Genomic DNA, 144,179 nt, shown 5'->3' on the forward strand with positions numbered 1-144,179 from the left:
TCAACTAAGCAAAGATTTGGTTCCCTGAAAATCAATATGATTGACAAAACTTTAGCCAAATTAACTTAAAGGTGAAGAAAGAGGATGCAAATTAACAAAATTAGTGTTGAAAGGGGGGAACATAACAACAGACACTGAGGAAACCCAGAGATTCATAAGGACATACTTTGAAGACCTGTTCTCCACCAAATAGGAAATTCTGCAAGAAATGGATTTCTCAATGCACACCACATACTAAAGTTAAATCAAAATCATATAAGCAGTGTAAACAGACATAGAAGTGTCCCAACCAAAAAAGGTTCAGGGCCATAAAGTTTTGTCACAGAATTCTACCAGATTTTCAAATAAGAGTTAATACCAATACTCCTCAAATTATTTCATAAAGTAGAAACAAAATTACTCAATTCATTTTATGAGGCCAAAGTTATCCTGATAACCCAAACACATAAGGACCCAACAAAGAAAAAGAATTACAAAACAATTTCCACTATAAACACAGATGCAAAAATACTCAAAAAACATATGCAAACTGAATCCTAGAACACATCAGAAAGATCATCCACCATGATTAGTAGGCTTTATCCTACAGATACAGGGATAGTTCAACATAGGTAAATTAATAAACAAAACCCAAAATATAAACAACCTGAAAGACAACCCCCCCACATGATCATCTCATAAAATCTAACACCCCTTCACGATAAAAATCCTGGCAAGATTAGAGGGGTGTACCTCAACATAATAAAGGTGATTGACCACAAGCTCACAGGGAACTCCAACTTAAATAGAGATAAACTCAAAGTGATTCCACTAAAATCAGGAACAAGACAAGGCTGTTGACTCTCTGTGTACGTATTCAATATAGTAGTGAAGTCTTAGCTAGAGCAATAAGACAGATGAAGGACATCAGGGACACAAAATGGAAAAAGGAAGTCATTTGCAGATGACCCTAAAATTCTTCTGGGAAACTCTTATAGCTGAAAAACAGCAAAATAACTGGATACAAAATTGACACAGAAAAATCAGTAGCCCCTCTATGTGTAAATGGCAGTCTGAGAAAGAAACCAGGGAAACAACACTATCATAATAGACTCAAAAATATAATATATCTCAGGACAACTCTAAGTAAGCAAGTGAAAGACTCATATAAAAAACATTAAGAGCCAGGCAGTGGTGGCGCACCTTTAATCCCAGCACTTGGGAGGCAGAGGCAGGCGAATCTTTGTGAGTCCAAGGCCAACCTGATCTACAAGAGGTAGTTCCAGGACAGGCTTGATAGCTACAGCAAAACCTTGTCTCGAAAAAAAACTTAAGAAATTGAAGAAGATATTCAAAATGGAAAAATCTCCCAAGCTCATGGATCGGTAGAATTAATACATAAAATAGGCAGACTACCAAAAGCAATATACAGAGTCAATGCAATTGTCATCAAAATCAGAACACAATTCTTCACGGATCTTGAAAGGACATCTTTCATCTTCATATTGAAACACACACAAAAAAAAATCAAGATTGCTGAAATGATCCTGAATAATATTAAGATTGCTGAAATAATCTTGAAATATTAAAAGAACTGATAAAGGTCTCACCATCAAATCTCAAGTTGTACTTCAGAGCTAAGGAAATAAAAATGGCATGGTACAGACATTGAACACGCAGACATAAATCCAGACACCTATGTACACCTGATAAAAAAAAAAAGTCAGACCAGGTAGGTAGATGCTGCCCTCCTGGGCTGTCATCCAGGCCCAGATCCAAAGTATTGAGTAGGTTCACCTCAGCATCTAACCATCTACGAGCTGCTGGAGTATATGGAGGAGTTGGTTCTGCAGAATTGACCAGAAGCTTGTCATTGCTATCAAAGATGAAAACCTGAAGCATAACTATGTCAAAGATGGCAACAACAGCTAGGGAGCAGCTTTGAGGAGACTGGCACACCCATGAAGGATCCCAGGGGAGATGAGGAGGCAGTGATGGAGGAGTCTGCAGAGCCTACAGTGTGTCCAGAACAGCCAGAGAAGGGCGGATTCTATGGGAAGATGCTTTTTCGAGAGTGGGCTCAGGTAGTTGGAAGAGAGATGGTGGAACAGTGATGAATGAGTGCACAGGGAAGAATGGTAAAACGACAGATGTGGCCATAAAGAGCATAAAAGTAGGGCTGCAGGAGACAGAGACCATGGCATGCATGTGTGTGTGTGTGTGTGTGTGTGTGTGTGTGTGTGTATATATATATATATATATAGAGAGAGAGAGAGAGAGAGAGAGAGAAAGAGATGCTGCAGTTCGCAATGTCACATCAACAAATAAACATGCAAAGGAGAAGTGGGAAAGACGAAAGAACAAAGTGTTGTGTGAGCCGTAGAAAGAGGCAGAACTAGAACTAGAGACCCCACAGAGGTGATGGGTGGGGGAGAATGTCCATGCTAAGGAGGCCAGCAGGGTAGTGTGCAGCAGTCTGAAGCTAGCACACACTCTGTCTCAGAACATCCTGCCAAGCCACAGGATCACCCAGACTTGGAACAGAGCCAGAAGTTCCAAGTTGGAGAATGGTCTACCTCAAGATCCAGCTATTCATTCCTGAGCATACTCAAAGGATGCTTCATCCTACCCAGGAAACACTGACGAACCATGATCATTGCTGCTCTATTAATAATAGCCAGATGTTGAAAACACCTAGATGTCTGTCTGTTTGTTTGCTTGCTTTGCTATGATGTGATTGCTTTTATTTTATCTTATTATATTTTATTTTGTTTTATTACTATCTCTTAGAAGCCTGGTTGTTTTCTAATGAGAGACAGAAGGACATATATCAGGATAGGAGAGGAGCTGGGAAGAATAAAGGAGGGGAAACATAATCATAATTATGAGAAAAAACTATTTTCAATTTAAAAAAAAAAAGAAATCAATTTCAGAAGGCCAGGTCTCTTGCTACCCCCAGGTCCATCATTCTTTACATTCAAAATCTGCATTTAAAGAAAAGATCAGATTCAATGCCTGGCCTCACCCATCCAGTCTTCCACTTGTCTTCATTTCCTACGGACATCCCCCTCTCCCCAGGATGTTTCTTCTACCCCACTACTGGGATAACTGTCCCCTCTTCCAGGTTCTGATAGCTCACTGACAGATACCCTGGATTAGTGTTATCTATCCACACACCTGATCCCTCTTTGTTCTCAAAGTACCCCAAGGCTAGTCCTGATTCATCTATACTCACCCATGGTCCAGAAAGGAGATCGCAGAGTGTACACACCTCATCCTTGTGCCTCAGTGGGAAAGAGCCCTTTACAATGATATCTTCCAAACTACGCCTCTGCAGAGATATATGGCCATATCTCAACTTGTGAGCCCCTTCCTTTGTTTTTTTTTGTTTTGTTTTTGTTTCTTTATTTGTTTTGTATTTCGAGACAGGGCTTCACTGAGCCTGTCCTGGAACTGGGATGCCCTTCTGTATATGTGTTGCTTTTATTGGTTAATGAATAAACAAATGGATAAGCTGCTTTGGCCAATGGCTGAGCAGAGCAAAGCCAGGTGGGAAACCTGAACAGAGATATAGAGAGAAAGTAGGCAGAATCAAGGAGACTTTTGCAGTGTAGCTGCCAAAGGAGAAAGATGCTGCCACCGGAACCCTACCGATAGGCCACAGCCTCGTGGTGATACACGGATTAATAGAAATAGGTTAATTTAAGATGTAAAGGCTAACTAGGAATACACCTAAGCTATTGGCCAAACAGTGTTGTAATTAATATAGTTTCTGTATGATTACTTGGGTCTGGATAGCTGGGAACGAATGAGCACTCTCGGTTTACAGCTGACCTTGAACTCACAGGGATCTGCCTGCCTCTGCCTGGGATTAAAGGTGTGCACCACCACTGCCCAGCGATTCCCTTCTTTTGATATATAGATAAACACACACACACACACACACACACACACACACATATATACATAAATGGGGAGAATATTTGCACATGTGTGTGCAGGTGCCCAAAGAGTCCAGAAGAAGGTGTCAGCTGCCCTGTAATGTGAGTACTGGAACCCAAACTTGCGCCCTCTGCTAGAGCAGGATGCAGTCTTTGCAGTGAATGCAGCAAGATTTTCACTGAATTTTCTTGCTCTTTCTCTGTCTTCTTCCACCCCAATAATCTTCATCGGTAAAAGCTAGTATCAGCTCCTCTTCCTCTTGACTCAGCATTGGGGGAAGGGTAGAGGAAATGTTTCTGTCCCTCCCAGCAGTACAGTGAGTTTCTATGGATGGAAGATAGACCCAGGGCCTGGCCCAACTTCAAAATCTGAGACTTGACTAGAAAAAACATGAGAGCTAAGGGACTATTCCATAAGAAAATGACAGAGTAGATGAAATTAGATGTAGGAGTCAAGTTCATTGCAGAGTTATTTATTCACAATAACCAAAGTGTGGGAACAAACTGTATTTCCATCAATGGACAAATTAGTCAAAAAAGGTAAAGGTTAATTATCAACATGAGAGGGCAGAGAATCATCTCCATCAACTTCCGGGGAGATCTTTAAGGTATTTTTTTAGATTAAGTTAATTGAGATGCAAAGATCCAGCTTAAATGAGAGCAATACCAATCCATACATCTCCAGACTGCATACAAAGGGGAAAGTGGCCTGAACACCAGCATTCATTGGGAGCTACCTGTATCCTAACTGGATTAGTTTGGTTTCTATTGTTGTGAGAAAATACTGACCAAAGTCAGCTTGGATGAAGAACGGCTTATTTGGCTTACATTTCTACATTACAGTCCAATATGAAAGTTAGCCAAGTCAGGAGCTCCAGGAAGGAATCTGGTGGCAGGAACTGGAGCAGAAACCATGGGAAAATAGTGCTTACTAGCTTGCTCCCCTTGGCTTGCTCAGCCTACTTTTTCATTCAACCCATAATAACCTGCTTAGGGGTGGAACCACCTACAATGGACTGAGTTCTCCCACACCAAGCATTGATCAAGAAGATATCCTACAGACATACCCATTGGCCAATCTGTTGAAGACAATTCCCCAGTTGGGATTCTGTCTTCCTAGGTGACTCCAGTTTGTGTTGGTAAGAAAACTAACCAGCATACTGCCTAAGGTCACAAAATGTGACCAGATGCCTCGTACCACTGTCACCATGCCTTCCCTGTGATGATGGATTGGACCCTCAAACTGTGAACTAAAATAAACGATTCCCTCCTTAGCTACTTTCATCATGGTTTAACGAAGTTATGAGAAAATTAATATGCATGAAAAGCAATATTGTTTAACCTCAAAAAGAACATATTGACATATTTTTGGATGTATATGTATCTGTACGACATTTTGTTGAATGAAATACAATAGTTACAGAAGGCTGAATATTGCATTATTATACCCATATGAGCTGTCTGATTATCAAATTCATGACAACCCAAAGCAGGATGGTAGATGCCATGCAGGGAGGTGCAGAACCCTGAGGGAGCTGCTGCTTAACTAGTACGGACAAGAAGCAAACAGGGCACGGAGATGCTGAACAGCACTGTGTCTATAGATAACACATCTACATCATGCACTTAAAACTCTATTAAAAGGGTGACTCTCATATCCTAACCAGGTATCAGGGAGGAGCATGGCGGGCCCCACACAGCAGAGGGCAGCCCAGCACACACAGTGGCTGCTGCTGGGTGAAGCCCACAGGAGACTTGAGTGGGAGAGAAGGCACCTGGTTTTATGCAGACCTACTTTGTCTTCATTTTATAACCCTGCTTTTGTTAAAGTCAATTTTTTTCCATCAAAAAATTATCACCAGCAATAGAGCTCTTCTTTTAAATCTTGCTGAGAATGGAGGCAGATTAGAGCTCATCAGACGCAGTGTGGGTGCCAGGAGTATACCCACATACCAACCTGCTCTCTTACATGTCAAGGCCTTCAGTGCTCACAATTTAGGAGTACAACAGAAAAGACAGCATTCAATTTTACCTGCCCCCTATCCAATGAGACGACAGTCTGCAGGTGCTATTCATCAGGGTGGGACATACACTATTCCCCCAACAAATACAGCAGAAATGATGTGCACCTATGGGGTGTCCAAGGAATAAAAACATTCTGCAGGAATTAATGCATCTAATCTCCCCTAAATCTGCTACTCGGGGAACTTTGATGAGACACCCTAAAAAAAGAACTTCAGAAATACTGAATTAGCATAAATTCTTTCTAAATGAATGAAAAGCTTCCAGAAAAGGAAAAAGAACGTTTTCTTAGCATTTAGAAAAACTATAAGAACAGGCTCCTCAGGCATATCTGCGGGCTAATATACAGATACCCAAGGAAATCACCTAAACTGATGAATGGATATTCAGTGTCTTAAACAGGAGCTGAGGATGTTTACAAATGCTTGCAAAAACTGCAATAGTTCCGAATGGATCTGACTTTCTGGGACTGATATGTGGGGTATAAAGGGCTCCCTAGAGAGAAGGTGTGGTCAGCTGGAGGACAGAGTGGGGTATGAAGCCCCTGAGTGACTGAGTGAGAAGGAACTAAGACTCAAGAGGAATGAAACAGCAGCTGCCACTTCACACCCCTCCAACCATTTGATCATGGAAAGTGTGCACACAGTAGCAAGAGCAAACATTGGCTAGGACCTGTTCACAGCTGTGGTCATGTGAGCATCTCTGTCCAAAGGGAGGACTGACCTTGGTTTCAATGTCTTTAGTACTTTTTCTGGATGTATCAGTGTTGAGCATGACATCCTCATGAAATTCAAACAGTTAAAACATTTAGATTAGCATTCTTCACTGACCGTAAATGATAGAGCAATGGGTCTTATCTCAGTAAGCTTACTAAGTTTGGGAAACCTAAAATGATAATGGATTTTCTTCTCTTTACTATTTTATTCTTTTTCAAGAAAAGCGTAATCTGTGGTAAACTACATAGAATTTCAATCGGGAGTGACACATTGAAGAATTAGTAGATTTGGGGATTCTGAAAATCCCTTCTTCCATCAAAATAATCAAAAAAAAAAACTAAACTGGCAAACATTATCCCCCATCATTTCCAGAACTCTGGAATTTAACCAAAAATCCCTCATCCATCCCGGGAGCTTTATTTTGTTGCTCTTGTCATTGGCTTCGTTTTTATTAATTTCAAGAAAAAAGGCTGAATATCAAAAACAAAAACCTGAGCTTCGTGGTTTTTCTAACTTGCCTTTCTCCCATCTATTACTCTCCAGCTCTATCTAAGTTTAGAAACCAGTAGCCCATAATCGTGCTGAAAACCAAGAGCTTTGCAGTTACCACAGAGAAAGAAGGAGGGCAGAGTGTCTTCTGCTGGGTGAAATCAGTGAAAATGGCAGAAGACAGACCTCTGACAATTCTCTCTTCCACAAAAACATCAAAGAAACCCAACTAAAAAATATCAAGAATACATTGTTCAGAACTCTGAAAATTAGCTAAATTCTTAAAGCTAATTCAAGAATTTGAATTTTTTTGAATGAGCGTACCAATGCAAAAGGAACAGCTGAGCCTCAGTAAGAACAGCATATTAGTGAGTGTTCCCATCTCTCTGCTGGAAAGCTGATAGGATCATCTTAAGGGAGGAGATGTTTAGTTTGGCTTTGGTTTAGAGAGTGCAGTCCACCCTGAAGGGTATCTGGAGAAGCTCAGCCTACAGCAGGAGAAACTGGGTCTAATGGAGAGGAAAAAGAGAACACAGCATCAGAAAGCAAGACTGGGCTACAGTCCACAAAGGTCTACCCGTTATCTATCTCCTCCACCACTGTCCTCCACAAGCTCTGCCCGTGATCCACCTCCTCCACCACCATCCTCTACAAGGTCTGCCCATGATCCACCCCTCAAAACAGCTTCTACCTATGGACTAAAAGTTCAAACATCTTGGGCTGTAGGGGGCACTTAATAATCAACTTATAACAAATAGCAAAATTCAGGACGTTTATCTCATCCTTGTCCCCTGCTTCCCTCTGATCTATAGTAGCTTATAAAAATAACCCATAGTCATGATAGAAATTAGCATTAGCTAATCATCATGGAGACTGGAGATTTTTTTTTTTTCAAACCATGGCTTACAAAGAATGGTTATAAAGCAAACTGTCTGGCAGATCAAAATATCAGATGAAAGAGTCAGTACATTTGGAGATAAGGTCAATTGAGATTATCTAGTTTGAAGAACAAAAAGAGAAAAAATAAAGAGAAACAGAGTTTCAGAGACAACATCAAGTAAATCAATATATGCCACAGGGGAAAGAGAAAGACAGTAGATAATATTTGGATAAATAACTAAATACATTGGGTAGTGGTGACACATGCTTTTAATTTCAGCACTCAGAAGGCAGAGGCAGATGGATCTCTGTGAGTTGAAGGCCTCTCTGGTCTACAGAGTAAGTTTCAGGACAGGCACCAAGCTACACAGAAAAAAATATGTCTCAAAAAATAAAAATAATGACTAAATACTTGCTAAAATTGTTAAGACATTAATTGATACATACAGGAAGCTCAGTAAACATTTAATAAGGCAAACACAGAAATTCTCATCTGGACAAGTATAATCACTACTAACAGATAAAGAAAATCTTGAAAGAAACAAAGCAGAAATGACCCATCATATCCAAGGGATCCTCGATGAGATTAACAGTTAATACTTCTTCAGAAGCTGTGATGTCTGAAAGTCAATGTAACAATTAATTCTTAGCTTTTAAAGAGCAATGCTGTCAAAGAAGAACTCAATCTTCACAAAACATTCTTTCAAATCTAAATAAGAAATTGAAAAAAATCCCTGGTAAGAAAACCTAAGAGATTGACTTTCAGAAAACTTTGCAGAGGGAATCATTTCAAATGTAATGAATAAGAAATCAACTCAAGCCTACATTAATAGAAAAGAAACCTAGCTGAGTTTGGTGGCAGACCTATAATCTCAATGCTACAGAGGTAGAGCAAGTAGCTAAGCAAAAGGTGCCTACGAAGAGACAGATGTGGAGGACACCTTGAAACATAAAAGAAAATTGGGGACCGATGTCCATCCCTCAGGTCTTAACTTCCTGACAGTAAGTGACCATCAGACGAGTGAGTCCAAGGCCTCTGGCAGGACTTACTTCTTTCCCTCCCGCCTCTGCGTCTGTCGTCAGTATGCGGGAAAGACTATGATAAAGTTGGAGTGACAGACAGATTGTCCTTTGGGAAGAGTCGCAATCCACTAGCAATTCACCCCCCAGAAGCTGTTCAGCGCTAGACACAACCTCAGAGTCACAGTAAAAGGACAATTGCCTATAATCCCATTTTCACATCTTATCAAAAAGCCTGTGCATGGGTTTGAGCCAAGACAAAGTCTTTTTATTAATGCCACAACTGAACATGTGAGATGATAATATGTGTTTACTTTGCAAGAGAGCACAGATTTCACACTTCGACTTTGTTGTGAGAATCTGCGTTTATCCATGGCTAACAAGAGCTGGATAAACCCAGGGTCTTCCTAAAATAACAATGATTATTCTTTGCGAAGGAGTCACAAACAAAACCTGCATTTAGGAGTAGACGGCGCGATTATTTTCCACCGTGTCCCTGTGCAGTGCTTCAGTTTCAGACCTGTTACATGAACATCATCGAACCTGTTGATTTCTTAGAACAAGCTTTTCAACTTCTTTGAAAGCCTTAGAAGAAAAAAAATGAAATCATTCAAAAATTCAGTCCAGTCCACTGTGGCCTAGTGTATCAAACGGCTGCGAGAAAATAAGCTGCAGAAAAGTAAAAATTTTTAAATAAAAATGTGATTTCGATCTCTGCTTGGTGACTGTCCTCCCTCAGGCCATTAAGGCTCGGTGCCATCAGATGCATTACTGCTGTACACTGGTCACTGGTGGGGGAGGAGAGGATGAGCAAATCCGGAAGGGAACAGCTTACAAGCCCGGAATGCATTCAACGATGCATCAGGCACAAGTTGCTGAAAACACAGTCATAAACTTCCTTTGGTATTGGCCTGAATGGAGGGGATAAACATGGCAAAATGCTGAGTTACTCAAACAATGCAGAAGTGCATGACGTCAGGCACCGCGGCCCTGGGCTGGGTCTGGGTTTCCCTGAGAATGTCCTCACACGTTCAAGTTTCTGATTGAACGGTCTTAGAGAAGCAGACCTCGGTGACCCTGAATGCCACCCTTCATTGTAAGAAGAGCAGATTCCTTCTGTTGTGGAGCATGATGGTGATGGATGACCCTCAAGGAGTGATGAAGCACAACGAGAGCTGTGTCACACTGCAGCCGGAAAGCACAGCAAGTGTGGACAGAAGAAAGCCTCGGTACCAGGTAATGGCTCCCGACCCAACTGCTGACAGAAGAATCTAGGGCTCTGGATGGAGATCCACATAAGAATCCACACCCAAAATGTAGGACCCCTTGCCCCATACTAGGAAATCTTCTCAGAGCAGTGGATTACAGAGCCCTTGGTTAGGACCTGGGACACTGATGTTGTCAGCCCTGTTATTAGATACCATTCAACAGTCATAGAACCTTACAGAACAAATTAAGATTAAGTCGGTCCCACAAACTTTAAAAACAAGATAACTGTTTGTTTTTTTTTTTTTAACAATATAGAGGATTATTTCTCTCTCATGTAAACAATCCAGAGAAAAGAGCTGCTTTCTGCCATTTGCCCTTGCTTTCCATCTGGTCTAGCTTAGACTCATCATCAGCTCCGGCCCTCACACACGGTCCACACAGAGGAAGCAAGCAAAGGGAGAAAGAAGAGCGCAATGACCTCCACCATCACAGGCGCTTCCCCAAGATGCCGAAGACTTCTTTCCTTGGCTCTGAGCCCAATCTATGGCCAGGGGCAGCTGCAGAAGAGTCACAGTGAGGCCTTTTCCTCAGATGCTACTGGGAAAGACCACGTGAGGAAAGGATGGCATTACGGGCTCACCGGGTGATCTTCCGCGCAGCCTATCCGGCTAGGCTACTGTGGCCGAGGATGGAGCTGAAGCACTGGCCTGCCTGGCTTGTGTGAAGATTAAGCAAGGCCAACTGGAAGATGTGCTCCATGAGGACCTGGGATGCCGCTCCCCACCCCTACCCACAGCATCAGCACTGTGTCTACACCATCGGGAACGGGCTCACCCGATAAGCAGAGCATCCACATCGAACACTTGCTGTGGCCATTGGAAGATTCAGAGTACTGCCAAGGAGCCAGGGCTGGTGAGACAGCTAAAGCACTTGTCATGAGCGTAAATCGTACGAGGACCCCAAAACACAGAACTCTAGAAAAGTAGAGCAAAGTTAATGAAAAATACAGGTTGGACAAAATTTTATAGAATGACGGTTTCTGATCCTGTTTTCCAATACTCGCCTCATCCTCCTCCCCTCACCTATTCCAGGCACCTGCAGGTCCTTCCGGCCCAGACAGTCTTTTTGCAGGCTTGAGAGATTTAATGCAGCATTGCGAAGGACTCTCCTTAGAACCTGGGAGCAGCATTTTCAGTAATATATCAAAGCTGAAGACAGTATGAGCTCTCTAAGGCATATGAACATCTTCCTGCTGTACTTCAACTTTAATGGAAACAATACTCTTTTAAAAATGCAAAATCTACACCTTCTAAATCACAAGGATGAAAATTTTCTGTAACTGTATCATAAAACCAAGCCTTCTTTGGTATTTCAGCACCTATTTTTCTCAAATTTTATGTAAACAATATGTATTTTTTTTAAATGAATCTGCCAGAATAAAGTGCAAATTGAGTTTTCATTTAATGGCATTTCTGTTCGCTAAATGTTCTCCTGCGGCTTCCTAAGTGTCACTGCTTGTCTGTGCCTCTCTAAGCAGCTGTGATAAATATCCTTGTATAAATTGTGTTGGTAATCAGCTATTTGTTTCCTTGGCACAAACTGCTGTAGAAGACTCACTAGGTAACGCCCCTAGATTGGCTGTAAACAACCTTCTGGAAAGTTCTCCCGATTTATACTCCTCCCAGGAACAGACAAATTCCTTCCCACTCGCTGGGCAACAGAGAGCATAATCAAGCTTTTTAAAAACTCTTTACTGATTTAAATTGTGAACATTTAAGACCTTTTCATCCATATTTGATTGCTACTGAAGATCAATATTTTATCTCAGTTCCTTTTCCGGTTGCTGAGATAAAAATACGCGGAATAGCAGTTGAAGGAAGAAATGCTTTTAGCTCCCAGTTCCCGGTGCAGTCCACGACAGAAGGGAAAGAAAGGCAATGGGGGCCTGAAGCAACTGGTCACAAGGGAAACAGGAAGGGAGTAATTGCAAGCTGCCCTCAGCCCGCTTCCTCCAGTCCAAGATAGCAGCCCAGGACGGTGCCACGACAGTGGGTGGGTTTTCAGTGAATGCAAAGACCATAACCCCCATAGGCATAGCCAGAGGCCTCCCTCCAAGGTGATTGCAGAACCTATTAGCTGGCAGTTAACTCCAGCCATCACAGTATCTTCTTCACTTTTATTAGTATTTGCAGTTGTGTGTCGTGTGTCCGTCTGTGGATGGGTACACACGCAGCTCAGTGCTACCAGAGAGGACGGAGGTCAACCCTGAATGTCTTTCCTTTGCACTCTGTTTTGTCCCCTTATTTCCGTCTTATTTTTTGGTAAAGCTTCTTTCACCAGCTGCCTAGACCGTCCAGCCAAAGAGTCCCGGGACCATCTTGTCTCCACCTCCTCAGTGGTGGTCACGAGCACACGAGGCCAGGCCAGGTCCTTATCTTTGCATAACAGGTACTTATACCCATGGAGCTACCTTCCCAGTCCGCACTGTCAGTTTTTACAACAAATTGTCCGAGGTACTCGGCTCCATGGTGGGAGTGATTCAGCTTTGTATACTCATTTGAGTCTCCAAGACACAGTCAGACAAAGCACTCAATGGATCCTGAATAAAAGAAATTGTCTAGCAACACAGGGAAGGGCTTCTTTTATCACAGGGATTAATATTTTTTAAGGATTTTACTTTTCCCCCCTTAGTTTATCATGTATCTTTCTGTTTTATTTACTGTCCTTTCTCACACAAGATTAAAACACCAAACTAGCTGGTCAGTGGTGGCACAGGCCTTTAATCCCAATACTTTGGAGGCAGAGGCAGAGGCAGGTGGATCTCTGAGTTTGAGACTAGCCTGGTATACAGGATAGCCAGGGCCACACAGAGAAACTCTGTCTTGAAAAACCAAAAAGAAAAAAAGAAAGAAAACAAAAGCAAAAGCAAAACACCGAACTAATGCTTTCCTGTGTGTTAAAACAAAGTTATATACACTTTGTGTGTTTGTATATATGTGTTTGTGTGCATGTTTGTGTGTCTATGAGTGTCTGTGTATGTGTTTCTATGTGTGTCTGTATAGTGTGTGTGTGTGTGTGTGCCTGTTTCAGTGGATTTCTGTGTACGTGTCTTTGTATGTGAGTGTATCTGTGTTTGTATGTCTCTGGGTACATGTGTACCCCTGTGTCTGCGTGTGCTTCTGTGCTCACACAGTGTACTCATTTTCTGTGTCTACTTCTTTCTTAAATATTTTGAATTTTGGGGAAAAAAAACCACAACTTTTAAAATCACATGAACTCCTAATGAGAACTAGAAAATATTTTATTTTTTTTTTTTCTATAGAGCTGGTAACAGTTGCTTCAAAGACTTCATGGAATCATCCACCCTTTCTCAATCAAAATTTTCTTTTACTAGAAATGTTTCATTTTACCTCAGCTTGGATCCATTTCTGAACGTCCTGGTGTCTTCCCTGGGTACGTCTGCCTCTCTGCATCACTACTGTGCTACCTTAAGGGATGCTTTGATAGAGGAATTAGGAACTCCTTTCTACTACACAGTTTTTAAAAATTCTCAGTTTGGGAAGGCATGATGGCTCAGCGATAAAGGCATTTGCTGCCAATCCTGAAGACCTGAGTGTGACCCCTGGGACCCATGTGGTAGAAAGAAAGAACAGATTTCCATAGGCGTTCTCTGACCAAATATATACCACGACACCCATCTCCCCAATAAAAACACTTACTTCTCAGTTATTCTCCAATTTTCCTGTTTCAAGAATGACTGAGAGTCAAATGATTTAAGAATCCCATTATGGTGGCATTTGATACTGTGCAACTTTGGTAGCTCATTTTGGTGACAATTTTATTTTTAATAAAAACACTTCTACGGGGATATCATGTCTCTAGAGCTGAAGAATTTATGGATTTTCTCAAGATACCTTGACTGCTTCCCACTGAACTTATTTTTAGGTACTTTATATTTTAAGTCATGGCTGAGGTGATTGATCTTCCTCTCTGTTTTCGTACTTATTACTGTTTTCATACAGAAAACCTAGTCTGGGGGTTTTGTTTCCTGGATATTTCTGGATAGAATCTCTTATGCTAAAACTTTACTTTCTAATTAATTTTTGTACCTCTCATTGTGTCTCCTTATCTTACTATCATTATTTAAGCTTCTAAGATGATGTTCAGTATTAATGGGTATTGTGAATGTCTTCATCTAACTTAGAGGAAGATCCTTCTATTTTGTGCTATTCATTTTAAGACATTAATTTCAGTATCTTTAACATGATTAATTTTCTTTATATTTTTTTTTCAGATAATTAAAAATAGAGACTAAATGTTGGATTTTTAAAAACATTTGATAAAATATTTTGCTCATTCTAATGATATGACTGAGTGCATTGATAGTCACCTGAGTAAGTCCATTCTGTAATATCTTTATTTGTCAAGGGTCATAGCACATAATAAATAAAACCTGGAGCTACAATTTGCTTACGTAGTACATAAGATGACCTCATTTGCATAGCTGTGCATTTATTTATAGTTGCCTCCCTCATTGATTCTAATGTGTAATTAGGATCACGCTCATTTTCTAAACTGACTTAAGATTTGTGTTCCTTTCCTTTTCTATAGCACAGTTTCAACAGCACAGGAACCGTGTGTTTCTTCATGATAGAGTAACTTCTCTATATCCAGGACCTTTAGTAACAAACCTACATTTTCTGTCCCTGTTCTCTCTATTCAACTTCCTTTATGGAATTTGACCACATAAATTTTGTTGATTGCTTTACAGTCTTGACTTAGTTGAGGTATTAAAATGCATCTAGAGATGCTCATTGTATTTTCTTAATGTTTTTATGATTTTTGTTTCATTGCTTAAATCCACTTCTTATTATTGATATTTTCTCTGGAGTGATTTTGGATTTGAATTTATGGTGACTACATTTGTGGAGTTTGCCAGTGTAATTTGGCCCTTTTCAAAGAAGTATTTGGATTTACTGTGATGTCTCTACTTTTCTAATTAATTATTTCTGCTTGGATAGAAATTTCCTCATTAACCCTTAGTGGACAGGGATATGAGGGGGTTTGAAGATGCTTGGATATGGGGGGCGCTGAAGACGCATGGATATGGGGTCTGTAGACATATGGATAAAACATGGATATAGGGCAAATTCTATTACAGGAGGAGAAGCAAATCACAGAAAGAATGGTGAAATCACATGACTTTGGTAATACTTTTTTTTTGATAATACTTTTTTTTGAAAGGCAATGTTCATATTGCCATTTTAGAAATTATCTGCAGCTATTTTTATTTTAGATATTATAGTTTAATTACATTTATTCCTTCCATTTCCTCCCTCCAAAACCTTCCCTCTCTCCTTCAAATTCATAGCCTCTTTTTTCACTAATTTTTACTACATATAACTATGCATTTGTATGTACAATGGATGTAACAAATTATATTTGGGAATACACATGCAACTATGATTTTTAACATTTTTGTTTAGCCATTTTGGTAATTTTATTTTGAGTTTTAACTTTTGAAACTTTGATTTGAAACATTGGTCAAGTAATTTCTACTCATTAATGCAAGTGTCTTGAGGTTCTGTGTGTGTGTGTGTGTGTGTGTGTGTGTGTGTGTATGTGTGTGTGTGATGTATGGTGTGTTGTGTTAATAGTTTTTTAAAATATTTTTGACATAAAAATACTTTTTCTAATCTTGAAAATTTCCAATATATTTATTAAGGAAAAGTTATTAATCATTTTATACAGATTCTCTGTGTCCTTATTTCGTTTTATCTTTTTTTGATTGTGGGGTATCCACCAGAGAAGACCACTCAGACATGGGTTTAAGCCAATAGAAAGTCTTTATTTACTAGCCAGCGACTACACTGAGTGTTCAGGAACCCAGTGTAACACTAAGTCTTCTTAGGGTGAGCTTTTTGAGCAGAGAAACATGTCCTGGGTTGACATACTTCAGTTGACAAGAACAGTTAGCCAGAAGCAGAACTACAGAAGCCAAAAAGCAAGGTTGCTGCGTTTAGAGACTTTCCCTGAACTATGGGCTTTCATGGGCTAGACCTTTGTTTCAGTTTTGGCTGGTGAAACTGTCTACATGCTGAGTTTTATAGCCTGAATGGTTCTTCCACCATGGAGTCAGTAGTCAGTTGTGCTATGGTCTGGGGCCCTGTTACACTTTTATTGACAACTGAGATGAATGTAGTGTGAACATTTTACTCTTCCCAATTATCTCTTAGCATCTTTTGGGAAGAGGTTTTGATAATGCTCAGAATTTAAAGTCATGATAGAACATCCCCATTGTCTCAGTGTATGGGTGTACCCCTCGGAATGGGTTTTTGATCCTACTGCAAATACTGGCTTTGGGGGAGCCTAGGCAGTTTGGACGCTCACCTTACTAGACCTGGATGGAGGTGGGCGGTCCCTGATTGCTCTTTGAGCTGATGAGGGAGGGGGACTTGATCAGGGGAGGGGGAAGGAAATGGGAGGCGGTGGTGGGGAGGAGTCAGAAATCCTTAATAAATAAATAAATTTAAAAAAAAAAGAATTTAAAGTCATGAAAGTGATTCCAGGTGTGTTGCTACCACACATTTGGCAGTCACACTGTGATGGCAACACTTGTCCAGCAGACAGGTCTACATCTCAGAATTCGCAACAACAATATGGCAACATTTTTAATGCTATATGAATTAAGTTCTTTGTCTTTTTGTTTTACTTTTTAAAATTTTTTGAGCTATACATTTTTCTCTACTCCCCACCCTTCCTTCCCCCTCCCCCTCTATCCTCTTCCATGACCCCCACGCTCCCAATTTACTCAGGAGATCTCATCTTTTTATACTTCTCATGTAGATCCATGTATGTCTCTCCCAGGGTCCTCATTATTGTCTAGGTTCTCTGAGATTGTGAATTGTAGGCTGTTTTTTCTTTGTTTTATGTCTAAAAGCTACTTATGAGTAAATGCATATTTTATTTGGCTTTCTGGGTTTGGGTTGCCTCATTCAATATGTTTTTTTCTATATCTATCCATTTGCCTGCAAATTTCAAGATGTCATTATTTTTACAGCTGAGTAGTACTCCATTGTGTAAATGTACCACATTTCCCTTATCCATTCTTCAGTTGAGGGGCATCTGGGTTGTTTCCAGTTCTTGCTGCAGGAGCACCTTCCACTCCTTCAGCCAAACTGAGATCTACCAGCCCACTGGGTGTGGTTTATTTCTCTTTAAAAAAGAGCAGCAGCCCTCTACTTGCTCTCTTGCTTCCGGCTCTTGCTCCAGCGACTAGACTCCTTTCCTGGCTGTGGGTATTCTGTAAGTTTTTCCCCTAAATAAATACCCCTTTGAATCCAAACTGGTGTGGGATTGATTTGCGCATTAGGCTCTGGCTATGACAAACAACGCTGCTATGAACATAGTTGAGCACATGTCCTTGTGGTATGACTGAATATCTTTTGAGTATATACCCAACAATGATAATGAATTATATTCTTTAATTACCTAATTTCCTCTTGAAGTTTCTTTATCTCGTATTAATATTGTCAATGTTATTCCTTTTGCATATATCTATTATTCTAAACATTCTGTCATTTAAAATATACCATAGAGTACAGACACTTCTAACTAAATATAACTATCTTCATGCTTTCTTGTAAGAATTTAAAATCATCAACACCTCTGAATTTAATACTGTTCATCTCAGTGTGTTGGGGTTGCTCAACATACAGAGCAGACAAAATTTTCTGTATCTTTGAGGTCATCTTACAAATATTAAAACCTTGATGTTTTGCAGGTAGGCACGGCTGTCCACAATTGTATAAATTACATGTCCTTGCTCAGATTCAGAGACATCTCTAGAAAAACTAATTAACCCGAAATACTGTAAAGCCATTGTCAGTGTTAAACCAACTTTATATGAAAACCAGAAAACTATAATTAGAGATACATGAGGCATTCTCTCGGAGAATGGCATTGCAGGAAAGAGACAGGCACTGAGAAGACAGAGCTGGCGTGGCTGCAGACATCTGAATTGGATTCACAAGTTCTGGCTATGTGACCTGGTTCCTTGGCTGCTTAGCCACATTTCCTCTAATACTTTCTACAAGCTGCGATCACTTTCTGGTTCTTGAGCCCATTGTGTGCCAGGAGACTTGAATTTCAAGCCTGAAGAACAAAACAGACCACTTAGGCTGTAACACTGGTAGATGGGCTCCCGAGAGCCCAACACATGACTTCCACCTGTTCCTTAAATTTGCCCTGTGTTCCATTGGGATGCGTTGCCTGCCACTCAACCATAGGCAGAACGGGCAGCAGAGTCTGTTCTACCCACTGCTTCCTTGGGCCTCTCCTCATGCTGCCTCTGTTTAGACCCTCATCGTATTCAATGAATGTGTGTGCCTTAGGCATTACAAGTAAAGCCTGGACAGAGAGGGTGATGTATGATGCCACGGAATGAAGAAGGCCTGCCAGGTCTAACTGTGAGAAGTGGCCTCCTGCTAGAGAAAAGAGCTGGCAAGGACAATTAGGAAGGAACAGGGAAGTTCCGGGCCTGGGGAAAACAGTCCTTCAACTGTCTGAGAAAATGTCACACCAAAATTCATTATTTAAAACATTTAATAACCACAGCATGAAAAACTTGTAAGTATCCAAAAGGGAAATAAAATGTGATGGGCTGGAGCAGCCTGCCCTATATCCACTGAATGAAACCCACTTGTTTTGCCATAGTCAAAAATTATTTGTATTATTAAGATTTTCTACAACTTAGCTTCCACCCTTAGGGTTGTGAAATAGCTTAATAAATAAAAAGCCAATCAAAAGATACACTTTTAAATAATACCCAGCATGCCACTGTCAGTACATCCAATAATCAGATCTGCCCAATTTCAAGTGTTAAGCCAACTTCCCTAATATATTTTCAAATTGTCAATACATAGTTTTAATATAAGTTTCCAACCAAACAATTAATTATATTGAGTTAGTCAAATACCTGTGAGTATATTATTCCAAGATTTTCAAATATGTATCTCTACTTCCTTTTCTAGGTTTAGGTCTGGCATGTATTCTTTCAATACTCTCTCCTGTGTGTCCCAGGAAGGTTATTCGGGTTTACTCTGGCTGTCAAGGGGAACACATTCAGCAAATTCTTAAGCTCTTGTCATCTCCCAGGCAGCCTTTTGTGGGGCAGGGCAGGAAGAGACAGGTTGCCCTGGGCAGTGTTGGACAGCACAGCTCTTTGTCTCTTGTTGTCAGCCGCTGCTGTCACTACATTGTTCTTCGGAGGGTGCCTTTGATGGACTATCTACTCCCCTGTCTCAACACTCCCAGCAGCATTTCGAGAAATAGCAGCCGCCGCCACCACTGTTCATCTGGTAGAGAATAACCCACTACCCCACACATTCAATGAGAACACCACGCAGGAAACCCCAGAGCTGTGTCGCAGACTCCTTCCCTGAAAACGCTCCCCAATGGCTGCGAGACCAGCTGTGTGCACGAAGCAAATGTTTGCTTCACTGTTGTTGCGATGACACTGTGATCAAAAGCGACTCGGAGGGGAAAGGGTTTATTTCGTCTTACAGGTTACAGCCCATTATCCGGGGACACTGAAGCTTGACCTCAAGGCAGAAGTCACCGAGGGACACTGCTTACTGACTTCCTCACAGGCTCCTGCTCGGCCGTCTCTTTCTCCTAAAAGATTATTTGTTGATGCATGAGTGAAATGCTGGTAGAATTCTTTGTTGTTGTTTGTTTGTCTTCCATTTATAGTTACTGAATATCTGCTGTATCCTAGGCAAAAGGAACAATTACTTTTTGCTCTTCCACCAGTGCCCAAGTCCTTTTTACAAAAAAGTCCATTCTACTAAATTGGCTTCCCCGATTCTTTGGTTAATCTTCAGGCACGGTTTTCCCAAGTGTTCTTGAGAGCACAGTGGTAGAAGCCATGAAACTTCCCGATCCTGTCTAAAGGGCAGAGGACCAGCCATTGCTTTCACCCCAGTTTGACCAAGGATTAACCAACGGAGTAAAACTCTTCCTTTTGGAGGCAGTGGAGCAGAACAACACCTGACTGCCAAATGTTTATTTTTATAAAAATCAAAGCACTGGAATATGAATCACCACATAAGAAGTCAATTGGTGAACTTCTCAGAACTCTGTTTTCCTTGTTTTGTTACCTGAGTGCAAGGCTCCAGTTACAAAGAGCATGTAACAATGGCCACAGAAACGCAAGAGCACTCAAGGATGCGCAAGTCTTCACAGCTTCCTACTGAACCTTGAAACTATTTCTGAAAATGAAGTTTGCCAGTATTCCAGAAAAACTTACAGTTGTTCCAAAGAATGAACTGCCAGGGATATTTAAAGTCTTTTCTTTTATAATGTATTCTAACTTTTTTTTTTATGATTTCAGTGATTCTTGGACTTCTGAATTTTGCATCTCCTAGAGACAGAATCTGTTGGCCATGTTGCCATCTTGATGTCCTGGGTGCTTCTCTGCCCTGCACCCACACACGGCAGCATCTCAATTAGCTCTAAGTCTCTTGCTCAGGTTGCAATCGTGACCAAAAGTTTGAACCTTGATTACTAATGTTTTATAACAGAAGAATTTTTGTTCCTTTTTGCCTTCATTTCCCCCTTCCATTTCCTCCCTCCAAGGCCTCCCATATATTCTTTCTCTCTCTCCTTGAAATTCATGGCCTTTTTCAAAATAATGCTGTTACATGTATATACATAGACATTCCTAAATGCAGTCTGCTTGGCCTATATAATGTTATTTGTATGTATGTTTCAGGAATGACCATTTGGTACTGGATAACCAACTGGTGTCCTCTTTCCCACCTGTCCAAGATCACTGCTCTTAAACGCTGGATTTGCCCTCACACATCAATCAGTAATCAAGGAAATTCCTCACGGGCATGCCCAAACGCCAGTCTGATGGAAGCAATTCTCCAGTTGAGGCTTCCTCTTCCCTGGTGCATCACATTGACAACCAAGATTAGTCATCACAGCCAGCAAGGCAGTACCAAAGTGTGAACTAAACCCTGTTCTACCCTGTCATTTCAGACAGCTGTTGTTGAGGATCATTATAAGTAGTTTATTCATTTATTTGTGCTGAGGAGGGTACCTAGAATCTCATACATGCTAGCCAGGCACTCTACCACTATAGCTACATCCCAAAACAATGAATTAATTACTTCTTAGTGTCATTATATAATTTCTATAACCCATTAACTGCATCATAATCATGCAGTCATTTCAGTAAAACTAGCTTTAGTCGACTTACAGAGCTGTGCAGACACCTCCTCAATGCAATCTCCCTGCATTTCTTTTTATTTATTTATTTATTAAAGATTTCTGTCTCTTCCCCGCCACCGCCTCCCATTTCCCTCCCCCTCTCCCTCATCAGCCCAAAGAGCAATCAGGGTTCCCTGCCCTATGGGAAGTCCAAGGACCACCCACCTCCATCCAGGTCTAGTAAGGTGAGCATCCAAACTGCCTAGGCTCCCACAAAGCCAGTACGTGCAGTAGGATCAAAAACCCATTGCCATTGTTCTTGAGTTCTCAGTAGTTCTCATTGTCCGTTATGTTCAGCGAGTCCAGTTTTTGCTTTTTCAGACCCAGGCCAGCTGGCCTTGGTGAGTTCCCGATAGAACATCCCCATTGTCTCAGTGTGTGGGTGCACCCCTCGCGGTCTTGAGTTCCTTGCTCATGCTCTCTCTCCTTCTGCTCCTGATTTGGACCGCCAAAAGACACTTAAGGGCATGCTCAACTTCCTTAGTGATCAGGGAAATGCAAATCAAGACAACTTTAAGATACCATCTTACACCTGTCAGAATTGCTAAAATAAAAAACACCAATGATAGCCTATGCTGGAGAGGTTGTGGAGAAAGGAGTACACTCATCCATTGCTGGTCGGAATGCAAACTTGTGCAACCACTTTGGAAAGCAATGTGGCGGTTTCTCAGGAAATTCGGGATTAACCTACCCCTGGACTCAGCAATACCACTCTTGGGAATATACCCAAGAGAGGCCCTATCATACAACAAAAGTATATGCTCTACGATGTTCATAGCAGCATTGCTTGTAATAGCCAGAACCTGGAATCTCCCTGCGCTTCTATCACCCTGAAAGCACCCTCAGTAACATGGGCAATGAATCTCCACCCTCAGCCTCACGTCCTGGAAACCACTGGGCTTTTAGCTTCTATAGCTTTCTCTTTTCTAGACATTTGACATGATTTTCCTTAGAGTCATAGTCTGGCCCCTCATCCATGTTGTAACATGTGTCAGCATGCACTCAATCCTTTGGAAGACAAAATCATTTGCTGTTTATTTACCAGTTTATGGATATTTGGAGTATTTGAGTTTTACCATTTTGTGAATATTTTGAGAAAAATAATATATAAATTTTGGTTGACATGCTTTCATTTATTTTGTGTAGATATTCAAGGAAGAATTTGATGAGCTTCGTGATATCTGTTGAGTATGTAGAAAATATCAACCAAAATTTTTTAAGAACATACCAAGTGCTTTTCCTACATAGCTTACCATCCACCATTCCCACCACCAAGGCTCAGTCTCCACATTCATGCCAACACTTATTTTGATCTATTTCGTGACATTCATCCACGAAGAGTAAGTGATATCTTGTGGTTTTTCAATTGCATTTTCTTAAGCTAATGATGCCGGGCATACTTTCATGTACTAATATCTCCTTGGGCAAAATATTAATTCAAATCAGTCCTATCTTAAATTAGGATATCATCTCCTTACTAATGACTTGTAAGAATTGTTGGAATGTTTTGGTTAAGTTCCATATTAGAAATACACTTTGCAAATACTTTCTCCTCCTTAGTTTGTCTTTTATTTTATTAAAGGGCAAGTTATTCAAAATACTTTATATGTTATATATATATATATATATATATATATATATATATAACTTTAATGTTATATATGCAGTGTGGGAAAGTTTTAATATTTATTCTTGACATTGTTGTATGAAGAAAATAGAATACATATATGAAAAGTACTTAGCAGAGGATTGAAAATTATGTTTATTGACGATCAAAAGGTAAGAAATTGCATGGAAAGTGTATCCTTTAGTCAGGAAAGAAAAAACCACCCATGGACTAAAGCCTCATACTAAACACTGAGATAAGAAGGAAGAGTGAATCATTTGATCCCATCACTGTTGGCTTGTGAGAGCATCATGATGGGGGTGGGCATAATGGAACAGAGCTGTTTGGGAAGCAAACAGTTGGAGAGATGTGGGGCAGAGGCAAGATTACACAAAGTTTGTCATGGTGGTGCATACCTATTTTAGCCCTTAACCCTGGGCCCGGAAAAGTGGCCTAGAGGCAAGAGTGAGCCCAGCTTGTGAGCACAGCAGAGGAAGAAACCAGCATCCTACAGGTTGAAAACAGGATGAACCTCATGTCGTTCTAAGACAAACATCTCTGGAGCCCACAGTAGAGTGAGCATGTAGCAACAGACATTTTGTTATACAAACATGAAAAAATCAAAGAAACAGTAAAAATATTATAGCTGATGTAATATGCCACCAATATGGAGGAAAAACGCAATTATGTTTGGTGTGTGGGTTTGGGGGGGTATCTAAGCATGCACATGTTCATGTATGTGTACTTACATGTATGTGCAGGTGTGTGTGCTTGTGGAGGTCAGAGATCAACCCTGAGTGTCATTATTCAGGAGATGCCTATCTTGTTTATTCAGACTGAGTCTGGAACCTGGGACTCTTGGATTATACTTGGCTGGCTAGCCAGCAATTCCTGGGATTCTGTCTGTCCCCACCTCCCTGGTACTGGGGCTACAAATGACTAACATCACACCTGGATTCTCACATAGATTCTGAGGTTTGAATTCAGTCTTCATGCTTGCAAGGTGAATACTTTGCTAACAGAGCTGTCTTCCCAGCCTGAGAACTCCAAACACATTGGAGGTGGGAACGCTTGGCAAGTATGGGGCACATATGGAACCCAGACATAAGCAGTGTCTGTGTGCAGGAGAGCGCAGGTCAGCTACACCAGTCGTGGAATACTGGAATATGTGTGTGAGCGATGTTTTAAAGTCTTTTTAAAAGGTATTTTAAAGTTAATTTTAATTATGTATATATGTATACATTAGTATGTAAATGTGAATGCAGGTACCCCCAGAGTTCATAAGAGGACCTTGCATACCCTGTAACTGGACTTACAGGTGGTTATGAGCCGCCCAACGTGGATGCTGTGAACCATGTGTTGCTAACCACTCAGACACCTCTCCAGCCCCCATTACAAACTCTTATAACCCATGACCAGTTTTAAACTAAGGTCATTTTGCCAGGGAATCAGCCTCAAAATAACTTCAAAAGTCAGTATCACTAAATGAGGAAAATTTAGCTGCCATGAAGAGAAGGAAAACACCAAGCGCAAATAAGCATTTGCAACTGATATTCATTTGAGCTTCAGCACAGCAGGACTGGGGTGGGGTTTTGTATGGACTCTCTTATACAAGTTTCGCTATTCCCAGCTAAGTAGGTTGTGTATAGAGAGGGAAGCACCAAGACTCAAAACAGTTGATCTGGATTAGACCTCGCTCTTAAGCACCGCTAAATTTGTGTGCTGAACTTGGTCCCAGCCTGGGTCATCTTAATGTGCAGAAAACATGACCCCTCAACAGCTAGCACAGGACGTGACCGAAGGTAGTTAATGGAGGTGTGGCAAGCAGGCATGGCTCAGACCAAAATCTTAGCAACACAGAGTTAAACTAAACGCTAGCTACATGAAGAATGGTGAAGACACTCATAAACACACCATAGCCAGGAAATGGAATGGGAGAAGAACTGGCTAAGAAAAAAGGAAGAGGTCTAAAGTTTCAAAGGCATGTACTTTGAAGCCAGGTCCAATCTTTTCTCTCTGGAGTAAGAATTCCATCTCACATCTACTTAGATTGAATGCATTCCCTAACTGGTCCTTGGCATTGATGCATGGCCCAGTGTCCACTGCAGGAAAGGCCTTACCAAACAAGCATCACATTTGTGGCTATGCTGCTTAGGGCAGGTGGAAGCTGTGTCTTCAACCCTTCAGGCTGGGGTTGAGCTTCATGGTCTGAGTGTCATTCTTTGTAAAATATCAAACTAAACATTTCTGCTCCTTTCTAAGCCCAAATAGGGCAATAGAAAAACTTAAATAAAATACCATTTAAACTCACAAGCCCAGGGTCTGGCATTTAGAAGAGGCTCAAAATATGGTAACACGGTGATTTCACTTGCTAGGATGCTAGCTGCTCTGATGTCCATATCAAACAAGAATGTCTCATTCCAAAGATGTCACACCACTCCTGCATGGTGTAATGCCAGGCTGGATATGCAGCTGGGCTGAATCACACCTTTCTTATCCTGGCCGAACTCTTTGAAGATAAAACACCCTAAGTCCTGCCCTTCCCCTGCCATTCTCTACCCCTCCCCATCCTCTTACAGATAATAGACAAGAAATGAGAATTCTGGCATCCCACCAAACTTAACGAGAAGTTATGAACGAAGATTGCACGGGACAGTTGGCTCTCAAATAAGACATTTTGAAGGGTGGGCAACAACCCCAGGGAGCCTGTAGTCACGAGACCACCAAATCGCTATCTCTCTTGGACTAACAGGAAAACAATATCTTATTCCACTGAAGGTCTGAGTGGTATTATTAGTCGTGGAATAACTGAGATCAACTTTGTGAACATTTATGATGCTCAGAAACTGGCATCTGGTGCCTCATGTGGGAATGAGCTCCCCACAGGAGTTTTGAGGAACATCACAGCAATTGTCTAACAGTTGGTTGATGTCCGCCATTCTTAGCAAGCCAGGGTTGTGTTAAGGTGTCGGTGCCCAAGGGACTGAGTTATGAAACTGTCCTAATTAGGACCCTATAAAACATCAAAGGAGCATTAAAGAAAAAAGGTCCTGGCTTCAGAGACTACAGAATACACATAGGTGTGCTTTGTCCCAAGCTCAAGAAATGCCATTCTGGCATGACTATAGCTTCCACAGAGGTGTGATCTTGATTCATTTGTGTCGATTATGATAATTATCATCATCATCATCATTATTATTATTACTACACACTTTCTGGATTATAGATGGGGCTCATTACAAACATTTTCAATGCTTGATATTTTTTACAATAAAAGCTTAAAAGGGCAACATCAATCGGGGCACCGACTACAGCCCATGACAACACTTGACCACCTAAGCAGAACTTTGGGCATTTATTACCAGCAAGAGGTTCAAGGTCAGATACTTTTGGCCAATCAAGACACTGAGGCTTCTTGGAAGCTCTAAAAGTTTAAGTCAAGCCAAGCGGTGGTGGCATACACCTTTAATTCCAGCCCTCGGGAGGCAGAGGTAGGTGAATCTCTGTGAGTTCAAGCCCAGCCTGGTCTGCAGAGTGAGTTCGGGACAGCTGGGACTGTTATACAGAGAAACCCTGTTTCAAAGAACAACAACAACAAAGAGTTTAAGTCAGACTAAATAATATTTCAAACGTGCTATGCCCATCAGGCCTTGTATAGAAAACATGGGTGAGTTTGTTGCCATTGTCTCTGTAGTGGATATTTAATATTTAATAATTCAGAAGTCCATCTGTTAATTCTGTGAGAAGTGATGAGCCTCACTTCATAATAAGAGCATTGGAGACACAGAGTAGTGTGCGTTGGGCGTCTTATTTGCCAATCATGCAGTCAAACATCTGTGTGAAGAGAAGACAAGAGGGTGGCTAGTGTGCTGGCGTGGCAGGAAACAGTGGTTTTTAATATCCCAAATCTGATTTCCTTGCTTCCCAAATTCCTTATTAGCTAGAATTTTGGGGAGGTACAATCTTCTTGGTGTCTAGTATTGTCCCCTCCCAGGATTCCCCATTCTGTTGGTTCAAAATGCAAAGGCTTATCCAATATGTATTCTGGGGCAGGAATTCCCTCCCTTTCTGACTGTGAGCTCAGTCATGTAGGAGACTGCCTGTAACCTTAAAACCCCAGGACGAACCGAGAGCACTTAGACAAGGAGGTACCAGCTGCCAGCTAAGGAGGACAGGGGCCTAGTGCCCCTTGCTTATCTCTGATTCTCTGATGAACTCTGAACGCACTCTATACTGAAAATAGAACATGATTCATTTCTTACAATACTGACCTAGCACAGAAACACTCCCTGAATTTCTTTCACATCAGGGACAAAGATTGCTTCATCTAACTTTTTAAAAATTAAGTCTTTTGTGTAATTTATTGCTTTTATTTTTATTAAAAATGGATTCTTCTCTCATACAATACATCCTGAACACAGTTTCCCCTCCCTCTACTCCTCCTAGCTTCCTCCAGGCCCCTCCTCCCCACATCCATTCTCCTTCAATTTCCCTTCAGGAAAGAGCAGGCCTCCAAGAGACAACAAACAAACACAGGAAAACAAGACACAGTAAGACAGGACAAAAGCCCTCATATTGAGACTAGAAAAGGCAACCCAATAGGAGGAAAGGAGTCCCAAGAGCAGGCAAAAGTGTCAATGACACACCTGCTGCCATTGTTATGAGTTCCACGAAAGCACCGAGGTAACAACCCCTCTCTGCCCAATATGGACATTGCATGAATGTGGCATACACAATACACTTAGGCACACATACACACAAAAATAAACACATATTAAATTTAAAAAGTTGGAAAGTGAGTCCTACTTCAGTATTTAAAAGTGAGGGCCTTTGAGACGTGCTCAGGATGGGAAGAAGTAGTGAGAATAGAGCCCCATGACTGAATCTTAGTACATTTATAAGACAAAGGAGAGGGACCATAAAGATGTTGCAGTCCCTGCCTCTGTCCATGCAATGCCCTCCTCACTCTCAGGACTCTACAGTAGGGAAATCATCACCACAGCCAACCTCTAAGTCTTTCCCTTACAGAACCAGGAAACAAAATAAACAGCTTTTTCTTTGTACAGCATCTTGTCTCTATTTTATTATGGAAACAAAAATGAACCCATATAGGAATCAACACAGACTTTTAGCAATCACTTACAAATGTAAAACCCATTGCACCCAAAAGTGATCTTGGCTGCCTGTGTTATCAGGAAAAGGATACTGAAAGACTTGTTCCCCACATTGGGGGACATCCATACTGAGCCCTGGAACTTTCCTACACTCATGAATTTCTCCTCCGGTGTTATAGCAATGTAGCCTTTTCTGGAAGAGATACAAATCAATGATAGGTAATGCCTTTGTGAGCAGGGTTGTCTGCTGTCTCTTCATGTGTGCTCAGAAGTCCTTGAGTCTCAGGAAGGGACTGGAACAGGGTCCTTTCATGGTGTTTGTGAACAGCAGAGGGCCGGGAAGGGGACAGCAAGATCATCACACCAACCGAAACTGGTGACATTGCCCACTCAAAGCATCAGGTTGGGTTTTGCTTGCTTGTTTGTTTGTTTTTACTCTACTTGGTAATCGGATCCTGCATGGGGAACTCTAGCACATAGTCTTGGCATTAATACCTCTGAGGGCTGTGTCCTGTCTCTGTGTCCCTCTGCTAGTGCCTAGAATGCCGGTAACGATAGGAGTTTCCTATTTAATTTGTTTCTAACTCTTCTACAACCCCCCAACAATTGTGCAATAACCCTATGATTAAAAAAAATGAATATGATAAACGTACTGCTTTAGGCGTCAAATGTAATCTCTCTCTCTCTCTCTCTCTCTCTCTCTCTCTTTCAACTTGAAATACAGACGAGGTTTCTAAGCTTCTGAGTAGAATGCTGGGTGTCTGTGGATGGCATGTGTGCCATCGGTGGTCTGGCCGGGCAAGCAGATTGAAGAACATAGTGGAAACCGAGACTCAATGACCACAGTTCAATGGAAACCACACAGCTGGCATCTAATTCTGAAGGTCTGGGCAGAAAATAGAGCCACCAGATGGAACCAGAACTATATGCAGGAGACAGACCGAGGAAGGACAGTTGAGTAAACAATCTGAGCCTAGGGTACCAATATGGGGGCTTCTAGGATCCTGGCTGAAAGCTGGCAGCCTGTGACAGTCTCAGCCTCCAACTGACCAGTTTTATTCAACACCAACTTCACCACAATCACCTGAATTGCAGGCCTCCCAGCAGGTGAACCCCCTGAACTACAGGCCTCCCAGCAGGTGAATTGGGTTTTATTCTATGGAGCTTGGTGCATGTTCTTGTTGGACTCTCAGACACTGGATTGGCCAGAAGTTTTCAAACAATATTTCAAAAGTGCCTGAGCAGCTACACTCAAATCACCCCAGGGTACATCTGTCTCCTTCCTAAAGGGACAGATAATACAAAATTAGAATACAAGGTATAGCTAAAATTGTGTTTCGTGCGTTGGTTCCTAAAATTTCAGAAATTATTTATGAAATCCATCAAAACCTAGGTTGTTCGTAATTAAATAACAAGTCTGTTATTTTCCAGTTTGTTTAACCTAGATGGTTTCATTCTAAGAAGCAAATTTGAGTGTAAGATTAAAACTCCAAATTTGCTGCATGATATGTATTGCTTATAATTTATTTCTCAAGTTTTTCATTTCCTATAAGACTTGGGGAGATCTTCCCAGGTTTCATTGCTTGCACAAGATAAATGCAACACATGTGTTAAGTACACACATGGGCATGCAAAGTGTCTTCTAGGTCATGACCATGTTCAGTCTGAGGATCTAGGATACCAATTGTCTGGTCTAGGACTCACTATGTAGCACAGGCTAGACTGCTGGGAACCCAGCTGAACTAGTGATTGAGAGGAAAATGGTTTATTGTCTTCTACAGTATGGATCTGCCATGTATTCCAAAGGCTAGTATGGTAAAACTTTAAGTACAATCTAGTAGAACTTTTAAGCAATGAGACCCAGTAGGTTATCCTTTAGATCACTTAGGGATCACTCTCAAAGGGTCCTGTGGGACTCTGTTCTGTTCTCTCCCTATCTTTTACTTCTTAAACATGATGTACTTACCTCACCAAGGATAAAATCAGTGGGAACACACACACACTGCTAGTCCAACTGAAACTTAGAAGTTAGTTATCCTATGTATTTGTTACAGTAATGGATAGCTGACCAGCATGTTTCTCCTCCAGAAATAAGAATCTATGATCACAGGGGGCAAGGAGCCACAGGAAAGATGGGAGAGCCCAAGTCAAGGCAAGCTAAGTCTTCATTGGATCCGAGTTCAGTTTTTCTTTGGATTTTAGTCTACCCTTCCTCTATGTAAAATACAGAGTGTCTGAATGACTGGTGTGGCAAGACATGCCCATGGGCATAACAGTGGTATAAAATGTTAAGAAGTTAACCAATTGCTTTCTGGTCAGATTTAAGGCCTCACAACAGGAGGAAACACACACACACTTGATACTATAAATATGGCCAAGAGCCCATGGCTGGGGCCATCATAGGCCCCAGGGTCGAACCTATTACTATTATTCTGCTAAATCGACACAGAATGAAGCTTACCTCAAATTTTGTATTTCCAGATTAATAGACCGGTGCATCTCTCAGACTTCATCAAAGAAGTTTCTTTGTTGTTGACAACAGTTAACGCAAAAACTCACACCTGGTCAAGGCAGAGAATACACATTAATGGAGTATTCAGCCACAAATAAAACCATCACAGAAGAGGAGGAATTGGAAAGACTGTACAATCCAGAGAGGTTGGGGAGGGACAGAGAAAAACCATGTTTTCTGGACATAACAGGACTGCTACACTCAGGAGCTCACAGCAGTCGAAGCTGCCTATACAAGACGTGTACAAAGTTAAGGCAGGCTACGTGGTAGCTTAGCTTAGGGAGGGGCTCACAAACCACCTTCTTAACAAACAGCTCTGACGGTTGATGGCTTCTAGGGGAAGGAGAGTTAGCTTTCTTTGGGAGTGTAGTCCCTGGCATGTGGTCCATGCTCCAGCAGACGGCCCTGTTCCAATGAATGTAGGGGCAGCACAAATTGGGCTACGTGGATTATTTTAAAATAATAATAATAAATAGGATAGGATAGATCCAAGAGGATCTAGGGGAAGTCAAAATATATTACATGGACTTCTCAAAGAAATAATAAAACTATTATATATATATAAAAGTTTTGCACCTCACACATTGGTATACAAGAAACTGGTGCTCGAGGATGAGAGGAAATTCATAAATGGGCAAAGGGCTAGGAGATGGAAGGACAAGGCCGTAATACCACTTGAAAGTCAGAACCCAAGCTCTAAACCACTAATTGAGAAGTTACCTGAATCAATGGAAGACAACCAAGGGCATAGCTACCCGTGCCTTAGTATTAGCTAAGGACACCTCATGATCACAGGGCACAGCCTGGTCATTAAGCCCTTCCTCAGACAGCAGGCCCTGTGGGGAAGAAAGAGAGTTCTACTTCCGCATTTTGTACCTGGGCCCTCAGCACATACGGTACTGGCGTAGACTGGGGAAGCAAAAAAAAGTAAGACTGATACTAGCCATGACACTGACACTCTGTCTCAGAGTTTCAGGGGTGCTACCATTGTGGATAGGGAGCATTTTATGAGTTGAAGTGGTGCCAATGAGAACAAAAACTCATGTATTTGAAGGTTTGATTCCCATTTGGTGCCCTTGCTTAGAAAGGATTAGGAGTTTGGCCTTATTGAAGGAGCCATACTATTGGAGGTGAGCTCGAGGTTTCAAAAGCCTATGCCAGGCCCCCTCCCTCTGTCTGTCTCTGTGTGTGTCTATGTGTCTGTCTGTCTGTCTGTCTCCCTCTGTCCAACTCTGTCTTTGTTTCTCTCCCCCCAACTGCTGCTTACTGATCAGATGTCCAGCACCATTCTCCCTGCCATGATGATCATGGACTCGCCCTCTGAAACAGTAAGCAAGCCCCCAATTAAATGCTTCCTTTGATAAGTTGCCTTAGTCATGGCGTCTCTTCCCACAAATAGAATTTTGCCTAAGACAAGACCCTGGGCTAATATTTCATGGACTTCCTGCCATCATCCATACTTCACAATCCTTCTCCTTCCCCTCATCAGCTAGAGATGATTTCTACATGCTACAGAAACACAAAGTTTGTGTTTACAAGTATTGTTAATTACTTTTCTCATTGGCGTGAAAAATTTCCCTATAGGAGCAGCATAAGGAAAGAAAGGTTTGCTTTGCTCAAAGTCTGAAGTGAGCCCATCATGGCAGGAAACACACAGAAGTAGACAGTGAGACAGCTGCTCACACTATGTCCACACTTGGGAAGCAGAGAAAACTGAACACTGGCTCTCAACTCCCTTTCTCCTTCCTATTCAGGCTGAGGCCTCAATCAGGTGTCAAGCACATTAGGAGTGTGTCTTCCTTCTCCAGCCAAACATTTCTGAAAACAATTCTCTCTCTCTCTCTCTCTCTCTCTCTCTCTCTCTCTCTCTCTCTCACACACACACACACACACACACACACACACACACACACACACACGTTTCCATGGTGATTCTAGACCTAATCAAGTTGCAATGACCATCTCAACCAATCACTGCAGGCAGGGCTCCCATCAGCCAGCACACGGTTGCTTATTCCTCACAATAGTCTTCAGGGATCAAGCAGAAAGACCTCTTTCCATTTTACAGACAAGGAAACTGAGGCATGGTGAAATTATATTATCTACCCAATGTCCTAAAGCTAACAAATAGCGGAGCTGAAACCATCTCCTTGGACTTCCAGCATCTCCTAGGCCTTTGACCTATTACTCTTTAACACAATAGAGATACAGGATTAGCTATTTTGGTTTGGAGACACCGTCTCATTCTAGCTTAGGCCGAAGAAGGATTCATACTGTGTTTCAGGCTGTACTGGAGTTTTTCTGGGAGGATTTTCTCAGGGGAATCCCATTAACTTTTGCCAGGTAATGGTATCAACAGAGTCATTATCCCATAATAAGTCCATCTTCCAATAATCTCCCCATCCCCCCAAACTTCCTTCCATTTCTGGCCCCTCCCCTTGCCAGGTTCCCATTGATTCCCACAAGCTCCCTTAGCTAACATTCCCTAGAACATGTCTGAATGCCCACCCCTCTTGAGTCCCCAGAAGGGACACAGTTTGGAGAGTCCTATCTCAGGTACATCTGTCAACGTTAAGAGAAATAGAAACAAGAAGAGGAATATGCTGGGCAGCAACTGCCTTATGGCCCCATTCCATGTCCCTGGAAAGGATGGAGAGAGAGAGAGAGAGAGAGAGAGAGAGAGAGAGAGAGAGAGAAATATTTTCTGCTTCCACAAACAAGCCAGCCCTGAAGAGAGACTTCTTTACATACACTTTGCAGGGATGACTTAAGGAAGTCTTGACGACTCTCTTTCCCTAGAGACTAGACTAAAAGTATTGTTTAGAAATCTAATATATGGTTTATTTACTCAATTTGTGCTGAGCTCCACAGTTCCTTCAGGCCAGCCTCGCTCACCCATTACTCTATTAATGCTCCATTACTGAAATTAGTGCTGTAATTGAAGGGGGGAAGGGCAGCCGAAGGGGGCACTCCTTAAAGGCACAGGCCCTGGTTAATCACATCAGGGGAAGGGGCATGGAGAACTGGTGTGGGGGGCACTTGAGTGTTCCCGATGTTCTGTTCTGGGGCAAAGTGATACCTTTGCAGCTAGGCAGCAGGGAGGGGACTAAAGACAAGGTTGTGCTGGCCACAGTGTGGCTCAGGGACCTCAGCAGGCCTTACACAGTCCATCACACCGGTGCGACACCTTTTTCAGGCCCAGACTGCTGAGCAAAGTAGTCAAGGCCAAGACCTAGGGCCCCAGTGCTTCAGTTCCGCCCTTACCTTGGCAGTTTCAAACACAGGGCAACAGCCTCCATTTTCGGCAGGTGGTGAGGTCAATGCCATTTGTCTTCATATTCCTTGGCTACCTTCATTATTGCAATCGCTTCTCCTCTGGGCTTGTCCTGGTCCAGTCAACGCTCTCATGCACGGTCCCTGTACCCTCAGCCAGCACAGAGAGTCCTCTTCTAAGAACCAGTCTATGATCCCCACCACCGTCTCCATGGTTTCCTTACTTCCTGCTTCTCTTCAAGGAAGAAAAAACACGGTAGTACTCCCAGGTCTCCAATGCATCACTTTCTCTTACAAACTGAATACAGTTTTTATGAGCTTGGTCAGCACTTCATGCCCTAGTCCATACTGCCTGCTGGGTTCTCAGTTCTAGGGCATTTGAATTGCACTATCTTTCACCTGCTGTAATAACTGTCTTAAAGGTCCCCAGCTGTCTCATTTCTCAAGTCTTACTGTTTACCAGACATCAGTGAAGCAGTGGAAATTGCCCATCATCCTCTTTCTGGAGTGGATATCACCTTCCTGTTTCTACAAAATGCTGTCTCCTGGTTCTTTCCTATGTCTCTCCAACAGGACATTCTCTTTCTGTTGCTGTGATGTTCACATTGTTTTAAGTCACAAGAACTTTGGGGAATCCAAAGCAGCACACAAACACATACACAGAACCCATTTGTACTTGCTGTGGGATCTAAGTTCCAGATAACTACTGCTGCTCTTTTCTTTGATGACTTCCGGGGTTCCTGCTCTTAAAAGCCTATGTACTGAAGCAACTTCCACATCCAAGCCTCCAGCCTGAGCCTTTTTGGCAGTTCATAGCTGTATTTTCAGCTGTCTTAGGAACGTGCCATAAGCACATTAGAGATGCCTTTCTCCTCACCTGTCTACCTCTATTCATGAGCTGGCGACCTCAGACTTGGCATCCCTTAATGTCGGCTTCACCTTAGAGCCAATTTTGTTTAACACAGGATAATTAAATAATGTTTTAAAGTGTAAGAAAACCCACAAAGTCTTTGCCTAATTTCCCAATGCTTCGGACCCCCATCAGAGCCTAGGGTTAACATAATGGCCCATTGTGGGACATTTGATCACACTGTGTACCCTGAGACTGCATTAATTAAATAAAATCAACCTTGGGTCAACAGGCATAGCCAGCAACTAGTTGACAGAAAGTAGCCATAGAGAATCAGAGGGAGTCCAAAAAATACACAAAGAGACACACAGGAAGTGTAGGGAGGGACTTTTAAGTGTGGTGGTGGAGATGTTCTCCTGCTGGATCACTGGAAAAAGAGGAAGGATAGATGACTGCTTCTAGGCTTCTCTGAGCTAGCAGGTTTTCACCCCAGCATCTGACTCCAAGTCTTTATTGGTAAACAGAGCAATAGAGATTTAGTTAAAAATATGCTTGGTGGCAGTGGCAGAAGGAGGATCTGACAGGACACAGATGTAGCAGTGGGGCAGTGACTGCAGAGCCACAGCTGATAGCAGAAACAGTGACAGGTTCGGATGCAGAAGCCGGGCTGGTCATAAAGCAACAATGGCCTCTGTGTAACTATGGAGAAAGCTGAAATGATTCAACGCATTTCTCCTCCATGTGTAACTTAAGTAGGATTCATGCCGACCTCCCCCAAGAAGCCTGGATTATTTTAAGGGTGTGCAGGTGAAATACTCTTAGCAGCTTGGCTATTTTACCCTCTGTCCCTGCTGAAACCAAGGCCAGAGGTGCTAAAATCCAGCTGGAAAGACAGGTCCCAGGACACTTCTAGGCAAGTCAAAGTTGGAAGGACAAGAAATCCCTCCAGGTTGCTCTCATGAAACTAAAGGGCAGATTGAAGTTCCTGGAGATGCAACTGCCCTTCAGAAAATCTTTTGGGTCGGGGACAACTGTGGTCACATCTTCTCGGGACAAAGTAACAGTTCCCATTGCTTGAAAGAAGGCCCTGCTAATTATTTTCTAAACACAGCCTTTCTAAGTGGTCTGTGTCGCTCTCCAGAGGGAGCAGAGTCCGAGGATGTGTGTGTGGTAAGTAAGCACACTCCTAGGAGGGCTGCGGTAAGTAAGGAGTTGTCCTGAAGTGCTACCTATAATGACAACTGCAAAATGAATCCCTGGTTCAGGGTGGACTGCAATAACTGCCATCTGACTAGCTGGGACCTGTCAAATGGCCCTTCATACACTAACCCTGGAAATCAAGATAGTATAATCGGTTCAGTACAAATAGAGCCTAAATGCTTTATCTTAATTGATTTACTTCGCAGCATGTAAAATATAAGCTTTTGAGTTTCACAAATCCCTCTGTGGATGTGGCAGATTGTTCAGCTGATGTGATTGTGAGTTTGAAATGACCTTGAAGTTTCCCCATAGTCAGAGGGCTAATTAACTAACATAATTCTATTTCATATCTTGACTAGTGCTCAGCTTAAATAACTGAATAGAGCATAGCTGATTTAAATAGTTTGGAATTTCAAACCTAAAATGCTATTTAATACAGTGTTCCCCTATAATACATGAAGACACCAGGGCTCCAAGCTGAACCTTACACAAAGATACAAGTCTTTAGAGTGAAAGCCCGGGTATTCTGACTCCCAGGTTCATCATCTTTCCTGCTCATAGTTCTCTCCGTAGAGGGTCTAAGGTCCTCAGCTATTCAGGTAAAATGCCACAGACATTTTCCCTGAACTAGGTCGGGTAACATGCCCTCCTGACAGAAGCCAATGGTAATCTGACGTCATATGAAGTGTTCTTTAAAATTTATCCTTGCAGTAGTTTCTTCCCATGTGCTCTGGTGGAAAAAAAAAAATGAGCCGTGTAACTTCTAAAGGCATGCTGTGTGGCCAACTCTGAAGATATGACCAAGAGTCTTAACCCCTTGCAAGTTTGTGATAGCTGTATAGAGAGGTCAAACATGGTTAGACATGTTCTGTAGCTTGAAGACAATTGGGACTAGCTCATTCTATTCTATGAAGAAGTGCCCAAAATACGTCTGAGCTAATGTTTTTCTGGTGAACCAATGCAAGCATTGCAGGTGGTGTGAACATTAAGTGACAAAAACTGAAGCATTATGTAAGAAGGAGCTGCTTGGGTTCAGCCCATGAGGTTCCTCCGCTGTTCAATCCATGTCATAGAAACCTAGGGCTTCACTGGGAGATGCAAGGGATGACATCCTCCTTCATGTAAGGCTCTGCATTTTCATGTTCACGCAGCCAAGACTAATCTCTTTACTGTGTCCACCCTCTCTGCCCACCACACCACTGTCAACCCATGATCATAGAAAATGGCGAAAGAACCAGCCTGAACCCCATCATGAAATGGAGTCTGGTTACGTCTGTGAGCTGCCTCTTCTACTCCCTTTCCCCATTCTCCAGGTGCTCTGGAGTAATCTTTTATTTTTATCTCCTCTGATGCCAACTGCTAATATTTCAGCTGGATTTGGGTCATTGTGTTTTCCATTTCAGAGCTGTGGCTTCATACACTAAAACTAAGCATCAACTTCTAAAAGGTTTCTGAATTAAGATACAAGTACCATTGTGGAACCGCAGATCCATGGAGTCTGGAGGCCCATGTAGATGTAAGACCTGAACTACAGAAGCACCAGGAGAGGTTCTCGAGGAGGACAACAGAACCTGTGAGCAGATCAAGGAGAACTTTTGGTAGAAACAAGGAGGGCCAAGGAATAATTTTCATATTAGTGATGTTCTTGAACTAAAATCATAGTACCACTTGAAAATCACAAGACAAACTAAAAAGTAATAACAACTTTGATGGAAAATATTTATATGTACACCTGAAACACTGAGTGGATATGAAACATAAGAGTGCTGGATTTAATCAAACATTTGCAAACATATATTCGTATAATAATACTTTTATTTTTAATTTTCTTTTTTGTTACTGAATTCTTCCATTTGTTAGAAATTTTGTAGTAATACTAACAAACTCTAAGTATCTTAGCCCTGTTTATTTTTTATTACAGATCACTGTTGTAATAAGAGCAGCAGGGCTGCGCCCCCGGCACCCGGCCGCCCGCATGGCTAGCTTATGCCCCGAAATAATTACACAGAAACTGTATTCTTTTAAACACTGCCTGGCCCATTAGTTATAACCTCTTATTGGCTAGCTTTTATATATTGATCTAACCCATTTCTAATATCTGTATTGCCACTTGAGTGTGGCTTACCGGGACGAGTCTAACAGGCATCCGTCTCAGACAGGAGAGTCATGGAGACTGACTGACTCGGCTTCTTTCTCCCAGCATTCTTTCTGTCTACTCCACCTACCTAATTTTTTGTCCTATCAGGGCCAAGGCAATCTCTTTATTTAACCAATAAAATTAACACGAAACAGAAGACTCTCCCCCATCAGATCACATCTACTGCTTTGTGAAATATAATTTGCTAGTGTTGTAGTGTTTACGATTTCATGAAATAGAAGCTTCTCTGGTTTGCTACATGTTCTAAAGTCTTGCTATCCATCACCCATTATCATTTTTATGTTTTGAGCATTGAGTCTCTCTGGCTTTACCTCCTTATTACTGGGACAATTCCCTGTGGTATCTACTGTTTTCCTTCCCATCTTTAACTGGATTAAACTCTTCCTCTGTATCTAGAGCCACCTTCCTTTTTTTTTCTTTTAGGTGGATAGACACTTTTACACATTGGCTCCTACACAGCCTGTTCTGATTTTGCAGCTCCCGGTTCCTGTTTCATAAAAGGCATACCCTTCGGACTGCATACAACAAAAATCTTTCTTCTGGGATTCATTCTCTGATTAAGTAATGGTTGAGGAGCCATGAGCTAATGGTTCCACGTTGTTGGAAATGAGCAGAGAGGATAAAGATAGTCTGAAGGAAGGTACGTGAGAAGCATGGGTCAGGGGGTGACCTGGAGAGAGACAAGACTCCACAGTCTCTAAGACCCAGAGGCTGGTGAGAACTGCTCCCCTCTCTAACTGGTCCCTGTGACTTGGAGATGCAGACAATTGTAAAACACTGTCCAGTTACTAGACGTCTTGTCTCTTGGCGCTTGTGTTGTTGGTGTTGTGATTGGTGACAGTTCCTCCAGAACTGAACATATTCTTTTTCATGTTCATTATTGCGCTTTCATGCACACTCACAGGATCCCCAAATCCAGGCCAAAGCCTCCTTCCCACCCTTCTCTGGGTCCCGCAATCCTCCTCCCTTCTTTTGTACTGACTGAGTGTTGTCTTTGGATTGTGGGAGCTCTTAGTTCAGTTCAGGTAAGATGGCAAGGAGAGTGTGCCAGCTAGTTGGCTCTGGGTCAGCCAATATCCAAGGAGAGAAAAGGCTCCCTGAACTGGGAAGACGTGAACTGTTAGTGCCTGTGGAATGACAGCAGCCAAGAAGAGGAGATGACCTCCCAAGGTTAGCAACTACAGCAACATCAAACCAAAATGTGAATTCTAAAGGTGTAGGCAGGGACATAGGAAACAACCAGGAGAGGTGTCATCCTGAGGGCTGTTACTAGTGGGGCAAGGCCACCACTGAGTCCAAAGGGACGAAGACAAAAGTTGATTTCAGAATAATCAGATTGTTCTTAGTCAAAAGCTTCTTTATCATCATTAAAAACATGAGCAATACTAAAAAAAATGCCGTTTCTGTTTTTATTCCTTGCTTTTAGTGCTTAAGTGGCATCTATTAAACCGATGCGAATTAATTAAGCATTGATTGAGGAATAAGCCAAGTCTCTGATACCGCTGGAGTGGAAGCAAGAGGGAAGTACATTCTGGGACTTCTGTTAGGGATGCCTGCGAACAAATGCCAAGCATGCACGCCTCACGGAGGGGGCAATTATATGTCCTTGTTTGGCTCAGGGTTGAAGCCCCGCCTGGCTGGAAGACAGTTGGCTTAGCCCCAGCATGATTGCATGCCCGCCCTCCCGGGGCCCCACTTCTAGCGGGTCACCGGATCTGTGTTGCCACCTAGGAGCATTTGAGAGAGCTGTGAGCTTCAGAAGGTGAGGTGCTGGGGCGGGTTGGGGGCAGGGAAGGCCAGCCAGGCAGGGTGGCTGGAGAGTTTTGACAGCCTAGAGAAGAACCCCGGGATCCCATTCCTGCAGACATGAGCCCCCCAGGCAGGCGCCGGGTGGATAAGCCTGTAGACAGCCCGGCCAGGCCGGTCTGTGACGCTTGCCAGCACCTGCAGATAGCAGGGAAATAATTGGCACATGTTTTAAAAAAAATTAAAAACCTCTTGGATGTGAGTATTTTTTAACAGCATCTGGCGGGAGTGCCTGGAAGGAATTTAATCAGCGAGAGTTGTTTAAACCGGGCTCCACACTCGGCCCCAGCCAGGCTCCTAATGAACTCCATATCATGTGCCACCCCTGCCTGCTGAGGACATTCAATTTGTTAATTCTGCAGCTGGTGAGAGAGGTCAGATAGGAAAGTGATGATTGTTTTCTGACGTCCCAACCCCTGCTCACATCTTTCTAATTAATCCTTTTAGGAGACATGGGAAGATTAAGAAAGAGAAAAGGTGAGGGGAACAAGCATGGGAGAATTTGATGGAAAGCCAGCAGCACTGCTTTCCCAGATGGGAAGGACCTGAGGGGCTGGGGTGGGGAGGGAATGCAGAGCTGGGCAGGAGGCTAGCTGTTCTGCTCACACAAAGGAAAAACAAATACATTGAAGAGATACCCCAGCCCAGCCACTCTCCGATTGTGGCTTCCTCCACTCTCCTATTGTGGCTCCTGCCACACTCCTATTGTGGCTGTTTTAAACAGAAGAAAGATTAAGAGGTCTTGGGTAGCCTTCAGGCGTCATAGAGGTATGAGGTCTCCCCAACAGTGATGAATGGGCAGAGACCTGTGCAACCTGCATTCAAAGGCCCCAGTCACCATAGTTTTATGAGAATACCAATCTGGAAGGCGCTTGTCCAGCCCTGCAGCTCTTTTTGCCTTTGTCTTCTAGATCTATGTTCCTTTCTGCTGGACCTGCTGCTGACCAGGGGATCAGAACCCTGCAGCCCTCAGCCATAAGTCACCTTATCCATCAAGTCTGGGGAGCCCAGCGGCTAGAAAGGAGAGTACCCCGAGGCACCTCACCCCATTTCTCTTCCTAGATATCCTACATACACTTCCAAACACACACCCCTCAGACTGTCTTGATGGAGAGTACATCTTTTCCGTCAAGACAGTGTCACCAGTTTGTGAGGGACAAGGCACACTTGAGTTTGTACCTGGCCCCTCCTTATAGGGAGGACACAGAAAGTTGACATCTCTGAGCCTGAGTTTTCTCATAGAATGAAGGTAAATTGATGCTAAAGCAGAGCCTGTGGAATAATCCAAATCAGACACCTACTATCTTTCAGGTCGAGACTCAGAATGGTCAAGCCCAGTAAGGAGTATGAAATGAGCACACGATGATCACTTGGTTACCTAACTGAATATACTCAACACTGTTTCTGCCAGTGTGGCCCTAAGCAGGCCGTACTACTTGATGACGCCTCCTTTCTGGTCAGAAGACAGCCCTGCTCTGTAAAGGGAGGTTGCAAGTTCATTTCCCGGCTGCCCAAACTCAAATAATCACACAGAAACTATTAATGACAACACTGTTTGACCAATGGCTCAAGTGTATTTCTAGTTAGCTCTTACATCTTAAATTAATCCATTTCTATTAATCTATGTATCACCATGAGGCTGTAGCCTACCAGTAAGGTTCCAACATCTTTCTCCTTCAGCAGCTCCATGGGTCTCTCTGACTCTGCCTTCTTTCTCCCAGCATTCAGTTTAGTTTTACAGCCTAACTTATTCTGCCCTGCCAGAGTCCAAAGCAGCTTCTTTATTAACCAATGATAATAAAACATTCACAGCATACAGAGGGGAATCCCACATCACTGCTCTGTTCTGTCCATAGGTGTGGCAGGCACTGGACATGGAGCATGTATGTCAGTCACACATACATCTCTGTGAAGTCTCATACCCTCTAATGCTTTCACTGGGGCTTGGACATGCTTGTCATACAAATGTTTCCTGGGTCACCTTCTATGTGACTGCCATTGTGCACGGCTATAGGAACCAGAGATAAATCAGACAGTGTCAGACCTCAGGGTGCTCACAGTCCGAGGACAAAGGGTCTGGGAAGACCTTCCCAGGTCCTTGAAAGACTAACAGCCCCCATAAAAGAGCAAATCTCTATTGGAAGAAAGGATAGCAGGTGCTTAAAGGCAGGAGATCAGGCAGGAAGCTACTGGTTGGCCCTGGTGGCTGGTATGCAAACTCCAAAGTAACAAGTGCAGGGCTGGGAGTGGGGAACAGCAGGGCCAGGAGTGGGAGAATCCATTGGCAATAGAGCCTAACTTGGATGCAAACAACCTGAGAGCCACCCTGAGAAATATTGCTTTGTTTTAAGGAGGCAAAGAAGTAGCAAATGATCCTTAATCCAGATGTTTTAAGAAAAATTGTTGACACAAAATGTGAATTCTCTATCCAGCTCCTCTGGACTGGCAAGAAATTGACTCTCAGCCATCATGGAGGCTTCTTTTTCCAATGCTCCCATCGGAGATGATGTCCAGTCTCCACAGTTTTGCACAGAGATGGTAAACCCACACAGTCATCTCCTGCAAATGTGGGTACCTTCCCAGGAGCTGCCCTGGGGTGAAAACAAATCCTGTGTGATTGTTGCACACCAACCACAGACTGTCCACATTGCACAAAAGCTTCTCTTGCTTTTCTTTACCTTCAAATAGTCTCTCCTCCACCCCTCCATCCCCTGCCCAGACATATGCAGCCTAGTCTTCCATAAACTGCAATGAAATACAAAAGAAAAGTCAGATTTTGTGAACTCCATGTTTGCTTTCTGTCCTACAAAAATCCCACGCTTGACAATTTGGTTGGAATGTGAGTGAAGGGGAGAAAAACCAAACAGCCTTGCCCATGAAGCACCCTAGCAGCGCATTCTAAGGCTTTGCTATTATTACAGCTCTAGTGATCCACAGTCTCAGGCTATGTCTGAGTAATAATCAGGGCAATGTGGTTCTTTGAGCAGTATTAACAGAGCATCCATATAGCTGATGTGAAAATAGGATTACTAACTGAAATTAAGACTATGTTAGTAACAATTACACCTACAACAGCCTCTGCAGGAAGTGAGCCTCTCCAGGACAGTGCTGCATATTGGAATGATCTTAGTTTGAATTTATCTCTCACTCATGTGACTGTGGACCAATCTTTTGACTTCCCTAGGACCTGCCTTTCTCCGTAGTGAAATGAGGCTATCCTTTCAGGCTTGTGAAAATCACAGTCCATAAAAGGTTCAAACATAAAGGAGACATTAAACAAATGCAGTCTGGAGGGATGGGTGACAGAAGACATAGGACACATGACTATCACAAGCTCTCTGCTGGTGCAGTAAGTGTCAAACGTCTCAAAGTGTTATTGAAATATGCTCTCAATTGTAGCACTACTGTGTGAAGTTGGCACCAGGGAGTAACTTTGTGAACTCTCGGACCTTCTAAACTGGAATCTAAACCGGGGTCTCTGTCTTGCCCATGCGACACTGAGTGAGGAAGAGGAGAGGTGAGGGCTAGTCACCTCATTATCAAGCGTAAGGGCAGCACATTCTCCCATTCATTAGCACCCACTTGTGTCTGCCAGGAGAAGGTCAATCGGCTGCCATTTACCTGGGAATTCCAACACAAGGGGTGACCCAAGACAGGAGCCTGTGCTCTGCAGTGGAGAAAGAAAAGGCAGACCTTTCAGTCTCAGAACCTTCTTCAGAGATGCAAAGATCTGATTCCCAGAGGCACTACTAGGGAAGCATAAGGAAACCGATAAGTTTCCTTACACTTAAGCATACTGAAGTTGCTTTCAAGGGCAATGTCAGGTCACTGAACTAGCAGGAGAGCAAGCCTACCAATGCAGTGGCAGCAAGTGGGGTAAAGTTTAGAAAATCCATGTGCAAGTGAAATCTTCCAAGATTAAGTATTCTAATGCTGCCAGCCTTCATACTTCTGGAACTCTGTGTAAATCAAACAAAGCCTGTTTAACGGATCACAGCGGTCCTCAAACTGTCATTTAGTTACATCACGCACAGGAAAATAGGTACTGGGCTCAGCTCTAACAGATCCTGTCTGATTGGCATGAGGATATGTTCCGAGCATAGAGTTTTCCACTGTAGACTTACAAAATCCACTGTCTCCTGTACAGTAGAGCAATGGGTACTGTAGACTGCATTAACTGTATCACCTTATAGACCAATGGGTTCTGCATACAGGGTGAAATTCATCAGCTCAAATACAATAGGACTATGGGTTCTATAGAGTGGGTGAAATGCATTGCCTCCTATACAGTAAGGCTATGGGTTCTGTACTGGGTGAAACCCATCACCTCATATACAATAGCACTATGGGTTCTACAGAGTAGGTGAAATGCATTGCCTCCTATATAGTAGGACTATGGGTTCTGTACACTGGGTGAAACTCATTGCTTCATATATAACCGATACAATAGGGTACTGGATCACCATTCTGCAGACAGTAATAATGACACTGTGGCATGGAAATCATTTTCATATATTTAGAGTTTATGAAATTGCATTTTTATTTGATTAAATTTTTACTTCAAAAGGGCTGTACCATGTGTCAGGTACAGTCTAACATTGCATCAGGAAGTCTTTGCCAAGTATTTAGCAGTCTTTCAGCTTTCTTACATTGCCCACTCTCTTGTCATGAATCTCGGGTCATGAGACTGGTGAGCTATGAAACAGAAATGGCATGTACTAAGATACCTAAGAGAGGAATCTCTGCTCTGCCTATGAGGGCACTAATGAAAGCCATGCCATGAGATAATACCATGGGCCTGTGGATTACCACATGTAGGAAAGTCACAGTAAATTCTACTGTAACTGTTTACACAAATAAAAGCTGTGTGTCAAATTGCTAGCATTTTTTAGTTGCTTATAGCAACACAGCCTAGCTTTTCTAGCTTTCGGTATACCATTTTATAGTGAGACCACAGGAAACATCAATGTAATTCACCATATCTCTATGCGTTTGACACTCTCATTGAAAACACTACTTTAATGGATTAATGGGTGGTATATTGTTCCTCCTCCATTTAATCTTGCATTTCTATGACTGAATAAGATAGAATATTTTTCAAATTTATTAGCTATGGTTCCCACCTAAAGGAAGATCAACTACAATTAGATAATTGATACTGATGAGCTTTGATTTTTTTTCCAAGACAGGGTTTCTCTGTGTAACAGGCCTGGCTGTCCTTGTACACCAGGCTGGCCTTGAACTCACAGATATTCGCCTGTCTCTGCCTCCCAAGTGCTGGGATTAAAGGCGTGTGCCACCATTGCCCAGCTTGATATTTTATTTTTTTAAAAAATATTTTATTAATTCTTTGAAAATTGCATATAATATATTTTGGTCATATTTTATCCCCTCCCCCTATTTTTTCCTTACCCACCCTCTCTACTCTCACCTTCCACTCACCCAACTTAGAGTTTTCTTCTTTATCCACCATCCACTATGAATTAAGTATTTGTTGCCTGCCTACTCTTGGGAGTGGGGCCTGCCTGGAGTGTGGTCAGCCTACCAGGGGTCATATCATTAAAGATTGCACTAGATTTTAGCCAAGAGCCCACTTTGAGATCTGGCTCTGTATTAGTTCACAAGTATCTATTACTGAGTATTTTTCTGTAGTTTATATTCTCTTTATTGCTAGTGTAACTGAATGTCTTCTCATAACGGTCTGTCTAGATCTTAACTTCTGCACTGCTCCCTCTGGTTCAGGAGAGACAGCTATATGACTCTCAGTCCTGCACCTGCTGGAGGGATGGCTGAGCACCAGCAGCCTCCTTCCTTTCTGAGTGTCTCTCTCTAAACCTCTCCTGCTGTGCTTTGACTACTGTGCCAGAGTGTCCCTGAAGCTATCCTAGCTGGCTGCTGGTTGCAGCTATTTTCCGATGTTGCCATGAGGAGAAATAAGGCCCCAAGCTTCCTCATCTGGCATTAATTTTTACTAATACCTTAAGTTTTCTTTTGTTGATAACTATATTTATAGACTTCCTGAAAACAGCAGCTATCCTCTTACAATAATAAAAATAAAAATTACCGAGATAATATTGTTGTGATTTTAAGACATTATTTGTAAGTCTCATGGTAACAAAAAGAAAATGTCTGTAGGATACACAAAAAATAAAAAGATAAGGAGAAATTCAAAATGTGTCACCACAAAAAATAAAAAGACTGTCTATAATCCACAAATTCAAAATCTAAAATTCCCAAAATCAGAGAATTTTCAGTGATGATACCACAAATGGAGAATTTCAACAAAGAAATTTTATTTCAGGAACAAAATCATTTTTTAAAAAAATCCTATAAAGTCACCTTTAGGTTGTGAGCATAACATGTATATGAAATATCATGAATTTTGCTCTTTGGCCAGGTTCCTACCACTAAGCTACTTCGTTGTTTATGTGCAAATTCCTAAGACAGGATATTTCTGGTCTCAGGCTGAGAAACACCACACTGTAGCAAAACAGTAGGGTGAGAGGTGGCGGCTGTGCAGAGACCAGAGTAACAGCATCAAAATCTGTCACCAATGTAAAGTCACCAAGGAATTCCTGCACTGATAAACACATGTGACCCTAAAGACTAGGAGTGAAGACCTGTAGCCCCAGCTGCCTAGGAAGCTGTGGCCACAACGCCTGCCTGAGTTACAGAGTGAGTGAGTTCAAGGCCAGCCTGGGAAACGTAGTGAGAACACTGGGAATATGGCTCAGTAACAGAACACTGGCTGTAAGGTAGGCTTTAGGTCCAATGCCTAGTACAAAAAGAAAGGAAGGAAGGGAGGGAGGGAGGGAGGGAGGAAGGAAGGATGCAAGGAAAGAAGGAAGGGAAAACAAAAAACAACAACAACACCAAACATCAGAGCTCCAAAATACATGCAGCAACTAATGTATCACGTTGTGGCCTAGCACATGCTGTGTAGCCTGTTTTAGAGAATGTCTCAAGAGTATTTGAGAAAGTGTGTGCTGGGGTCTGTTGATGGGATGTTCTGTACAGGACCCTTGGGTCCAATTGTTGCACTAAATAAATATTTTTTAGTTATTTCTTTTACTTTTTGAAGTAATCTAACATGGCCTCTTTTTTCATTGATTACTATTATATACATACATATAGTACACATGAATATGGTTTTTTTTAATGAAAAATTTCCATCTGGGTCAAAAATGATTCCTCCAAAATACACAGTCATCTAAGAAAAACCCCAACACCAGGTATGAGAAACCCTCTTTTGAGCTGTTGGTCAGGACAAACTCTTAAAACATTGTAGGCTATTGCTATTGCCCCTGGTGGCCCTTCAAAGGTGGAAGGTAAATCCCTATTGCTGAAGATACCATGCACTTTAGACACAGGGGCCAGAGACCTCTGAGCTGGAACTGTCTTGAATTACCCTCCCTGGGGACTAGTGTCCATGTTACCAGAAGGGTGCAGTAATGGCACCATGTTTTAGGGGTAATCAACAGCTTTCTCATTGTACCCAAGGCTCCCTCGATAAGAGGGAACCGTGCCTAGTACCAAAAAAAAAAAAAAAGTTTTAAAGGATTTGAATGCTTTTTTAAAAAAGGGGGCTATAGAACCTTCAGCCAACAACAGATGGGAACAGAGGCAATGACCCACATCGGAGCACTGGATTGAGCTCCCAAGATCCAGTTGAAGATTGGAAGGAGGAAGAGTATGAGCAATGAAGTTAAGACCATGAGGGGGCCATCCACTGAGGCAGTTTGCTTGAGCTAATGGGAGCTCACCAACTCCAACTGGACTGGGAGTGAACGAGCATGGGAACAACCAAGCCCCTCTGAAGGGGGTTGACAGCTGGGGCAGACTGAGGGGCCACTGATAGTGATACTGGGATGTGTCTCTACTACATATACTGGCTTCATGGGATCCTATTCTCTTTGAATGTAAACCTTGCTCAACCTAGATGTGGTAGGGAGGTCCTTGGACTTTCCATAGGGTTAGAGCGTGAAAATGCTTCTAGCCTGAACAATATCCTAAGCTACACAAAGGAGGAGAAGAAGGTAACAGAGGACAAGGATCTCAAAGCAAAGGCCTATCTTTATGGAGTAAAGAACTAGAAAAAGAAGCCCAAAGAAACTTAGAAGAAAAACAAGAAGGAAAAGAGGAAAATAACAACTTCATCAAAAGCAAAAGCTAGAAGGAGAAAAAAGAAAAATAAAAAAATAAAAACTCAAGCAGTGAGAATTAAATAGGGATCTATGGGCTATTAAATTAAAATCTTGTTGCCAAGGGTAGGTTACTACCCTGCAAGTTGTTGGACAGAGAGACCACTTCAGTCTCCTCCCTCAAATGTAGGAAACTGCCACAGCTATTGCTTGTTCACCATAACTAGATTGTAAGATCCTTATGCTGAAGACACCACGCATTCTGGTCACATAAGAGGACATAGAGATATAAAACTGGAACTAAGCTGGGTGCTTCCTACCTTCATGCTAGCCCCTACAGTGCCAGAAGATCCTATACAGAGTGCTGAGTGGAGAATTGTGATCAGTGTGGACCCTGTCGCCTACACTGCAGACCAGCCAGGAAAGCACAAACTGGTCTTAATAAGTTTAGAATTTTAAAAGGACACAATGCTGGGAAGGTAGGGAAGGGGAGATGGAGCTGGGAAGAACTGGGGGATGAATATGGTCAAAGTTTGTTGTATAAAACTGTCAAAGAACTCAGATAAAACTTTTTCAAAAGAAAGAAAGGAAGGAAGGAAGGAAGGAAGGAGGGAGGGAGGGAGGGAAGGAAGGAAGGAAGGAAGGAAGGAAGGAAGGAAGGAAGACAAGTTTATCACTTTACAGTCTCATGGGTCAGAAAATGGAACAGAATCTCGCTATGCTAAACTCAGGTGAAAGCAGATCAGTGCCCTGCAGGAGGCCCCGGGGGAGAATACAGGTCCTCACTTATCCCATCTTGCAAAGGAGGCCTTCTTCCCTTGGCAGATGGTCTCTTCCTCCACCTTCAAAGCTAGCAGTGCAGCACTTTCAAATATCACTTCCTGGCTTTCTCCAGTACTCTCTTCTATCACAGTGAGCCCATGCAGGTAATCCAGGATCATCTACCCAGGTCCTTCTTCACATCTACAAAGTCCATTTGGCTATGCAACAGAATAGTCACAGCTTCCTTTGGGGACCTTGCTCTTCCTTCTATCACACCCAGGTTCCCAGTCTCCTCACATGCCGGGCTTTGTAGCCTAGAGAACATTCCCATTGTTGAAGGAAGATCAGTTGGACAGCGCTCATCTAGTGGTTAAGAATCTGACACATTCCTTAGTTTATCTGTGTCTAGTTTCCTCCTCTATAAAATGTATGTAACAGCAGGAGTCAATATAATGCTGCCAAGACATGAGAAATTAATAATAGTAGAATGGGCATCTTTTTATCTCACAGAAAGAATAAAAGCTGAGACTGTGGATATAACCCAGTTGGTAGAATGTTTGCTCAGCAAGCAGGAAGTCCTGTATTTCATTCTCAGAACCACATAAACTGAGCATGATAGAACACACTTATAATCCAAGCATTCAGAGGTGGAAGCAAAATGAAAAGAGGTTCAGCCTGTACTGCATGAGACCCTATCTCAGAACAGGAAAATTAACTCCACAGAACAAAACACAGAGTTTTCTTTCATCTGCACATGAACACTGCCCAAGATCATGGCCCACTGTCATGAACCAGACCAAAGAAGCCTACAGCCAGCCCTGGAAGCTGCAGGAAGAAGATGGTGGCTCTTTGTATATTTGGGGGATCGCACCTTTGTCTGAAGAAATTTGTCATCAAAAGAACAAATAATCCAATAAAAAAAATGAAGTACAGACCTATACAGAGAACTCTCAACAAAGGAATCTAAAATGGCTGAAAGAGTATTAAGGAAATACTCAACATCTTTAGCCATAAGAAAAATGCAAATCAAAACAACTCTGAGATTCCATCTTACACCTGTAAGAATGGCCAAGATCAAAAACACTGATGACAACTTATGTTGGAGAGGTTGTGGGGTAAAAAGAACACTCCTGCATTGCTGGTGGGAATGCAAGCTGGTACAGCCCCTTTGGATATCAGTTTGGCAATTTCTCAGAAAATTAGGAAACAATCTTCTTTAAGACCCAGTAATAACACTTTTGGGCATATATCCAAAGGATGCTCAATCTTACCACAAGGACATGTGCTCAGCTATGTTCACAGCAGCATTATTTGTCATAGCCAGAACCTGAAAACAACTTAAATGTCCCCCAACTGAAGAGTAGATAAGAAAAGTGTGGTACACATACACAATGGAGTACTACACAGCAGAAAAAATAATGACATCTTTAAATTTACAGGCAAATGGATGGAGCTAGAAAACATTATTCTGAGTGAGGTAACTCAGACACAGAAAGACAATTACCATATGTACTCACTCATAAGTGGTTTTTAAACATAAAGCAAAGAAAAATTATTACAAATCATAATCCCAGAGAACCTAGACAACAATGAGGACTCTAAGAGAGACATACGTGGATCTAGTGTACATGGGAAGTAGAAAAAAAACAAGATCTCCTGAGTAAACTGGGAGCATGGGGACCATGGGAGAGGGTGAAAGGGAAGAGGAAAGAAAGGGAGTGGAGCAGAGAAAAATGTAGAGCTCAGTAAAATCAATAAAAAAAATCACTTAAAAATATCTATCAATCAAACCAACCAGCCATCTTCAGGACAGGACAACTGTTATATTCAACCCCCTGCAGCTGTGATTACCTAGGAGCGGGCCCTTGAAGGCCCCACTGTCCCCAAGCGGCTAAATTGTCAGTTCATGGCTGTCAAAGGAGAGGATGCTATTTTCTTCATTGATACAGTCACTGGTAAGTTGTCCCCATACGCCAGGAAATAACCCCCAACTTGTGTTCATACAAGCAATTTTAGCTAAACTCAGGGAGTCACAAGCAAAAAGATGTGAAAGAAGGAGGGGGACCTCTTGGGAAGAATCATTTCTTCCTTCTCTAGTATCCCATCAGTGTATCAGTGTATAAACATGACTTTTCCTGTAGAACCAGATACCCTCACACACACCATGAAGCCATGGTGTAAAAAGGATTCAGTCAAATCCTTGTTCTCATAGCCAGAATCTACATAAAAATAGTACCCCACACACATTAGTCTCAGATAAGAAAGGAGCCTCATACAGGAGGTAACATGTCTGCTCTAACAGCAGACTCAGGAAGTTGTCATCTACTGGTCTTCCGCTCTGACTTAACAGACTACTAATATTCTGTATTTACCCTCCACCGTGGCTTCAACTACCGTATGATCATAGCCCAGGAAATTAAGGGTTTATACAGGAAAACGGCCTGAGTTGCTAAAACTAGCTTCAGAGAGAAAAGTTCTCACCTGGGTACCCTGCTGGAGTCAGAAGCAGGGTCCCCAGAAGAGATTCCTTTTAACTCAACCAACTAATGCAAATCAAGCCCACAGGTTAGTATAGCTACTAAGGTTGTGTTCCCAGGCACAAGGGAACTTCACAGCCCCTCGCCCTCTGAGACATAAGGTGCTTCCTTGTCAGATCCACCAGTCTCTTGTGACTCTGTGAAAATACATGAGGGATACCACTGTTGCTGCCTACGGGATTGTTAAGTTGCCTGTATAAACTGCCAGCTTTGGGGAAATCAGCCCCCTATGCCCTTTTCTTTCTACCCTTATGTGTTATCCCTTTTTCTTCCCTTTAGCTTTACCCTTATGCCTGATGCCTTCCCCTTATACCTTATACCTTTTGCCTCACGCTCATCATCCCCCAAGGAATAAAGAAACATGCAGGAAAAGCGTGCCTAAGTTAGTCAGTTTGTTTTACCCCTCAGATCCCGTTCCCGGGCCAGTTTTCACTTGTCCTGAACCCTGAGATAGTGCTGGGGCTGGTCCTAGTAGCTCTCGATAAAACAGAGTAACAGCAGGCATCACCTACCTATCTTCACTCTTGTCTGGAGAGCACATCTGCCCTTTCGCTGTTCCGTCCTTCAGAGCTGTGAGACCCCAGATTCTTCAGCCTCCGGAAGTAGACTGAAGAAGACCAGCAGCTGATCAAGAATCCTCCAGGTCTTCAGGCCAGGCATACACATAGAGGGTACTGGGTCCTCAGCCTCTCTGTTATACAGTCAGTCGCTGTGGAACTACCCAGTCCACATAGTATAAGCCAGCTGTGGCAATTTGAATGAGAAAGCCCGCCCATAAGCTCATTTGAGTGTTTGGTTTCCAGTCAGCAGACTGTTTAGGAAGGATTAGGAGGTGTGGCCTTGTTGGAGGAGGTGTGTCACTGGAGGTGGACTTTGAGGTTTCAAAAGTCCACACCAGGCCCAGTCTCATTCTCTCTCAGCCTCCTGCCTGGAGTGCTTACATCAGAGTTTGAGCACTCAGCGGCTGTTGCTCCAGCACCCGCCTCCATGCTTCCCACAATGATGATCATGGACACCCTCTGAAACTGTAAACAAGTCCCCAGTTAGATACTTTCTTCTATAAGTTGCCTTGGTCATGATGTCTCCAGACAGCAGCAGAACGGCAACTAAGACACCAAACTAATGAATTCTTCTTGTCGTCTTTATTTGTTCTGTAAGTTCTGTTCTTCTCTAGAATGCTAAAGCAGTGGGTGTTAATACCTGAATGAATTAGCACGTATCCAGTTGGCATCACTGGTGATGTCAATGACCACAAAACCCTGCTACTATAAAGCACTGGAAGTTGAGAAATGTCCACTGATGACTTATAAAAACATGTAACAAGGTCTGAAGCTGCTGTGACTTTTTTTTTCTTATCCTTTTGAGTAACACAGAAAGCCTTGTCAAACAAGGAATAAAAGAGAGTAAGAGAGGCTCCCTTTAGCCTCAGCCTTTAGATCACTAGGAGAATCCTGGGGATGTTTGGGAAGAAAGGACCAGTGTAGCTCTGAAGCTGGCATTCTGTGTACATGAGCAGACTGCACTTCCACTGGTGTCTTGGATGGACAACAAAGTTAATTTTTTAAAAGGCGGAAGAAAGGCTCAGAAGCACAGCTCAGCCCCAGCCTCAGCACTTTGTGCTCTCTCAAATGACTTTCCCGTGTCTTTAAACTTTCAAATTTTGGCTAAACTCAGGAGTAAAACACGCCAGAATTCTATGGACAAGACATCCTTTTATCAAGGTACTGGGAAGCCCATATAACATGTCCAGTAAATTGGGATTGTTATGCCAATGCGGCTGGATCAATCGATGACTCTCAGGGAACAGTCTCTCAGATCCTTTTTCTCCTCTTTCTCCCTGAACTCTCTCCCCTCCTCCAATCCCCCAACTCTCAGCATTGCCTCACTCTCCTGGAACCTCTGACTCAGCTGGAGAAATAACAGGAAGAGTAATTAGGAGCTAGGAGGTCAAATGCTTCAAATGCCCCTCTGACAATTTGCTCCTTTCCCACCAGGACTCGGCGTCTTGGTTTCCTTGTGGGAGCAGTGTCTGTAAGTCCAAGTCATCCAGGGAGTGAAAAAAATAGCTCAAGAGAGGCATCTGGTCCTGTTAGGAACTCTGGTCTGAATGACACACTGGGAGGAGAAGTGTGTGTCAGAGCTGCTTGCCTTCCTTGTTGCAGAGATCACTGCAGAGCCTGAGCCTCTAGAAGTCAGTACAGGCTGCTCTCTGTGATGCTTGCTCCACCTGGCCAAGGCAACCTCATGCCCCACACTTTGGGTGTGTTTGATGACTTCACAACTCTTAAAACTTCCATGCTAGGCACTTCTCCCCACATGAACTCATTTAAGCACAATATCCCAACCAGAAGACCGTTAGCTCCATCCTCTTTTGTAGATGAAGAAACAGACCCAGGAAGGTGGGGTGATGCCCGATTCGGCAGTCAGTAAGAGGTATGACTGTCTATACTTCAAAACCACATAACTGCTCTTAAACTCAGTCCAGTCTTCTCTTCTAGAAGTGGCAACCTCAAGTTAAGTTCTATTGGCACCTCCATGGTCAGATGTGATGGTTGTGCTATAGTAGAGGCCAGTCCCTAGTAAAATGGGTTGAGTAGCAAGGTACTGTTCAGCTCATAGAAGCACCTCTGAGACACCAGCCAAGGTAGTGAGCAATTTCTTGCAATTTCCCTCCTCAAAAAAAAAAAATGGGGATTAAGGAGGGAAATTCTTCTGAAGACTAGAACTCTTGTAGACAAGGTGACTGAGACATGTCTTCTTCAGTGAGCAACTCAATGCAACTCCCCCAGTATCCATTTAGTATCTAGGACATGCACATCCTGATGTTGGAAGACTCTGGTTTTGGTATTAAACAGGAGCTAAAAATATAAATGGCAAAGTATGTGTGTCTCTGGATTTTATCGCTGGTCAGTTTTCACTACCATAACACTCTATTTGATACCATATAAGAAATGACACAAAAATATTGGTGGGGGAGGGGGGAATGTGCTGCAAGACTTGCCCCTCTCCTAAGGATGACACCAGCATCCATTCATGCCTCTACTCCCTGGCCCCATCACATTCTCAGCCCCTTTACTCTATCTTTGACTCTTATTCTTATCTGTTGTAGGGTCATCTGCCCCAGCCCCTTCCTCTGTATGCCAGATGGTGCCACCAGTTCTAGTACTGAGACTGGGAGTGGAAGTCTCCATCCCACTACCTACCCTTGCTCTGACCCAGTGCCTTCACCTCTGCAAAGGTTGAAGGCAAGGAGTGTAAAATACATCAGCATTTTAGAGCCGACTTTGTGTATTGGCCAAAACAGCGGTTCACAAGTCTCCTTCAAAGGTTTGATGTAAGATCTCCGAGTAATAGCAAAACCAAGTGAGATCTACAAAGCCACTAGAATAATTACATAGGACTCTTAGTTGCTTTAAGCAACCATATTTGTTCCTTTGCTTGTGACTGTGAGACTTGGTTGACATCTGTTGAATTAACTAGGGTCAAGAAAAAAAAAACAGGCTAGCTAAAAGATAGACCAATTATATCTTTCTTTATTATAAGGGGCAAACTCACAAAACAGGAATGAGAAGTCCAAGCTCAGCTGTGTAGAGCGGGAACTACAGAGAGAGAGCCCCTGGGCCAAGCCGTGTTTTTCTCCAGGTACCCAGAAAACCACGCCCTAACTTGGTCCCACCCTTAAAGATAATTGGCTGACAAAGATTCCCTATCAGAATCCATGAGCAGGCCTAGGGAGACCACTGGAAGGCTGCTTATGATATGGCATACCTAGGAAGGGGAAACCTGCAGAGCAATGTGAGACCTGTGAACCCGGCAGTATGCAGAGCTCATCTCTCCAGAGAAGCCTCAAGCCAGGGTAAGATAATCACATTTTGATCTCTTGACAATGCAATTTAAGTTTGGCACCAGTCATTGACCATCTTTCTTTAAGATTTATTATTTATTTTTAAAATTATGTGCATATGTGTGTGTCTATGTGTGGGTTTGTGTACATGTGAGTGCAGGTACCCATGGAGTCCAGGAGAAGGTTCAAAACCTCTGGAGCTGGAGTTACAAGGAGTTTGTGAGCTGCCTGCCATGGGTGCTGGGACCAAACAAGATCAGCACAAGCTCATAACCTCTGACACATCTCTCCGAATCCCTGATCCATTCTCTTAAACATTTGCATCATCTCATGCTGCAGGGAATCATTTCCAATCACGATGCCCTAGGATACCTCATTATGAGTCACATCTGTGACAATGCTTGTAAAATATTTATTAGCAGCATTAGATATTATTGATTTCTTTTCTCGATGAGGTAAATTAACATCATGAATTCTAAACAGCTAATAGCTAAATAATCTGTTACTTGCCGAGCTCCAAGAACTCTGATATAATGGCTGCCACACTGCGGTAGGCACAGACATGGAACTATCTCCTGTGCTGCCAACTTTCTTTAATGGGGGACGACCCTCCTCTGAAGAACCCCAGACCTGTATGCATGTCCGTGTGTGTATGTGTTGGGGGCAGTCTTCTCCCACCTGCAAAGCTGGAATTGATGAAGCTACATGGTCTCCATTACACAGGTGATCTTCCTTATGGCAACTGCTAGCCAGCACATTTCTTGCTACGGACAAGAAAACATCTACAAAGTTAACACAGGTTTAAAAATTATGAAGGCATTTGAGCCATGGAAGTCTAATTGTCCATGATTCTTCTGAAGTCTAAGAATTTGTTAACATGACTTTAAACTTCTCCCAGAGAGCAGCCAGTGGTTCTCAGTGTGTAGTATTCAGGTGATGGAGGACACCTCTGTTGTCCTGTCCCTGCCACACCACACTAGCATGTTACCTTAGAGAGGGGAGGTACCCAGTAACTCCAGGCTCCGAGAGCCCTTGTTTCTGGGCGCATTGATGCAGATTCCAAATTACCTGCAGAATAGAAGCTTTGGGGGCAAAGCCTGGTACTGCTGACTGGAAGACACCAAAGATGGCCTTCCACTGATGGCACCCAGGGGAATGGGGGGGGGGGAGTGTCTCAAAGACGATTACATCTCTATAGCTGGCTGGAGCCATGACTGCCCCTGGACTTGGCTACAGCACTTACCTCAGAATCTTGTAGCATTTGAATGCCAGCCCATTCCAGGGATCTGAAAGCTGTTATACTTCCAGCCTTTCCATGTGGCTAAATGAAAACATACTGAGCGTTTCCATTATAAATCATGCACATATAGCTGAAGGCTTCTGAACTAATGTCATTGTCGTCACCCTCATCATGATCACTAGCATCCTTAAGAAACATCCATCACCTGAACAATTGACGCATTAGAAAGGCCAAGCAACTCTTTGATAGCCCTGGCTTTGAACTCTAATACACTTTTCAATTATATTAATTTAATTTTCTGTATAGGACAGAAAGTCTCTGTTAAACCTAGATTAGAGGAATTCCCATTTCACCATCTGGAAGAGCTGATACCACACAAGTAATTCCCTATCTTTTCCATATGCCTATACATTTACTTTCCCATAAAGCTGGCTTTGCTATAAAACAACCTAATCATTGAAAGATTCTTGTGTATCTATTCTTAGTGAATATCTTTCCCCATGAAGCATTCCAAATCTATGTTCTCCTATAGTAATAGGCTAGAGAGATAGCTCTGCAGTTAAGAGCACTTACTGCTCGTATAGAGGACCTAGGTTTGGTTCCTAGCACTCACATGAAGCAGATCACAACCATCTGCAGCTCCAGTTTCAGGTGCTCCCTCTCCAGATTGCATGGGTACTTCACTTCAGCAAGTGACTGCACACATATGGTACACATAAACTTGTACAGACACACATGCATAAACTCATATAGGCACACATGCACACACATAGGTAAAAGTAAATAAATCTTTTAGAGTATTTCTGTAGTTTAAAAAATGCTTGATATTCTTCCTAAAATCTCATCTTAAACTACAATATGTTTCTTTACTGTGGAGAGGGCTAACACTAAGGCATATGACACTTGAAAGTATTCAATGAGAAGATTTACATTTATCATGCACCAAAGATCTGAACTATTTTAAGAAAAGTTGAAATAAAATTAAAACCAAAATTAATCAGACCCAAACACTATAGAAGTCAACAAACAGTTTCAGAAAAACCATCTAAGTTATGGGGCTTCACACTAGATTTTATACTTTCACTCTATCACACATAATTTTATGCAATCGACCACCACCACAGACAAAAGTCTATGACATAGTCAAAACTAGAAGAACGATCAGCTTTTTTCTAGAAGGAGAAATGGGGAAGATGAAAACTTGGTCATCAACACTGTAGGTGTCAGAGAGAAAGAAAGAGACCACAGCAACATTATATTAAGAACATAATTTTTAAGACAATGTTTCAGTTTGTTGCCTTTAATCTAAAATCCTTAAAGATAAGTCTATGCCAATGTAATGAAGAGCTATTTAAACTCCAGCAATAAATTGTTAAAACTTGCACACAGCTAAGTTGCATGCAAAGAATTGAGAAATCAGGCTGGCCTTGGATAGCTGTGCAACACTAAAAGACAAAACACAATCTTTATTTTATCTTTAAAAGCCTGAGGAGGACACAGGCAGAAGCTCACAAAGAGAACATTCAGATCAGCATCCTTGTGCAGAACAGTAGCTCAGAGACAATCCTGCTGCAGAGCACCCAAGGCCCTAGCAAAGAACGTATTAGTTACCACAAGTGGTCTTCCTTTCCTCAGCTTGGGAGCAGAACCAGGCCTCCGTTTGCAGCGTGTGTTGCAGCAGCCTCTACAACACATTGGCTTTGCTGAGTTCCCACTTCCTTACCACAGTACCATGGTTCTCACTCCACGGTCCTTTATGCTATTTTTTCACTTATTTTTTATTTTTTAATTATGCGTATTTATTTAATTAATCACATCATTGGGCCCGTTGATAAAGACGAGGGTCCGATACTTTCCCATAGCATCCTCTTCACGAACTGTACCTGTCCTTCTCTGAATGTGCATGAAAACCGAAGAAACAATACGAGTTTGAGTGTAGCTTTAACATAGAAAAAAAGCAGTCCAGATATATGGCAATATAGTCTTAGTAATTATTCAAAAATAGCAAGATACTGGAAATTATGTTTCATTTTTCAGTTCTAATATATTTTCTAATTAGCATATGCAATAATCAGGAAAATCTGAGCTTTTAAAGACCATAATTAAAACTGTATAAAAACTATCTTTAACTAAAATAAATTAGCAAACAAGGCCTCAGATGTGCTGGCAAATGTCTCTACGGCAGGGCAATATGAAGACCAAATTCATTTCCTTCCTTCTCCATTTGTGAATTTTACCTGGTGAACATAAACAATATTGTCAATAGTAATATTAACTAGCAGAAAGTCAACACACAGCTTTTCTCTTCTTCACGTATGTTAAGAACATCAAGGATGAGACTGATGTGGTGAAGGCAGCAGCGTTTCCCAGGGTTTTCCTACAAATCCCACTCAGGACAGGAAGACATACCTGGCCCCACCTCCCTCCACCAAGCCTGGGTGATCACTAGGGCCGATCAGCAGCTGTCTGGGTCTATGCTCTGCTGTTTGGTCATATGGTGATGGTGAGGAGAACGTCCTGAAATCAATCTCACTCTTACTTTCTCTCTCTCTCTCTCTCTCTCTCTCTCTCTCTCTCTCTCTCTGTCTCTCTCTCTCTCTCTGTTTCTCTCTGTGTTTCTTTCTCTCTCTCTCTCTCTCTCTCTCTCTCTCTCTCTCTGTGTGTGTGTGTGTGTGTGTGTGTGTGTGTGTGTGTGTGTGTGAATTTTCTCGATAGGCAGTTTTCACACTTCCTTTCAGGCTGGCCTGGAACTCACCACCCTCTGACCTCCACCTCTAAGTGCTGGGATTGCACAAGTGGGTCACAGCACCAACCTTGTCCTGGAGGTTCTTTGCAGAGTTTCACTGGGCAGCCTTGAAACAGTCAGAAACCATGAGAACCTCCAAGGAAGGACCCAGCAGCTGCTCCCTTCCACCAAGGTTAAGGGAACTTGAAGAGGCGAGGGGGTCAGCACTTGAGACCATGACTGCTTTCCTAGGCTGGGAAGGGCAATCTCACAGGCACAGGGTGAGGTGTGAACCTAAAAGATGGCGCTGGTCCTGCTGGGGTATGGAGCAGATGAGTGAGGCAGACAACAGGAGGCATATGACTGAGGATAGACCCTTCCTTACCACCCACATCTGCTCTGCATCAGGACCGACCTCCTGGACTCAGCATCTTTCTCCCCTGTGTGTAATCTTGCCAGTACCCCAAGAGGATTCCAGCAGGATTGCTCAGAACGCAGAGGCCGATCCGCCACGTCTCTTGCTGACCCCAAGGGAAATCCATTCTTGCCAGAAAAATGAGAAGCCTTTGCTAGAAACAGGGTGTTACCAAAGTCAGACATGTCAGGATGAGTTTAGCAAAATGACCTAAAGCCCCAGCTTCAGGTCAGCTCCTGTTGGCCAGTGGCCTCTCTCAGGATCTACTTAGGAACCCCGGGCAGCAGGTAGAACACAGCTGCAGCTTCTCCTGGTGCTGGGAGCCAACATGGGTCAAAGTTGGCCATGCTATGCACTGTCATTTTCCACATCTGTAAAATGTGTGTGTTTCTGTCTCCGCACTGTGATAATTGCACACTGCAGAAACCCCAGTAGGACATCGTAGCTGTCAGGGGCTGCTGATAATGAAAGAAACAAGTGGCAGGTAAGGGCTGAAGGCACAAGAAAGTAAATGCTGCAGTTACTGACAGCTGGTGAAGACAAAGAAGCAGTGCGGACTCAGACTAGCCCGTCCCTCTAAAGTCTACGCTACAATGTAAGGAGGTCATCGCAGGTGGCAAAGCGGTCCTGGGAAGCCACATAGTTCTACATAAAATGATTTGAAAAGCACAAACTTATACATCTTGTTAAATTCTCTGTCACCCCAGTCAAAGTTCTAGCAAAATTTCCCAGCTTCAGGCCATGCCGATTTTCAGCCCTGACTATACTGCTCGGGCCACTCTTCAGCCTTATGATCAATAATGCTGAGTCCTCCGACTAGCCTGACACCAGGAGTTGTAGGTGGAGACTGTGGACTTTGGATGTGGTCAGGAAACCTTGGTATGAGCCAACTGACTCTGACCAGGAGCTCTCTCTTTCCTCTCCAGCTTTGGTAGAAATGATGTCCATTTGGTGACTAGTCTGCATGAGACTTTGGTACCCACAGTGTGGGACTCTTTGGAGGATTAGAGCTGGGCAGCCAGATTCCAGGCCTTCTGTTCTGTTCCTGTTCTCTGTGCTTGGCCCTGAAGATGGACAAGGTGCCCTGCAGACCCCGAGTACCTTTCCTTTGAAGGAACTGTGAGAACAAAAGCGACAAGGTCTCCTAGAGGACACAAGAGGGTTCACTATAGGGGACCAGCAACAGTGGAGGGGGTCAGATGAGGCTGACCTCTCACCAGTCCCAATTCAAGCTTCCTTGGGGCCCAGAAAGAACTCAAGGCTTAGACAATGTCAGTTAGCAGCTCCTGGAGAAGATGAGGTTGAGGGTGTGGTGTGACATGGAGAAAATCCCAGGTAAGATGGAGCAGAATTTTCCTCTTAACAATTGCCTTCTGGGCATCATGCGTGCTCTTGGGATTTAGTCACTGAAAGGCATTTTCTCAAGTTCTTTGAAGAAAAAGAGAAACCAACCGAAATGCTGGAATCCTATGTCCAAGTCACCAATGTAGATGGTCAACTTTGCATAAAAGCACAAAGACTTGCTTCCAAGTGGCCTCTTGTGGAATCTTTGGGTGTGAGGTCTAGTTTCAAATGCAAGGCCCTTGGGGTGGACTTTGAAGGTTATAGCTCACCTGTGATTTGGGCTTAGTGTCTGTTTCCTGATTCCCCTAAATACGAGCAAGTCACACTGCATGTTCCTGCTGCCATGGACCAAGCAGCTATAGCCACCACACCTTCTGCACCATCATGGGCTGCATGAAGCCTCTCCATGACATGATGGACTATGTGTCCCCCCAGATTCAAACCGCTTCTGGCAGATGTTGCATCGCAGTAACAAGAAAGCACTGAAAAACATTTCAAAAAACGTTTCATTTTTATGTTACTGTGCCTAGGATGCCTAACATGCCATCTGCCTGCTTAGCGAGTCCGCAATTGTACTACACGGTGTTGTGCTCTGGGCACAGTGTCATACAGATCCCTAGAAGTCACTGGTCTGTCAAGGCTGGGAAGCTATGCATTGCTCCCCCCTGCAGCTGCTGACAAGACCCTCTGCTTCTGGGAGATTGTTTGCTCCAGAGGCCCTTGTACAGGCAGAGCAGTGCCTGCCTTATTGTGCCTGATGTATTTCACTTAGTCCCCGGTCACCATATTCATCCATGGAGTTGAATTTTGTGGGAATTCCTTCTTTGCTGGCGGTCCAGTCTAGGAGGTAACTTCCCATCAAGCCTCTCCCCACCTGCTGTGGAGCCAGCAAGCAAAGCTGCAGTGGGGAGTAAGGAAAGGGAGCATGGGCCTGATTTCCAGGTCCCCTAACCAGATGGCTGGCCTTTGATTGACAGTTACTGTCTCTCGGCATCCGTCTCCTCTCCTGTAAAATGAAGTCGTTTTACCCAACACCACCGAGGTCTCTTCTGCCTTAGAGTGGTTATGGTTCTGTGTGGATTACATGATGCGGTGAACATGTGTCTGGGGACCAAGTTCCTCTATACAGCCATATGATGTTTAAAGAAACACATGTTCTCCCAGAGGTTCTTGTCATTTGGGAAAATTTATTTAACGGGAGGTCTGACACCAGATTCTGTGAATAAAAACCATCATTTTCGGCATCTTTCTCTAGAATGCTTCCTTGTTTCCCCTTTCCCTTTTAGAAAATGCCTATATATAAACATTAAGATCATTATAGAAAAAGAATTCTTCCTGATGAGCTTGAGATCCTATAATAACAATATTAAGCCAGGCCTTTTATTGCTGGTTAATGAAATTCTTTTAAAATTGAACCAACTTCAAGTAAACTGATTTGCATTGATCTGGTAATGTATGGAGCTCTGGCCACTCCATGTATAAGCAAATTAAAAGCTTGAAGCCTGTAAGGCCAAGCTGCATAGTCCCTGTTGGAAAAATTGATCCCATGATTCCCTCCAGGGGCACCTTGTTGGAGGTTGGGACTGTTTAAAGGTACAGTCTTTTTTTTTTTTTTGGCAGAAAACAAAATTAATTAGAAGAGAAGTAAAATCATGTTCAGTGCTAGATTCAACCTTTTTCCAAGTCACAGAGACAATTTTTATAATGGAAAAAGTTATCTTGGATGACTTCGAAGCCCATTTGACACACACACTGAAATGTTACACAGAGGCACAGCTGGTTACACTAGCATTCCTCATGATTCCTGGATGTTCCGTCCATCTCTCTGAGCATTCCTCATACTTCCTGGGTGTGCTGTCCATCTCTCCGAGCATCCCTCATGGTGCTCCATCCATCTCACTGAGCATCCCTCGTGGCTCCTGGGTGCTCCATCCATCTCTCTGAGCATCCCTCATGGTTCCTGGGTGTTCCATCCATCTCACTGAGCATCCCTCATGGTGCTCCATCCATCTCTCTGAGCATCCCTCATGGTTCCTGGGTGTTCCACCCATCTCACTGAGCATCCCTCATGGTGCTCCATCCATCTCACTGAGCATCTCTCATGGTTCCTGAGTGCTCCATCCATCTCACTGAGCATCCCTCATGGTTCCCGAGTGCTCCATCCATCTCTCTGAACATCCCTCATGGTGCTCCATCCATCTCACTGAGCATCCCTCATGGTTCCTGAGTGCTCCATCCATCTCTCTGAACATCCCTCATGGTGCCTGGGTGCTCCATCCATCTCTCTGAGCATCCTCACAGTTCCTAGACCCTCCATTCATCTAGCTGCTATGCTGCAGCTGGGTAACTGTCAGTCCCAGCTGTGGCTTTTCTATAGAAATAGAAAAGGGAAGAAGGACTGAGCCATGAGCCTCATGGAATCCAGGCCTGGGAACCGAGAGTCGTGCTTTCAGAAGTATGAGTGTTAGCTTTACCACTCACTAATGGAATTATCTTTGATTTATTGCTTTAGTATTTTATCTATAAAATAGGATCATTGAACACTTACAAAGTTGTGTTGTCCATAGGACAATGGATGAAACATTAAAAGTGACTATAGAATCAGCTATAGTCATTGTTGCTATTAATGTTATTACTATGAAGACAAATGCATTCATCCTTACCCTGTTATCCCAGAACCAGCAGGAGAAAAGTGTCTTCCAGTTACTGAATCAGAGATTATTTATAAAAAATGGTGAACATGTACCAATCGTTCATACTCACCTTGAAGATAAAGTGAGGTATGGCCGCTTAGGCTTCTCTATCCAGAGAGAGGGGAAGACATCAAACAAACATTTGCTCTGGCACAAAGATCTGAAGTGCGGAGTGCTTACCAAGTATGTCAAAGGAACCTTGGTGCCCCAGTGAGGAAGATCAGGCCTTCCCAAGATCCTCACGTGCAGAGGTAGCCAGACAAAGAATACAGAAAGAAGAGATGTGCACAGTGCTAGCCCCACCATGCTGTACAAAGGATTGTGATCTTATCCTGGGAACTTAGACTGCCATCAAAGGCTTTTAGGCCACAAAGAAACAACACCAAGTCAGAGTTTTAATTTTCCCTGCTGTGGCATAAAGGAAGTTGAAGGAGAGAAATTGAGAGGCTATGATGGTGGTCTGGGTAAGAGGCAGGTGCACAGAGCAGGGACATGGTCTCCCTAGTCAATGTGATGAAACGAAGGAGCCCTTCACAGCAATATTAGAAAGCTGCCAGGATCAGCTCTCCAGAGGAAGACACATTAGGACACCAAGCACTGAATGAGAAACATGATCACAGGAATGTTAATATAGCAACACGCCCCCCACACACACACACATGAGTATATCCCATACAGGGACATAAGGAACAACTAGATCCAGTCCTTGCCTATGAAAACCTTATGGCCTGCTGTGATCAGAATGTTTGTGTCACCATAAAATTCACATGTTGAAATCCCAACCCTCAGAGTGGTAGTATAAGGAACATGCTTTATAAAACAGTTGGGTCATGAGGGTGGAGGACTTGTGAATGAGATTAAAGTTCTAGTCAAGGAAACTTGTTTGAGATTTCTGCCATACAAGGTTACAAAGAAATGGTATTTGTCCACGAAGGAAGCAAGTTCTTACCAGACACCAAGTCCACAGTACCTTGATCCTGGATAGCATGGGCTCCAAATCTGTGAGACAGAAATTTCATAAGCCACCAATCTAAAGCATCTTGTTATAGCAACCCAAACGGAATAAAACATCTCAACTAAACCATCTTAGAGATCCTCATAGATCCTATCCCGTGACTCCATCTTAAACTCAACTTCTATCTCAGGTAGGAGATGGAAGAGCTGAGGGGCTATCTTGCAGAAGTGTTTTTCTGTCTCAATTTGGGAACAAATTGTGTCACTCATTGCCAAAGGACTATAATTCCTCACATGGCTATTCAATCACAAAGGAGGCTGTGAAATATAGAGGAACTACTTAATATCCAACAAGCATTAAATGTTTTCAACTCCATCAGCAAAGTTTATAAAATTTTATAAAATCCTTTTCTTCCACATAAAATGCCAGAGGGCTTCCCTCTTTGGGTTCATGCCCAACCAAGTTTCTATTGGCTTTAAGCATATTCTTCCATTAGGAGACCCACAAAATCACCAAGCTAGGGAGTGGAGGTGGCTTAGACACTTTTACCTGTTCTTGGGACCCTTTTCCTCCTACTTAGTTGCCTCGTCCAGCCTTGATATGAGGCTTTGTGCCTAATTTTATTGTATCTTGTTATGCCGTTTGATGGGAGGCCTGCTCTTTTCTGAAAGGAAATGGAGAAGAGGATTTAGGGGAGACAGAAGGTAGAAGGGGAGTGGGGGGGAGCAGAGTAAAAGGAAACTGCAGTTGGATGTATTAAAACAAAAATAAATAAAAAGAAAAGAAGTACATGAAAAAATATTCTTCTATACCCATATATAAAATTTAATCTGTATGTATAGCATAGTAGATATACAGATAATATATGCCATAGCATTGATGACATGATATGATATATGCATATTATGCACATGTTATGATAGATAAGGTAGAGAAATAAAATTAACACTAGATGTGTTTGAATTCAATTTCTATATTCAATTATCAACATAAAAATTCAGGTATATTATACTTCTGGAAAATATCTGTCCCAATCATAAAATACTACACTAAACATAGCTAAGACTATCATCATATTGATGATCAAAGAATTGGTTCTAAAGTTAAACTAGTCAATCCCTGTAACTAATAAATAAATACATTCAGTCTCCTCTGAATGTTGCTACTGAGAAGGAAAGCATAAATTCAAGAGGCAAAAGTGAGGCATTAAAATCCATAAATGATGACAAACAGAAGAGGTTAAACGGCTTGCTAAGACCTCACACGGTCCCCACAACAACCTGGAGCCATGATGTCTATCTCCCAGTCCCAAGCTGTCCCACTGCAGTCACCTGAACCCCCACCATGAGAGTCTGCATGGTAGAGCAAAGCATCAGCGAGCCTCATACAAAAGACCAGAGGACTTTTATATTCTAGTCTGTAATGTGTCCTTTTATTTTAACATAGAATATATTGGATTAACTAGTTAAATGGTTGACCTAAGGAGAGCTGTATGGTGGTGGTTTATTCTGTGTTCCTGGTGTTGAAGGCCTTGATCACACACCTTCCATATGACCCGCCTACCGACGCAACCGTTCGTTTCCTGGTGAAGATATTCCTTTGAGTGAGTCAACAAATATCACGTCTTTATTCAGCAAATGTGTCCTGGGTGTTCCCTGTATGACTGCTGCTGAGCTGAGCATTTTCTTTTTTTTTTTAATTTATTTATTTATTAAGGATTTCTGCCTCATCCCCGCAACCGCTTCCCATTTCCCTCCCCCTCCCCCGATCAAGTCCCCCTCCCTCATCTGCTCCAAGAGCAATCAGGGTTCCCTGACCTGTGGGAAGCCCAAGGACCGCCCACCTCTATCCAGGTCTCCTAAGGTGAGCATCCAAACTGCCTAGGCTCCCCCAAAGCCAGTACGTGCAGTAGGATCAAAAACCCACTGCAATTGTTCTTGAGATCTCAGTTTTCCTCATTGTCCGCTATGTTCAGCTAGTCTGGATTTATCCCATGCTTTTTCAGACCTAGTTTGTGGAGAAAGGGGTACACTCACCCATTGCTGGTGGGAATGCAAACTGAGCATTTTCTATACAGGGTTTCATTCGGTCTTTGGTCCTGTGAGGGTGACACCATTTAGACATAGACAAAGAAGCAAGGAAGTGAAGCAAGAGACCCAAGTTCACAAGGTAGCAAAATACGTTTACTCTGCTTGCTGAAGTTAAAAGCGGTCTTTTTTTTGGAGTGGGGGAGGTAGTGATACAGGCACCAAAGTGAGTGCATGTCGTAAACACGTGGTGAGTAAATATGGCTGCCATGACCCGTTTCCGTGAGCACTGATCTTTCCCACTCTGTAAGGATCTTCTATGTGGTGAGAACACTGTGGAGAGAGCCGTGGCTTCAGGGAGCTCAGTTACACATCAGACACCTTTCGCAGCCCAGGGAAAAAGGAGCTTCAGAAACTTCCTGAATATTTTCATTACCCTGGGTGGCCAGCAACATCTCAAGACCACTCATGGAACCATGGGCATGGGATAACTAAAGCTCACCTTCCCAGATCACATGCCCATCTTTCTGGCTACAACAAGTGTAACACAGAGGCTGTTGTTCCCAGCATCCCTGTGTATCGCAGGACTGTGAAATTTCACTAAAGAGATTCTTGGAAGAAAAAAGAGAAAGAATTAATGAAGCATATGTCTTCTTTAGCCACCATAAGACAACAAATTTGTTTGAAAGGACACACAAAGAAAATCAACTTGTTGGTGCCCAGTGCTTGTTCACTGCCCAGTCACAAAAGCAGGACACCTTATTTAGCATATGCTCTTGCACCCCATCTTCACAATCACAACTTTGAAGGAGCTCTATTTGGTCCTGCAAAAGTACAAGAAGAAATGTGAGCCTCCCATGGATGATGCACGTTCACCTAAGCGCTGAAGCACACCGGCTGGAACTTCCAAGCTAATTCTCTTCGCATGAAAACGGAAAGATTACTTAACCACCCCTAATTTTTCCCAATACAGTTCTGTCACTCAGACACCTTCCTCTGCCCTTGGTGGCCCTTCATTCCAGCTGTCCCTCTCTGGGAATGCTCAGGCCAGATCCTGACTATGCAGACAGAAGCAGGTAATGGTTTGGCACCATTGGAGTCCAGGTTTCTAGGCCAATCTCCACACTTGCCAATAGTCATTTCCATTACTGAAGCAAAGCCCAGAGCCCAGGGTCTTGTCAGGGCTGTGCAGCTGAGGAAGGGCCTTAATGAGCCCTGAAAACCCTGCCTTCTGAGCTGAACAAGTGGCTTGAGTCAGTACAGTCGGGATTCAGGAAGAAAACCTGGTTTTGCCTGAAAGATCAAAGGAAGTCACGTGTTTGATCAGAATTGTCCAGACAAATATTCAGCTTCTAGTCTGTTCCATTATGCAGAACAGGCCTGAGAGGGTCATAGCGATTAGAGACACAGTCACTCAACTCATCCGAGCCAGAGGGATGGCAGTCATTTTAGGGGAGTCCTGGGACTGTAAAGTGTGTTCTACCAGTCATGTTGTGAAGGGTGACAGAAGCAGACAAAACCTCAGACATTTTCGTTTCTTGTACCCTGAAGAGGAAGAGACATATTGATGCACAATTAATAAAAACACACAGAAAGAAATTGGGGTTAAACCTGAAGGTCAGAAAAGAAAAGCAGCCAGCCACTGGCTGTTACCTCTACCTCAGTCCAAAATGGCAATCCTGCCTCCAGGAATCTCAGAACGACACTGTGTCTGAGAGCTATTTCCTCCCATTTTATAATCCTCCCTAGGGCTGGGATTAAAGGCGTGCATCACTGGGATTAAAGACACATACCACTTGGTTTCTATGCAAACTAGTGTGGCTACTGGGATTAAAGGTGTATGTTATTGCGGCCTGGTCTGTAAGGCTGGCCAGTGTGGCTGTTTGACTCTCTGAACCTCAGGCAAGCTTCATTTATTAAAACAAAAATGAAATGCCACTCCACCATTGGGACCGGAAGAGACCTCAGAGACCCTGTTCATTCACGGCCGTGCTCTAGCAACATGCCACCCAGTTAACAGCCAAGCTGAGGGGAAAACCAGACCATTGTCTCTTACTCTGCATTGCTCCTGGGTGCCCTCAGGTGACAATGCTCCTGGTCAATCAGAAAACCAGCCACAGCCAGACTGCAGACCCTGGAACGCCTTGGACAAACCTTGGAGCCGCCCTGAGAAGCTGGGCTGAGCATGCCCACGGTTGTAGCTACAGCTTGGAAGCTATCAAAGGAAACCCTCCAAGTGGTTAACGCACTGAGAGGGAGTCTCCCCTAGAGAAGGACACTGCAGCATGTCCCCGAAAGCTCTCTAGGGACCCCACCTGAAATCAGTCCAGGAAGACATTCTTGACACAGCAGGTGTTTGATAAGGACTTGTTCTGAAGCAAGTGCTAGAATTTTGTGCAAGTTCATAGATGGAATTTTTATAACAAATTTGCAATATTCTCTCTATTTTCAGTTTGGAGCCTGAGGCTGTATAATAATCTTCCAAATGCAGCCAACTCTGCAGCAGATTTGGGGAGGAGGGGCGGGGAGATGGCTTGGTGGCTGAAGTACCTGTCAATCAAGCATGAGGACCTAAAAAAAAAAAAAAAAAAAAAAAAAAAGCATGAGGACTGGGGCTCAGATTCCCGACACTCACAGAAGATCTGAGTGTGCATGGAAGGCGCCTGTAATACCAGTGCTCGGAAGGCAGAGAGGAGGGGTCCCCCCCAGGGAAGCTGCAGAGCTAACTACTCAAGCTGCAGAACACAGGGCTCCTCAAGAGACTGCCTGCGTACTTAAATGGAGAGCAATCGAGGAAGACATCTGACATCAACATTGGTTTCCATGTGCATTTATACAAGTACACATGTCCCAGCACACATATACAGAAGTGTACATATGAACCCCCCTAAAAATAATTCAGGCTTTTATGGACTTAATTATCTCAGAGAATCAAGTCACTGTCCTGACTTTCTTGTATGATGACACACTTTAGAAGATTCAGGCTAAGAGAATAAAAGAAAAGTATAGATTTATAATATAGTCACTCTGTTACACCTGAGGAAGAGATGCTTCAAGGTAATAGACATCAGTGAACTCTGTGTGTGTAATATATATATATATATATATATATATATATATATATATATATTACATTAAAATATATACTACATATATATTGACATGAAACCTCACACTGGATGAATCAATCCTATCATCACAAAGGAGAGATGGCCAGCCATAGGTGCTTCCCAAAATGACGACACAGGTGTGTGTGCCACTGTTGTCAAAACTCAGACCCGAATTTGCCCGAGCCACTTAATCTACCATCAACTTATGAAGAAATACAGGTGACAGAGGAACACGTTAACCTGGTCCATAGCTTATAAGTGGGAAAACCCAAAATATGAATGATTAATGAACTCAAAATAAGAAGGAGATGGCTGGAGGAAGGTAAGATAACAGGAAGGATATCTGAAACATTCATAATGAATCATATTATTATACACTTAACTAAAATTACATATAATACAAATAAGTCTATATATAATATGTACATAGATTAACAATATATTAATATTATATATGATATGTATTTTAATATTATATACATATATATTAATTATATGAAATTTTCCCACCTGGGCTGGCAATGCTCCCTCCTAAGAGCCATAAACCTCCTAACAAAAACCCAAACACCAGGCATGAGAAGTCCACTTTTTGAGTTGTTAGCCAGAGTTATCCAGGAGACTTCCAAAACTTTTATAATCTGTTGATGTTGTCCTTGACTGCCTTCCAGAGGTAGAAGCTAAGTCCCTATTTCTGGACATCATGCATTTTAGACACAGAACCCAGAGCACCTGAGCTTGCTCTTACCTAAACGCTTCCTCTCTGAGGACTGGCTTTACGCTACTGAAAGGTACCATACCAGCCTCAGATTGAGGGAGGCAAACAATAGGCCTGTCTAGCTATGATGTTTGGGCCACAATAACAACCACCATGGCATGGTGACTCTTAGGGGCAGTAGTGGCACACACACTTGATGGTAACCAACAGTTCCCTTGTTTGACTTAAGACCTGCTCAACAAGAGGGAACCACACCTTGCCAACTACCCTGGGCTAGTGAAGTCATAGATCTTGGAGGCAAACCTACAATTTCTCAGTTTACTAAACCACCATAATCCTTAACCGCAGTTTAAATATTTGTCCTTATATCTACAAGTAAGGGAAGGCATCACTCTTTATCAAAAAAAAACCCATACCTTTGTAGCAGACAGAGGCCATTAAAGAAAAACACATCAAATTTAATATTGAGAACAAGTGATCATATGGTGGCCAGTCTCCACAGACACAACATAATTCCTGCCCCTAAGGCTCAGGAGTCATTTCTGGAGAGAGGCAGATTGACTGCCAGACCCAAAGGAATGGGAAGTCAGCTGTGAAGTTTTGTCTCCTAGAAACTACGGAGAAACTTTGCCCATGACATCTCATCAGCACAGCTACCTAACCAAGACCTAAGTAAGGACAATACCTACAGACATACTAACATGGAAGGGCCAAATCTCACCGAGCCTAAACCCTACACAAAGAACTATAGGCAACTAAGGAATTTTGAGAGAAGGAGAAATTGTCGGTTGTCCAATATCAAGTGGTCAGTACTGAAGTTATATACATGCAAATAACATTATACAGAATGAGCAGGTTATATATATATATACATATATATATGTATATATACATATATATATATATATGCAACAATAGTTAAAGTAAAAAAGGCCATGAATTTGAGAGACAACCATGAGAAGGATTAGAGAGAGGAAAAAGAAAGGGGAAACAGGTAATTATACTTTAATTTCAAAAACATTTTATCATTTAAAAACACATTGTATGAAATTCTCAAATAATTAATAAAAATATTGTATTTTTAAAAGAAAACAAGCTGGGTGGTGGTGGTGTATACCTTTAAACTCAGCACTCAGGAGGCAGAAGCAGCTGGATCTCTGGGAGTCTGAGACCAGCCTGGTCTACAAAAGTTAGTTTCAGAACAGTCAGGGCTGTTACACAGAGAAACCCTGTCTCAAAATAAATAAATAAACAAACAAAATAAAAAAATAAAAGCTGAAAAGTGAAAAGAAGATAGTTTTTTCCACAAATAGGGAAAGCGAGGAGGAGGGGCAATTCTGGAACTGAAAACAGCTTTCAGAAAAGTACCCAAAAGACACACAGCTCTTGCCTAGATCTCAGTCTAAACCAACATAGAGGCATTTAAATCTGACTACCAAGAGATTCACTCCATATTGGTAGCATAACGTGAAACAGCCTTTCTCACACACAGCTCTATCAGAGGGCCAGGCAGTGTGGATCTCCCAGGCTTCGGCGAAGTTTCACAAGGTCAAACTCAAGGCCGAAGCACGGCCCTTCTGCAAGCTCTGGGAGAGAATCTGTCTTCAGCCATTGAAGTAGCCTTCTTCCTGTCAGTCTAAGACCCACTTCCTGGTTAACATCACCCCTAGCTATTTGAGGCTCACGCTGGTGCTTGTGTGTGGATTTTCCACCTTGGAGTCAAATCCTTTTATTGGTAGCTCTATAAACTGCCACCTCCCTGCTTCTAGCCTGCCTTCCACTTCCTCTTTCATGTGGAAATGTTTTTCTGCTATTTAGACTTGATAGTTGGGGCACATTCAAACAATCCAGGAAGCTCACTGGACCTGCAACATCCTCTTTGCCCTGTTCTTAGTTTCCAGCTAAAGAGGATGGGAGTGTTACCCTGCCCATGAGACCAAGGAGACAGGAATCTGTCAGGAGTGGCCATGTTGTTATGGCTATAAGCTTTAGATTGTATTAAAAAGTTTTAAATGAAACGATTAAACAATTGAGGCCTGCCTAAAGTAGTTAAGAGGTGTCTGAGAACGTGGATGCTGGCTCAGGCAAAGCAGTCAATCTGGAGGTAACCTTCATGAAGATATGCTTTCATTCTCATGTGTGAATTGTTTTGTAATTTACCAAGAAGGCAAGGAACCTACTTTACACAAGTGGTCGCCAAAAGTCAGAAGGGGAAAAAACTTACCAAGTACGTACACTTCTGAATCCCATCCTGAAAGTCCTAGGCCAGCAGTTTGGGGTGAGATTCAGTGGTTCTGCTATGCACAGCGCAGACCACACTCAAGACTAACTGCAGTATTAAGGAGCGATTCATCAGAGAACTATAAAACAAAAAGAACAGGTGCCAAGGGAAGCTAGGTGGGCCCCAAGGGTAGGCAGAGAGGATCAACCAGAAACAGCAGAGCAGGCTCCCTGCGAGAGATGATACCTGAGACATGGGCCTAGAAGGACAGTTGGAATTTTAAGATAATAGATCTGAACTTTTCTTATAAACTATAATGGCAAACAAGAGATAGAAATACCAGTTTGACTGCCTTTGTTGAAAACGGACAGGAGGTACAAGATCATGAATTCAAATATGAAGATCTTGCCCTGCAGGTCCTGGTGTTCTGAGAAGTCTGTCTGTACTGGCAAAGGAAGCATTAACTCATCCACAAAAGGAAGGGGCAGGTCTGAAGTTAAGTATCACAACACAAATCCCCATTTCAGAATAAATCTCATTTACTGTTTTCTAAGCTTCATAAGAAAGGGGAAGAAGGTTTAAAGATGTTGTGGCTAACAAGGTGTTTGCCCTCAGGAAGACATGTGCTTCTCCACGGGGTCTGCTGTGGGATGAGAGTGGCTAGGCTTCATTCGTCTCCTCTGTCCTTGCTGCTTCTACAGACTGTGGAATCGAACACCCCCTTCCAAAGAGAAACAATCGACATGACAAATACATAACAGATTAGCAGAGGTCCCGTTTGAAACCCTAGTCAAATAACTCCTCATTTCTCCAAGCATTAAAACAGCACAGTGAGAGTCTGGCCACTGTGGAAAGGTGGACCCGACATAGTCTTTCACGTATATTTTTACATTTCAGAGGGGTCGACAATGGAAGCAAGAGGGATGGGTTCTGTCTAGCCCTTTGGGAAAGGGGGAATGCAAATTATTACTCATTCCCCTTTTCTCAAAGTGTCTCTGAAATGCCAAAGGAGAACCTCACAGGTCAGACTATTTCACAGCTTTGTGCCCCTGTGAACCCGGAGCCCACGGCTAAACAGCTGTCTGTTATGATTAAATGTAAGAAGCGGTGAGTGTATGCACAGTTTCATCCAAATGGAAAAGATCACACACTTTTTAAGATAGAATTTTATTGCATCTAAGACATTCTTGATTATAAAGCACATCATTAAACTATGAGAAAGTTATTTCTTACAAAATGTGTCATAATTCAAGTATACCAAGATGCCAATTGATCAAATACTGTATTTTGTTTAACCTTCTTCCAAAAGAGCCCAAAGTACACCTTCCATAAATAGTGCTATTATTCATCAGCACTTGTGGAGACATGGAATTCATCACAGAGAGTCATGTACCTCAAGTAATACAACAAGAACTCAATGCAAAGAACAGTAAACTTGGAGTTAGGAGACCTTGGTTCGATCAGCCCTGCTAGGAGTTCCAGTCCTCGCTGAGGAAATATGGGTACACTTATATGATGCTTTAGGGAACTTTGTTCTATATGTACCATAATTAAAATGACTTAGATGGCTGTGAGATCAGAGAGAAGAGAATTTGTCCATGTCCCTGAGCACACTAAATGTAATCTTGAAGGCTGAATAAGTTTTGTATAGGAAACCACAGGGTTAATGCTGAGGAAGCCATTGTTATGTCTGGTGTTTATTCCCTATACTGGTATCTTCCATGAGGGGTTGGTTCCCAGAGAGAGCTGAGCAGTTCTTTCTACCTTTTGATGGAAAGGAGTGTGTGTAGTGAAGGAGTCCAGACAGAAGAAGAAAGAGGACCTCAAATGTCTAAAAGTTCCAGGCAGATTGTGCAAAGATGGCACTAGAAGTGTGGACTAGGTTAGGAGAATGCAAGGGGGCAACACTACCAGGCAATTCCATGATCGCAAACCAGAGAGCAGCCAGCATGAATACCTCAAGTGGGGTCTAAGCCAAAAGACCTGGCAAGAAGGGCAGAGGGAAGGTAGAGTCAGATTCAAAAGAATTCCACAGGTCATAGACTGGGGATGGGTTCAAATAAGGAGAGTGGATAAGGTTGAGCACATGGACCTTTGCAGAAAAATAAATGGACACTAGGAAATGAGTTCCTGGAAGATGAGGATATGTGCATCTTGAGACAGTGTGTGTTTGGGAACAAATCACCCAGCAAGGTTATCGATGGACCTTATGAGATCTACTATCAAATCTGAGATAGAGCAGGACATAAGGCATGGCATCAAGATGCTATCAGTCCAGAGCTGTGAGCTAAAGCCAGACAGGCAGGAGGGACCCGAAGAAAGGCTGATCTGGAGAGAACTGGGCAAGCTGTTGGCAAGTATTCAAAGTCAGGAAAAAGGAATGCCAGAAAGTCTTTCTTGTTGCGTTCATCTACACACAGAGTGACATATACACACATGTACATGCACACATGCAGGAACACACCAATCCAGGGGCATGATGACACAAGGAAGCTGATGTGTCATGAGGAAGACAAATGACTGACACATGAGTGATCTAAAATGACAAACTTCACAAGGAACCAGAGACAACCAAAGAAACTCTCCTAACTTGTGTGTGTGTGTGTGTGTGTGTGCGCGCGCGCGCAGGTGGGGATAGGGAGTTGTACATGGCAGCCTCATTTAGAAATGAAGGATACATCAAAGTTAACATGTGACCTCCAGTGAGAGGGATGGTGGTCTGTTCGCATGGAGGAATAAGAACAATTGAGGAGCTGCAGAGATAGCTCCACTCAACCCCTAGGTCTCCAGTGAAAAGGCCAGGTTTGCAGATGCTTGATTGTGGTCTTGGAGCTGGATCCCTGGGCTCTGAAGCCAGCCAGCCTAGTCAAGTCAGTGAGTTCCAGGTAGGATGAGAGAGAGACCCTGTCTCAAAAACATAAGGTGAAGAATGATAGGGGAGACACTCAAGATTGACCACTGGTGCACACACATACACAAAAGAAGGAGGAAGAGAAGGACAATTTGGCCTGGGATTAAATGGCAGCATTTGTTAGCTCTGCTATCATCACCCATCTCTTTTCCTTAAATACAAAAGCTTAGAAAGAAAACCAGGACAATGTGATATTGGTGACTAAGCGAGTGGAGCTTCCCAAGGCCCAAGACCTAGATGCTCCTGACTCTAAATACAACACAGTGCCCATTTGCAGAGGCATATGGGGAAAAAGACAGTGTCCAGAGCAAAGGAAGAGTCAATGACAAGAAGCATCATTGGCCATCACATAAGAAGAGGCAAAACCACTTCTACCCTTGAAGATGCAGCAATGTTGATCTTTGTGATTATCCTAACTTAGTCCCAATCCCTACAAGACAAAAGTTAACAGAATCGGAGGGGGAAAAAATCCCACACCAAGTGTCAGAGGATTTTAACACAACTGATGCAGAAACAAACAGAAGAGACAAAACATCAGCAAGGACATGGAAGACTGGAATGAACTGATGGAAAGACAGGATGTGTACCTAAGAGCTGGAGAATAGATGTTATCTCAAGCACACGTTAGACAGATCATTATATGCTATACTGTGACTCTCCAAGATGCAAGGCAGGTATACACAGGGATTTACAGTATAGCAGGCTGTGACAGACGGTTGGCCGGATTTTGTCCTTTATTCTCTGCAAGAACAAGAAGCTGAAATGAATGAAAAGGATTCACTTGTTTGCAGGTGTCCAGAACAGCTTTCCTGGCCAGTTGCTGGCCAGCCTTCTTTCCTCCGCTGCTCTCTCCAGCCAGGCCTGGGCGTGAAGTACAGGAAGGTCGGGGTCTGAGCAAAGGGTTCCTCTGGTGACAATCATACAGGAGTCCAGATTCTAAACACGTGCAAGAAAATAGACTGAAAGAGGAAGACAGGCTGCCACAAAGCTCTGGAAGAAGAAAGAATCCTCTCCCCACCTCAGAGAACAGGACCATGAGCAACACTAAGTCTTCACTGTAGGTTTTTAACTTCCTAACTTAAAATATTTCTTTTAAACTCTTAGACTTGGATAATTTTCTCCTTTACTAAACTGTGTTGTTGACCACAGTGATCTAGAGAGAAAGGTTGGTCAAACGTTTAAAGCACTTTACTAATACGATCCTAGGAGGTCTTTCAGAAAAGTCCATTGTAGGAAATATGGCCTGGAAGGAAGTGTGCCCAAGTCAGTTCCCTGTTACAATCCTGGCTTCACTGTCCAGGGCAAACACCAACACAAGACGGTTTCTGCATGAGCATCCTTAGGCTCGCTTCCCACGGGGCTGCAGTCCCAGGCCAGCTACTTTGTACATGCAGAGAGGAGGCTGCTAAGACTCTCAGCAGCAGCAGAGAGATTTGTTTTCTTTGCTCCAGTGAAGCTGACCTTGGCTTCATCACTTTTCACTTTACAGGGTTGTTTATTTTTTTCTAATCACCCAAATTTTCTCTTTTTAAAGAAAAATGCTAAAAATAAATGAGCCTTAATACAATGATGGGGATTTAATATCTGAACACAGCTCATTTTGAGTACTTGCTAATAACACTACCTTTATTAGCCAATGACCTTCCTCCATCATTTCCCCTTTTTCGGTTTAAACAAAAAAAAAAAAGGCTTTAACTTTAACATAGCAAAATTACATATAACAAAACAGTTATCAAGTAAAAGTTACAATAATCTTTATCATAACTAAGGAAAACTATAACTATAACTAACTATTCTTAACTCCATCAAAGACTCCAGAAAGATATAATATTACCTAAGTAAACAAGAACTAAGAAACTTCAAACTCTAGAAATGACAAAGACATCTTGCTGCCTGGACAGTGTCACCCACAATATCATGATCTGTCAGCACCGCCCCTCAATTTGCTATCAGGTGGCCACAGCTCCTACCTGGAAGGATACTGGGAGCTCTGACGACACTTCACAGGACTTTGTGTTATTATAGTATCATCGGTTAGAACTTGGTTTTCCTTTGGAAACGAGACGAAAAAGGGACTGTAGAGGCATCCCCACTGTGTGTACCACAGACTATGACTGTGGAGGTGTCCCCACTGTGTGTGTACCACAGACTGTGACTGTAGAGGTATCCCCACTGTGTGTGTGTACCACAGACTATGACTGTGGAGGTATCCCCACTGTGTGTGTACCACAGACTGTGACTGTGGAAGTATCCCCACTGTGTGTACCACAGACTGTGACTGTGGAGGTATCCCCACTGTGTGCACCACAAATTCGTGACAGGGGCAAGAGAGGAGAACGTGGCTGGACCTCCAGAGTGACACAGTAACACTGCTCTGTTCGTGTTCCCTCAGTTGGCACTGTCTCCTCTGAGAGGCTGCGCCTTTTGAGATTTTAGGAAAGTCTTCAGTTTTCATCACTCTTGTGAATAACACATGGCCAGCAAAAGCCTTAAAGACGATTTAGAGCAAGTGAGATTCATCTGTGGTTAGATAGACTTCTCTGGGACTCCAGTAGCCAGCTTCTACTACAAGTTTGGGCCAAAGCCAGGCCCTTGATACTGGTGGGTTTTTATTTTATTTCTCACTTCGTAACCCCTTCCAATCACACCCTTCTTCCTCTGGGTTCCCCAATCCTTAGACCTTCACTATGCTAACACTCCCCACACAGGGTAGCTTAGTTAAATGGTAGGTAACATGAACTGAACATTAGTGAAGAGCTACATACATTCTGATGCATGCACAGGTGCACACACAAACACATACACCCAAACACATACATACATATATACACCCAAACACACACACACACACATATATACATATGCGCACGAACACATATACCCAAACACATACACACACACATACACACACACACACATGCACATACTTGTACACATACACAAGCACATAGGCACACACATGAAAATTACCTTCATGACAATTTCCCATTTATAAAAATGAAGAAAAAATACTTAAGTTCCTTACCCTTAATGCATAACATACAAGAGAAATAACATACAAATGTGTGTTAGCACCATAATTCTCTTATCTTTGTCCACACTGTGGTTACCGTGTGAGCCCCTTATGGATCCATTTCTTCCCCTTCGCACCCCAGTAGTCATTCACAAAGTGTGGACCTATGCCATATTAGCATTCCCTGGAAATACAAAGCCATGGGTCCCACCTTGACACTTCTGAGTTGGAATTTTGATAGGTAGAGCTTGCTTCCAAAGAAGCTCCACACACCAGTGGGAAGCCAAAGGGCTAAAGTGGCCAGGCTACCACAAAGCAATGTCTTCTGTTCTATGTGAGAAAACACATACCATCTAGTCAGCTGGGGTCATCTGGAATTCTTGCCTATGGTGACGATCACCTCTGCAGTGTTTTGCCTTCTAGACCACACCTTCCTTTCAAAGACAGGCTGCAGGGGCGTGGCCCTCTTCTGTGTGACACGCAATTCTCTGTCACATTCATCCAGCAGCTAAGCTCATTTCGCTCCCAGGGGTGAATAACTAAAAACTAAATAACCTTAAAAATAAGAACCTCCAAGAAAAAGTTTAGATGGAAGCAAAGTGAGGATAGAGTGAGAAGGGGAGCAAATAGACACTTGATTTTGTGGTGGGGGAATTATAATTTCAAATAAAATTTCAAAATAGATTCATCTCTGTGAATGAATAAATATAAAGAATAAGGACAGAGAATGCAAAATTGTTGGAATTTTTAAAATACTACCCCAATGGGGAAAAGGTGAAGTTAATTTTGCTTCATAAATGAAGGAAATCAGTTAATAAAAAATAAACATTGTTGAAGTAAAAATATACCTGACACAGTTTCCCACTTTAACTATTTTAAGTAACAATTCAGTTGCATTAACTATATTGCCATGGTTGTGAAACCATCTCCATAATCTACCTCTGGAATTTTTCATTTTGAAAACCTGAAATTTTACAGATTAAATTTAACAAGCGAAAGAATGAGATCGCATTTTGGCTAACGTCTAATGCCGAAGCCAAAGCGAAATCCCATCTCTGCTGGCTTTCACGCAGAGAGCTCACGGCTCAAGTTGCTGTGGACCGAATGTTATGAGTTCTTCATAGGCGCCCACATTTGAACACTTAATTCTGCGCTGTTTGGGGAGGTTTTAAAACCTTGAAAAGGTGGCGCCTTGACGCAGGTGCAATGTGAGCAGCAAGCTTCAAGCTCCCTCCATGCACTCCCTGCCATGATGGAATGTATCTTCTTCGCACGGAAGCCAGAGTGAACCCTTTCTCCCTCAAGGAGCTTTAGTCTTAGCAAAGTCTGAAGAAACTGAGACACAAGTATCTCTCAAACGTCAGTGTGAATGGCAACCACGTGGAAGTCTGGTTAAACACAAGTTTCTAGGCACCTTTTGTTTCCGTAGTTCCTGTGAGGGGCCTGAGATTCAGCATGCCAAACAGATGCTAAAGAGACCATACTTTGGCAATCATTGGCCTCAGAGAAGCAGTGTCTCTGTGACCAGAACCAAATTAGGTCTACAACTTACTCTAATTATTTTTTAATTTTTTTTTATTCATTTTCCTTATCTTTTGAGGTCCATTCCCTGTGATGGGATGCTTTGCTCAGCATTGATGCAGGCGGATGACCTTGGTCCTGCCTCAACTTACTCTCTTTTTATCTCAGATTTCAACATGGCCTCCTCACTGTGTGCTCTGATGGTCTTTTGGCTTTGTAATAAAGTGAAAGACACTTTGTGAACCTCTACTCCACGACAAACTGCCTCCAATTTTGTCTTTTGATTTATCCAAATTGATCTGCAGCCCTGGCTTTGAATATCCCCCTTGGATACATCTAAAGTACATTGGTCAGATTCGACTATCTTTCAGAAAACACCAGCTCCTGGAGCGAAGGCCGCATGCCCACAGGAAACAGTTCCTTGCCTCTGGGAGCTCCTTGATAGCTACCTTGATGCCCAGGAAATAATGTCCAGGCAGGAAAGGTGCCTGCTGCATGAGCAAAGGGCTTGGGAGAACTTAAGCATCCCTTAGTCCAAATGCGCAGGAACCTCTCCCCCAGGTGGGTGGCTGTGTCTTGGTACTGGTTGGAGAGCAAAGGCTGAAAACTCGTCTAGACCATGACAGTCACTGGGGATTGAAGATTCACTGGAGCATAGCCAACACTGACCTGTGGGATGGGGGAGTAAAAATTTCATGGATGTATGCCATAGTTCTGTTCCTGAACGCCCCTCTGAGCCCCACACATTGAAGCCCTGGTCACCATCAAGTAATAGTGGCACCTTGAGGAGGCAAACTCTAGTGGAAAGAGGTTAATTCACTGAGGATGTACCCATGAAGGTGCTATTGAGGCAATCTCTAGTGGAAAGAGGTTAATTCACTGAGGATGTACCCATGAAGGTGCTATTGAGGCAAACTCTAGTGGAAAGAGGTTAATTAATTCACTGAGGATGTACCCATGAAGATGCTATTTGGGTCTGAATCCTTCTTTCCCCTAGCTTTCCTGAAGCGAGCAGCCTCCTTTGGCACCTATTCCCACGTGCATAAGCACATGCCTGGAGCAACAGAGCCAAGGGACCATGGGCTGAAACCTCTGAATAAGAAGCCCAGATAAACCTTTCTTTAAACTGAGTGGCTCGGGTCTGTGTGATAATGACAGAAAGCAGACAAATGCAGCCCCTATCAATCTAGTTTCCCACTTTAGGGCAATAGAGAGAAAAAAAAACGGCAGAGCTTTATTGGGGCGGGGGGGCAGAGCAGTCGGGGTCTGGGGTAAAAATTTGAACAGTGGAACACAGATGGCCCTGGAAGCATAAGGTGTGAGTGCAGGCACATGGTGGGACAGGAATAAGCAGGGCACCTGAGAAGATGCAGGGGGAACCAATGTGTGGCCTGGGAAGCATAAGGCTTGAGTGCCCGCACATGGTGGGACAGGAATAAACAGGGCACCTGAGAAGATGCAGGGGGAACCAATGTGTGGCCCGAGAGAGCCCTGTTCATTTTGTAAGAAGTATCTGAATATTCTGCTAAAGGTGCATGTTTTTTAAACCTGTGCAGGTGAAGTACACATTCTGAGAGCTCAGGGGCAGTCCAAGGTTTTCAGTCTGCAATCTCAACCCAAGCAAATATTTGTTAAACCCCACAAAAAGAAAGACCAGGCCACCAAAGACAGAGAAGATGTGAAAGCCAGTGGAGTGAGACGCAGGATAGTCTAGAGAAGAAAGGCGCTGGGAAGGAAGAGGGGGATTAATTGGACCGAGAACACTCAGTAGAGCCTGTCTGCATGTATCAGGTTTGCCAGATAACTGTGCCACCTACTTCCCAGAGCCTGTGGGGGATCCACACTCACAGTTGCACCCTAAATATAGCCCTCACTCTGATAACTGAAACATTGCTTGGGGTCTCTTATCTGACCTGGCTATGGCAAAATTCCAAGACTCAGAGACTCCAGGGCTGGTCAAGAAGGGACCACCAAGTCCTTTGCTTTTGGGATGAGTGTTTCCGAGCCTAACACACAGCAGAAGTGGCTACACCTGCGAAGACTGATGGAGACACCAAGAACTGGGTGACCGTATAACATACACATATTGAAGCATCATTTATGCATTTAGTTTATACCTTAATTCTACTTAATTTTCTGTAAGTAATTCCAATTTCATAGAAGAACTCAAAAAAAAGTTAGTTAACTTTTCTGGGTCCATACAGTCAGAGAGTGGAAATGCTGGGGATTTTTGGATTTTTTGTTTGTTTGTTTGTTTTTGTTTTTAATTTTTTGGTTTTTTTTTTTAACCTGGGTCTCCTGAGGTTCCTTTTCCACATATTGCTGTTGGAGCTAAATCAACTTGAATTGCTGTCATACTAGTCTAGTAATAAACCTTTATAGTCTAGCAATGTAATATACTAGAGCAAATACAAGGTAAGGGCATTGGAGACAAACGGGGGTAAGTCTAAGATGCTCCACTCGCTAGCAGGCAAACTAACTCCCTTCCTCTTGATCCCCTATCGGCCCTGCATCAGTGGCACACAGGTGGTACGGCCCTGGGGAATGCCACGAATAACTCATTAGTAACACAGAGAAGCATCTGTCCCAGTACCTGGCCCAGGTGAGGCGTCCTGTAAACTGAATGCTCTTTTCCCCATTCTTGGGAGGACTAGACAGTTTCTACCAAATGTGCTGGACCGCCCCCGCTCTTCATCCAAGATACCTGGTCACTTAGCAAGGTGCCATAGGTAGGCAGCGTCTGATGCAACTTCCCGAAACCCAGAAGAATGACAAGGCTTCACGTTTGCCCCAGCCCTGAGACTCCTTGGAGATATCAACCCCAAGAGTGTATTGTTCCAAGCATATTGATTTCATATCCGTCGGGACTGGGCTCACAAAAACTTTAGGTTAAGCTAAATTAACCTGTCTTTCCATAGAATCTCCCAGAAAATTTGTAAGATTAAGATACTTTGTGACATTCCAAAGAGAGTATGGAATCCTCAGCTTTAGCCACATTTGCTTCACATCCCTGTACTCTGCTGAGAGAAGATCATGGCGGCCCCCAAAGTTTTCTACCACATGGACCTTTCTAGTGCCCCCCTTCCTTCCTGCATAAAAGCATCCATTATCTCTAAGGACAGGGAAATTTGTGTCTACATCACAGATCTCCTGTCTCAAGCTCTTAGAGAACTAGCACCAGAGTTCAGAAAGTTGTGTGCAGTATGTGAGGGAGCTAACAGGTGGGTACAGCCATCTACAGGCGATTTGTGGTACTGCACAATAAGTGCCAAGAAGCACCTACTGACGGAGAGGGTGCCCTAAGGAAGCCTTCCTAAGCACCTAGGAACACTCTTATCAAAATGGAGTTCACAGAGGCTGGCCTCGCGTTCTTTTTTGGTGGAGGTAGATGAGGCATGATCTTATTCTAGACATTTCCTCAGGAGGCTATATGCATCAAATTATACACAAGTTAGCCCAATTGCACTTTCTTTCAGTGACAATTTCATTGAATAAAGACGACCACTTTTCCATGACAGCAAGGAGTACTCAATAGTTCACACACACACACACACACACACACACACACGAAAGAGAGAGAGAGAGAGAGAGAGAGAGAGAGAGAGAGAGAGACATTTTAATGATTAAAGCCTCAGAGCATTTTCCTATGACCTGATTGAGGTTTTGTGTCTTTTGAAACCTAAATTTCCCTTCAGTAGAGTTCGGTCAACAACACTGACGTCATATAAATACCATATTCTGTACCACACTTTGTGAGGAAAAACCACAAGGGAAGCATGTTGATTTGCTTGTACCAAATAGCACGGATGTGTTTAGGAACCTGAGGGAGGTCTGAGAACTTTTCAGGTCAGTAAGAGAAGAGAGTTGCATGCTGGGACAGATCACGCCTCTTATTCTAGAACTGAGGACTGTGCTTTCTCCCACCATCCAGATACCAGATACAGGGTTCCAAACCAGGCACGAGGGTGGATGCCACGTGAAACCTGCAAAGACTACAGACAAGTTTCTGTCCCTGCCAACTTATCAGAAAAAAAAATCTAAGAGTTCATCCTATGAGAAACTGGTTGAAAGGTTTACAGATTACAAACAGAATTTCCCAGGGAGTAAGGGGGCTTCGTGGCATTTAGTTAAGAAGGGTGGCTGTACCGAAGTAGAGATTGTTTGCCTTTTCCAGTAACGTCAGAAGGTGGATCCATACCTCATGAACACTTCCTGTTTGAGAATCCTTATGAAGAAAATTTGCTCTTTCTTTAAAAAAGAAAAAAAGAAAATTATCCAAGTGAAGATAAACTTTGCTGTCGAATTAAAGTAATTCTGAATTACCCCAGATGACTGATAATTTATAATTAATTAAGTAAATCAATGCATGACTATAATCTGAAAATCCAAGTTCTAAGAATCTCACATTCATGTTTATCATTTAAAAATCCCTTAACCGAGTCTGTGCCACTTTGCTCTTTCTTTCTTGTTTCTTCATAAGTTAATAAACAAATATGTATGTAAGTTTTCATATTAAAACCTATTGTGCCAAGAACCTGAGACTAGGGAGTTTCTGGGCCTAGAGAAGAACCTGATATTACTATTCCATTAACGAAATATAGCAATTGCTTTTGGGAGCCTTTTCCTCCTATTGGGTTGCCTCACTCAGCCTTAATATGAGGGAATGAGCCAAGTCTTATTACAGCTTGATATTCCATGCGTGGTTGATACCCCCGGGGGAGCCTGTCCTTTTCTGAAGAAAAATGGAGGAGGAGTAGATCCTGGGGAGAGGGGAGGTGGGGGAGAAGCTCAGAAGAGAGGAGGGTCTTAATTTGGGTTTCTCTTGCTGTGGAAGGACACCGTGACTATGGCAACTCTTATAAAGAAAAACATTGAATTGGGGATAGCTTACAGTTCAGAGGTTTATTGCCTTATGGTCATGGCAAGAAACATGGCAGCACCCAGGCAGACATGGTGCTGGAGAAGGAGTTGCGAGTTCTACATCTTGATCTGCAGGCAGCAAGAGGAGATGTGTGTCACACTGGGAATAGTTTGAGCATATAAGACCTCAAAGCCAACCTCCACAGTCACATACTTCTAAAAGGTCACATCTACTCCAACAAGGCCATACCGCCTCATGGTGCCACTCCCTATGAGCCAAGCATTCAAACACATGAGTCTATGGGGGCCGTTTCTATTCAAACCGCCACAAAGAGGGAGAGGAAACTGTGGTCAGGGTGTAACATATGACAGAAGAATAGATAAAATAAAAACAAAACATGGCAATAAAATGACTTGGATGAGATGTGGCTATAAACATAGATCATTGCATAGCTTAGCCCTCATCAGAGAAACTTTTTCTTGGAGTGGATGGGAATTAACACAGATCAATGACTGGACAATGTGCAGAGAGTTAGAGACTCTGGAGCTCTCAGTTCTAAATGTGATGTCTTTGTCAAACCCCTCCCCTAAGGGCTCAGGGAGCAATTTGGAAGAGGAGCCAGAGGGGATGGATGACTCCAGGAAACAGAGTCTTCCAGGCCCAGAAGTACCGATGCACACGTGAACCCACAGAGACTGTGTGGCAGTGTGCATACGACCTGCATGGGTTTAAGGCAGATGGGATCTCAGCACTGAGACAGGGAAGCAGACACAGAGTCTCACCACTAACCAGGAAGCCACTTGCAATTGATACATGCTAGCAAAGGGAAATACAGTTTTCTCCAAACCCTGAGACCACACTTATTCCTACACTCATGAAAGAATCAATGCAATTCAAAGGGCATGGAACTCACAGGATGAAATGGGGTCTAAAACCAGACCCCTGCCTACAATAAGAAATCATGTGTGTGCATACATGTGCATATGCATACACACAAAGGCCGATCACGTTTGCTGAGGTCAGAGAACAACTTCTGGACTTAGTTCTACCTTGCTGAGCCAGAGTCTCTCTTGTTTCTGCACTGTGCTAGCCAACCTGGGAGCTTCTGGACCATTCTGCTCACTGCACCTCCTATTTCCCCCACAGGAATTCTAGGATTATAGATGTACACCACATTATCAGATTCTTTTACTGTAGATTCCAGGGATCCAACTCAGGTTACTAGCCTTGCAAAGAAAATGCTTTTAGTAACTCGGTCAACTCTAAAGAAGAAACTTTTTGAAGAAAAACGTTCAAGCCTCAGTAGATGATACAACTTCCTTGAGGCTGAGGCTAAGGATGTAAAGTTAGAGAGGGACTGCAAGAAAGCTTCTAAAATGTTTGGTGTCCTTTTCTCTCCATCTGGATGTCATGCAAGTAATTACTGATGTCAAAACTAATCAAGCTGTAAACATAGTACTGGCTCATATCCTAGTTTCCTTTCTGTTACTGTAGTCAAATACACTGACCAAATGAAAAGTAGGGCTTTTTGGCTTATAATTCCAGAGCACAGTTTCCCCACTAAAGAAAATCAGAGCAAAAAATCAAGCAGGAGCTTAAGAAGAAACAGTGGAGGCACTACTAGCTGGCTTGTTCACTCTTATGCTCAGCTAGCTTCTCATATAAACCAAGACAACCTTCCTAGGGAATGGTGCTGCCCACAGTGGACTGAGTCCTTTTTAATTCATCAGCCATCAAGAAAATCCCCACAGACATGCCCACATGCCAACCTCTTCTGGACAACAAAGTCTTTCCGCTCCAATGACTCTAGTGCCAAGTTGAAAATCAAAGCTACTTGAGACAGTGTGCTTAGCATTTTACATAAAACCTTAATTAAATTTATAATATATATTTAATTGACTAAGACAAATGATTATAAATGTTAATAATTTAATTAAACAACTTTTACCATGTCTTACTTAATTATCAAATAAATCTTTATTGTTACATATAGATGTGTATATAGATATGAATAACTGCATCAATACAACCTGTTGAATCTCTTTAGTGTTGCATATATGTTTTTTTTTCAGGGCTGATCCCTTGGTATTAAATAACTATTAGGGAACTAGTCCCTGGCAAAAACTAATTCTTCTCTCGGTAGTCATTAATTGCTTACAGTTCTTCAACCAACAAGAGCCCTGTGAAGTTTCTCCCATGCATGCTGGCACATCAGTTAGTGTTGTGTTGTTCAGATCTTGTAGGCTGTTATATTGTTTTGATTTCATGTGTGTCACTTCCCTATCATATATATAAGATACAATATCCAGCAGACTTCCTGGGTTTCTGGTTTTGACAATCTTTCCGCCTCCCTTCCACTGTGTTCTCTGAGCTTGGTGTAGAGGTTGTGTTGTAGATTTATCTTCTGGGTGTGGGGCACTTCATATCCAATTAGTCTCTAAATTTTGACCAATTCTGGCTTTCATTAATGGTGTCTATTTGTTACCAAAAAAATAAGCTTCTTTAATGATAGAAAGAGCTACACTTAACTGTGGGTAGCAGGGTGAGTTTTAACTGATTAAATGGTGAACACTGAATCCTACCTATTTGTCAAATTTGTCAAATTCAGGACTTAATAGTTTTTGTTTGCTTGGCTCTTTTTGTTAGTGGTGGAGGCATTTTGTTTGGTTTTGGTATTTCTAAGTGTCAGTTTAGTCCAAGGATTAAAACTGAACTGTGAAAAGAACCAGCACATCTACCACAAGTGCAAGGGGTCCAGTGACCAGAGCTTAGCTCTCAGATGAGTCAGCAGGCTGGACACTGAAGTCCCAGGTTGTTCAGTTACCAGGGGATCCTCTCAGGCACTGGTGAAGTGGAACACCAGGTCTCCCAATAATGCTCATCACAACTTTGAACAAGTGAACTCTTGACAGTCCTTGTTGCGTGGGGGAAACCCCCTCCAGGTCCCAAGAGCTTGGATAGAGAGAGGGACTGCCTTCAAGGGCTAATCCACCGCTGTACATGGCTGTGTATTCTCTATTGATGTCCTGGCCTCCCTTAAAGCTTTTAACAAGGAAGATTTTAATTTTCTCTAAGTTTAAAAGTGAAAATGCATCTCTTGAAATGTCAATTCCTTATGTGTTACAAACCTTTAAGAGTACTGAAAGCTTGTGGCAGTAGTGTCCCTGGGATTCAAGAGGCACTAATTTAAGTCAAACTAACAAGCATGCTCATATTTCTTGCTGTACAAAGCCCTGGGGATCCAGAGTCACAAAAATAGCTTCTAGATACTGTGGGCAGTAGGCCGAGTAAATGAATGGTGTCACAGGCCAGTGCTGATAGGCATAAGTTAGGCACAAAGTTTTGTTGGAAAAGTTAGGGAGACTCCACAGAAAAAGTTGATTTGGCTGTTTCTTTATATGATCTACATATTGTAGGAATTTGATGTTAGGACATAAAACATAGTAAGGGAAAAAGTCAACTCCCCCACAGTCCTAACGCCCAGGAGAACCACTCTTGTTGAGTTTTCTTGACTCTCTTGCTTCTAAGTCTCCATCCTAAAAGTATTAGCTCATTTTTGAGCCTGACATGGCCTTATCCTCAGAGCAAACCAGGTGACTAGAATATCCGAAAGAGGGGCTTTGATGTGGGGGTCACCTCATTGCCAACTTCATTTTACAGGCACAATGGTAAAAAGGCAGCAATCCACTTGCCCTCCAAGTTTCCATAGTGCCTCGGAGGCTCACATCCAGCCTGAACCATCTGATTGTGGAAGCCTGGCTCTTGCTTCCTTGGAGGAGGAATTCTATCCCCAGCTCCAGGGGTGCCCAGTGTGACCCACAGAGGTCAGAGAATAGGGTGCAAAGAGACAGAGCAGGAAATGACAAGGACTGACTGAGGCTGGCAAGAAAGAATGCTACATGCTTCCAAGAGAAGATTATACTGTAGCCTGGAGGCCAGGAAATCCCTTCTAGGATCATTAAGCATGAAAATAAGACAATGTTTCATGTTCTAGAAAAGTCCTCCCACCACTATGGGGACTATAAAGCAGCCTGGGCTGAGTAAGGAGATCTTTGACCAGAAGAGGCTTAAAGGAGGAGCCCCGTGAAAACCGAGTTGGGGGAATCACTGGGCTTCGTGGCTGAGTGAGAATGAAGGCGCTAGATTCCATAAGCCAAGAGATGCTGCTGACAATAACTCTAACCTGGGCTGTTCACTGCCTCAGGACCAGGAGTATGAAGATGAATTCAGACTGCATTCTAACTTGATGCACCAGGACTTTTGTACCTCATGAATGGCCTTGGATAGATCTACGGCAGGACCACTCTTGTACCAGTTGTCATTTGATGGAGGAGAGTAGATGATGAGGTCTTCTGTGGACCTTTCGCGCCACTTCCGGGAAGCAGACTGTGGACTTTAGAGACCATGCATATATAAAATATATTTTGATCATATCTGCCCCATTACTCCTGCTTTTGCCCCTCATTCCCATTGAACACTTTCTTCCAGACAAGTTTCCCTCATACTTCCATGTTTTTCGGGTCTGTTGCCTGGGCCCACTGCATTATTTAGGGTTAGCTGCACAAACACGAGTGGAACATTGTTTACTAAAGCATGGGCAACGCACCAGTGGCTACAGTGCTGAAGAAAATGACTCTGCTTCCCCAAAGAAGCATTAACTGTCACCAGTTCCTCAAGGAAGACTGGAACGTCATGAGCCCTTTCCTGAACCATGACAGAACCATTGTTAGGCCCAATCACGTGCAAGCACTGGGCAGGTTGGTTCATGAGTATGATGACCATGCCCTAGCTCTGGAGTCCCATGAAAGGCTGAAGACAGGATTTCACAACACTTTCCCCAACCTTTGGCTTTAACGTTCTTTGTGCACCCCCCCCCCCACTCTTCCACAATATTCCCTGAGACTTGAAAGTGGTAATACACTGACCCTCTCTAGGCCTGAGCACTTAACAGTCACTTAATCTCAGAATTTTGATTAATTACAAGCCTCTGAATTAACCATCATATTACAAACAGAAACTTCCTTGATCAAGGTTGAGAGCAGTACTAACCTGTGGATGGCCAAAGTATTTAGAAGGTAATATAACACCATATCCATTTAATGAATCAACATCAGTAGATTCCTCCCTGAGGCCTCTGACCTCCAAAACCAAGGGGTTTTGACCAGGTTTAAGTACCAGGTCTGAGTTCTTCCTGTGAAATGTAATTGGTTACCTCCATAACAGTCCTACCTTACCACTGCTGAACCAGTAAATCCATCTTGCCTGTCAAGCCGGTGTTAGAGCACACAAAGCTCACAGGTGAGTAAGGCTGTTGAAGTCTTTTTCTCCCTGAGCAGCTTGTACGGTACCTTCTGACGCTATGAGAGCCAGCCAACAGGGGAAGATCTTCCAGCTCAGCTCCAGCTTGAGTTTCCTATGTCCTGCAATCAAAGTGTGTAGTGTCCTCAGCAATAATGTCTTACTATCTGGCTCTCATGAGCAACCAAGAACAATGCGCTAGCCTGTATTGTTGGTCAAGGTCTACAGCGCCTTCCTGACCAACAGCTCACAGGAAGGTATCCCTCACCTGGCACTGGGATTTTTCTTCTGATAAACTATGACTATTATTCACCACGTAGCCTACCTCTGCTTAAATAAACTCTTATATTACTATTATTTAAACTCATATATTAATAATAATAATGTTATAATTTTAATCAACTTACAAAGTAATAAGTTTCCATGTAGTTTCTCCATAGATCCTTTATTTTGTTTGTCTCTCCCCACTCCTCCCTTGTTCCCATGTCCCTGTCCCCAAACCTACTCTAATCACAAAATGTAAATACAGTGATGGTCGGAGGGGGAGGACTGAGGAAGAAGAAACCATTTATTTCCTTTCCTAATATCATCAACACAAACTTTGAGTTTCCTTGTCCCAGACCTTGGTATAAGCATGGCCACATCCAATCATAGTCTCTTAAATGGTTATTATCTTAAACCGTAAAGACTTGAGCTCTTTGTGTTATTAGAAAAAAATTAGACAGTTCATTGGCAGAACTGAATAGTAGCATTAATGCAGTTAAATCTAACTGAATAAGACTCAACCGACCCTGATATTTTATACGTAGTGACTCAGCCCACTCGAGTGGGGACCCCTATAGCTGAAGCAGCTTTCAAAGCTTTGGAATAGCATAGCATCATCAGTCGATGCAGAGAAATCTTGACTCGCAAACAAGAATCCTGCATCCTGGATTTCTCAGCCCTCTTTTGGCTTTTGACTCACAGTCCTGTCTCACTGGTCGGCAGAACATTGAGCATCAGCATTCAGGGGACTGTCTCGACCCTGAGCGTGAGCCACGGGATTCTTTCTGAAGTGGGGCCCTCACCTGGTCCTTGCCTTCCACACACAGTTCATGACTGTCCTGTGGTCAGTCTCACACTTCAGCAGAGACATTCCTCTGAGGCTCTTTGACTCTGTCTGCCAGAAGAGCTGCGAAGGTGTCATGGTCTTTTTGTCATGGGAAAAGAAGTCAGGGGTTTGCTCCTTGCACCAACCAGCCGCCCAGGGAAAGAGTGTGACCTTGGGCCAGAAAGATCTTTCCAGCCAAGGACGCTGCCAGCAGTATACCCAGAATGACTAGAGGTAGTCATTCTGCTAATGGGAAGCATGGGGAGTCTACAACCGTATTAGCTGTTACTCATGTTGGGGAGTCGGCAGCCCAAGAAGGGTGCCACAGGGCCTTCCACTCTTTTAGGCCACTTTCCTGCTCCCTGAACTATGCTCAAAAACCGGCAGTCAAATGATTCTCCCAGAGGGTTCTAGCAGAGCCCAGGAGAGCCCCCAAGATGACTGTCACCAGTTTGCCACTACTACAACCAAAGCCACAGTCTGAGTATTTCCCCAGTCTAGGGGAACACTTCTATTTTTCTCTCCTCTGGGTGCCTCCTACCACTGCCCTGTTGCCCCATCTGCTAGACTATTTTCTCCAAGGACAAATGCGATCAAGCACAAGACACAAATCAAACAGAACCAATCCGTATTTCTGTCCCTCCCCCCACATCTCTCAGGACAAGGAACACGGGGAAAGCTGTTTATCCAACTCTCAGAAACATACAGAAACAGAAGAAAAACTTAAGTAAATATGACCGGCTTTCTGCATACTCTAAGCCTGACCAAGAACTAGAGAAGGGAGCGGTGCTGGACCTCACCAGCTCTTCCAGAAATCGCCATGCCCCGCTGCTTCAGATCCCTGCAGCAGGGACCCTCTTTCCTTTATTCTGAGTGCTCTGACCGCACAGAGGAGTAAAATCAACAATACACTGTCCAAGGCACGGGAAACATCTTACATGCGATGAATGAGCGCGGTTCCCTTTCCGCAACCACCTCTGCTCCTCACTCCTCCCCAGCAGCCCCTTCCATGCCTGGCGCCCACCACAGCTTCTTGCCTCACTAGGTCTTGTTAACTTTGTCCTGTGTCTGAGGGCCACATCTACCAGAAGATGGGACTTGAGAAGTTGGTCTTCAGGGGCTCTGGCAACTTTCCCAGCTTTAAGCCTTGACTTGTAGCTCCTTCTGACAATTCTTCCACGGTGTCTAACAGCGTTGGTGAGTCCACCTGATCTCATTCTTGATGAGTGCCTTGTTTTGCTGAATCTCGGCTCTCTTTGTATGCCCTGGAGTATTTATAGAACGATGCAAAGAACGGAAATGGATGCTTACGATTTATAGAAAGGCATGTCTCTAGTAAAATAAGCACCAGGAAATTCACCTCTGTACTATCTAGCCACATCTAAACTACGCTGAGAATGGGTGAGGATCAGCCTTGTGGTAAAGAGGGACTGTCTTCTACACTGAACCCCAAAGGCTGCATCCTGTCAGAAATGTTTGCATGGATCTTGCCGCAGCATACTTGGGACATGATTCGTGAACTGCTGTGCCCAAAATGAACAAAACCTTGGGGAAACAAGGCTTTGAAGGAGGAAAAGAGAAGACTAACTAAAGCAGGGGTCCACACAAGCCTCCTGCTGTGAGCCCCTGGCTCAGCTCTCACAGGCCTCCTACTTGGCCTGGTGTTGCAAGGCATTGCCTCTTCGGATCCTCCTGTGTGGAACAAAAAGCCATGAATGGTGGGTCTGGGTTCTGGGTGTGCAATGCCCTTTCCTGCTGAGACTTTAAGGGGTCTGTCCAGTTTGGGGCAGCCAAGTCCAAGGACCCAGAAGTCACCCAGTGAAGAACTGTCCCCATCCCTCTCCCCCAATGCCCAAAGCAATGACTGTATTTCTCCAATGAAGGGCTCCTCTGGTCTAAATCTGCATTTTAGCCACAATTCCCAGAGTACTCTGAGGGCATGCAAATAATGTCTATTATTTCTGCTTCTCTTATGGGAGACCATGTGAGACTCACATCACAAAGAAAACCAAACCCCTCTCTACAGGGGCCACAGGCATTACAGTGGTGGTGACGTTCTGCCGCCTGCTGCCAGCCGCCAGCCTCCAGCAGTGTATCTAGGCAGGAGAGTTGGTAGGTAGGTGAAGGAATGAAATTTGTCTTGATCCCTGCTGTGAGCCCTGCTCTCCCAGCAGTCCTTTCCAGTGTTACCTTGGAAAGTCCTAACAGCGAGGGGGACCTACTGGTTCCCCAAAGAAGATTTAGGGAGGCCATCGGCCTACCCACCATTACAGTCACAGGTGACCGGCACTGAACCATTTGGATGTCCTACAAGCACTGTGTCAAATGAACAGGGAGAAGTAGGTCGTTCCCCGGGAGCCACCCACCTTCAGAACTGGAGAAATGACACACCTGGGAAATAGGGAGAGACCACACCGAAGTTCAAACTTATAGGGAAAGATGTCTGGAAAAGAAGGCACGCCAATGACGGTGACAGGATACGGAAACCCCGCCAGGGTAGACTCACGGCTGTGAAGGCCGCATTACTGCCTGCAGGATATGATAGGTGTGTGTAATTCCCGGGGCAGTCAGCAGGCTGGACCACAGTCACAGGTCCAAGTTTACTGCAAAACTTTGCCCCCTTCCAGAAATATGTTGTGTGTGTGTCTGCCCAGATTATTTTTGAGGCAGTCGGAGATCAACTGTACACTGGCGCCACCTAGTGTTGGTGTTACTTCGCTCGCTCTTTTACTGACACTCGCTTTAGCAGATCTCTGAGATACCCTTGATCCCTGGAGAGCCCAGCGATTTGTCTAAAAACAAGGCTGCAGTGGGATAAGAACTAGTTTCCTAATCACCAGTCCTAAAGAGCTGTAGCCAGGGGGAAGGGGCCCTACAAGATTCCTGCTCAAGCCCGTGTTCACCAGTGTTTACCTTCCACCTATTGAAAATGAGGCAGGGATTTGATTTTTAAACAAAAACAAGGGAAGGCAGGAAGAGAAACTTCCCACAGCAAAGGAGTTCAGGAACTCTAAAATACACACACACACACACACACACACCGTGGAAGGGTGCAGAATTTTATACAGGTGTGTGTGTGTGTGAGAGAGAGAGAGAGAGAAAACCTATAAAATAAGTAAATTACTACGAGCTTTGGTCCTTTAGCAATCATTAAAGACCTTTTGCTAATGGGCCACTCCTAGCTGAGCTGTTGTTCTCACAGATGGAGGCTTCCTGCTCCATCCAATGGGTTCTCCTTCATAACCAGGATCTCCATAGAACAGTCTGGCTAAGTAGATACTGTGGGGAGCTTGTCTTGGAAGAGGTGGTCTGATAGCTGCCCTCCCTATAGGAAAGTGACAGATAGCCTTCACCCAGAGGGACCTGAGAACGCTCCTTCTCAGCTGCCTCCGTGGCTTCAGGCTCAGTCCCCAAGCCCAGCTTCCCCAAAGACATGGGCTTCGCTCGCCTCATGCCAGGCACAGGAGTAATAGCTGTTTTCCTTTGCTTTCAGAAGTCGGGATGACTCTGACATCTTCAGGACGGTGCTGGTCCTGATTTGCCAGGGCAAATCTAATAAACAAGTGAGCATCCAGCAACGCGTGGCTGCTGGGACTGCATCAACGTTTCCAAGCTCTCAAGTCTGATTTATGTCACTCGGAGCCTCGCGTGGCGGCTGCTTCTGTTGCCACCCTTCTTGGCATGGCTCTCAACTCCCTTGGTTTATGATCTGCATTAGTGATGTAAAAGTTCCCATGGGCCTCCTTTCCCACTTACCACAACCATAAACACCTCGACGGAAGGTAATGAGCCGGGGGAGGCTGCTCAGATGAAGCACCGGGGAGGAGACGTCAAAGTGATATCTGACTTTTTACGAAATGGCAGACCGATGAGTCCATGGCTGTGGTGCAAAGACTGCTGCTGACTAGTTCTGTGAAGGTCTGGTTGACGGTTCTGACCTTAGGCCCAGGAACAGGATTCAGGGGCACCTGTGCATGCATTCAGCACATGTTTAATTAAAAGATGGCCATCTCCCAGTCAGCCTTTGCAGCCCACCTTTCTCCTTCACAAAAAGTGCTGTATGCAAGATGCCAGTGTGTTGACTGCTTCCCATGCTCTTGGCTTTGAGAGTTTTAGAAAATTTAATTGATGCTATTTAATGAGTACACAGCATATTGCGGAGTATTTGTTTAACCATTCAAAGATGTGTTGCATTTGTCTGATTTTATAAAGATGTGCTGCTGTTTTACCTTGCCTACCTAAGGCACCTGATTTGTCTAATAAAAAAAAATGAATGGCCAATAGCGAGGGAGGAGATATGGGTGTGTCCTCCAGGCAGGAGAGTACATAAGAGGAGGAATTTAGGCTCGGAAAAGGAGGAGAGGAAAAGAGACACCAGGGAGATGTCAGTGGCCAGCCAGACACGGAGGAAGCAGAAAAGGTAGAATGTACACAATGACAGAAAGGTAAAAAGCCCCAAGGCAAAACATAGATGAATAGAAACAGGTTAAATTAAGAGAGCTAGAGGGACAAGCTGAAGCTAAGGCCGGGCATTCATAATTAATTTGTTTGGGAGCTGGTTGGCACCCCAAAGAAAATCCCAGCTGCAATGGTGAGTCAACAGTGTGTTTGGGACTATCCACAAATAGATCATGCTCACAAGGAGAACTGAAGAAAATCTTGGGCTGGCAATTATTATAAGAAGATAACATAATCATGATGGATGATAGTAACAGTGTTTTCCAATGCCCAGCTATGCATCTTCATTCAACCCCTGAAACTATCTTATATGTTAGCAATGGTGGGGCATCTCCACTTCCCAGAGGGAGAAGCTGAGGATTGAGCAAATCATGTAACCAATTTCAGGTTGTGCAATGCTAAACTGCTGAACTTGACTTGAACCCAGGACTACTGATCCAGAGCCTCCAGGGACCAGGGATCCTAGGGATTCCAGAAGGGTTCACAGTACCATGGTAGAACTATATTTATTGCTGTGTTATTCACTGTGAGTGAAATATGAAACCAGTTGAGGGTTTCAGAAATAGATTGATGGATGAGGGAAATGTAGTATTTATTATAGAGGAGTTTCATTCAGTCTTGTGTAGTGGCATTTCAGTTGTGTTTTAATAAATAAAGATTGCCTAAAGATCTGAGATTAAAACTGTCCCACTGCTCAGCCTTATAAACTAGGTTATGGTAACACACACCTTCAATCCCACTAGTCACAATAACACACACCTTTAATCCCAGTAGCCACAATAACTCACACCTTGAATCCCAGTAGCCACAATAACTCACACCTTGAATCCCAGTAGCCACAATAACTCACACCTTTAATCCCAGTAGCCACAATAACTCACACCTTTAATCCCAGTAGCCACAATAACTCACACCTTTAATCCCAGTAGCCACAATAACTCACACCTTGAATCCCAGTAGCCACAATAACTCACACCTTTAATCCCAGTAGCCACAATAACTCACACCTTTAATCCCAGTAGCCACAATATCAGGCACCTTCAATCCCAGTAGCCACAATGGCATGCACCTTTAATCCCAGTAGCCACAATAATTCACACCTTCAATCCCAGTAGCCACAATGACATGCACCTTTAATCCCAGTAGCCACAATGGCATGCACCTTTAATCCCAGTAGCCACAATGACATGCACCTTTAATCCCAGTAGCCACAATGGCATGCACCTTTAATCCCAGTAGCCACAATGGCATGCACCTTTAATCCCAGTAGCCACAATAACTCACACCTTCAATCCCAGTAGCCACAATGGCATGCACCTTTAATCCCAGTAGCCACAATGGCATGCACCTTTAATCCCAGTAGCCACAATGACATGCACCTTTAATCCCAGTAGCCACAATGGCATGCACCTTTAATCCCAGTAGCCACAATGACATGCACCTTTAATCCCAGTAGCCACAATGGCATGCACCTTTAATCCCAGTAGCCACAATGACATGCACCTTTAATCCCAGTAGCCACAATGGCATGCACCTTTAATCCCAGTAGCCACAATGACATGCACCTTTAATCCCAGTAGCCACAATGGCATGCACCTTTAATCCCAGTAGCCACAATAACTCACACCTTCAATCCCAGTAGCCACAATGACATGCACCTTTAATCCCAGTAGCTACAATGGCATGCACCTTTAATCCCAGTAGCCACAATGACATGCACCTTTAATCCCAGTAGCCACAATGACATGCACCTTCAATCCCAGTAGCCACACTAGTTGCCATAGAAATCAAGTGGTACATTCCTTTAATCCCAGTGGTTCACGCCCAGCCCTAGAAAGGAATATAAAGCGGGGGTGACAGATCTCAGACACACAGTCTCATTATGACATTCCGGAAGGCAGGATCGCCATTTTCAGACTGACTGAGGTCAAGGTAAGAGCCAGTGACTGGCTGTTTTGCTTTTTGGATCTTTAGATTGAACCCCAATTTTTGACCCCGAGCTTTTATTAGTCATGCTGCAGTCATGAAAAAAAACCCTTAAGTTATGCCATTCACAGGAAAATAGAAGGAACTGAAGACCATCATGTTAGAAGGAATGTCAGACTCAGAAAGACCAATTCTGCGTGTCTTCCTCTAATGTGTAGGGTTTTGATTTGAATGTATATCTGCATATGGCACGAAAGTAGAAGGGGAATCATGTAAAGGGAGGATGGGGGCCAGCAGGGAACACGGAAGGGTAAACATGATCACAAATATTATGATGAGCACAAACTGCCATTATTTCAATGCTCATCAAGATAATAAATAAATAAACAAACAAACAAACAAACAAACCTATGAGATAGAAGTTTTGCTGCCAGACAGTAGAACTTTAGGTATAATGGCAGTGGCAGTCACGGGGAAGCAGTAGCCCTCAGTGAGCCTGCTTCTTTTTTAAATCTTAGACATTAATATTTTAGTAAAAGAAATCTCACTTTCAAAATCGTTTTTTCTGCTCTTAGTTCCTACTACCCCTAAAGCTTCCATCAGATCATGGTTTAGCCTCAGGACCTTGGTAAGAGGCCAAGCACAAACAGGTTGGTCCCAGAAGCACAGCTTAACTCTACCCCCCTGCACAGCCTTATTTCCTAGAACCAAAATGTGAGAAAAGGCCAGGAGTGGTGGGGTATCTCTTTAACTCTACACTCAGGAGGCAGACAGGTCTCTGTAACTTCCAGGCTAGCCTGGCCTATATAGTGATTTCCATACTGGACAGGCTACCAGATGCAGCCTCTGCCACACAGCTGAAGTTTACCAAAGAGCGTAATTCGTCATTCAGGCTGATGTGGTTTGGATAAATTTTCCCCAAAAGGTTAGTGTGATTTAGCTTTAGTCTCTAGCCTGTGGTGCTACTGGAGGATGGTAGACCCTTTAAGAGTTAGAGACCTGGAGAAGAAGATTTGGAGAGTAGACGGACGCTGTGGGAACAACTCTTGAAGGGAATCTTAGGACCCCTATCCCTTCCCATCACTAGGCTTCCTGGTGGCCATAAAGTGCTCACCTTCCTCTGCCATGGGCTCCCACCATGAATGCCACCTTCCCGTAGACCCAAAAGCAGCAGGACTCCCACTCATGGATGAGAACCTTTGAAAGAGCGAACAAAGATAACCCTAGTTTCATGTAAGTTAACATTCTCAGGTGGCTGTCTACAATACCATAACTAACATGGTCTCATTGACAACCAGATTACAATACCACAAATCTGACTAACGTGGTCTAACTAACAACCAGATTAGTCCTTCCAAGTTCATCAAAGCAAGTTCCAATGAAGAAGCAGGCAAGTAGCATGAAAAGGTGAACCACAAAAGAACATCTGCGAACAGTCATAACATACGGAAGCGTCCCTGAAGTTTTCTAGGCATCAAGACACAAACGAAGATACAGTTCACTGGACCATTGCATGTACATGTCAGAGTTTGTTGAGGTGTTAAGTTTTAAGACAACAGTGTTTGTGAATTTTCCTGGGGAAAGGCCCGCCCATTGCTTGCTAGTGTGTAAAGATAAAAACATCTCTGTAGAGCGACTTAGAAACACGCATTGAAACTTTTATAAGCTGTATGGCCTCTGGTTTTGCAACTTTACTTCAAGGCATTAACGCTAAGAAAATAAACAGGAACCTCGGGTGAGCTGTTATGTATGCACCTATGTGAGCATAAGTCTATGAAAAGCAAAGACTTATATACATGCCTTTAACATGTATAGAATAACATAAACCAAAAATAACTTCATGGTACTTACCGGTAGATTTCAGGATAACTCAAATTTTACATTTTTCCTTAATGTAAGCAATAACATGAGTTCAATACTACAACTTCATGCACACACAGATGAACATACATATCTATGTGCATGTAAGCTTTCAAGACAAAGAGCTTGTTCTAGGTGTGTCAGGCAAAGCCTTTATCTTCAAAGCAGGTTGCAAGTTTGTCTGAGAATAGAAGATCACTTGTTGAGTTATGGGTGGAAGTTTTATTACAGTTTTGTTCATACTAATTTTTACCAAGAAATAAGGAAGGTGGTATGTGTTAATAACACACATAATAAAAAAGTTCTCACCCCTCCCTGAGTCCTAGAGGAGCCTGGCATATATGTCAAAAAGAAGCAATACTTAGAAAGCAAGCATTTGGTACACACACACACACACACACACACACACACACACACACACCTCTTCCTGTCCACTTTCAAAACTTTCTGAGCTATATTCTGCAAAGAGCATTCTATTCATGGAAGCTGCCCCTCAATTTCTAAGATTCCATTTAAAATCTAGGACAAACGACTAAAAGATTTTCTTGTGATTAACAATTATTTACCACCACTCCATCACCAATCTACCTTTCAGAACATTCCCGAATGTAGATGTGAAAGGAAATGCGGATGGGGGGGAGAGAGGAGAAAGTCAGCACAGGTACCTCCCACCCCTCACAAAATCTCCCCAAACCCCATTCTCACACATCCCCTATCCGTGACAAAGGTTTAACTCTACATATTTAACAAAGGTTTGCTTACACACTGGTAAATGGACCATGTAGATGGTCCCTGGGTAAGAAGCCACGCCAGTCAACCTAATCCGTCCCAACCTCCTGAACACATCCGCCTGACTCAACCCAGCAAGCTGCACCCACCCATTTGGCTGCAGGGTCAGGAAGTGATTAAGTGGACGTACACTAAATCCTTACCTGATTTCTATTTCCTGACTCCAGATGTAGCAAGATAGAAAAGTTGTCATTCCCAGTGACACAAGATAAAAGCTGAACCAACCAGAAATCAGAACTCCCCCATAAACTACCAGAGACCGCGGGGCTAGCCCTCAATTAGAGAAACCAAGAGGCAGATAGGAAAAATCTGAATTTGCTGCAACGGAAACCACTTGGGGAACCACTGCCAGGGTAAGGAAATCTGATATATTACTAAAGGTTCCATGTAGACAGAACTAAGACTTAAATCCCCCACCACTGTGTCATGAAGACTTCACTTTTTCTGGTTTTCACTCTGAGGAACCCATTCAGATTCTGACAGTAAAAACCACAATGAAAAAAGTTCTCTTCTGATGATTTATTTTTTAAATACACACACACACACACACACACACACACACACACACACCATATATACTACATCTCTGTAAATTTTCAGTTTTGTGTTTATTCATTGTACATTGTATATACATGTTATATAAGTACATTTTCTTTCAAATGCATATTGTGCTTTGAATATATCCCCCCCCCCGTGATGATTTTAATGAGAATGGGCCCTCATAAACTCATATGCTTGAATACTTAATTCCCATTGGTGGAATTGTTTGAGGATTAGGAGGTGTGGCCGGATAAAGGAGGAGTGTGACAGGGGTAGACTTTGAGGTTTCAAAAGATCACACCATTACCAGTTAGCTCTCTCTGCCTTGTGCATGTGGCTCAGATGGAAGCCCTCAGTCCCTGCTCCAGCACCAGCCTGCCTGCCCCATCACGATAGTAGTAGATTCTAGCCCTCTGATATAGCTAGCCCCAAATCAACTCCTCTTTCTTTAAGTTCCCTTGCTCATGGTGCCTTATCACAGCATAGAAAAGTAACTAAGACACACCCCCATACTTCCCTACACTCCCCTTTGGTAACCCTTCCCCCCTCCACCCTATTGGTCCCCTTTGTTCCCGCAGCTTTGCTTCTGCTATCAAGTCATAGATGCATGATTTTATATGCATCTATATAAAATCTAGAATCCTTGAACATGAGGAAACTGTGTGATTACCTCCAATTGCATCCATTTTTCTACAGATGATGTAATTTTCCTCGTTTTGTGGTTGAAAAAAATCCATTATGTATATCCACCACATTTTTTTTATTCATTCTTCTGCTTGGGGCATCTAGGTTATCTCCATACCTTACCTCTCGGGAAGAGGGCTGCAGTAAATGGTGGTGTACAAGTGTCTCTGGGATGTGCTGACTTAGATTCTTTTGAGTAAATACTCAGGAGTGTAGTATCTGGATCATAAGGTAGATCTATTTGTAAGGTGTTTGAGAAACTTCCCTTCTGATCTCTACAGGGGCTGGACTCATTCACATCCTTCCAGCGATGCCCAAGGGCCTTCTTTTGTTTGTAGCCTGACCAGCATTTGTATTTTCATTTTGTGAGCTTGTTTGTTTGGTTAGTTGGTTTTTTTGGTTTTTTTTTTTTTTTTGGATTTTTGTTTGTTTTTGCTTGTGTTGTTTTTTTTGTTTTTTTTAAGACAAAGTTCCTCTGTGTAGCCCTTGCTGTCTTGGAACTCGCTTTGTAGAGCAGGCTGGCCTTGAACTCCTGAGTGTTGGGATAAAAGGGGTGCAACCCCACCACCCAGCTCAATTTGTGTTTTTTAGATGACAGAATGTCGTAAGTTTTAATTTCTTTCTTTAACTGTGTGTTTATGGGAAACAAGGTGGGGGTGTGCACATGTGAATGCAGCTACCCACAGAGTCCGGAAGAGGACATCAGTCCTCTAGAGCTAGAGATACAGGTAGCTCTGAATCCGTCTCCCAGTCAGTTACCTGCCTTGCTTTTATTCCTGCCCCTCTGTCTCTTTTGGTTTCTACTCTCTTTCCAAGCTCTGATCTGTTCTTATTGGCTGATTCTGAAAGATTCCTAATAAACTCAGGGTTCATATTCTTCCCTACCCCCACCCCAGACTTCTGTAAACATGAGGTGAAAAATCTCCCGTTTATAGCTTGAATCATCAAATTACAGAGTCCTCTGTGCTGAGCCCACTCCAACAGAATCCCTGTGCCACGCTCTGTACAGAGAGTGGAAGAAAGACAAGAAGCAAATGCGTTAAGAATTTAGTGACAGGCAGAAGGATCTTCCAAACAAATCAAGGGGAATCACAGCACCCCCTGAGAGGTATTCTCAGTGCTAGATGCACAATGGACGCCCCTACAGAGTTCAGTAAAACACACACAAACCAAACGATCATCCTCAGAGACTGGATGAGGTTTCCCCATTTCCAGCTGACTCGGTATTTCCTGTTCAATATCTCACTATTCAGCAAGGACCAGTCAGAGAACGCGCCTGAATAAGCCAAACCACTTCTAGCTACAGGCTTCCTAGGGCAAAACTCACCACAAGCATTCACAGCATTGACATCTGGAAGCCATGGTCCTGATGGAGGCAGGAAGTGGCATCCTTCCCCTCCGCCCTGGAGCCAGGGCCATTAAGGAGCTCTGCCTTCCTCTCCTCAGGATGCCCCGTCTCCCCAGAAAACAGGAGAAACAGGATGCCTGACTGCAGTGCCATTTTAATCAGTCCCCTTATAGGATCTTCCTTTCCTTTATTTCCTGAACAAATGGACTTGTCTGGGGATGGTTTTCTTTGCAATCACTCCTGTCAGCTCTCCACATCAGAGCGTGTGTTTTCTTTTCCAAACTACTAGCTCTGCCTTCTCTCTCAGATGTGACTCGAGACCGTGTGCCTCTCAAAGGCTGTTCTGTTTTCATCTTGCCATTGTCTGGGATGCCTGGGCACCCATTTCCCTGGCACGACTGCTTTCTTTTTTTTTTTTTTTTTTTTTTTGGATGTTAAAATGGAATATTTTTATTTATTTATTTATTTATTTTTGGTTTTTCTTTTTTTTATTGAGAAAAGGAGAAGAAAAAAAAAACAATTTTCCACCTCCTCCCAGCCTCCCATTTCCCTCCCCCTCCTTCCAACCTACGCCCCCTCCTCCCACCCTTCTCCCCCTCCCCCCACTCCTTTCCCCCTCCCTCTCCAGTCCAAAGAGCAGTCAGGGTTTTCTGCCCTGTGGTAAGACCTAGGACCTCCCACCTCCGTCCATATCTAGGAAGGTGAACATCCAAATTGGCTAGGCTCCCACAAAGCCATCACATTACGTAGGATCAAACCCCCGTGCCATTGTCCTTTGCGTCTCATCAGCCCTCATTGTTCGCCATGCTCAGAGAGTCCAGTTTTATCCCATGCTTTTGAGTCACAGTCCAGCTGGTCTTGGTGAGCTCTCAATAGATCAGCTCCACTGTCTCAGTGGGTGGGTGCATCCCTCGTGGTCCCGACTTCTTTGCTCATGTTCTCCCTCCTTCTGCTCCTCATTGGGACCTTGGGAGCTCAGTCCAGTGCTCCAGTGTGGGTCTCTGTCTCTATCTCCATCCATCACCAGATGAAGGTTCTATGATGATATGCAAGATATTCGTCAGTATTGCTCTAGGATAGGGTCATTTCAGGTTCCCTATCCTCAACTGCCCAAGGAACTAACTGGGGACCTCAGCTTGGGCACCTGGGAGCCCCTCTAGGGTCAGGTCTCTTGCCAACCCTAAAGTGGCTCCCTTAACTAAGAGTTGTGGTTCCGTGCTCCCCCGTCCAACCTTCCTTTATCCCAATCCTCCTGTTTTCCCAAGGCCCGACCTCCTTCCCTTCTAACTTTTCTCTCCCCATCTCCCCTTAACCCCATCCCACCACACCCCCAAGATCCCAATTTTCTCCCCAGCAATTTTGTCTACTTCCCTTAGCCAAGAGGATAACTATATGTTTTTCCTTGGGTTCCCCTTCTTACTTAGCTTCTTTAGATTCACCTATTGTAGACTCCGTGACCCTTATTTATGGCTAGAAACCAATTATGAGTGAGTACATCCCATGTTCATCTTTTTGGGTCTGGGATACCTCACTCGGGATAGTGTTTTCTATTTCCATCCATTTGCATGCAAAATTCGAGAAGTCATTGTTTTTTACCGCAGCGTAGTACTCTAATGTGTAGATATTCCATACTTTCTTCATCCATTCTTCCATTGAAGGGCATCTAGGTTGTTTCCAGGTTCTGGCTATTACAAATAATACTGCTATGAACATAGTTGAACAAATGCTTTTGTCATATGATATGGCATCTCTTGGGTATATTCCCAAGAGTGGTATTGCTGGGTCCAGGGGTAGGTTGATCCCGAATTTCCTGAGAAACCGAAACACTGACTTCCATAGTGGTTGCACAAGATTGCATTCCCACCAGCAATGGATGAGGGTACCCCTTCCTCCACAGCCTCTCCAGCAAAGGTTACCGTTGGTGTTTTTGACTTTAGCCTTTCTGACAGGTGTAAGATGATATCTCAAAGTTGTTTTGATTTGCATTTCCCTGATTGCTAAGGAAGTTGAGCATGACCTTAAGTGTCTTTTGGCCATTTGAACTTCTTCTGTTGAGAATTCTCTGTTCAGATCAGTGCCCCATTTTTTAATTGGGTTAATTAGCATTTTAAAGTCTAGTTTCTTGTGTTCTCTATATATTTTGGAGATCAGACCTTTGTCTGTTGCGGGGTTGGTGAAGATCTTCTCCCAGTCAGTAGGTTGCCTTTATTCATTGTTCTTAGAGTGTGGTCTTGGACCCATAGTAGCCCTGGGAAGCTTGTTACAAACGCAGACTCTTGGGCCCAGCTCCAGATCTAAGGAACTGCAACTGTGGGCAGTGAGGGAAGACTGCCTTGCTTTCTTTCTATTTATTTATTTATTAAAGATTTCTGTCTCTTCCCAACCACCGCAATCCATATCACTTTCCCTCCCCCAATCAACTCCCCCTCTCTCATCAGCCCAAAGAGCAGACTGGGTTCCCTGCCCTGTGGGGAGTCCAAGGACCTCCCACCTCCTTCCAGGTCTAGTAAGGTGAGCATCCAAACAGCCTAGGCTCCCACAAAGCCAGTACGTGCAGTAGGATCAAAACCCATTGCCATTGTTCTTGACTTCTCAGACTGCCTTGCTTTCATAACCTACAGTGAAGCCTCTGTAAATTATTTTGCTGACTCAGGTGTGGGTGGCTCTGGCCTGTCATGCTAGCTAGCTACCAAGGAGCCTGAGGCAGAATGATGGCAAATTTCAGCCTTCCCTGGGCTACAGAGTAAGTTTACAACCAACTTAAACAGCTTGGCAAGATCTTGTCTCAAAACAAAAAGCAGAAAGGGCATAGTGCCACGGTGTTAACTATGGTGTGTGAGGTCCCAGGTTCCAACCCTGGACTGTAAAAAGTATCCACAACAGACTGCGGGGCTGATGAACACGCTGCGGTCCGTCTGCACTGTACAGCAGCAGCATGTCTGTGAGTCCTGCCCTCAGGTTTCCAAGTCTGAAATTAACCCTGCAGGAGGGAGGGGCCACCTCGAAGCCTCCCAGCATCCTTCGAGTCCTGGCTTCATTATGAAGTGGAAAATCAAGGTACAAAGGTGCTGAGACATTTTGTCAAGATCCCAGCAGGTAGGAGTCAAAGCCCAAACTCAAACCACATCTCCAAATTACCAAATCCTATGTCCTTCTCTGTCCCTAGCTCAAAACACAGCAGCTCGGGCTCCCCTGAGAGCTAAAGGGTGTAGAACAGACGCATCTCACTATACTCCAGTTCTTCAAAACAACTGACCTTGCCTGCGTGGGAAATGAGCGAGACAACTAAGAAAGTCCAGTCTGGTTAGGGTGAGGAAAAAGATCATGGGAAGCGTTCTGTTCCTCTACCAAACTGTACAGCCTCCTTCCCAGGACATTTTCACTGCGTTCAGCCCACAGGTGGTAAGCAGCAAGATTTCTGCAATCTGGGGACAAGGGTGGGGAAGAAGGAAACGGTCCCGAAGGATGACGATAATAGGAGTCCACCTTTACTGAGCGCGCCTGTGCCCTGGATGCTGCACAACGGTCCTTTCACTGGGCCTGAAAACTAAGCAACATCATTATCCCGTTTGAAAGGAGGAGGGAACTCAGAGAAGTTATGTAAGCTGCAGAAGGGCAAGCAGCTGGGAACGGCAGCACTGGGCTTAGTTCTGGGTGGATCCTTTCTACTCAGAGCCGTTGCTCTCGGCTGTGACAGTATACCGCCTTGCAACTGTCCTTTGGACTGATTTGTTTGTGTCCATTTGTTTTTCCAATGGTCACGTGTGGTTTGTTTTCAGTCACTGCCCTCAATGCCAGGAGTCACAAGTGGTCCAGGGGAAGGATGGTAAAGAAGAATTCAACATTCCTGATTATCCAGGCTACAGAAAAAGATGAAGACCCGGTGCTCAATGCTCACAATCAAGACAAGGAGATGATCAGAGAAGCAAGAAACTCCTCCAGCACCAGCAGAGAGGGAAGCCCTGGATCCAGCCTATTGTTTAACACTCCTCTGTGTAACTAAAAGGACTCCAAGCTACTTTTAAAACCTTCTCTGACATATCTTTCTCCCCTTTTCATTCTTCCCATCAACTTACTAGCTAGCCATGCATGATGTATTAGCCCAAAAGGTAGCAGGAATTTCAAGTCCAATACTAGGACATGTCTGTCTCCCAGGGTCTCATCTCCTTCAGGCAGGAAGGACAGCTTGAAGCCAGGAGAGGATCCCTGGAAGGGCACAGTGACCCAGAACTGTGAGATCAGAGTTCAGTGGCTTGATTCGCCACCTGTACCCTACTCATGGGAGGTTCCCTTGGCCAAGCAGCACTCCACCTCAGCACTGCACTCACAAGCCCATGGAGGAACTACCAGCAGGCTTCACCATTCATGACCTTTGATAAACCATAATGCTGCGACGCTAAGCACAGAATACTCTGTAGCTGGGGCAGCAGGAATGGGACACAACTGGCTATATCATTGTCATCAGAATTCAGGATTCAGGTCTGAGCCATAGAACTCATAAGGCTTGCCAGCTATGACCTACTTCCTCCGGAAAAACCCTACCTTGCTAAGGCTCCACAATCTTCAAAACTAAGTATGTCCACTTGGGGTCCAAGTCTTCAGACACATCCAAAATATAGCAGTGCTGGCTGAAGTTTCTGCCCACCAGCCAGCTCCCAAATAACCAACACAGAGAGTTATTATTAATTATGAAGCTTGGCTGATAGCTTGTCACTAACTAGCTCTTACTACTTAAATTAACCCATTTTTTTATCAGTGCTCTACCATGTGGCAGTAGCTTTTTTCAGCACAGTGTGTTCATCTCCTGCTTCCTCTGCATCTGGCTGGTGACTCAGCCCTTCTTCTTCCCAGCATTCTCCCAGTCTGGTTCTCCCACCTAACTTCTTCCTGCCTACCTATTGGCCAGTTGGCTCTTTATTAAACCAATGAGAGCAACACATCTTCCCAGTGTATGAAAGGATTTTTCCACAGCACAGCAGCTCCAAGATGCCCTTTATGTTTAGCCACAGGCTTGTATCTCTGAGTGGAGCTTCAGCCAAGGGCAAAGAGCTTCCTGCCAACCTACAATGTACAGGCAGGTGAAACCGGGTGAAACTTGATGCACAGAAGCGCTGACGTGGCGAAGCATCCTCAGCTATCCCGATGATGCACTGACTCTCTGACAAGTTTTCCTTTTCTTCCCTCCAGGAAACAATCACATTTGATGTTCTGTGGTGACTGGAGGGTTGTGGCGCTGGCCCATCCAGGCTTCCTGGGACTCTCACAACAAGAACGATCTTCTCGTTGAGGCCATCTTTCTGAAGTCTCCTTGCAGCCAAGCCACTAAAGAGCAAGAGCAACCAGTGCTTCATTTCCACTGTCACCTGTCTTGCTCAGGTATTTCCAGACGCTATAATGTCCCACTTGGGTCATTGAATGGTCTCCCTGCATCCTTCCCAACTCTGTCTGCAGGGGCTCTGTGTTCTCTACCTGTCCACCTCCCTCCCGTGTTCTGTAGCCCTTAGACAGGGCCAACACCCCTGGCCTAACACCCACACCTATCTCATTTCCAGGCCTGTTTTAAAATATCCCTTGCACTAGGCTTGATGGGAGGAACTATTTTTGCAAAATCCCTGTTTTCTGGGATCCAGGCTCTATTCTCATCACATACCACCTTTGATGGTATGTCTGTAATGAATATAACCCTAGCATGAGAACCCTTAGCTCCAAAACTGTTATCGGTAGTCCGGGGCACTCTCTGTATCTAAGAGGCCAGCAATTGGTGCTCAGCTCTGACTCGCTTTGTAAATATGTCCTTCTGCCCTAATAACAAGCTGTAAGAGGATCTTCACTGCACCTGGCCACACTTCCTGGAATGTATCGGCGTAAATAAATGCAATGCAGAAATTAAAGAATATTTACACTTTAATGATAAACTTACAGAACCGAAGTTCCCGCGTGGCACAGGAGGTAGGAAGGAAAAAAGGACGGAGCTGCCTCCCGCGTGCCCATTTATCTGTAGGCATTCGCCCAAGGCAAACCCCGCCCCCTCAAGGGGCTGTCTTAACCCTACACTGGAAAACATTCTCACCTCCTTCATCTACCAGCCATGCTCAGCTTCTCTGTGGATTTTTTTTGTCGAAGGACATTAAAGTCAGCACGACTCTTCATCCATGAGCTCGGTTGTTCGTATCTTTCCATTGCTGTCATTTCTAGTAGAGGGACCTCTGTCACATGGTGGAAAACAAATCCCCAGGAACATCATCCTCATCCCAGTCCCTTCTGGGATGTGTCTGTACCACAGTGGGACTTCTCACGGACTTGCCAAGGAGCCGGCCAATAGCGCTGGCTTCTAGACACACACTGAGAAGCCCAGTTCCCTTCAAGTCTTGGATCTGACTACAAAAGTCACTGTTCCACCCCAGTTGCCATGATCCTGCGAGCTCCCTGTGTTGCTATCTGTATTTGCCATGGCTGTGTTGTTCTCCATGACAGAGAAAGTCCTAGGTCCACTCACATGCTGTACCAGGAACAATCTCTGGCCCAGATACTCCTTATATACATACAGCAGTCTGCCCTTGACACACACCCCAAAGCTTTGGGGATCTTGAGGCATCCTTACCCCCTCATCTAAAAGGACACAGAGGTCACCTTTATCCCTTGGTCCTACACACTGTTTTCCCATCCTTTGTGCCCTGTGAGCTCTTACAACTGAGAAATGGTTATTTTCCTTTACTGAGACATGAATCTCTTCTTGTAAACTCTTAAACAACTGCGAGAGAAGGCACATTTGCACAGATCCTGCTTGGACCACCAAACAGACAGCCTTGAAGAAGACTCCAGAATTTCTGATTTTGAGGCACAGCCCCCATTCCTGCCGCGATTACTATTGGTGCTATGGTATTATAGTTCCTGAAAACTTAATTGGACATCTTGCCCAAGCAGGCAAGCCAGCAGGACATCTGATACTAACGGAATCTGTGATGCCCTGTGGCAGGATCTATGCTGTGGTTTGTGCATGCCACCTCATTTATCCTCCATGACAGTTCTGTGGGACACATACTGCGACCATCTCCACTCCATTGTACAGATGAGTAAAGTGAGGTCAGGGGAGTTGGAAAAAGCTATCCCATATAACTAGACTAGTAAAGAACTGTCTGATCATTGAAACTCAGGCCTGAGACCCTTTCCTAGACTCACATCTCACTCTTAACCCACTCCTGTTTATCTTTGAAACCTGAAAGAAGACTCCCTAATAATGGATTCTGGTCAAAAGCACATTTCTGTCCAATAAAGCCAGATGGGTGCTCAAAGCAGCAGGTGTAGAGACTTTCCTTGCCACTGACACCCAGCAGTGGGGCTGGAAACTTCTCGTGGTGCTTAGGATGCAGAAGGCAATCCATTGATCTCCACCTCCCAGGGAGTGACTTTCTACCCTGCTCCTTCTAGCACCAGAGACTGCAAGCTAAACCCTGCTAAGAGAGGCCACTTGCTATCTCTGTGATGTGAGCCACCTAATTCCCCCTCAAGGCAGACCGTCCATTCCTTGTCTTTAGGTCAAGTCGACCCCTGACTCCTGCTCCTTCAGCCAATTCTGACCTGGCCGCTATGGACGCCACCCTCCTTCCTGAACACAGGCTCTGGCACCTGAATCTTTCCCAAGCAGGTTTTTTCAAAGAGCTAACACATGTCCACCTCTTTTGCTCCAGTTCCAGGTGATAAATCTGGAATATGCCTGAAACACATTTTCAATTATGCAAATTCAGTATTCCCTGCATATAATACAATCTGAGGTGTGTGCATATGTTTGCATAATACAGTGTTTTCATAGTTGCCACAGACAAGCGCCTCAGGAGGGCAGCAACAAATTCTGGTTGCAACCATTTGTGTTATTTATCCTGTATATCCTGTTCCTCCCTCAGCCCTCAGTGCGTTCCTGTCAGGTCTGAAATGCAAAGGTTTACAGTCTGTTTAAAGGCTTTTTTTTTTTTTGAGAGGAAATGCTGGGTGAGTCTCTTTTATGACTAGACCTGGGTGGTTTACAAATGCAAAACCTCATGACAGATAGCTGGGATCTGAACTGTAGGACTCCAGAGAGGCATCAGGAAGGACGGGAGTAAGACTGTATAAGCTGAAGTTCCCAGGAAAAAATATGCCATGCCTATGCTTAAGATTCTCCAAAGCTAGGTGGCCGATTAGACGATGATCGTGAAATGATTTAGGCTACAGATCCAGAGACGGATTGTCTTCCTAGGGGTTCTCAATCTGTGGGTCGTGACCCCTTGGGGTCTAAGAACCCTTCCATAGGGGTCACCCAAGCCTATTGGAAAACAGTTATTTAAATTATGATTCATCACCACAGCAAAATTATAGTTATGAAGTAGCAACAAAAATAATTTTATGGTTGGCGGGTCACTACAACATGAGGAATTGTATTAAAGGGTCTACTGTCTTAAGTTTCCTTAACACCCATTCCATGCCCAGCTCTGTGTTCAGTGGAACTTTCTTTCAACAGTCACAAAAAACTGTTTCAACCTATATAGCAGACTACTGACTTCCACCCATCTAAGCTGAGCGTGTCATCAGATGGCATCTAGGAACTATAGTCACGCTTTCCCATTTCGCTGTAACCAACTTACCATGGCCCTACCCATGAATGTGCTAAATTCCTTGATCTGTGATTCCTTTTTGTTCTGAAACTATACAAAGTCCACATTATAATCTATGACTAGTACCAGCCAAAGCCTGTGTTCTCAACCCCTAGTCACTCATATTTCACTCAGAACCAATAGTCTCTTATTCCCTCAGAAGTGAGAGCTGTATTTTGTGTGAACAGCTCCTAGTAAGTATTGGTGGGTTTCCATCTTGACTTGATGGGATTACATATGGCCAAATGTATTAATCTGTATTAGTGGTTTCTTTCAATAGTGATGTTTTAACTGGCACGGTAATTACTCATGTTTACGGGGCACAAAGTAATAGTTCAATGTATGTATTCAATGTATAGTGACCAAATCAAGACAATTAGCATGTTTGTCTCTTTAAAACAATTGATGTTCTATAGTCCATGTATATTATTCCCCTAAAATCAGCTTTTAAAACAAAAAGCATCCTGGAGCATTCCTAGTTATTGCTAAGGTCTTTTGAAGTGAAATTTCTAAATTAGGAAGTGTCTGGCCAGGGAATATGAGAAACTCCCTAAATACCACAAAAGAGGAATTCCATGCTAGACAGATTTACTCTTAAAGGAGGAGAGGCCATGGTCTGTGTCCAGGAGAAATTTTATGGACATAGATTTACCCCTCCAGGAGGAGTGGCCACGCTCTGTGTCCAGAGGCTGCAGGGACGAGCGAAACAACACACAGACCTCAGGAGGAACTAGGGAATCTGAAACTGGTCCACACTCGCTCCCCAGCTGGAAGGAGGCCCAGTTGCCCCATCAGCAGCTGCTGAAAGAAAGAACATTCAGGAACTGCCTCCCTGATCTTTGCTGCCATCCCCACAGATTACAGGAGGCAAAATGTGTTCTTTATAAAGCCTCCCCTAACTTTTCATTAGCTTGCCTTTTTTTTTTTTTAATGAAAAAACTAATCACAAGAAACCACAAGAAATCCCCTGGCTGGATCTGAGATCTCTCCAGGGTGGCCAAATGTGGCTGAACCCAGACCAAATAAAGATGTTTACTGACAGCCTAATAAACAAATGGGCCCCATTGGATGTAACCTTGATGAATGGAGCATCCAGGTGTTTTCACTAATGGCAATAAGCACTACAACCCAAAGTATTTCTGTTTCAAGTATAATGCATTATTAGGCCATTAGAGGCTGAGCACAGAGGACCATTTGGACGCAGCCCTATCAATAATGCTGCTTTCCCAGCCTGCATTTAGGCCCGGGGAATTAGTCATCCTGATATTCTATTTAATAAAACCTCAAGAAGAAGCATCAAAAATCACATTACATTTTAACAGGGTTACAGCAGCCCAGGAGAACCACAAGTTTAATTTTCATAAGAGCATTCATTCCTCAATTATGTCAAGCATGAAAATGGAAATGGAAAATTTAATGCTAACAATATCCCTCAAAGCACATTGGCAGGTAAAGGCGCATTATGTTGAGTGGGTGCGGGCTGCATATCAAGCAGCCCCAGAGTAAGTCCGTGGGGGCTGAGAGGGAGGGGCCTTCGGGTCTCTTGGCTGAGCTGTCCCTGGAAAAGCTGCAACTTCCAAGGCAGGGATACAGGATTTCCGACAGCACCGTGGAGCTGTGGAGTCCCCAAGGATGGCGGGGTCTCTGGCGCCCACTCAGGGTGTTTCCTTGTGAGAACTGAAAGTTTAGCTCACTCGTTCAATCTGGCAGCAGCTGAAAGACAGCGGGAAGTCATTCCAGGGCCCCAGCAGAAGGCAGGCTCCAGAACACCATCAAAAAAGGCGTGGGGTGTGAGACAAGAATGTCTGCTTTAAACAAAATTTCCTCTTAGCTGCCCACACCAGGGCAAGACCTGCTTTCTGTCCGGAGTTGTAGCCAACAGAAGGGTCTACAATTTCTGCTTGTAACTGAAGCTACTGACAGCAGTGGCCAAAGGCTTTTACTCCCTGTCTGCAAACAAAACCATTTCTGAAAAGGCCCATGATGGTTATGTTTATATGTGTGCCTGCTTGTACAAATAGATGCCAATATTTGGGCATTAAGTCTGTATCGTACACATAGGAAGATGGTTAAAAGATTAATACCAAACTACAAAAGCTGTCTAATGATAGTGTATGACTTATGTAAGCAAAATAATAACACAATTAAATATAAAAACCCAAATGGAGAACATCTATCCATCTAGAGAGGGCCATCTCTCTGACGACAAGTACTTGTGCCATTCCACAGTTGATCTGTGCTGTAATTAAATCAAAATCTTAAAGTGGGAGCAGAAAGCAGGCCCAGACCCAGAGAGAACAATGGGATAGGACAAAGCCAGATGTGTTCCTGGATGAAGCGCACATCACAAGTGGTACGCTGCCGACTGTTCAGGGGAGCCCAATGACAGACACCCTGGAATGACGCTCTGGCCAGATTGGAGTAGTCATCTGCCAGATGGACAAGAGGGAAGGTCATTTCCCGCAACAGAGGCAGCATGCACAAATCACATCAAGTCACGTGACTTCCAAGATATAGTGTTCTAAAAGGTAAGGGACCTCATAAGACAGAGAAGGAGGCAGGTAGGCAGGGGTCAAAGCTCGGCAGGCTGTGTAGATCATTACTACAAGTTAGATTATATTGCAATGTCTGTGTATCCTGATGAGGATTTTTTTTAATATTTAAAGATCCTGTTGTAAGTGAAGGATCAAAATGAAAGGTGACAGAGACCAGAAAGTCATGGAAAACAGTGCCGGTAAAGGAGAGATGAGGTGCAAAAAAGTCGCTGGGAAGGAACACATGGAAGATGCTGTTAGGCTTAATGCCAGTAAAGGCACTGATTGATTGGGATGAAGTGATGACTGTTGGGGTGCAGCTTAGGAACCAGGGGAAGTGGCCAGCAAAGGACATAGGAAAAGAAGAGAGTGATTTGATGAGGACGAACACACAGAATTAATTTAGCTATAGAATCTATAGTATAGACAGTTATGGTCCAAAAAGTTTTGTAACACTCAAGAAATGAGTTTGGTTGACCCTGTCTCAAAAGTGGTGGGGGTGGGGAGACACAGGGTCGCCCATCCTTATTTTCTCTGAAGATATGAACTACAACTGCTACTGCCACCCTCACAGCTCTGGTTCAGAACTGTGAATATATGTCTCTGGAATCCTCAAAACCTGCAAGATAAAAGCCTTTGACTTTGGAGGGGGCAGGAGCGAACACGGTAAGGCACAGGCAGAGGAAGATGCACACGGTAAGGCACAGGCAGAGCAAGGCGCTGTGAAGGTAACCTACAGAGAACAGAGCCCAAGAGGTGGCGATACCGCTGGGGCTGTGTGTTCCAGGCACAGAGAAAAGCTCTTGGGAAAAGCTGGTACGTGGTTCTCCAGGGGCAGATTCCTGCAGTGAACGGAGAGTCATGGTACAAGCACAGACTCTTACAGAGGAGAGCAGAGCCCTGTGTGCTGAAAATCACATCATCACAAGAGGTCAACGATCAAACACAAGGGTGGTGTTGGCATGTCCATGGTCCACTGAGATTCTCCGAGTAATTCAAAATAATGTCAAAACTGGAGTAACTCATCAAATAACGATCATTTTTATTGAAGCCTACTACAAAGCTAGACCCCAAGAATACTAAGGCAAGTGTCAGGGAGCATTCACATAGCTCTGACCCAGTGTTCCAAGGAAAGCAAGGAGGGCGGGAGCTTCCATGTTGAGAAGATACAAGGACTTAGTAATCTCTCTGAACAGGGTGTCACTGACCCTGACCTTATGATTGTGATCCTCAGTTTCCTAGATATCCTCAGCAAACTTAAAGAGGAAACTCTTCAGGAGAAGATGGACTCTGATCCACCCCTATTTTCAGCTCTCTCTCTCTTTCTCTCCCTCCCTTCCTCTCTCTACCTCCCTCATTCCCCCCCCCCTCAATACTTTGTGACCACAATCTAAAGCAATGGTAGAGAAACACTGTCATGAGAAATGGGAATTTCAGTCGCAGCAACCTTCACCTCACCTTGGCCGAGCTCGCCTCTGCCTCTCTCCGCACTCACATCTATCATATGCTGTCTTGATTCTGCTTTTCTCTCAACATTGAGCATCAAAAGAACAGAGGAGGAGCAAACTCACATTGATGCTGTATGTCAGCTGGGGAGGGCGCAATGTGAATAACCTACGAAACAAGTTTTCGGGGAATTTCCATGAACTGGAGCTGAAGACAAGACGAACTCAAACAGGATGGGGCAAACATGACCCAGGAGCAAGCGAAGCAGGAAGACACTTAAGCCAGGATTTCCACTTTGGGTTTCTGTCGAGGACAGTAAGCACTAGCCCTTTCTCACGGCACCATCCACCATCAACTCTCTCTTCCACTGCCACCGCTAAGTTGGGGCCACATGAGAAGAGATGGCGTAAAAATGAGGACAGGCTACCTGACAACACAGTCAAGTGGAGGGACAGAAACCAGCTGCTGCACAGCTTCAGGGGCCACCTCCTTTCCAGGGCTCCACCTTCCTGTGTGGAGAAACTCGGCAAGTCGGCTCTCATGGCCATACGCACCCCCAGAGAGGAGGCAAGAGCTTCCTGTTGTACTGGGAACAAACCTGTTTCTAAGGCTTGCCTGGTACAGGTCTGGCCCAGTAGAAGCACTGTGTCTATTCTGGGTTCCTTCTAGAAAACTGCAGGGTGTTGGCTGGCAATGTTTTAAAGGGACTGGATAGCTCCCCTTCACACATAAGAGATCTATAATGTGGAACTAGATATACAGCAATAGTTAACATCTATCGGCTGAGGTGTTTAGGATGTCCTCTGGAAGATGCTCACAGATGTGTTTAGGATGTCCTCTGGAAGATGCTCACAGTCACACAAATCACACACACTCTGAGTAAGAATCAAAGCATCAGAAAAGAGGGAGCAGGGATAAGAAAGGAGAGGGAAGGAGAAAGGACAAAAAGAAAATATGAATCACATACCTGGGCTTCTTGGTGCTGAACTCTAAGTTTATAACCACAGCACCCCCTCATCTTCACCACAATTCCATGTGACGATGAGAAAACAGAGTCCAAAAGACCAAAGGCTGAGCAGAGCTCCTGGGGAGAACACCATTCTTGTGTCCACACGGCCAGAGCCCACATTGCAGCACCTCAGGTCTGATCCCAAATCTCTGGGCTTCCTACTAACCTGCACAGCCAACAGCCCTGTTATTTATGTACTGTGTTTATAGTTAATAAACTCTGTTTATTTTCAGCCCTATATCAGAGCAGGAATGTTTGGCTTTTTGCTTGAGGCCCAGAAAATGTCAGGAGACTTATCTACTGTGTCTGGAGTAGGACTTCCTGTGATCAAAGCTCTACCGCTCTGCAGAGGCAGGGACCCGGAGATCATTGGAGAAGACTGGGCTCTGTTCCTAGCTCAGCCACTCGTCCGCTGTTAACAGAGAAGTATGACACAATGAACTTTACTTCTGAGCCTCGGCTTCTTAGTCTGGAAGATGACTCTAGAAGTAGCCACGACCTCATTAAGTTGTCAAAAATATTAAAATAAGCCAAGAACACTGGTGTGTGGTAGACTAGTCAGCCCTCAAAAAGGCCTGTTCCCCTCCCTGCATCAATTTGAGAAAATGGCAGGGAGCAATCACAGGAGAGGGGACAGTAGCTAAGCAGTGACACTAATGTAGGTACTGGGACACTAAAGCCAGGCTTCCTTTGGGAAGGAAGGCCCTTCCTTACTGAGTATCAGATCTTCAGGAGAACCTGCATAACTCCAAACTCTTGGTGGGGGGGCGGGGGGGGGGGAAAGGCTTCTCCTAGCAGAGTTCTTGAGCTACAGATATTTTCTTCTCATGAGCCAGGCACGATGTTTACCCTACAGACACATTACTAAAAGAAAAGGAGACTCTCTCAACAAGAGTGCCATGTTCTAGCCAGGGGGCTTTCTCAAAGCCTGGCAAGTGGCTATCTGATTGAGGGTTCACAGCAGCCTGACTGGGGCATTCAAGTTGCTCTGAGTTGACTCCTCTCCAGTGTGTGGAGCCATTATCTCTGCAGAGGAGCACTAGCTCTGCCCCCAGGAAGCTAACTCATTTATTCTGACCAAGAAGACTGTTGTGAATCAGATAACTCCATTACTTGTCCTGTGGTGCTTTTCTGGCCCCAAATAGTAGCTCTGGTAACTTAAAGCTAGCTCCTAACCTTGGAGAGATGCAAGGACTTATGCCCCAAGGCTCAGTCTTCCAAAGTGTCTGTGCCCTAAATACCACCACTTTGGATTCAAAGTAGAATTTTATTTTTCATTTTCAGAAAAATAGTACGTGCTATGAAGATAAGGATACCACTGTCTCCTGTCCTTCAGTTGGAGAATAATTCTCACACACCCCAAGTTATAGAAGGAATGATAAAGCACACACATAGAAACCCCAAAACATCTGACGAGCCTCGGCCACTTCGTGGACACACTCTTAGCAATGAACAGCAAGAAGACGGTGTTGCGAGAGGGATCATTGCTCTGCAGTTAGCTGGAAGTCCTACCCTTATTGTTGTATTGCTATCTATCAGATACTACTTCCAGCAGACACAGAACATCAAGATGCATAGCCAAGGGAGACTGCATTTAGACAACATGCTCTGTTGCTGTTGTCATCAATACAGCAAAATAACTGATAGAAAACCATGGACTATTATTGTGGTCTTTTCATGACTAAAACATTATTTCATAGGTGAAATAATCTCTTGGAGCGGTTCACAAGTATGTAAGAAAGTATTTGAACAGTGTCTTTTGAGGATACATTGCTTGCTAGGTGCTTAACATACATTGGCTCTTTTGATATATAAACTCACTATGATATATGAAGCTGAAGATTATTAATCCAGTTTAGCAAAAGAGAAGACGAAAGCTTGGTAAATATTCAAAAATGGCCAAGAGACCCAAACCCACATGATCTTGGTTGCCGAGCCCATATGCTTTATTCTGACTTTGAACTTTTGAGCTGTGTGAGTGCTGCCTGAGAATTAGAAGAGATCTTTGTGTGTCAGCCTCATGAAGTTCATGGATTGTGTTAATCTCTGCATTCTTCTGAGGGATAACATGGTCCCAGCCACCAACTAAACACTCAACAGACTCAGCACTTTTATACTCCCTTGAGAAATGTTTGATTAGCCTAGACTCACCTGTACTTAAGGTGGATGACAGTTGTTGGGTAAGTCTCCAGGACCCTCCAGAGAAATAGCAGAACCAATAGGATTCCAACAAAAACTTTCACAGAAATCAAAAAGAATCCCAAACTCACATGGAACCAAGAAAGACCACAAATAAGCTAAAGCAATTATGAACAAAATGAATAAAATTGAAGAACTGAAGTATTACACTCCCTGCTTTTGAACATATCATAATACTATAATAACCAAAATAACATGGTACTAAGCAATCAAGACTTCTAAATTGCTGAAATAGAGTAGAGAGCCCAGAAATAAATCCTTGTGTCCATAGTTAGATGCCAAGAGAATACATATGTTCCCAAACAACTGATATTGGTAGAATGGGATATCTACAAGCATAAGAAATATTTATTTTGTCCCATCTACAATAATCAGCTCAAAATGAATAAAAGGCTATCATGTTCCCAGAAGTTTTGCAGGGGAAGCATGTTTGTGGCATAGGTATGTGCACGTGACACCAAAAGCACACACCACAGTAGCAAAAGAATCAGGGACTACATACATAGGGCCAAGGGGTACATAAAAAACTTCTCAAAAAATATGAGCAAAAAGATCAAGACCATGATAGGTACAGCCACTGGAACAGTCTACCTGAGCTAATGGGAGAACACCAACACCAGCCAAACTGGGAAGGAACAACATAGGACCAAACTAGTCCCTCTGAATATGGTTGACAGTTGCATGGTGGGGGCAGACTGAGGGGCCACTGGCAATGGCACCAGAATTTATCCCTACTGCAGGTACCGGCTTTTTGGGAACCCATTCTTTTAGGATGGATACCTTGCTCAGCCTAAATATAGTAGGGCATTGAAACATCCCCAAAGCAATGTGCCTTACCCTCTCTGACGAGTGGATGGGGAGGTGGGAAAGGGGTATGTAGTAATAAGGGCAGCGGGGCTGCGTTCCCAGCACCCCGGCGGCCTGCTCGGCTAGCTTATTCCCCGAAATAATTACACAGACACTGTATTCTTTTAAACACTGCTTGGCCCTTTAGCCCTAGCCCTTACTGGCTAATTCTGTTATCCCAATCAACCCATCTCTAATAATCAGTGAGCATCGGTCTTACCGGGAAAGGTTCAGCATGTCTAACCTGGCGGCTTGCTTCATGGCGTGTGTCTGCCCGGGAGCGGGGCATAGCGTCTCTTTCAGGCATCTGCTCCTGAGAGGAGAGCTGTCGAGTCTGAGCTCACTTCCTCTGCTCACTTCCTCTTCCTCCCAGCGTTCTGTTTTGTCTACTCCTCCCACCTACCTTCTAACCAATAAAATGGGCCAAGGCAGTTCCTTTATTAGCCAATGACCTTCCTCCATCAGGGGTAAGTGAAGGGAATGGGAGGAGGGGAGGGAGTGCGACCTTGGATTGGTATATATAATGAAAAAAGATTGTTTGTTTTTTAAAAAAATAAAAATAAAAAAATTACAGGAAAAAACTTCTCAAAACAATTAATAAATGGGACCTCCTGAAACTGAAAAGCTTCTGTAAAGCAAAGGATATGGTCAACAAGACAAAACAACAGCCTACAGAATGAAAAAAAGATCTTCACCAGCCCCACATTGGACAGAGGGATGATCTCCAAAATATACAAAGAACTCAAGAAATTGGTCATCAAAAGAACAAATAATCCAATAAAAAAAAATAAAGTACAGACCTAAACAGAGAACTCTCAACAGAGGAATCTAAAATGGCTGAAAGAGACTTAAGGAAGTACTCAACATCTTTAGCCATAAGAAAAATGCAAATCAAAACAACTCTGAAATTCCATCTTACACCTGTAAGAATGGCCAAGATCAAAAACACTGATGACAACTTATGCTGGAGAGGTTGTGGGGTAAAGGGAACACTCCTGCATTGCTGGTGGGAATGCAAGCTGGTACAGCCCCTTTGGATGTATGGCGATTTCTCAGAAAATTAGGAAACAGCCTTCCTCAAGACCCAGTAATACCACTTTTGGGTATATACTCAAGGGATGCTCAGTCATGTCACAAGGATATGTGCTCAACTATGTTCATAGCAGTATTGTTTATCATAGCAAGAACCTGGAAACAACCTAACTGCCCCTTGACCAAAGAATGGATAAGGAAAATGTGGTACATTTTCACAATGGAGTACTACACAGTAGAAAAAAATAATGACATCTTAAAATTTGCAGGCAAATTGGTGGATCTAGAAAATATCATATTGAATGAGGTAACCCAGACCCAAAAAGACAATTATCATATCTACTCACTCATAAGTGGTTTTTAAACATAAAGCAGAGAATACCAGCCTACAAATCACAATCCCAGAGAACTTAGACAACAATGAGGACCCTAAGAGAGACATACATAGATCTACTCTACATGGGAAGTAGAAAAAGACAATATCTCCTGAGTAAATTGGGAGTATGGGGACCATGGGAGAGGGTTGTCAGGGAGGGGAGAGGCAGGAGGGGAGCAGAGAAAAATGTATAGCTCCATAAAATCATTTTTTTTAAAAAAAACTTCTCCAAATCACTAATAAGCCACAATTTAAGTTAAAGTATAAGACATTGCCTCACATGTTTCAGAATGACTTTATTTAAAAGACAGCACCGAGCTGGAGAATGGCTCAGTGTTTTAGAGAAAGTGAAGCTCTTGCTGAGGACTCAGGTTCTATTTCCAGTCCCCGCTCAGGCACACAGCCCCCGTTAACTCCAGTTCCAGGGGATCCAAAGCCCACTCATTCCAGTCCCCGCTCAGGCACACAGCCCCCGTTAACTCCAGTTCCAGGGGATCCAAAGCCCACTCATTCCAGTCCCCGCTCAGGCACACAGCCCTCGTTAACTCCAGTTCCAGGGGATCCAAAGCCCACTCATTCCAGTACCCGCTCAGGCACACAGCCCTCGTTAACTCCAGTTCCAGGGGATCCAAAGCCCACTCATCCCAGTCCCCGCTCAGGCACACAGCCCTCGTTAACTCCAGTTCCAGGGGATCCAAAGCCCACTCACGACTGTCTAGGGCATCAGGCGTGGACAGGGTATACATACATACTTGCAGGTAGAGCATTCGTAGACACAAAAATAAAATAAATGAAAAAAAAAGACAATATAGCAAGCCTTTGTAAGGCTATAAAGAGAAATCACCAATTACGCTATGGATAGGAGTATAAATACATGCCTCTTTATGGAAAACGGTACTTAGTTTTCAAAAAAAAAAACGTAAAAAAGAAGCATCCCACAATCTCATAATCCCACCACTGGGCATATATCCAAAGGCCTGGTGGCAGAAAGGACACTTGTACAGTTGGAGAGCTGAAAGGAAAAGGTAAGATGTCACCAGGTTCTGCTTCCCCTAGGACCGTGAACACCAGCAAGCCAGCCGGAGATGACTGGGCTCCACTGTGCTTGCACAAACACACCCAGCATGCACCCTGCGCCCCTCATTCTCTGTGTCCTCGCACCACTCCCCGGCTTCTCCATATCGTGTAGCATTGCCCTCCCCAGGAAAAAGCATCTTAAGGAAACTGAAACAATGGAAATGAAATAACTGTGAGAAAATGCACTCCTGCCATTCTGAGATAAAAGAAAAATTCAAACCATGGTTTGCTTTGTGGAAAATGTGCAGTTTAATTCAGGCCGGTAAAAGGTGAGCTGATGGAGCAGAAGGCTGCAAAGGTCAAACTTCCCACAGTGGAGGCTGCTGCAGACAGGCAGTCCACAGTTAGCTCCAGTCCAGTGGAGTGGGGTAATAAGTGAGGGACAGCCCATGCAAACCAATAAATCTCCCTGTAAGGAGGCCTTTTATCTGTGAAAAAAAAAAACCTAGGAAGGAAATATGTAACTCTAAAGCAGGGTGCATTTGCTAACGATAACTGAGTTATCAAAAGCGTAGCATGAGTTAATCGAGTGCTCACTTAGAAGGTTGATGCTACTTCCACATCGCTTCTACCCACTTAAGATTTAGAAATCAGTGTTCCCAGTGAAAATCAAGATAGGGGTATTGTTAAAACAGATCTGCTCAAAAACTGCCAGACACTGAAACTCTACCTGTTCGCGTACCATTTTGCAAACAATAAATCAAGCAACTGTAATCATGAATGAGAAGTTTCTCAATACGTAAACCTGAATGGAAGGGATGGCCTGGCCCATAATTCATCCACCAGTCCAGGTATCTGCTCCACAGTTCTCACTAAGAACTGTGCAATGAGATACAAATGAACTGTCTTTACCTCTATTTATCTACTCATTTGCTTGTATAAACATATATATTTATAACCTACAAACACATGCAAGTGCTTCTGGGAATCCTCTCCCATCTTCCTCACAGGGTATCACAGGGCTAACTGGTTACAGTCAATACCTCTGAGATTGCATTTCACAATGTTTATAAACATTTTTTTTAACCAGCACAACAGCAGAGTTAAGGCATTATTGATATCTAGTGAAAAGAGACCAGGAACTTTCTTAAAATTTCTTTTAGTTTTCAAGATTATAATGTCCCCCCTTCTCATTTCCTTCCAAACCCTCCCATATTCTCCTCCTTGATCTCAAATTCATGGGCTCTTCTGTCATTAATTGCTCTATCATACATATACATACATGTACATTCCTAAATACATAGATAAAATTTGTTCAGTCTGTGCGTTACTTATAAGTAGTTTTCAGGGCTGACCATTTGGTACTGGTTAACCAATGGCTATGCTCTTCCCTGGGCAAAACAATTTCTTCTGTCCTCAGCATTCCCTACCTGTCCGTAATTTTTTTTTTTTTTTTTTTTAGTATTGATACGTTTTGGTCTTTCCCCTAAAGTCGGCATGCCTGTTGTCCTTGTTCAGCTCATGTCTCAGCAGTCATGTCGGGAACATTTTATGGGTGTGTTTTCTAGCATCTCTAGGAGACACAATTTCACAGCAAAACCCTTGTTCCTCTGGCTTTTACAGTCTTTCTGCCCCCTCTTCCCCAAAGATCCCTGAGCCTTGGGGAAAGGTAGTGTACTGTAGATGTATCCCTGGAGAATAGGCTCCACATTTTGATTGGTTGTGGTTCTCTGTAAAGGCCTCTGTCTGCAGCTTAAAGAAGTTTTCTTGATTAGGCATGAGAACTACACTTATTTGTAGAATATGGACAAATATTTAGAATGTAGTTAGGGATTTTGCTAGTTTAGTGAAGTGGCAATTATAGATTCTCCTCAAAGATGGAAAACTTCACTAGTCCTGGGTAGTTGACTAGGTTGCCAGTACCAGGAATGCTTCCCCTCTTGTTGAGAGGAACTTGAGGTCAATCTAATAGTTGTTGGTTAGCCACGGTGTGTGTGCCGCTCCTGCACCCTTAAGGTTGTCTTACTATGCTGGTCACTGTTGTGGTTCATAGGCATCATAGCTGGCTAGGACTGCTGCTTGCTTCCCTCCTTTGGAAGCCTGGATGGTGCCTTCTGATACCATGAAAGTAGTCCTTGGGGAGGAGGCTTTCAAGTCAGTTCCATATCAGTGGCCTCTGCATCCTGTGTCCAAAGTATATGATGTCTTCAAGTAATAAAGACTTACTTTCTACATCTGGGGGTCAATCAAGATCGGTGCTATAGTCTGTAATGTTTTGGAAGTCTCTTGAATAATACTGACCAACAACTTAAAAGAGAGATTCTTGTATATGGTGTTGGGTTTTCTCTTAGATTATCTTTGGCTCTTAGGGGGAGCATTGTGAGCCCAGAAGAGAAAATTTTACTTAAAGTATATATGTATATTTATATGTCAACTTATGTGTAGCATAGGAACTTTTAAGTAGATAGTTAATAGAATAATTCCTTATGACCTTTTCAGACATCCTGGTGCTTATTTTACCCTCTTCCCTTCTTCAGTATTTCTCTCTCCCTGCTGCCTAGTTAGAATCCCTCTCTGTTTTTCCTGCTTCCTTCATCAGATTATTTGTACCCTAACATCTGCCTCCCCATTGCTCCCCCACTGCCCACCCTGCAGTGGTCCCTTTTTACTTTCCCAGTTCTGAAGTTACTCCAAATTATGTACTCTGAAAATTTGGACCTAGGAGCCTGAGATGTTTGTCTTTCTGGATAAGGATTACCCCACTCAATATGATCTTTGCTAGTTCCATCCATGGACCTATGAAGTTCTTGGTTTCACTTTTCTTTATAGCTGAATAGTACTCCACTGTGCATATGTATCATATTTCATTATCCATGCATCTGTTAAAGGGCATTTAGATAGTTTCCACTTCCTATCTATTATGAAGAGAGCAGCAGTGAATACAGCAGTGTCTGTGGAGTGGGACGTCAAAGTCCTTTGAGCAGATGCCAAAGAGTGAGATACCTAGGTCATATGGTAGACTTATTTTTAGTTTTTTTGGGGAATTCTCCAAACTGATTTCTAGAGCACACCAGTTTGCAATCCCACCAAGAGTGAATGAGGCTTTCTCTTCCCTGCATCCCCTCCAGTGTTTGTTATCTGTAAATGACAGTTATTATTTGTTAATTTTGGCATTCTGACTGGAGTAAGATTAAATCTAAGTTGTCTTGATTTTCACTTTCCTAATTGCTAGACATGATGAGCATTTTTGAAAAGGTATTTCTTAATGATTCTTTCTTCTTTTGAGAACCAGCTCCATTTTCTGAATGGGTCATTTGGTGGTTTTCTTTTTAGTTCTTTATATAGTCTAGATATTAATCCTCTGTCAGATGTGTAGCTGGCAAGAATTCTCTCCCATTGTGTGTTGTTCCTCTTTACTGGATTGATTGTTTCTTTAACTATGCCAAATCTTTTAGTTTTAGGAATCTCACTTGTCAATTGTTGGCCTCAGTTCTTAGGCAAATGGAGTCCTCTTGAAAGTCTTTACTGTCTGTTTTCTTCTAACAGTTTCAATGTTCCTAGTTTCCCATTTGGGTCTTTGATTCATTTGGAGTTAACTTTGTGCAAGGTGATGGATACAGGTACAGTTTTATTTTTCTATATATAGACATCCAGTTTTCCCAGCACCATTTGTTGAATATGTTTTATTTTCTCCAGTGTATGTTTTTGGTACCTCTGTCAACTATAAAAGACTGAAGTTAAATGTGCTCATATTTGGGTCTTTGATTTTGTTCTATTGACTGCAGGTCTGATTTTTTGCTAGTGCCATATTGTTTTTACTGTTATGTCTCTGTGATATGTCTTAAGATATGGAGTGGTAATCTCTCCATTACTATTATTATTTTATTATTATTAATTTTCCCAGAATTTTTTTTTTTTTTTTTTTTTTGGCTATCAGGGGTTCCCTGTGAGTTTTAGGATAGTTATTTTTTCTATTTCTGTGGAGAATGAGATGGAGCTTTTGATTTAAATTGCATTAAATCTATAAATAGCTTTTGATAAGATGGTCATTTTCACAACATTTATTCTACCAATCCAGGAACATAGGGTATCTTTCCATTTCCTTGTGTCTTTTGTTTTGTTTTTTTGTTTGTTTGTTTTGTTTTGTTTTGTTTTTTGGTTTTTCGAGACAGGGTTTCTCTGTGGTTTTTTTGGAGCCTGTCCTAGAACTAGCTCTTGTAGACCAGGCTGGCCTCAAACTCACAGAGATCTGCCTGCCTCTGCCTCCCGAGTGCTGGAATTAAAGGCGTGTGCCACCACCACCTGGCCCTAGTGTCTTTCTTAGCTCTTTCTTCAGAGGTGCAACATTGTCATTGGAGAGGTTCTCCACTTCCTTGGCTAGGTTTTTTCCCACATATTTTCTGTGAGGCTATTATGAATGGGAGTATCCATGACCTCTTTCTCTGAATGTTGTTGGTGAATTAAAAAGCTATTGATTTGTGTAATTTGATTCTGAATCCTGCCATGCTACTACATTTATGTATCATTTCTAGACATTTTCTGGTAGAATTTTGGGGATCTCTAAAGTATAATATCATGCCATCTGCAGATATGGATTTCTTCTTTTTCTACTTACACCCCATTGATTTCCTTCTATTGCCTTATTATTCCAGCTAGTACTTTGAGCACGATATTGAAAGGAGTCATGATGGCAGATGGCCCTTTCTCCTTCCTGACTTCACTGCTTCGAGCTTTCCCTATTTATAAAGATATCAGCTGTGAGTTTTTCATGTATAGCTTTTTTTAAATTTATTTATATAGTTTTTATTTGATTGAGGTTTGTTCCCTCCAGTTTGTTCTCTAGGACATTTCCCATAAAGGTATGTTTATTAAAGGCTTTTTCTGCATCTATGAAGATGATCATTTGAGTTTTGTCTTTAAGTCCATTAATGTGATCTGTTACACTGATTGACTTGCATATATTTAATCATCCCTAAGTTTTAGGGATAAAGCCAGTGTGGTCGTGGTATATAATTATTTGATATATTTATGTATTCTGTTTGCAAGTTTTTATTTCTGTTTTGTTGAATATTTTTGAATCTGTGTTCTTTCAGGACATTGGCCTGTAACTTGCTTTATTAATTGTGTCTTAACTTGGCTTTGGTGTTGGGTGACACTGGCTTCATGGAAGGAGTTTGGGGTGCTCCTTCTGCTATTTTGTTTTAACAGTTTATGAAGAATTGACTGTGTATCTTCTTTGAAAGTCTGGTGCAATTCTGCTGTAAATTCTTCTGGCCGTGGAGTTTTTTTTTTTTTAAGCTGGAAGCCTTTTTATTGTTATTTCAATCCTGTTGACTTCTTTGTTTGGCTTTGATAGTTTGGCTGTAGCCAAAAGTTATCCATTTCTCTTAGATGTTCCAGCTGACTGTAGTACAAGCATTTTAAAATATCCATAAAAATATTTATGGATGACCTCAGTTTCTCTGCTATATTCACTCCCTCTTCAAACCAAACTAATGCTTCCCATATTTTATTTAGGTTTGGTTTGTAGGTTATAAATTTTTTAGGCTGTTTATGCCATGGCAATTTTTTTCTTTCTCCTCCAATCATGGTAAATAGTTATTCTGGATATATTGTTTTCGGCTGGCTATCCAAGTCTTCTAAAATTTGAAATGCATTTCTCCAAGCTGTTCTGGCTTTCAAAGTTTCCATTGAGAAATCAGCTGTTATTCTATTTTCTCTTTTAATACACTTTCTTTACTATATACACTTACTGTTTTAACTATGATATGCCATGGGGACATTTTCTGGTCTTGTTTACTTGTGGTTCTGTGTGCTTCTTGTATCTATGTGGGTGTGTCTTTCCTCAGTTTGGGGAAGTTTTCTTCTATGATCCTTCTGAAGATCTCACTTTTGACAATGACTTGGGTTTCTTTTCCTGCATCTATGCCTACACTTCAAAGGCTTGGTTTTTTTCATGGCGTCCCATGTTTCCTTTCTGTGTATTTTTCCAAATTTCTTGTTATTTGATCTAGATCCTGGGTCTTCTGCTTTCTCCTTAAGTCCTGATAGTCTTTCTTCTGTTTGATTTACCTAGCTTTAAGACTTCCTTCGAGTTTTCTAGCTGAGTTACTGGGCTTTCCAGTTCCATCTTCCATTCAGCTTGAGTCCTCTTCAGTGTTCCTATCTCAGTACCGAGTTCTGTTCTCATGTTCCGGATTGTCTTTATTGTTTCCATCAGCTGTATGTTGTGTTTCCTTGGGCATCATTCAGATTTATTCTCTTTGACTTAATTGAGCTATTTCTTCGTGCCTTCATTAATCTCCTTGAATTCTTTGATTGCTCTTTTATTTTTTTATTTTTTTAATTTATTTATTTATAAAAGATTTCTGTCTCTTCCCCGCCACCGCCTCCCATTTCCCTCCCCCTCCCCCAATCAAGTCCCCCTCCCTCCTCAGCCCGAAGAGCAATCAGGATTCCCTTCCCTGTGGAAAGTCCAAGGAACCCCCACCTCCATCAAGTTCTAGTAAGGTGAGCATCCAAACTGCTTGATTGCTCTTTTAAATCCTGCATCCTGGAGTTCATCTAGTTAATCTTCACTGGGCAACATTTCTATAGGAGTGATAGGTTTTGAAGGGGAAATACTGGCTTGATCTTTCATATTGCTTATATTTTTAAAATATTTCATTTTGTGTATGGGTACTTTCCCAGCATGCATATCCAGTGCCCTTAAAGGCCAAATTACAGATGTTTGTGAGCAACCGTGTGCGTGCTGGCAATTTCACCTGGAGGCTCTGAAAGAGCTGCCAGGGCTTTTAACCACGAGCCATTTCTTCAGCGTCATTGTTTGTATTTCTGAAATGACATCTGGACATGTGGGCTTCTTTTGTTAGTTCTGACGTGGACAGGGCAGGTTGGAATATGAGAGGATATGGTGGAAATAGGTCTAGAGATTAAAGATAACTTAGATGAAATCAATTCAAGTGAACAGAGGGGAATGGACCAGTATCCAGGATACGTACAAGTATTACGATGGCTGTGCATGTGTAGAGGATGGTATTATGTTGCCTTTCTCCCCATTTTTAGGATCTTATGTTCTCTCTGTTCCCTCTTCCATATTGTTCCCTGACCCATGGAGGGATTAATAGAAATGACTTGTTTATGATTAGGTCCTCATCTGTCACTTTTTCTCAGCATCTTGGGCGACCATGAGTCCCTGCATTCGTTGCCATTCACTACAAATGGAAGTTTTCATGGTTAGGGTTGAGAGTGGTATTTCTGTAGATTCTTAGAAGGCAGTTATGTCTGCTTAACTAAATATCAGTAGTGATATTGTTCATAAGGGTCTGTGACATGCTGAGGCATTAATATTTTTTTTGAGAGGGAGAAGACTCTCAGACAGGCATAAGATTCTTCCTGTGGAGCAGGCCCCAAATCCCTTCAGAAAGCACTTGGTTACCACTGTAACAACTATCTACCATTACATATCTGGGTACATCTTGCCTGGCAGATTGGAGCTCTGCTCCCCCCACCACCCACCCACCCAAGTGCCTGTTTAGTTCTTTCTGGAGCTTTGAAGGTGAATCTCAGATTTTAACAGCTGTGCTCACTCAGTCTGGGCAGAACTGGTCTGACAGGTGCTGACTGTGAGAGACCAGCCTGCCAAGGTTTTGAACTGATGCTCATGCGCCAAAGACAATAAAGAGAAAGGGACTTGGCTGGGCTGTGCTTTTCCAGACATTCCTTCTTCCCAAGGGAGAGATCCAGAAAAAGCCAGAGCTATTATGCAGTGGGAGGAAGCAGAGAGAGTCAGCAGAGAAGATTCTGTCCCAGATCAGAATGCTAAGGCTAGCTTAAACTGAACTCCATTCTCCCAGTCTTCAGTGCTCAATCATGAGTCTTTGACGTCCTAGCTCCAGGAAGCAGCGGCTCCCTCAAATAACTTACTGCTCCGGGCCTCACCCATTGGCTACAGAGATCTGAAGTCACGTCTAGACCGTTTTCCCTCTACCTGTACACCCGGTGGGTGCCACAGTAAGAATCAATCTAGCCCTAAAGTCAGCTCTCCAGGGTCCCCGTCCCTGACTGTCTTAACAGTCTACCTCTTGGCAAAGGTAGCACCAGGCTTCGTCCCCAGAGTTGTGGCTCTCACGAACCTGTAGCCTCATAGCTTCTGCCTCCTTTGGGGAAGGGCTGAGGTTCATTCACACTGACTCCTAAGGAACGGAGAAAATGACTCTGTCTCCTGCACAGAGTTCCAGTTCTATTTTAACAGAACTAGAGGTTACACCCTTTGAAAGAGTCTGTGTCTGCTGAGAGATGACCGGAGTAAAACGCTTCTAGGCATTCGCTGTGTGCATCAGTGAGCAAAGGGCTTTGCAGGAACTGTGTCCTGAGTCCACATGTGAGGATGGGTGTAGTGATAAGGAGCAGCGGTGGGCTGTGTCCCACCACCTGGCTAGCTTTACCCGAAATAATTACACGGAAACTGTATTCTTTTAAACACTGCTTGGCCCATTAGTTACAGCCTCTTATTGGCTAGCTCTTACATATTGATCTAACCCATTTCTAATATTCTGTGTAGAACCATGAGATGGCTTACCAGGAAAGATCTTAACCTGTGTCTGTCTGGAGTGGGAGAATCATGGTGACTCCTGACTCAGCTTCTTTCTCCCAGCATTCTGTTCTGTTTACTCCACCCACCTAAGGGTTGGCCTATCAAATGGGCCTAGGCAGTTTCTTTATTAATTAACCAATGAAAGCAACAGATTAGAAAGAAATCACTCCCACATCAGATGGGTACTATTCCCATTCCCGCCCCGCGCCCCCTAACCCCCCAGCAACCCAAGGCGCAGCTGAATTAACCCAGCTAAGAACACGCAGCTCCACTTCTAGAGAGCTAGGAGGTGATTCCGTGATCCCACAGGTCCTGTAGGATCTGGCACTCCCTGCTTCCCGTCCTCCTGCTGTGCTTGCTAAGGATGTAGCAAGGGTACCCACTGCTGATGTTTACAGATCTCTTGTTCTTCTGACTTTATTTTCCTGACTGTAAAGTGGAACCGATGCTTTCTTATATCTAAAAATGACAAGAATTTGATCCTGAGATTCTGGAAATGGACAACTTTTGTCAAGTGTAGGTCAAATAAAATAGATTATAAATCTTCCTGCAAGCCCTCCTAGAGCCTGTAAAATCCAAATAAATGTCAGGCTATGCATTCCTGCTGCTGTGGCCCACCTTACCCTGCAGAGGTCAGTGTCATTGCAATTCTTCCCTTGGTAATGTCCCCCCAGGTGTTAGCTACTCCTAGCCTTGAGGGTAAGTAAGCCCTGACCTTCCTGCCTGTAGAAGATGAGCCAGCTGGTCCGCTGGTGCTCGCATCTTTCATTCCAGAAATAGCCGTGCCTTCCCAGTGTGTTCTGGGTATGGGCACGAGGCGACCGTGTTTTGATTACAGCAGCAGTTATCAGCGGACAGCAAGCAGAGCTACTTAATTCCCCACTTAGCAAACACTCTCCCTCGGCCGGCTGCCTGAATCCAGAAAGAGGAAATATTTTAGGAAAGCCAGTGAGTAATTTTTTTTTCCGAAATATATGCTGACAGGGGTCTGGAAAGAAGAAACAGGAATTCGGTTTGGGTCTAGGAACAAGAACCATGTGATCCCCAGTGCATACCAGACACAGAGTAAGGCATACTTCGCTTCTCTGCCTCCCCCACAGCTGGGAAGGAACCCCTGCCCTCTGACTTTATTGCATATGGGAAAGGAGCCTGTGAACAGGCTAACCGCTCTGCAGCAGGTATGTATGCAGGTGCCATGAAGCAGGTCTGGAGTCCAGAGCTACCTTGTACATCTGAGCCTGTGATCCCAGGGCCCTGTGTTCGGCTGAATGACCAGCCAGATGAACAAAGAACAGAGAATCTGTCAAGTGCCAGTCAGTACCTCGCGCTTTCTCTTCAAGGGTCCAAGGATACAGCACGTTCTCCCTGGATGTTTTGAAAAGCACTAACGTGACATTTAATTTCTTTCAGCTCCACCATGTACGATATTGAGCAAACCTTTAGAAACAGACAGAGCTACCCAACCACCTTGATCTCATTTCGTACTCAGTTGTTCAATTGCTTCCACGTATGATGATGCTGAAATATCACATGGTAGTTTAATTGCTTTTGGATAAACACAACCATCTTAGCCATCTGACAAACTTACGAGAAAGTGACTGTGGAGTCAAGCCCCTGCCGCTGTCCTGTCCACAGGAGGTCATGCCGCTCACTTCTGTCTCACTGCGTATTTACCACTGTCACCCTCGCACCCGTGCTAAACTTCAGTCCACAAGCTCTTTGTTTCCAGCATAAAGACATATGTGGAAATCAGCTGTCCTCACACATTTCATGATGTGTGAAACAGCAACAGAATTGATCCTGGATTTGTTTATTAATTTAAGAGAAATAAGAGGTGTTGAGATACTAAAAGCCATGGGAATGGGGAAATGGGGAGCTTTTCACAAACAATGCTTGATAAACATTTATTAGGCCCAGGAGACCCGCGTTCATGCCTTTCCTGAGCCAGCATGCACCACAAGTGGAAGACAGAGTGGGATATTAATTTGTCCTGATCAATTGATTTCCTCAGCCTAACACTGGAAGAAGACATTCTGAGCTGCAGATTGTGTGTGTGTTTTTAAGGCAAGAACTATCATGAAAGGGTCAAAAAAGTAATTGAGATGTAATGGGACTGTATGAGATTACATTAAAGGCCACAATTATTTAGTTTATTACATTTTGCTTTGAACCGCTAAACTGCCCATCTATCTGGCAAATTGAAGCTGATTCACTTATGCTTAAGAGTGTACAGAATGCTCGCATGTGAGTGAGCCTCACTCCCAGATGCTATGGGTATGTTTGCTTTCTTGAGGACAGTAATCCTACCTTGAGACAGAAAGTGTGATTGAGACCGTGTCTGAAAAGCTACGTAAAGAAACCAGCCTTTTCCTCACACACCAAAAGTGTACTGGCTGTCTTGCTCTTGGAACTTTAGTCTCCCTTTTCATTTAATATTTTTGTAAATTTTCTTTAAAGAGAACTATAGATTTCCTGCCAAAAAAAAGGTGTGTGTGTGTGTGTGTGTGTGTGTGTGTGTGTGTGTCCATCCTGCAAAGCTGAATGCGTCAAGTGGGGGGAATGTAAGTCAAATAATCCCAAGCTAACTCTGAATAGAGTATTCTAAGGTTTTTCTTTATTAAAAGAGAAAAACCATGGAACAGGAGTGGGGATCCAACATCAAGTCATGGAGCACAGGAAGAGAAGAGCAAGCGGGTGGCACCTCAGTCTTTTAGTACCCCAAAGCCACACCTCAACCTGGTCCAGCCTCTCAAAGGCCATTGGCTGAAAGAGGTTCCCCATCATAAACCCAAGGCTTGATCTTGATTTTTTTAAGAACTGAGAGCCTTTCTTTTAAGTGTTAGAGGACCAGAGTGTCATTTCATTGTTGGAGCAAATCAAGACATCTCTTGGCCCCCAACCCACTGCTATTGGTGTGGCAAACATTCTTTTCTCTGCATGCATTCATGAAGGTTTTCTTGGGAATAATAAGGCCAGCAGTTTCCCTACAGTGTTCTACTGCATGCGAGTACCGATTCTCCAGCCCTGGCATACGTGGAGCTTGGTCTTATTTTCCTTGCTACAGTCCTATCACATCTCCTGGATCTGGTATGCAGCTTAGTCTTTAAATAAATAAATAAATAAAACCAGGGGCTTTTGTAGTTTGCTGAAAGCTTGAGGGGTCCAGTGGTCTCAGCATATTGATATATTTCTCCTAACTTCAAGGACATATTGCTGTCCCTGGCTTCCCCTACCACTGAGAAAGAAGATGCAGGACCTTTTGGGGTTGTAACACAAATACACCTCATCTGAGAATGTTAATCCATTTGTCTGGCTTTGACTGGGATACAGAATAAAAAGCAACTTTACAATAGGTACAGGTTGGAGTATAGGCTGCACACTGGGGACACAGGATCCCTAAAAATCAATGATGCTTGAAGTACCAGTATCAAATGGGAATACTGGGTGAATTCTGTCATCAGAGAAAAACGGCTCACTCTTCAGCTTCCTTGGTGGGCTGATGACATTGAATAACTGAATGTAAGGCTGTAGGTTGTCTTGATTAGGGCTCTGCTTCTAACGGTTCACACCCAGGTCATTAAGTTTTCACAATGCCCTTTATTTTAGAAACTGCTGATCCCCTTGGTTCTCAGAAACCAGAAAGTGGGAGCAGTTCCAAGTTTATACAGATTCAAAAAGTTGACAGTGAGCTAGCCATGATCAATTTTGGAGGTCTGACCCTGAATTCCACACTTAGAACTTCGCTATCTGTATCCTCTTGTTCTCAGACTTCTCTCCAAATCATATTATGGGATGCTTGCAAAAACACAGGGAAGTCAATGTTGGCACAGAGCTTTTGTTTATTTTTCACGCTGATCCACAGGTAGATAAGATGATGGTACCATGACCTAGAGAGGGAGGAAACACGGGGAATGGGTCTTGGTAGGAAACAGTGTATTGTAATTCAATTCTGCTTTGAAGTGCTTGCAGGTGAGCTGAATCAGCAGTTTTATTTACAGTTCTAGAAAGACTAAGGACAGAATCTTGTAAAAGTACATTTATCATTTCTTCAGAGAGAGAGAGAGAGAGAGAGAGAGAGAGAGAGAGAGAGAGAGAACCTTGACAAAGTGCACGACCTTAATGATTATTGCATAAAAGAAATGGGTACCCTAGTATGCACTGTTTTCTCCACTCTTGGTGAATTCTGGAATGGGAGTTCCTCACCCACCCTGCCTGCCCTCTCCCCTACCCGGGTGTTCTGTGGTGGCTTCCAATGCTGAGTTAGAGCTACATGAACTTCTGCCAACAATGAGTTGAGCACCATCAGTAGCATCACTATGCCCTGTGAGGCCCAAAAATGCCCCCAGGAGTACACTTCTCTTTCTATACAAGCCTCTGGCTGCTTTTGTTTGCTATCTCACAAGGTTATGTATCCTGGGTTTCCTGTAGAGCTGCCCCTCGGGTGAGATGTCTACATCGACTTTTATGTGTGATTCCCGCCTACAGGCTATAAATATTTTTTATTGCCATTGATTAATATAGAAGCTGCTTGCAGCCAATGGATTAACAGAATGCAGCCAGGCTGGAAAAGATATATAGAGAGAGTAGACAGAGTCAAAGAGAAGCCATGTAACCGGAAGAGATAGATGTCGGACGCTAGACAGAACCTTACCAGTAGGATACACGATTAGTAGAAGTGAGTTAATTTAAGATAAAAGAGCTAGCTAGAAATATGCATAAGCTAATAGGCCAAGCAATGTTTTAATTAACACAGTTTCTGTGTGCTTATTTCAGGTCTGGGTGGCTGGAAACGAACAAGCAGCCTCCATCTACATATGGTTGACTTATTGCTAGGTCATCAGCCTATTTGGGGCCCTTAGTTGCAATATTTGGGAAGAGATTGAATTCTCTTAGTGGTACCCTGAAAGCTGGCTTCTTTTGTAGATGGAGCTGTGGGCAGGCCTGTTTTTCGTCCCACTTGGCTCCCACACGGCTAGCTTAACACCCGAAATAACAACACAAATTGTATTAATTTAAACACTGCTTGGCCCATTAGCTCTAGCCTCTTACTGGCTAATTCTCACATCTTGATTAACCCATTTCTAATAATCTGTGTAGCATCACGAGGTGGTGGCTTACCGGGAAGGATCTCAACCTGCATCCATCTTGGAAAGGAGAGCTATAGCGTCTGCCTCACTGCCTTCTTTCTCCCAGCTTCTGTTTGGTCTACTCGGCCTATCTAAATTCTGCCCTATCAGGCCAAGCAGTTTTCTTTATTAATTAACCAATGAAAGCAACAGATAGATAGAAGACACTCCCACATTTTTTCTTTCTTTTTTGGGGGGGTTTGTTTTTGTTTTTTGGTTGGTTGGTTGGTTGGTTGGTTGGGTTTTTGAGACAGGGTTTCTCTGCATAGCTTTGGAGTCTCTCCTGGAACTTGCTCTGTAGACCAGGCTGGCCTCAAACTCACAGAGATCTACTTGCCTCTGCCTCCCAAGTGCTCACTGGTTATTTTTATTCTCTTCAGTGGCATTTCTAGGCACTTTTCCACTAAAATCTTATTCAATATATTTCAATTAGTACAATCTCATTTTAGCCACAACATAGTAAATTTAAGGGTCGGGCACAATTTTTATATACTCAAATGTTAATTAATACTTATGCGGTCATTAAGTATATCATTAGAGAAAATTGCTTACCTATTTTTAAAAGATGTGTATGGGGAGAGAGAGAGAGAGCGCTGCCCTCCTGGAGTTGCAGGCTGGAGCTGCCTGACGTGGATGCTAGGACCTGAACTTGCACCTCTGGAGGAGCAGTAAACATTCCTAACCACCAAGCCATCTTTCCAACCTCCATGTAGTCACACAGAAAGTACCTTGAGGAAATGACTAAGATTAGGGATGGCGATTGTAACCCACTTCTTGCTTTGCCGTGGGAAAGATGCCCATTTCATGGCACACACTGATACCAGAAATATCTGCTTCTGAGAATATGAAGTGGGAGATGGAAGCAGGAAGAAATACATCATGCAATGTTAGGGTCATTGGGGAAAAATGAAGGCAACAGATGCTGCGCATCTTAACACACACCTCTCAAACTTTTGCAGGCCACTTCCCACTGTCCCAATCTCCCTTCATCCCAGGTGTCATCATGTTTTCCTTTTTTTTTCTGGCAATCATAGAATTGCACTGGTGAAGGAAATAGAATTTAAGCAAAATGATACATGGATACCTCGAGTTTATTCCACTGTGACTAGGAAAAGAGTGAGTCATGTTCAGCTTCCTGACAAAACTACATTATAGGTTTGAGTGACTACAGAAAGAAAAAGACGCTACTAACTTCAGACTACATGTGCTCTAAGTGCCCAGCTTGGCTGAGATGAGACAAGGCTCCATTTCCTCAGGATGAAAAGGTTTCCCCATGTTTTACTCTTCTATCAGGATCAGTTCAGCCAGATCCCAGATGGCCACAGACACACAGGAGTCTGAGAAGGCTGCAGCCTGAGTCCCTGCCCATGGCAAAAGGTCAGCAGGAGACAGGGAATGTGGGTACCTTGCCTTCTGGAAGCCTGCTGGGACCCCAATGTCTCAAAATAGACCTGGTACCTGGGCTCCACTCCAAGGGGTAGTTGTGGAGATAGTGTCCAGAAAAGCTAATGGCCCCAAACCTCCTTCCTGCCATTTTCCAAGATCCTTAAGATCCAAACTCTTAGATTAATCCAAAGATGGTTGGTAGAATCACAAAATTTCATTCACATTACCACATTTCATTCACATTACACATACACTGAGTGCCTTCCATGTACTTGTCATTTTTTTTTTTTTGATTTTTCGAGACAGGGTTTCTCCATAGCCTTTGGTTCCTGTCCTGGAACTAGCTCTTGTAGACCAGGCTGGCTTCGAACTCACAGAGATCTGCCTGCCTCTGCCTCCCGAGTGCTGGGATTAAAGGCATGCGTCACCACCGCCCAGTGGTACGTGGCATTTTTGTAAACATCAGTGGGTAAAGAGATGAGAAGTCTCACATGTGCTAGCAGGAAGGGGCATAGATTAAGAAGTAAACACAGGGTTGATGAGATGGCTCAGTAGGTAAGGGCTCCTTAGTGTGACCTGATCCTAAGACAAGAACACAAAGACCAGAGTGGTGAAGAGGAAAAATCCAGGCCGCTGAGCAGAGGAGGTATGTCACTAAATTACATTTGAAATGGACCACCAGTTGATTTTATGAGAAGAAAGTCTGGGGCACTCATATAGTAAGCACCTAAAGTAGCCAGAGAAGGGAGAGCGGAGGCTAGCAGCAATGAACTTTAGGGAAGACACAGGGTATGGAAGGTTGAGGCCAGCATGATCGGGCAATAGGTGCTAAGAGGGGTAGGAAATAAACACAGGCTTCGGGGCTGACGTAAGGGTGTTTGGAACAGCACAATTGACACTAGCCTTTGCTGTGTGCTATGCTTTAGTAAGAGGCTGGAATGTTCCTTGCATCCTGAATATTTCAGTGTTATCTTTTCCTATTCAATTTAGAACAGCCCTGTATGGATATGCTAAGGCTCCCTCCATCCCTGGTACTAACTACAGTTCCACTGTGCCATCAGCAGAAGCCAAGTCTCCAGGTGAGAAAAGATGCAGAATTGAATGTGACAGGGCCAAGGAAGAGGACATCTCAGAAAATTCTGTGCTTCCCAGAGAAAATAGTGCAGCTCTCTCCCTCCCTTCCTCCAGTCCCTCTCTCTCTCTCTCTCTCTCTCTCTCTCTCTCTCTCTCTCTCTCTGTGTGTGTGTGTGTGTGTGTGTGTGTGTGTGTGTGTGTGTGTGTCTTCTCCTCCCCATACCAGGGTCTCAGTGTCTCAGTGTATCCCAGGCTGATGTCAAATTAACTGCATAGCGAAAAATTACCTTGATCCTCCTGCTTCTAGCTCCCAAGTGCTGGGATTACTATACAGCAATTACCACTGTCTGTTTTATGTGCTGCTGAGCATTAAACCCAGGGCTTCCTGCATGATGTTAGGCAAGTACTGTGCTGACAGAGCTACAGTCCCAGCCCCAAGAATCTAAACCTTAACTGTAAATCACTATTGACTGCCAGAATCCTAGCATTCTTGGGACTTAAAGGCAAGAAGTCACAGTTTACTAATCAACTGAAAGAAACCAGGCCATACAAGAAATGAGGCAAGATCCTCACAGACATGTGTGTCTGTTTGTCTGGCATGAAAAAATTCTTTCTGGGTGGCCCAGAATCAGACTCACAGAAGAGAGGCTTCCTTCCCGGCCTTAAACAGGAGCTTGTGCTCCACCAGACCCTGAAGCTGACTCGGGCAAAGCCTTCCCATCTCACCCTACATGAAAGAAGCAGTTTTGAAAAACATGTTTCAAGAAAGGAAGATGTTTAGGTTCCAAGCCTAAACATTCTTCCGTAAAATGTGTAAGCGTGTTGTGGAATTTGGCTGTGGTGTCTGCTGGGGTAAGGAAGCAGCAGCCTCCTCATTGCTCTGCACAGCAAGGAAGTAGAGAGACACATAAACAGGCTGCTAGCTGATGTCAGAGTGAAGGAGCTGCAGACTCGCCACTGTCTCCCTGCTGTTGGAAATGAGTGCAGAAAGCTGTGTGCATTTTGACTTGACACCTACATCAGTGAAGAGAGTGACTCTACGACATGTCCCTTAAAATGCACCGAGAAGAAACCACCTTGGTATTGTTGTTGTTGTTGTTTTATTAAGATAAAACAAAAGTCGTCACAAGGAAGTTGGACAAGGCAAATGAACAGAAAGAAAAGAGCCCCAAGAGAAGGCACAAGAATCAGAGACACACTCGTTCACATGTTCAGGAGTCCCGTTAAAGTGCAAGACTGAAACTATATTATGTATGCAAAGGGCCTAGTGCAGATTCCCACAGACCCTGTGCTTACTGCTTCAGTATCTGAGTGCATATGAGCCTTGTTCAGTTGACTTAGAGGACCTCGTTCTCCAGGCATCCTCCATCCCTCTAGTTCCCACATTCCTTCTGCCTCCTCTTCTGCTGGATTCCTTGAGCCCTGAGGAGAGGGGTTTGATGGAGACATCTCCTTCAGAGCTGAGTGATCCGAAGTCTCTCACTCTCTGCATAATGTCTGACTGTGCATCTCTGTATTTGTTCCCATCTGCTGCAGGAGGAAGCTTCTCTGATGATGGCTGAGTAAGGCATCAGCCTAAGAGCATAGCAGAATAGCATCAGGGACCATTTTATTGTTACTTTCTTTTTAAGGCCAGTAGTATTTGGCTTTACCCTAGGTCTCTGAGCTATCTAGTCTCTGGGTCATGGTTGCCCAAGCAGTGTTGGGTATGAGTTCTACCTCATCACAAGCTTTGTCTGCCATTGCCCTGGCATATTTTGCAGGCAGGACAGATAGTAGATGAAAGGTTTTGTGGCTGAGCTGGTGCTTATATTTCTATTTTGGAAGCCTGCAGAGTATCTTCACATACCAAAGGCACTAGAACAAGGGGTGAAGGTTCAATGCAGGCACCAGCTCTACCTCAATTATGTTTATTGAATTGTATGGGTGTTGTCTTCAGCAATGGGACCTTGCTGTCAGTTTGCAGAGAGTAATCTATTGTCTTGCCAGCATCCTGGATTGTTTGGGGATTTCCACCTTGACTTCAAAATTAAAGTCAAAAGATATGTTACTTTGGAGAAGAGATTTTGCTTCTGTTTCCACAGGAAATGAGAGGCTGTGGATTTATTCTGAGTTAAGAAAAATCAGATTGTATCAAGGAAGACCACCTGAGAAATCTCAGGCAGAAAGAGATAGCCCAGATGTCTGAGTTCTACATCCAGAACAGATTCAAGATGTTGCCTGAGATGATCAGGCCTCACAGGATACTCCAGTCAGGACTTGATCATAACTCTAAATTTTCTTTAGGTCCCTGTAAGATTATCAGCACCCCCAACCAGCCAGAGGTAGCCTGGAATACTACACCCACATTCCCCCAAAATGGACTAAGGATATTTTCCTTTTTTAAAAAAAAAAAAGAGGGAGAAGTGCTGTGTGAGAATTGTCTATATTCTGTCAATCATGTTTTAAATAAATGCTGATTGGCCAGGCAGGAAGTATAGGTGGGTCAACCAGACAGTAAGTAGCGGCGGGACAATGAGAACAGGAGTATTCTGGGAAGAAGGAAGCTCTTTCTGGATTCCTGCCCAGATCACCCAAGAAGCAAGATGTGACCTACCCCGCTGAGAAAGGTACTGAGCCATGTGGCTAACATAGATAAGAATAATGAGTTAATATAAGCTACAAGAGCTAATAAGTAGCCTGAGTTAATGGGCTAATCAGTTTTATAATCTTATGGAGACTTCTGTGTGATTTTCTTTAGGACCTTGCTGGCTACGGGGTACTGGGCAGGACAGAAACCCCAACAAGCTGGCCCTCATGTTACACAACTCAATTGGATGTAACCCAGTCCTGGTACCAGAAGCTTCACTTGATGACAAGAGATGGTCAGTTGGGACTCTGTCACCCCCATTATTTGGAGATCTCATTAGGATCACTGTCATATATTTTAGGAAGTTTCCACTGCACTAGGTTTCCATACCATTCCTAAAATGCTCCTCAATTCTAGCTGCCTCTTCTCACATTCCCTCACTCAACCCCATCTTCCTTCCTGGCCCTCCCATTTCCACGCCCTCTTACCCCCCTACTCAAGTCCACCCATAAAATCTATTCTATTCCCCATTCCTAGTCCCTTCCTCTATGCCTAACCTCTCTGGATCTATACATTATAGCCTGGTTATCTTTTATTTAGCGGCTAATATCCACATATAAGTAAATGCATATTTTGCATATTTACCTTTCTGGGTCTGTGTTACCTCACTTAGTATAATTTTTTTTCTAGTTCCTTCCATTTGCCGGAAATTTTCATTCTGTCATGTTTTTTATTAACTGCTCCATTGTGTAAATGTACCACATTTTCTTTATCCATACTTCTGTTGAGTGACATCTAAGTTGCTTCCAATTTCTGGCTATTATGAATAGAGAAGCCACAGGTATGGAAGAAACCAACTGTTTTTAAACAAGACAACTGATGTGGGATTTCCCTCTGTATGCTGTGATTATCACTGATAAACAAAGGAACTGCTTTGGGCCTATAGCAGAGCTATAGGGGAACAGAGCTAGGTGGGGAAAACTAAGCTGAATGCTGGGAGAGGGAAGGTAGAGTCAAAGAAAAGCCATGTAGCCCCGCCAGGGACGGATGCCAGAACTTTAGCCGGTAAGCCACAGTCACGTGGCAATGCACAGATTACTAGAGATGGGTTAGATTAATATGTAAGAGTTAGCCGATAAGAAGCTAAAAATACTGGGCCAAACAGTGATTTAATTAATAGTGTCTGTGTGATTATTTTGGTTCTGGGCTGTAGAAATATGAGCGGCGGGGCTGCGTCCCCAACACCCCAGCCGCCTGCTAGCTTTAGCTTATGACCCGAAATAATTACACAGAAACTGTATTCTTTTAAACACTGCTTGGCCCATTTCTATCTAGCCTCTTCTCAGCTAACTCTCGCACCTGGACTAGCCCATTTCTAATCATATATGTAGCACCGGTCTTACCAGGAAGATTCTAGCCTACGTCCATCCTGGGTCGGAGCTTCATCACGTGCATCTTCCTGGGAGTGGGGAGCATGGTGTCTCTCTGAGGCGTCTGCCCCCAAGAGGAGAGCTGTCGAGTCTGAGCTCACTTCCTCTTCCTCCCAGCATTCTGTTCTGTTTACTCCACCCACCTGTGTTCTAACCTATGAGGGCCAGCCAAGCAGTTTGTTTATTACTTAGCCAATGAAATCAACAGATTGATATATGACACTCCCACATCACTGGGCAGCTGGGACAAACAAGCAGCATCCCCCAACAGGTAACTTTTTGTAAAATGCTACAAATGTTTAGAAATAAAAACCCATGCTGAATTCATCCCGATACTATGGCAATGGCTCCTTCCTAAGGTTATCATATAGTTCCCATTGTATGTTTTGTTTATTGTGTCTTCTGCCCTCCTGTGGCATGTTGTCTCGAGACGACGAATTATGTCTATGATGGATTCTGCTACCATTCCTAACCTAATCACCCTGACTTCTTTGTTCTCTACCCCCTGACTCACACTGATCTAGCTACTCTGCTCTCTTATTGTACTAAAGGTGTTGCAGGATTCTTTACTCCCCACCAGAGAAGAGGTCCTCCTATTGTACAGCTTTCTCTCTCACCATGGTTCCTGATTGGTATGGGGGTCTCCTCACTGACAGGCTCAGATCCTAAGTCAACTGTGACACTTTCTGAACTCCCACTATGTGCCCGACACTGTTCTAGGAGACTCTGGATACAAGGCTAGACCAAAGTCTTCTATTTGTTCAATAAACATCTCTTAAGCACCCACAAGGACAGATCTGTGTACGATAGCTCTCTATGACTTCACCCTAGATCTCTAACTCTATGCGGTAAATTAATCTCCTATTAAAACCTCAACATGACACCAATTTCAAAGAAAAGCAAGTCATAGGATCTAAGACACCAAAGTCTTATAAAACTAAGTCATGCCTGACTTCACATTACTGTAAATGAGTAGAGTGTGCATTCACTTCCCACTGGACAAAACCCTGTTGTTTCACGGAGACTCCTCCTACTCACACCCAACTGAATCATTATAGAATTCTAAGCCTTTCCCAAGCCTGTCCAGCTGTTTTCATACCACCATGCTATCATACCATCTACCAGTGCACAGACAGTGTCCACGCAAGTCAATGGGAGTTTTCAGTCAGAGTATAATTTATCTCCCAACTCACAAGATCTATCTTGAAAATATTTAAAAAGTCAATATAGTGAAAAGCTTTCCCTTGTCTCTTTCTTGAAATTCTTCTCCTACTTAACCCAATTTTCTAAGTCACTTAGAGGCCTTTAAACAAAATGAAATCTTAATGATGGCTCTGCCATGAATAATTAATTGTTGGTGTGCAATCGTCTCAACAAAATCCATTCTCATTAGATCACAAGTTTCCTCAAGATGCATGAGTTCATTATGGACATTTCTACATCTTTCTGGTATCTTCCCTTCTTTCTATTTTTAGCCTGTCTGTGTGTGGTCTTTGATTCCATCATCCTGCCAGCTTCTAAAGAAAAATAATTATAAGGCAACAGAAGCCCCTGGAGAAGTGGTAAGATGCCCTCCGGCTCTGAAATACAGCAGCTAAGCTGAAGAGAGTAAACAACAGAGCAAAACTTAAACTTGCTGCGATGGGGGAGAGTGGTTTGTTCTTTCAGAGGGAGCAGCGAGTGTCTCGACAAGATATGCCTATCTTTGTACAAACTGATTTCTTCACCCATCGGATTCTGCCTCGGTGTCTTCTGTCCTCTTGATGAGCAGAAAATTCTGGGGAGAAGAGATGTCCACAGATGAAGCTTTTTTTAGTTGTCATCCATGCTGGG

General features: G+C 43.4%; 1 pseudogene; it reads right to left on the minus strand.

The window, feature by feature from the left end:
* Positions 1–20,082: 20,082 nt before the first annotated feature.
* On the minus strand, positions 20,083–108,430 carry LOC121451362 (annotated as a pseudogene).
* Between the last annotated feature and the right edge of the window lie 35,749 nt (positions 108,431–144,179).

This window comes from Microtus oregoni, unplaced genomic scaffold, assembly GCF_018167655.1.
Source record: "Microtus oregoni isolate MIOR12 unplaced genomic scaffold, Mior012 000008F_ref0000371, whole genome shotgun sequence".
In the NCBI taxonomy this organism is placed as follows: domain Eukaryota; kingdom Metazoa; phylum Chordata; class Mammalia; order Rodentia; family Cricetidae; genus Microtus; species Microtus oregoni.